The 144,179-nt window shown below is 39.3% G+C and overlaps 2 protein-coding genes across 5 annotated transcripts; both read left to right on the top strand.

Annotated features, from left to right (window-relative positions):
• The first annotated feature begins 44,182 nt into the window (after positions 1 to 44,182).
• Positions 44,183 to 100,264, top strand: GIIIspla2 (Phospholipase A2 group III). Of its 3 annotated transcripts, none has more exons than XM_071590069.1 (4): positions 44,183 to 44,784; positions 78,185 to 78,700; positions 84,298 to 84,555; positions 97,840 to 100,264. In XM_071590069.1, exons 1-4 carry the CDS (start codon positions 44,540 to 44,542, stop codon positions 98,030 to 98,032), a joined length of 1,212 nt encoding a protein of 403 aa, XP_071446170.1. In that variant the 5' UTR covers positions 44,183 to 44,539; the 3' UTR covers positions 98,033 to 100,264. The 3 variants fall into 3 exon arrangements, with proteins under 3 accessions (XP_071446170.1, XP_071446171.1, XP_071446172.1); XM_071590070.1 differs by lacking the exon at positions 84,298 to 84,555 and adding an exon at positions 85,288 to 85,509; XM_071590071.1 differs by lacking the exon at positions 84,298 to 84,555.
• Positions 100,265 to 113,162: 12,898 nt separating this feature from the next.
• Positions 113,163 to 121,900, top strand: LOC139692363 (sesquipedalian-1-like). Of its 2 annotated transcripts, XM_071590515.1 has the most exons (4): positions 113,163 to 113,355; positions 113,479 to 113,685; positions 114,071 to 114,259; positions 120,366 to 121,900. In XM_071590515.1, exons 2-4 carry the CDS (start codon positions 113,481 to 113,483, stop codon positions 120,740 to 120,742), a joined length of 771 nt encoding a protein of 256 aa, XP_071446616.1. In that variant the 5' UTR covers positions 113,163 to 113,355; positions 113,479 to 113,480; the 3' UTR covers positions 120,743 to 121,900. The 2 variants fall into 2 exon arrangements, with proteins under 2 accessions (XP_071446616.1, XP_071446615.1); XM_071590514.1 differs by having other exon boundaries at positions 113,163 to 113,685.
• Positions 121,901 to 144,179: the final 22,279 nt, after the last annotated feature.

The following is a 144,179-nucleotide window of genomic DNA, read 5'->3' on the forward strand; positions in this document are numbered from 1 at the left end:
TTCTAAATTGAGCTTGCCAACCTAGTAAAAGAACTATAGGCAAGAAGTCCAAAATACATTTATCCAACTGAAATTACCCACCCACATCAAATTTTTATATCTGGTGGCTGTTTTACATATCATTGATTGATTTTTTCTAAGGCAGATAGAGAAGCATTGGGACCATTTCTTATTGACAGCAGTAAAGCGCATTCCCCTGGAGATATTACTAACCTCCGGCTCCGTGGGTTCTGAAGAATTGACGAACCGAAGGTATCCAGGATTCAATTTACGTAAGCTTCGACGACGACTCGTCAACCTCAGCTTGGTCGGCTAACCTTTAGAGCATTTGTTCAATCGCCACTTGCGATTGGATTTTTAGATCCATAGACGAGTTCAGCAATATGAATCAGTAATTGTAAAGGTCATTTGCAACTTCTACGTCCTAATACACTCTTTTGGAATACCAAAATCTTAGTCTCAATATTTGACAATCTTTTATAGTCTTCTCAGCACCTTCCCTTCAGTCTGTGAATTCATACGTTCCGCAAATTCATTTTGGAGAAAGGCTCCACAAATATGTTTTATCTTAGTTAACGAAAAGAATGGTAAATTGGGCTTCGTGCTCACTAATGGGATATGAAAGAGACCCGCACGTCAGAGGATGAAGCCCGCATATATGGGCAGAGGGCATATGATATGATTTCACCAATTTTTATTTTTTTTCTTTATCTTAATGCATGTCATGCAAGAAGGAGAGCGATTTAAAACATTTTTAAAAATATACTCGACCAGTAGAACTAAGGACAGGCCGGAACCTTTTGTTTCAGCTTATGCTGGCAATGAATGCAAGGAAAGCATAACTCTACTTTTCGGAATGCACTACGTCCCATACAACACACAATTTTACATGTCCAATTAATGGAATCACTGGTCATAGTTACGTTATTATGGCATCGATTGTATTTACTGCGTCAAAGAATTAAAAACGGCAGGAATATGCGAAACGCTGCTCTAAGAGATTGAATACATTATCTTGTAAAGTTACACAATATGTGTGTTTTTCCATTAATATGATAACTAATTATACAAGAGTTTTACCATTTTTAAAAAATTCAAATTCTGACACTTGTTTCTTAGTTTGCAGGAGTATAATTCTCAACGGCAATATATTTTTTTATCCGACTGACATTTGAATCCTCATCATCTATTCGAGTCTGAATTAATTCACCATGTTATTGAATTTGAAAAGGTTCAAAGGCTTCTTCAATGGGAAAAGTTAATGATACATCCTAGGCATCACTTTGGATGAAAGTTTTCGAACGTATTTTTTCAAGTCCATTATATATTATTAAGTTACATACTTATTTTTGATCAAAAGGTAATTAAGAATAAGAAAACCTATAAAATTTCCACAGGCGTGTTTTTTTACGAAAAAAGTTATTTTTATTGACTCTGTTTAGGCTCGTCTATTTTATCTTTACAATTTGTAAGTCTAATAACAAGTGAGTATTATGAGAACAAAATATTTATCATCCACGTTACACTGTGCCTCTGTTCTCCCAATTAGGCCGACCCCTTCACGGGCAGGCTGCGAATTGCGAACTGGGATAATGGGTCTCGGATTGAAATTCTACTACGTACGTTTGCTTGATAGTAACCAGATGCCTAGCGGTTATGTTACATTCCAGCTGTTATCCGGCTATAATATAATTAATAATTATACCAATTATAGTTAATTATTGGCAGCATAAATAATGAAATTTACAAGCATAACTATTTCTCTTAGTGAAATTTATCGCAAAATGGGCTTCCAATTAGCACATCGAGGAGGAAGAGGATAATGTCTTTAAATGACCGTTATATGCTACCCTTAGTTTATTAACATTCACCCTGGTATTTAGATACGTATTTCACTTTTGAGCTTATGATGCATTTTAATAAATAAGTTATTTTTAAATGAATTAGAGGAGACACATTTTCGTTTTTAATTTCAATAAAGAGAGCAATTAGACCGTAGAACAGAAAACGTTCTCCCTACGCATATATACATTTTTGCGATTGGAAAATTGTCAGAAAAGAACCTTTGACCCAACTCTTAAGGAAGAATTCCCTCTTGGCTAACTGCAGATGATCATATCAGCATCAATCGTCATGATATTCATTCTAGGATTAGTTAGATGTGGTTATCGACTCGACTGCCCCATCAGATGGTCTCTGCAAGTGATTATATTTCTTTGCTGTCACGCCTTAAATCACCTTTGGCTTCTTCTCTACCATCTTTCCACACACATAGTCTAGAGTAAAACATCATACTACAAAATATGCTGGTGGGTTTATAACTTCGTCTTTTCAATGGTTTGCAGGTGACTCTTGCTTCGCTCACGCTCGTTTCAACTTGTTCCTTAGTCACTCGATCTATCCATTTGGTCTCATCTTTTTCCTTCAGCAGCTTATTTCCATGGCGCTAAATCTTCTCGTCGTTCTTTCTCGCGCCATCCATGTCTCGTGTGTGCATAGGGTACGTGCTCCATTTTTAGTAAGTGCTTTGCTACTTTTTATTTATATCGGAAAAGAAATACTTAGTTATTCCACATACATTCAATGTGGAATATATGTGGAAATACTAACTATTTCTTTTCCGATATGAATCGCTTCCACGAAGTAACGCCTTAAACCATTCTATTCTTATTTCTAGATTTCTCCTCGACAGGGCTGATAGCAGACATTTATGTTTGAGGAGACGTTCGTTAGGTATTCTTTGCTGTCCTTTTTTTGTCATTACTGGCAAACATTATTTCTAAATTTCAACACTCTGTACGCCTTTTACCATTCCTATACTTTTAAATGCATTGTCGACAACATTCCTTTCATTTAAAGAACAAGGATGACAACGTAGAAGTTACTAATATCACTGAAGACAAGTGTCTCCAGAATGCTTTTGATTTGTTACAGTTACCCAAGACCATTTTACTCACTCTCCCAACGGCTGCAAATCACGCCTATAATGAAATCATCAAGTAATATTGCGATAAGATATATTCATTTTTAATCACTGAAACGAAGCGTGTTGTTTCGTTGCTGCTGCATGGATTTCACATTTCTACCTTTGCATTTGCTTTATAGATCGGGAAGGTTTATGAACGTTTTTTCTTAGGCGTAAAATCTGGATTACAAGTATTCTGGCACATTATACAGCACTTGAAATACTTCTTAATTGGATATATCCATGATGCCACTCCATTCATTGTGGCGGGATCGGAACTCGTGAGGTTTGCTGGGCAAACATGATTTTAAAACTTTCATAAATCGATTCGCCAAGCCAATTTCATTTATTAAGACGAGTTCGCATAAATCTAGGGTGAAAATTTCAATAAATCTATGTTGGTTGTGGTAATAGATCCATTGCGAATCTCATTTACAAGTCTTTCCTTTCCATCTGACATTCGCAACAGAAAAGAGTATTTTATGGGAATTTCAAGGGTTTCTTCCCTTCTTCTTTGGGTCATCATCTCCTTTGGGTATTAACTCGACACGCAAATAAGTCTTATAATCTCTATGGGAAATAAAATGATCGAGGGGAACATATAACGAGGAGTCTATAAAAAGCATAAGTTGGAAACGGATTTTCCCAGGTTTATTGGTCCTCGCGAAAGCAGCCTGTTACTGAGAACCGTGTAAAAAACAAAAAAAATGAGGAGTTCCATCATTATGGAGACAGACTTAAAACAGTTAACAGAAACTCCGCATTCATGTCTGAAAAGGTGCAGCATTCCTTAAGCTTGAATAAGCGTAAAAATGTTTTCATCCTTCCACTATCATTATGTAGGAGTTTAAATTTAAGGCACAATTTTTTATACTAAAAATATGTACATTACTATATACAGCTCTTCACAAAGTTCGTACGAATCGAAATGAACAACAGATCAGCATTTACCCTAATATAGCTAGTGAATTGTCGAAAAAGGATATTTGTGGGCGCGAACTGATAAATTGCACACTTCATGCAGTGTACTGTAGCTACCTGTATGTCCAAAAAGACAACCTGGATCCCACACTACAATAATCTTTTCTAAATTCCGAATACAAACCTTTGTCATTCCGAATGACAAACCAACATTTTCATTGCTAGATGATATATTTTGATGACTTTTCAAGTTCCTTCGCAGTGATATACTTTATTTGTCATATAATACTGGGTCGCGGTAGTCCAGGGGGTAGAGCATTGGTCCCGGGCTTGATTCCCGGGCAAGGCACTCTGGGCACCTGCAGCTCCACCCAAGCTATGTGATTTTTCGGGTACCAGATCTTCCTGGGAAACCATAATCGGCACAGAGAAAGGAACTGGCCCCTCTACCCTAATGTGTGAATTTCACACGCCGTCGGGCTTAATACTGGGTGAACTCTAGTATCACCTACTAAACCGACCTTCGAGTTGATTACTGTGTTATAATATTGTATTATATTGTATTATATCATTACACATAATATTATATTAAAGATATATCATACCCTATTATATAATTTACATTGGAAATCAGTGTCTACGAACAAAATATAATCATAAGCTCCAAATCGGTCGTTCAATGCTGATATGTTAAAAGTTTTCTCCAAGCAAGAAAAAATTCATTGATACTTCGCTATGCACAATTAATTCGTAGGCCATGCAAGACTCGGGGCTGATTAACGAATAGAGATTCCCGGGAAAGAAGTGCTTTCATCCTATCAATTAGAATTATAGCTAGTGAATCGATTAACAAAAATGATTTCCTCAAAATCGGCCATAGATAAATTAATTCTTATATTATTGCAACCGCTGTAGGGACCCATTGTGGTTTCTCCGAGGGTAATAAGAAACTAAATGGAAAATATTGAGGGTCGGTAATTTCTTCGATGGCGATTTACTATGTTTTACTACTTTTATGGAATCCTACCTATTTCGATTTGAAAAGGACTCAATCAAGCAAATCAAATAAAAATCACATAAAACTTATTAAATTAATACTAAAATCGATATTAATTTTAAAATAATCGATTCCCAGTGAATCGCTCATATGTAATAGTCTGAGCCGCAAATCAACCAAATCTTTACGGAGCAGCTTATTGGAGTTAAGTTCGTCTTGCTCAAGTGGTGATTAGGCTTCAGAAAATATTTAAATCAGAGGTCCCTTTTGTGGTTGATAGGGACCCCCAGAGGGCCTAAGTAAAATATAACATCTAAAGGTGTCAATACGAGCTCGGAGACGGCGGAGAAAGTTAATTAAAAATCGCAATTATAATGAATAAATAATAATTATTGCATTATATCTTACATGTTGAGAAAAGAAGCTTTCACAAGGAGAATGGAATTCATGATAGGGACGTTTAACAATGATGTCAAGAAACGGATCGTCAATACTTTAATAGGGAGCGTAGTTTTGTACGGTGAAATCTGGTATGAGAATAGAGGTTTTTGAAATGTCGGTGTGGAGAAGGATGGAAAAGGTGAAGTAGATAGAAAGGAAAACCAACGAGGAAGTGCTAGGTATGGTGGGGAAGGAGAAAGGATTTTTGGGAGAAATCATGAGGAGGAAGGAAAGACGGATGCAGAGCATTTCAAATGGCGACGAGATGTTAAATACTGTGTATTCCGAATCCCCTAATGATTTTCCTGAGCCATTCAACGTGGTTGCCAATCTTGAATTTCAGACGCAGGAAGTAGATCTTTTCTCATGACCGCTGCCCTAATAAAACGATTTATATTTTAAATATTTTAATAAAATTTTATTTGAATTATTAAATAAAATAGTAAATCAATATCTCTCTCTCTCTCTCTCTCTCTATATATATATATATATATATATATATATATATATATATATATATATATATATATATATATATATAAACACGGATGTAGATTTGTAGAATATAGAGACATATAGAAAGGACACTCACAATATGTTATTTGACGTTTCGACAGCACGGCTGTCGTCTTCAGATTCAGATTCTGAAGACGACAGCCGTGCTGTCGAAACGTCAAATAACATATTGTGAGTGTCCTTTCTATGTGTCTCAATATTCTAAAAATCTACATCCGTGTTTTTATATATTTGTGCGTCGCCGAAGAGCTTTCCATTTCGAAGATATATAGATATATTTGTGTATATATATATATATATATATATATATATATATATATATATACTACCTTGATCAAAAATTTCCCGGAATTTATTCAGAAAATTAAAAATACAAGTTTATTCATCTAAATCTATATTGTCCCCTTCAAAGTAATCCCCATCGACTGCAACACACTTATGCCAGCGCTTGATCCAATCCTCGAAACATTTTTTATATTCGGTTTTCGGTATGTCCATCAGTGCTTCCTGCGATTTTTCCATTACTTCCTCTCGGCTGCTAAAACGCGTTCCCCGTAATGGTTTTTTAACTCGATTGAACAGAAAGAAGTCACAGGGAGCCAAATCAGGTGAATTCGGTGGCTGTTGGATGGTATTTGTTGCATTTTTCGTCAAAAAATTACGAATAATGATAGCACTGTGCGATGGTGCGGTATCATGGTGCAAAATCCACGAGTTTTCTGCCCACATTTCTGGTCTCTTTCGGCGAATTGCTTCATGCAAACGTCTCATAACGCCCAAATAATACTCTTTGTTTACTGTCTGGCCTTCTGGCAAAAGTTCATGATGCACTACACCGTTGTAATCCATGAAAACCGTCAGCATTGCCTTCTTTTTTGACTGAAAACGACGTGGTTTTTTTGGTCTCGGCTCATTTGGTGAACGCCATTCACTTGCCTGATGTCTGGATTGCGTGTCGTACTCATAAACCCACGTCTCGTCTCCAGTAATGATCCTTTTGATGAATGTGGGATCGGATTCAGCCTCGCAAATCATGTCTTTTGCGACGTCAACACGGTCTCTTTTTTGCATGAAATTGAGGTCTTTTGGCACCAACTTTGCTGCTACACGACGGAAACCCACAATGTCTTGGGCGGATCCATAGGCAATGTTCAAGTCCTCCGCTATTTCTCTGATGGTTAATTTTCGGTTATTGACCAACATTTCTTTTACTTTATCAATTTTTTCACCGACTTTCGATGTCGATGGTCTGCCACTGCGTTCATCATCTTCGATTGACTCACGACCACTTCTGAACCGCTCGTGCCACTGGTAAACGACCGTTTTTTTAGAGAATCGTTGCCGAAACACTTTTCCAACATTTCCAACGTCCGTGCGCCACTAAATCCGTTTTTTACGCAAAATTTAATACAAGTTCGTTGTTGCAAATTTAAATCCATTTCTGAAATTGTAAAAAATCGCCAACACACACAGAGATAGATGTACTCTTGGCTACGTAACTTTTGCAAATGTCAAGTTATGACACCAAGATTTAAAGGGAATATCAACAACAGATGTACCAATTTAACAAAAAAAACAGAACTCAAATCGGAACGATGGGAGCGCCACACGGTGGTTATTCCGGGAACTTTTTGATCAAGGTAGTATATATATATATACATATATATATATATATATATATATATATATATATATATATATATATATATATATTGTATATAACAATAGTAAATATGTTTTCAACAGTAAATTTATATCTTTACTTCAAATGCAATAAACCTTATAAAAGTAAGCACAAATGCTATCGTTTTAGTCACGTTTCCATGATTTGCCTAACTTTATTATACTTTCAAAGTCAGAAGTGCTTTGATAAGAGTCAGGGTCAAGGAAACGGTACTACTAACTCGTGCGGGTAAACAGTCTTCGCTCACTTTTAGATAACTCGTCGGGCTAATTCTGCAATAAGAGAATGTCGTCTATAGTCTGAGAATTTTATCACGTGTCAAACTCTAACTAAGGGAAAACATAAAAACGTTCCAATTAGTGCATTATTTATCTGAGTCTTCTTATTAGAGTTTATGAAGAAGAGACATAACACACTTTAAAAATTAAAAAAAACGAAAGCAGAAGTAATGACAGCAATATAACATTATAATGCTAAATACTTTGCTGTCGTGGCAGCGAAAGAAGGTAATCAGGAGAGGACACTCGTTATCTCAGATGGGATGATGAAAGAGGACATTGCGGTGATTTCGAAAACACTAAGATGATGCTATGTGACGAGGGAGTAAATAATGAGAATATTAAACTCGTCCAACAAAATATTTGAGTTACGGATATTTTGAGGAACAGGATCACCTTCTATGGGATACAACACGAAATATATGACCTTCCTTTACGACGATTCGTAAAGGAAGGTCATATAAGAAGTGCAAAAATCAAAGTTTTCGGCAAGAAGAAACATTTCCTCACAAGCCATGACAAACCACTAAATCGAAAAAAAAAATATTCAATAAGACATGGAATCTACTTTTCCTAAGAAGCGAGAAATGGACGCTAGCGTGGAAAAAGAGAATATTGAAAGAGATAGAAATGTGCAATAAGAAAACCATCTAATCGGGCAAATGCCGAAGAGTTTCTCGGAAGAATATAAGAAGTCGTTGGTAAAAAACTATACAATTCAGTAGAGCCGCTCATCGAACTCACTTTGAGGCATGATAGCCAGCTGAAAACATGAGCAGGAAGGACAGGGAAAGAATTACAGGGGAGAGTGCCGGCATACGCACATGGAAAAAACAATGCCAAACGTGAAAGTGAACAAACGAGAAGTTAATATATAAGATAGGAGTATATAGTGCAGTGGATTGAGTGGAAAGTTATTCAAACCAAGGCTAGGGTTTATGAGGGCGAAAGGAGATAATTTGTTTTAATTTCGAGTCTCATATATATTTGAATAAACTTCAAAACTCTATTTTCCATCAGTTATAGAAAGGCACAAATGTTGACGTGGTCGATTTCTTGAACCTTTGCTAATGTGTGCCTATAGTCAATTTTATTTATTAATGCAACTATACATCTAAGTTTAAGTAAATATAAGTATTATTAAAATTATACGTATTCTAACAAATAAGTCAGGCTTTGCAGGGACACTGACTATACAACGGTACAACGGCGCATTTCTTTGCTTTTCCTAACGAAACACAATCTGCCATTCGATACTAAAATAAACCCTTCTCAATGTCGCATACTTCCTTCCTCCCTTCATTCCGTACAAAATGTCTGTTCTATCCCCAACCCTTCCTGCTTGAAGAGCATTCTTCCTTGTATCACATTCTTCACCATTAAATCGCCACTCAAAACGCTTTGTATCCATATTCCCTGCCTCTTTTGAATTTTTCTTAGCCCTCAATACTCTCCCCCACCAATCCTAACACCTACTCTGTTGATTTCCTTTCTTTATATTTCACCTTTTTCATCCTTCTCCACATTCACATTTCAAAAGCCTCGAATCTACATCTGTCGTCTAACTTCAAAGACCATGTTTCCTAGTGGTAGAAAACCAAAGCTCCATATCCAAGTTTTAACGAACCTTTACTAAACATACTCATTCAAAGTCCCTGCCATCTACTCTCTCCTCATTTCGAAAACGTCTATGCCTAATGCAATTCTTCTCCATATGTTCCTACTACTTGGATCATCTTGGTCCAAAACACATCCGAGATAAGTGAAAAGTTCCAACTCTTTCAAATGTATGAACTCCGAAAAAGAATCGTTTTCCGTTTAGTTTTCCTCTTTAACTGAAACGCATAACCTTTTTTTGTTCACATTTATTCCCATCCCATACCTACCACACTGAGTTTCAAATGCACTCAGCCATGTTTCCAACCCCTTGGCTGCCTGGCAAAATAAAGCCTGATCATCAGCCTAACTAATTTTATGGAGTCCCTAACGACGTTCATCTCTATTTACAGTTTTTCCCATGCCAAATCAACCATTTCATCCACATATTGAAAATGTTGAAAATCACGGGTGATAATGGGCATCCCTATCTTACCCCTCTCCCTAACACTGCCCATACTGACTCTCCATCCGCCACTTACACCAGAGCAATCTGAGACATGCACGGATTGCGTTGGTCTTTTGCCTCCAATCTACTCCAATTCTCTGCAATATGTTCATTAATTTTACTCTATTCTGTCTAACGAACGCCTTTTTGAAATATGCGAAACAAACAAATACACCCTTCCACTTCTTCCTCCCTATGATTGCTTGTGTGCATGTAGACATGAACAATGTCCAAGTTTCTCCGTTCAATTTTTACACCTACAAATTATATTTTGTCATCCGCTTGCTCAATGTTTCCTAGGGTTCTTCCTACCTTTCTGTTCAATGCTATTGCCTACCCTCGCCTGCCCTGTACCCTCCCGCTGCATATTACTCTATATCTATCGCTCCAGTAATTCCCGCTATCCTTCCGCCTCCCTCACTTCATATTTTGCTTTATATTTTCTAAAGTCCCTGTCCTTCACATCGTTTTAACATTCCAAGTCTCTATTCTACCTATTGCGTCATCTTTTACGTATTCTATACTGCTGCTGTCATTGCTTTTGATTTGCAAGGGTTTCACGAGATGACGACCGCGGAAGACTTGCGTCTCCAGGTGCCAGGCACGGCACACGGCCGAATGGGTCGAGTTTTGTAGTTGCATCGACTTATTGTCTCCACATTGTACACCACGGCAATCTTGTGATAAATAATTGAGGTGGTTTCCCGTGGCCTTCCTCAATAGTGTTATTAATCTCATCACCATCATTCATATTGCCGCCCCCCTGGGGTCTATGCAGCCTCGCTGTGGAAAGGGGCTCACACACATGTATTATTTACATATACACACATATACATGTGTTTATATATATATTTTTTCTATATATGTATATAAAAAATACATACATGTGTATATATAAATATATATATATATAAACCATAAACACAGTAATCAATCCGAAGTTCGGTTTGGTAGGTGATTGTAGAGTTCAGCCAATACTAAGCCCGACGACGTGTGAAATTCACACATCAGGGTAGGGGGAGGGAAGTTCCTTTCCCTGTATATACACACATACGTAAAGTTATGAAGATAACGATTTAAAAACAAAGACACATAAAAAGAACCCACTGGTTTAAAATGTCCCCGCTCGGTAGGTAGGAGTAAAATAAATTGTGTGCTTGGGTGCGTATTCACACACTTTAAAAATAGTTGAAAAGACAGTAATGAAAAAATAATCGTGAAACTCACGAACGTTTTAGGGTTTTGCGCCGACCCCTTCGTCAGCAGAAAAACAGTGAAATAACTCACTCAAGATACTTATAAAGAATAACGAGGATGTTGATGGTATGTATAGGGTACAGACGATTACCATCAAAGGGTATTCACGAAGAAATTATAATAAATGAGCAAAGAGATAACCAACTGAAACGTTCAGGAATTGTACATGTTCACCTGTTCTGCCTACATTGGGCCGTCTACACAGGAGTCTTTTAAGTTCGACGAAACCGCTTTCAAATGTATTCCACTTACAACTAAAAATAGGTTTTTTCGTACTGAGTAGAACCATTTTCTTGTACTCATTCAAACAAGAAAAACGCTTAGAATAAAATTCCCCCTCATAATATTTCATAAACTTCGTTCAAATCCGAATGCTCAGAGGTTTTTTCGCTTTCAAATAGTAGATCGCCATGGAGATCTAGAATTTTCCCCGGTGTATTGTGCTGTATTGCAATGCATGTGCATGTTATTGGGTGTATGTTAAGCCCAAAATTAATTCATTCTTAGCATTTTCTATGACTATCGACCTTTTTGACAAAAAATAGCCACCTTACGGTTCATGCCGTGGCATGAAAGCACAATTTGGAGAGATTATGAGTGGGGAATGGTGAGTTGTACGATTGAAATTTAAAGCCAATTCCCCGATTGTTATGATGCAAATCTCTCCACTTTCTCTCAGATGTGTTAATCACCTACACAATATTGGACATTCCCCGTCTACAGGGAGCAATAGCCATTTACTCCTATTTAAAAATTTCCATGATAAATCCATTTAAGTAAGAAGGCTTCACTGTCCCCACCAACAGCAAGATTTATAGCAAGATTAGCGCCAAAATCCACTGAATTTTTCGGAATCTTTCTTCTGGTAACGGTTTCACTCTTCTTCTCACAGGTTAAACATAGCAACATTAAGCTTCCACGTCCTTTCGGTTGCTGAAACGACGGGAAAATAATTTATATGAGACTACAATGGACCCGCAACCTGTGTCCTTTTTTTCAGTGGTCGGAACGGCGAAGGTCCCTCACGCTAGCCTGAGCGCAGAGAGCACCCGTCACGGTTGGGGTTGTGGGAAACTCATTGTCAGTGCCACTGGAACTGGGACCGCAATTCATTCGATATCCTTCCTACGAATCGCCTGGAGCGCTTCCTTGAAACCATATATTTATATCTTTCCGCATAAGTCACCCATTCATAATTCTCCTTTTGGAGTGCCTACATGGTTACACGACATCCGAGGACTGGCTGCGACATGCCTAAGACCATGGGCGTAGATTCCAATGAAATAGAGAGGGGGGTAAATATGGTTCTCATATTACATACATTATTTAAATTTGCCGTCTCTCTTCTTCACCTTTTTTCACCTGCCGAAAACAGACTGCATATCAGCGGCTAAGTATAAAGAACGTACACTATTGAAAAGACATATGGACAAAAATATCAACAAAATAAAAATGTAAGCTTTATTATATTAAAGACGTTTTTGAAAGATGCGGAGACGTGGCATTTCAGTAGGGAAATGGGAGCCCGAGTTCGATTCTGGGAGACCCTTCTGGGCACCCTCAGCTCCATCCAAGCCGGGTGATTTTTCGGGTACTACTTTTAGATCTTACCGGAAGCCAAAGGCGGCACGGTGCAAGGGACTGACTAGCCACCCTACCCTGATGCGTGAATTTCGCACGCCGTTGGGGGTTAATACGAGGGGAGATTTACCATCGCCCATCAAACCAACCTTCGGGTTGATTACTACGGTTTGCTTTGAATGATGGAGGGGAGGACAATCCTTGGGACGCCCTATTTTGAGGCGGTCCCCCTCGAATTCTACGAGCATACCTAAGGAAGTCCAAATCCTTAAACTTCTTAATCATTTAAATTCGCTTTACGGCTAACTGCAACAAAATTGCACAAGTAACGGTCATTTTCATGTTTTCGTATTGTCAATCGCCTTCAAAACATTAACTAGCTCTGAACTCGACGAGAGAGACAGAAAAAGTGAATCAAAAATTTCACCTGGAGAATCGAAAAAGGGACTGTACACGTATGATGTTCCAGGTCAAAGTATGGACCGAGCCAGACTTACTAGAAGCCCGAGTATTCAATATATGAATAATCTTTTAATTTATTTACAACCAGAAATAAATTCAATTAATTGTATTTCTACATAGAAGTCCCGCTTTAACCATTTTTATATTTTTGTAGGATTAAAGAATTGCATGTACATAGTAAGCCTTCCGTCGAAATAAAACAAATGAAAAAGAAATCGTCAACGAAAATCAATCAAGGCATTCTCGCCGGAGTCATAAACCTTAAATAGTAGTTCAAATGCATTTCACACAGCATTTAGGATTTTTTGATCGAGAAAAAAAACTTCTTCGTGGCCTTCAGTTAAAATGTCTTGAAAGGCTGCAATTGATTATTATACACTTATTATTATCTTATTATACCTATTATTATACACTGCTTTTTTTCAACCACGACCCAGATTTCGACGCCCAAGCGTCATCATCATTAATAAAAATTATGCGTAATGGCCAAATGTTGTCTTTCAATTCACCACAAATCGAGTCCGTAATGTTACACTACCGAATTTATTTAATGTAGGGGTTTAAATAGGGATCATTTAAACTTCCTTTGGCGTTTTCTGGGGGATCAAATGATTATGCAAAATAAGTTTGAAAAAAACAATTTTGTTTTCCTACGAATGATGAATATCAAAGCAAGCACACAGGACATCTTATGGAATTAACATAGTCATCGATCGAATCAATAACGAAGAGAACATAATACCCTCCTTTCCTTTCCAGTCACAACAATCTGATATATGAGCCTAAATTTTCCTTCCTATGAGAACTAGGTTAAGGCTACCTCTAATCTTTATATGAAGCCTTGACGGTATGAACTAAGGCACTCATTTCCGGGTACAGGTCTTCCAGCATCATTAGACCTTATAACTATTGATGCAAAATTATGTGCTTCTTTGTGAGGGCCTACTGCCCATCGACGGAAACTTTTTAAGTATTGAGACTGGATCGACTCTGATACCAGTCCTCTGCCAAATATGGAGTAGAATACCAAGGCTAGGACGAGGACAGCAAGTAATACCTCATTGAAATTCAATGATTGAAAACTAAACTTCAGGCGACGTTCAAAACAAGGAATACCAAATAAGTTCGGAGGTTTCCCATGGTGTCCCTGCGAAAAATTAGACCAAACAATATTTCCAATTGACGCGATAACCTCATGATGTTTGCTCCTCATGGTTTTCATGATTCTTTCGCGGGCACTTCTGAACTTCGAGAGCGGACAACGCTTCCAACTTGGAACAAGTGTGAGCCTCGGTTTACTAAGCACAGTTGAAATCACAAGTATGCGTGGGCATTTAAATTTTCATGGAAGTGCACCGAAGTCAACTCCAATTCTTTTGGGTGAGCTTCTTTACACAGTGTCTTCACTTTCTCTTACGATTTTGGCATGGGAAAATTGTTTGCTTTTCTATGATTGAGTACATTCCAATTTTGTAAAAAGGCTTTTGTAGTGCCCATTTAGTGTTTATCCGTGAGCATAAATACACATTTTGGTTTATTCTAGGGTTTTTTGGGAGCGCAAAACTTAAAGTGAGAGAAAAACATCTTCCACGACTGAACACACCTTATTAGGATCTGGCTTCCGTTACTGCAAAAAATCTACTTTATCCACTGCCTTTATAAAAGGGAAAAATTTCGTAAAAACATGTCCACATTTTTCTAAGAACGTTAGGCGTGGACAGGGACAATGGCGGGGAGATCACAGGAGGTAATGGAAATGTGGCAATGTTTCAGATAAGCGATCAAATCGAGTAAATAATGAGGCACAACCACGAAACGTGTAATAAAAAGTGACCCAATGGAATCACTCTAGATAATGAGAGATACCTTGACTAACTATGAGACAAGATAGCTAACAGAACACAATTAAGGAAGATCAAGCGAATGAAAGAAACACAAAGAAATATGAAAGATAAAACACACTGAATGCATATTAGTAAGCGCGAAAGAGAATAAAAATGAAGTCATCAAGAGGTGGTAAGAAGGAGAATCGAGTGGAGAGCCACATAAAGCTCATTTTTGGCATAATGATTTATTACGATACACTAAATAGTCAATTGAGGACTGGTCTAAATTTTACTATCAGTTTTACTTTAATGAAGCATAATTTATTTGGCTAAAATACCCAAAAAGTGGCCAAAAACCCAAACAAATACCCTCCTGAAGTGTGATTTTTAATAAAAAATCGAAGAAACCCATGGTATACAAGTAGTATGTAATTCATCTGCATCATGCCTTTACCGCAAGAAAAATGAAGGAGGCAATAATGAGAAATTTAAGAAAGGGCAACGATCAAGGACACTGAATTCCTGTGTCCAATTAGCCATTATTATTATAGGTACCCTACTAGTTAAGATAGGCCATGAAGGACACTGCATAAACGTTTGTACAACAATACCTTTTTTCCTCTCGTAAACGAAAGCAAAAACTGAAATCGGACACTACAGTTAGTCCCTCTTCAATTCAGCATACTTCCTTCGCATCTCCATTCCGTTCCATCCTATTCTTTCCCCTTCCTCGCTTGCCCATCTTCCTCCCCTATGTCACAGTTTTAAACGTTTCATCGCCAATCAAAACAATCTGAATCCACTTTTCCTGCCTCCTTAGGATTTCTTCCAACAATCCTATTTCCTCCCCAATATGCCCTCTCCGTCCATTACACGTTTCTCAACCTTCTCCACACCCAATTTCAGAAGCCTCCGATCTACGCCTATTATCTTGCTTCATTGGCCATGTTTCAGCGTCACACAAAACCACGCTCCATATTAATTTATTGACGAGTCTTTTCTTAACCCTTACAGTTTTAATTATGTATGAATAATACGCAATAAAATACCACCTTTCAAGTAGAATGATGCTCAGTCTTCCCATTAATTTAACAGTACACACGTAACATCTCCATTGTTCTTATTAAAACGATTTAAATTTGGCGTTGGATTCAGATGCATGCTATTCATAAGAGCGCACGAATCTCCTCAGTCTAAGGGTATGTATTCCTATTGGCCTATAGACTGTATCATACAATCAGTACAGTTACTAAAATTATTCCTGGCAATCGAACTGTTCGTCTTCAGCGCGTTTAACATATTGCAAACGTGAGCGTCCCGCACAGCAGCCAGAAGGCATCGTGCGTCATCGTTGTTCACTCGAAGCACCTCATCAGCATCAATAATAGATGGATAACCTAATATAACCTAATAAAAGGCTAGTTTATGTCAGGAGACACGTCCCTGAGAAATATCGAGATGATTCCATCGATCAATTCATCAAATCACAGTTCACTCAGGCGTGTGAAGTCGTGAGATGTGATGGGCAGAGGATAACCAGAATGGCCCTTGTAAAGTTAACGTTTACGCACGATAGATTTATTTCTTCTCCAGCCGCATCACATCAGTTGCGGAAGACGCTTTGAGACAAGCGCACGGCTTTGACTGAAGTGGAGAATAGGATATCTCGCCATCAGCGGAAGATACCTTCACGACAAATCATTATGTTGCGGGAACAAATTCGTTTTCATAAACGAAATTGATAAGGAAAAAAAACCTTGATGGCTTTATAAATTGACAAACCTGGCTGAGTTAGTGGGCGAGAAATATCTTTTGTGGCAATGCTGAATACATTGGAAATCATTCCTCCATTCTCTGTTAGACAATCGTTACTATCTTTTTTCCGTTCTTAACACATCACTCCAAATAATTCTCACTTTGTCCCGGTTCGAATGATTGTGGATTCTACCATGCTCATGTACAAATACTACCTTGATCAAAAAGTTCCCGGAATAACCACCGTGTGGCGCTCCCATCGTTCCGATTTGAGTTCTGTTTTTTTTGTTAAATTGGTACATCTGTTGTTGATATTCGCTTTAAATCTTATTGTCATAACTTGACATTTGCAAAAGTTACGGTCGGTTTTCGGTATGTCCATCAGTGCTTCCTGCGATTTTTCCATTACTTCCTCTCGGCTGCTAAAACGCGTTCCCCGTAATGGTTTTTTAACTCGATTGAACAGAAAGAAGTCACAGGGAGCCAAATCAGGTGAATTCGGTGGCTGTTGGATGGTATTTGTTGCATTTTTCGTCAAAAAATTACGAATAATGATAGCACTGTGCGACGGTGCGTTATCATGGTGCAAAATCCACGAGTTTTCTGCCCACATTTCTGGTCTCTTTCGGCGAATTGCTTCACGCAAACGTCTCATAACGCCCAAATAATACTCTTTGTTTACTGTCTGGCCTTCTGGCAAAAATTCATGATGCACTACACCGTTGTAATCCATGAAAACCGTCAGCTTTGCCTTCTTTTTTGACTGAAAACGACGTGGTTTTTTTGGTCTCGGCTCATTTGGTGAACGCCATTCACTTGCCTGATGTCTGGATTGCGTGTCGTACTCATAAACCCACGTCTCGTCGCCAGTAATGATCCTTTTGATGAATGTGGGATCGGATTCAGCCTCGCAAATCATGTCTTTTGCGACGTCAACACGGTCTCTTTTTTGCATGAAATTGAGGTCTTTTGGCACCAACTTTGCTGCTACACGACGGAAACCCACAATGTCTTGGGCGGATCCATAGGCAATGTTCAAGTCCTCCGCTTTTTCTCTGATGGTTAATTTGCGGTTATTGACCAACATTTCTTTTACTTTATCAATTTTTTCACCGACTTTCGATGTCGATGGTCTGCCACTGCGTTCATCATCTTCGATTGACTCACGACCACTTCTGAACCGCTCGTGCCACTGGTAAACGACCGTTTTTTTTAGAGAATCGTTGCCGAAACACTTTTCCAACATTTCCAACGTCCGTGCGCCACTAAATCCGTTTTTTACGCAAAATTTAATACAAGTTCGTTGTTGCAAATTTAAATCCATTTCTGAAATTGTAAAAAATCGCCAACACACACAGAGATAGATGTACTCTTGGCTACGTAACTTTTGCAAATGTCAAGTTATGACACTAAGATTTAAAGGGAATATCAACAACAGATGTACCAATTTAACAAAAAAACAGAACTCAAATCGGAACGATGGGAGCGCCACACGGTGGTTATTCCGGGAACTTTTTGTTCAAGGTAGTATGTGCTCTTAAATAATAAAATTCAAATGAGAACTTGGAATTAATCTTTCGTCGTTATAGTTTAACAATTCTTCACCCAGTTTCATTAATTTCACTTCGTTGGTAAACTTTTTGATCCAAGGTTAATCATCAATGCCGTCCGTACTTCTCGATGCTGAAACGTAGCAGCGCAATAAAAACATTACTCCCAAGATGGGAGTAATTCCGCCCTTCGGCCAGCTGTGTGAAGTTAGTTTCACATAGCTTAGACTTGATGTCAATTACCGCTATATAGGAGCTCTCCATTTAAATCTTCTCATTTTCACGATATCATCAACGCATTCCTACTGGCCCAAGTGGTGCATCCGCTAGAGCACCGTTTCTCCACAACCTCCTTGAAGTCCGATCGCTTGATTGATACGCCATCATGCCTCTTCATCAACAATGTTATTCATTACCACTGAAAATAGTAATTTATTCTTGATTTGACTGAATAAACTTCGAACCAAAAACTTGACTTTTTTATAACGAATTGATTTTCTTTTCATACTTGTAAATTGCACTCAAAGCAGGAAATAATTGGACGCTTAAAAGTAATTGTTGTCGGTGAAACTGGACTTATGAGCTGATGGAGAATTCCACGAAGAACGATGGCCATCCAGCGATTTCAAACAACTTTTCTTCTTAAGTCTTTTCCGCAAGTGATCGGGAAGTAACTTTCTCTCAATCTTCATGTGAATTCACATATGCTAAGCTTCGTTCTGTTCCAGAACTTCTCCGCTTCCAAACAAACCACCGGTGCAATGGCGAGGACAGTGGGCACAGAGTAAAACGATTTGCCCACACTCTTACGCCGATCTGTGGCCGAGTCACTTGGCATGTGAGAACTGGATCCTGCGGTTAGATTAAGATCTGTGGCGAGATATTTTTATTTCGCCGAGATACATATAAACCAATGCCAAGATCGATGACTGCTTTTATTCTTTACTTTTAATATATCAAGAAATATTTTTGACGGTTTAAATGTTCTTAAACTCAAAATATTTAAAGAGTGTCTCTAAATCTTTCCGCAGGTTTAAACAGTACCGCATTCGATCCAACTTCCGTGAATTCCAAATTACCGCCTTGAGCGAATGAGCATAAAGACTAGGCATGATCATAGGCGTACCGTGTGAGTTGGTTCAATTCCATTTCAAAAATGGTTCAATTCCATTGATAAACACTTCAAGTAAAGAAAAGATCGGCATTTCACCACCAATGAAAAATATTTATAATCCCCTCGACTAACGGATTGAAGCACTTTTCCACTTAATAATTTTTTTTTATTTTACGACCGGGTTTCGATGTATTACATCATCATCAGGTAACCAATTGAAGTTATATTCGACTTCCACCACATCACGCCTGAAGCTACTCAATTTATCCCCTCGACTATTTAAATTAAGGGCATTAATAAATTGCAAATGATAAAAAAAATTAAGGTTGTCAAAATATAATGCAGTCACACTAAAAATGTCTTACACGGTAGCCACATGTGAAAATTTTCAATGAAAATCCAAATTGTAAATACCAAAAAATCTAAAAAGTCTCACTAAATAGAATAATTATGACACAAGAACTGTTGAACCTGAATGGCATTTAAAATAAAACTCACTAAAGGTGCTTATAATACATAGATAGGATTATGACAAGTAAAATGAGGATATGCAATAATTACTGAGTATATACTAAATTCAGCGATGTGAAACGTGGTGAACAAATGTTTTTTAAGATTGCGTGGCAACGTGTCGTCATTCAGTCTTGATTCCATCACAAAAATTTTCCAAAAGAATCGAAGGATGTATAACCGGTATAATAGTTCTGGGCGTTTAGCTCCATTTCCTGAAGCACAGAAACAAATTGGATCTTGGGGAAGAATAAGAGATTACAGAAACCAACTGTAAAACGTGGACCACCTAAGTCAAAGCGATAAATATCACAAAATCATCACAAACTTTTATTAGTTACCCGCAAAAATTGTTCTTTTTAACGGAATCATGCAATACGACAGCGGAAAATCGTGCGGAACTTGCAGTAGAACATTTTTGTGCCCACGCCGCCAATCAAAATTATTAGACCCTTAAATCTTATAATTCTCTTGACGCGAATTTACGCATGACCAAACCACGACTGCGACTGCTTGCAGCATAAACTGCGTCGCGTTCATTGTTATCTCAACAATGACAAACTCGTTTCCGCATGCGCACTTAATGTTCGTTGACCATATGCGACAGAGCACTGTTGCCGTTCATCGGTTAGGGGAATACAGAGCAATTTTTTCAAAGGCCACACTCTCTAACGAATGTCAATTGACCAGATCCAAGCGGACACGTGTATGACATCGCCAATGAGAGACGAGGAAGCAGAGGTGTGGGAAGGCATTTGATGCACACATTCATAACAGGCTGGAGCATTAAATGCAGCTTGCGGCGCAGTACCCTAGTCAAGTGCTCCTCGAAATTTTCCACAGGGTACTTGCTCTAGGAGAGATTGAGTAATATGAATCAGTCTCTGGAATTCAAATCGCCACGAAGATGTACGGGTAGGGACAGCGAGATGGACTGGATACTAACTAGTAATGCTTAGAGAAATGATGAACGTGAGTTGGCGTTTGATTCTAGAGGGTTGATAATGCTGTAATGAATTTTGTTTCCCTTGAGGAATTATCTTTTCGGGGTTTGAGTCAAAAACAAGCACTCGAGAGAAGAGTAAATGTTTCCAGAGGAATGGATGTACCGAGAAAGTCGTGGATGAATGTGGTCCAAGGTACTCTGGAGAAAACGAAGCTTGAGGATCTTGGGATCATAATGGGGATCAGGATGGCGCGGTGGCAAATATATTGACTTCCCAACGCGAGATACCAGGTTCAAATCCCGGAGATGGCAAAATTTCAGTTTTATCCCAATCCTTGATTTGAAGACAATGTGATGTTCACTTCATGTGTAACACGCCATACGTCAGATGGGACGTTAAATTGTGGACCTCTTATTAAATATGAGAATTACACCATTTAAGTGGCTATAGAGATTCATAACTATGAATTTTTACAAATGAAAAAAATTTTCGGTTGAAAAAATCTAACACGCATCACTAAAAAAATTGTTAACGCCGTTGGAGTTCGAATTCAGCATTTGAAGAACGAGAACGCCGTCCTTTTCGATTTAATTTCCTAATTTTTGAAACCTTTTCATGGCATCAAAAATTAAGAAAGTGCGACACATAGCATGGGATGCACTGCTCTCAAGCGCATTTTAATTTGTAATTTCATTGAAATAACGAGGGCCGTTGATGCAGTTGCTAAAATTTTGCACGTATATAAAATGTAAGTTCAAAGTGGAATTGCTCACGTTCGTTGCTATTTTAGTAAGACTATGGAGGTGAACAGTATACAGATTTTTGGACGAAATTGAGAGCATTACCTATATCTCCAATTCACATACGCCTCAAGAATTATCAAAATCATTAAAAATAGTTAAAATGCCAAACCTCCATGGTAATCAATCCCTGGGCTAGTTTAGCAGGTGGAGGAAAAAACAAATAAATATTTCCCTACAAAGTATACGTATTTAATGGGAAGGCCTTTGGGAATTTGAGATTTGACTTCAATTCCGAAGCAAACAGCAGAAGGAAAGAAATTATCATAACAAAGAAAGCTAAAAAATAAAAACGAGTTCAAAGAGGAATAAAAAATAATTTCCTTCACAGCTTCACTTTAATTTACCGAAACAACGTGATACGATGGGCCCAACAAATGCCTCTCACTCATTCAATTTTGGCTTGATAAAACTGTTTTTCTCTAATTGTATCAAGCATCTGCCCACATCTAGTATACCAAGGGCGTCATTTTTTTTCTAAAACATCAAACACAAGACGCCTAGGAATAATTCGATTCCGAAGATCATTCACCCCATAGTCGACAAGCACCAAGACACCACTTACGGCCTCTGCGCGCGGCGATTTAAATGGATAAATGTGCATTCATCATTTTTTTTCTACAGGAGGCCACTCCGAAACCTTCCGTGGGTGTGTCTCGGCTGCCCTTCGATTGAGAAGGGCAGCCCCGAATAGCGGCGGCAATGCCCTACTTTACGCAACGCGATCGGTGCATGAGAGACTCAAGGGAAAGGACTCGACTTGGCATCATCCGACGAACTTGAAGAACACCACGACGAAATTGAATGGCTGAGTAACCAACATCAACAAAGGAGAGTGATTTTTGTCCAGCTTAAGGAAGTCGTTCCATGTTTTGTACCCGACTCTGTTTTCCCTGTCGAATATGTCGTATACCCGACCCGTTTCTCTGTAGCTTTCACCCTGAAATCACCGAAGGCGAGACGCGACTGCTCCAGAGGGCACCTTGCGACGAAGTAGGGGAGTTTCCTTGCCGTGGTCTCACCTTTGAGTCCCGAATTATTCTCAAAACAACACTTCTGAGAATAACCCGGTATGTAAATGCGAACCAGCCATGCCGATGGCGACCACGTGCATTACTTCGATGCCAATGGTCAACGCGAACGTTCGGGTAGGTCAAGTTTTACTCTTTATATTAAGAATGTCCTTCATTTTTCTCAATGTAAATTTAATAAAAAGTAGCATAAAAGCAATTCGATATATTTCAGAAAAACGTTTCAGCACAGGCGTTTCCGGCCTCTTTACTTCAGATTATCAATCTCATTTAAAATAAGACTGTGCATACCATGATAAGTAGCACACACAAAGTGCTCTCAACTTTGAAGCAATATCTTTTGGGGTGAATTTATGTCATCGTCAGGGACTGAAAAAATGCAACCTAAGCCAACGTACGCTCTCACATTTTCCTCAAATTTATACTCTAATATTGTGAGCGCAATGAAAAATATATATAGTAGACGAGGGTAGTTTGAAAGGTTCTGGGAATCACCACCACACCACCGCGTAGTAATAGGTAATCAATCCTTTATGAGTGCACGCGTCAGTGCTCTGGGAAGAGATCTGTGGTGCGGCCGCATCTCGGTTGTTGTTCCCGTGTAGCCATTCGTGAAGATGGAAAAAATCGAGATTTGACCAGTAATTAAATACCTGTACTTCGTAATGAAAGGTATGAAAGCAAAGATAATTCATGCCGACTTTCAGAAAACCCTGGGGGGCTCTACCCGTTCATATTTAAGTGTTGCTAAGTGGAGAAACGAGTTTACCTTAAATCGGGACAGCTTAGATGATGATCCGCGTATCAGTAGGCCAAAATGTGCCACTACGCCATAAATCATTACAAAAGTGTATGTAAAATAGTCATGGAGGATCGCCGATTGAAGGTGTAAAAAATCGCTGAAGCTGTAAGAATGTCATCTGAATTGGTATATCACATTTTAACAGTGGAATTGGAGAAGAGAAAATTATCTGCTGGATGGAGACATCAAGTATCATGTCATCGAATGGACGAAGACAAAAGTTTCAGTAGTGAAAATTCGTGAGAAAAAGGTGACTAGGAAGCACTCGAGATGGTCAGTTGTATAACATATAATACGGGCAATAAAAATCAATTTAAGGTGAAAGATTTGCGAAAGACTTAATCAGGATAAGTATTTGAGAAAAGGAAAATTGCGAATGATATTTGTGCGCATAAAAACTTTAATTTGCATGTTTGTTCATCCTTCACGTTCCCAGGGATTTCCATTTCCATTCTCCCAGTCTACTTTCATCGAGCTTTTCTCCGTTCTTCTCTTTTGAGGGATATTTCTCATGTTGACTTCTCAACCCTACGCGTGCTCATCGTCTTTTATTCTTGTACCCTGACTCCTCTATGAGGTAGTCTACTGTTTTCTTGGTTTTTTAAGTTATTTCCGGCTTCATCGAGATGACTCCCGAATGTGTGACACGTCCGCTTACACTTTTAAACCTATGAGAAGGGCATCTTTTCCAATAGTCTATGCAACTTGTGCCAAAAACAGAAAAACGGTTCAGAAAAGTCCAACCAAGAAACTTTCAATTCTGTGTCGACATTAAAACAATATACTACCTTGATCAAAAAGTTCCCGGAATAACCACCGTGTGCCGCTCCCATCGTTCCGATTTGAGTTCTGTTTTTTTTGTTAAATTGGTACATCTGTTGTTGATATTCCCTTTAAATCTTAGTGTCATAACTTGACATTTGCAAAAGTTACGTAGCCAAGAGTACATCTATCTCTGTGTGTGTTGGCGATTTTTTACAATTTCAGAAATGGATTTAAATTTGCAACAACGAACTTGTATTAAATTTTGCGTAAAAAACGGATTTAGTGGCGCACGGACGTTGGAAATGTTGGAAAAGTGTTTCGGCAACGATTCTCTAAAAAAAAAACGGTCGTTTACCAGTGGCACGAGCGGTTCAGAAGTGGTCGTGAGTCAATCGAAGATGATGAACGCAGTGGCAGACCATCGACATCGAAAGTCGGTGAAAAAATTGATAAAGTAAAAGAAATGTTGGTCAATAACCGCAAATTAACCATCAGAGAAATAGCGGAGGACTTGAACATTGCCTATGGATCCGCCCAAGACATTGTGGGTTTCCGTCGTGTAGCAGCAAAGTTGGTGCCGAAAGACCTCAATTTCATGCAAAAAAGAGACCGTGTTGACGTCGCAAAAGACATGATTTGCGAGGCTGAATCCGATCCCACATTCATCAAAAGGATCATTACTGGAGACGAGACGTGGGTTTATGAGTACGACACGCAATCCAGACATCAGGCAAGTGAATGGCGTTCACCAAATGAGCCGAGACCAAAAAAACCACGTCGTTTTCAGTCAAAAAAGAAGGCAATGCTGACGGTTTTCATGGATTACAACGGTGTAGTGCATCATGAATTTTTGCCAGAAGGCCAGACAGTAAACAAAGAGTATTATTTGGGCGTTATGAGACGTTTGCGTGAAGCAATTCGCCGAAAGAGACCAGAAATGTGGGCAGAAAACTCGTGGATTTGCACCATGATAACGCACCGTCGCACAGTGCTATCATTATTCGTAATTTTTTGACGAAAAATGCAACAAATACCATCCAACAGCCACCGAATTCACCTGATTTGGCTCCCTGTGACTTCTTTCTGTTCAATCGAGTTAAAAAACCATTACGGGGAACGCGTTTTAGCAGCCGAGAGGAAGTAATGGAAAAATCGCACGAAGCACTGATGGACATACCGAAAACCGAATATAAAAAATGTTTCGAGGATTGGATCAAGCGCTGGCATAAGTGTGTTGCAGTCGATGGGGATTACTTTGAAGGGGACAATATAGATTTAGATGAATAAACTTGTATTTTTAATTTTCTGAATAAATTCCGGGAAATTTTTGATCAAGGTAGTATACTAGTATGCACACCTCAAATTGCTGATGGCGTTTCACTTTTCGAAAGTGTAGTTTACTACACTAAGTATCGAACAAAAATGGTACATCACCTCCCACTTCGTTACAAATGTATCTTTATTTAGTTGAATACGCGTCATCTTCCAAGCTTGCGACGTATTGCGCTAAATATGTCATCATTTTTTATGTTTTACAAAAAAATATTTTGGTATCCCAATATTGACTTCAATAAGGAATACACTCATTTGATTGAGTCAAAAAATGCGAGAACACTCACATTTTTTGAAAGCATTTATAATTAAGATGCCAACTTTTTCTTCGTCCGTACGCACCATACAAATTTACTAAAAACACCAATTACAGCGAGTAAATAATGTTAATCATTATTGTATCTCGGATGATTCTGTACTTTGCATTTTCATCTATCCTTTCAAACAACTTTCTCATTTTTCATGCTTCTTTCCTTTTGACTCGTTTATCAAAGTATTAGCACGCGAAAATCAAGAAGAATTAGAGGGCTCAAAGTTGCCTTCACAATACTCATTACAATTTTAGTTTTCCCCAGACACTTATACGATAAGGGGAAGAGTTGCTGACCTTTCAAATCTCTTTTACATGGAGTAACTCCACAGGCGTCTGCTTCGTTCTTGGCATTAAGGACGAAGGTCAGCCTTTTATGGTTCCAAATTTATTCCTCAGGTAGGTCCATCTCCCTTAAAGCTGTAGAAAAAAATTCACGGAAATGTTAGGTGCGTTCAAGTTCTATGGTCTCCTATTTGTTAAATGACAAATTATTTCGCCGGAAAGTTTAAACTTGTTACTTAACAAACTAATCTCCCTAGTGACGGGCACATTTCACGACGTCGACGCCATAACTCCATGGCCATCGAGATGGCTTCTCTGAAGGTCCCTTTTTTCCTAACTAGAAAATTGCTGATGATCCGTGGCCGAGGCTTCTTGGGCTCGTTGTCATACGACCTTCGGCCTTCTTAGAACTTTCGCACCCAACAACGCACATTTTTCACATCCGTAACATCTCTTGCCTCATTCGATTGACGATGAATTTCGAAGGGTGTTATACCATTCCAGTGGAGAAAACGCTGCTCCTGTACACTACACAACCCCAATTTAAGCATTCTAAGCACTAGTGGCAGCTACGAACCCTATTGTCTGCACGGTGCAGCCATCTATGTCCGGGGCTCATAAAGAGTGAATGTGTATTTGAAGCTCAAACACACCTTTACTTCTACCTACTGTCCTGGGAAAAAATTAGATGACTTGAGCGCATCTCGTACGTGCAGTCAATAACAAAATGCTCACAGAAATAATGTGTGCATTACTGAAAAAAGTTTACTGGCACCCACAATATTGAAAAGACATTGTAATTTTTTCATTATCCTTCATCAATTTTCTTGGCAATTAGGCATCACATACGGAAATATAATTAACATGAATAATATGTGAATAATTATTTCCATATCTCAATTCGTTGAGCAAATAATCTAGCCATAGTACTCGAGTATCACAGTAAACAATGATAAAAAACAATTGGTAGTCCATACGCTAAGGAATAAACTCACAGTAGTTAAGAGAATGAGAAAGAGAGGGAGAAAAATCAGCGGACCAGTTCACATCCTCAGGGCTACAGCAGAGTTTTAAGAACAAACTGAAAATGTCGGGGCTAATTTTTGAAATAGTGATTCAAAAACGCATGCATTGAGCTGTATACACCATATTGAGCTGTCACCATAAGTATAACTCGGCGATCGATATAGGGGGCCAATGAAGCGGAATCGAGGATGGGTAAGGTAAAAATAGAGACAAGACTGGGTTTGGAAACATACGATAGGGATTTAACTCATTATCAACACTGTTTACCCATGGAGGTCAGTTCTCCCTAGTGACTCATGTGCTTGCACTTTCAAATGCTGAGCAGTACACTCATAGTATAATGGAGGGGGAGGAAGAGAAATCAATGGAGAAAAGACTACAATATTATGGATAAGCGCTCTGTTGAGAAAGAGAGAGAGATCAACGGGGTTACCCTCGTATTCGAGAGCTAAAGCTCTTGAATTATTCAAATACTGAAAATTCGCCAATAGAATTACGCGAAGCCGTGCCCTAGTGGTAACAAGCTCAACTTAGAATATTATTATTATATAAACCTCGCTGCAATTAGGCAATTGTCCTGGTGGCAACAATCAAGTCTGGTCAACGGTCACTCTCACAATGCACATACATACATACAAAAGAAGAATAGATATGAGACAAAATGCTCTTATATACAATGACACTTAAAGATTTCCAACCGCATCTTTACCATCACACAAGGGCTGGGTTGACACCATACCTACAACGCTCCGTCCATTGCCACACTCCCCCCATAATCACGTACTCTTGAATTTCAAACACTTTTCAAATAGCAATATGAGAGTTGCTGATCGAGATCACTGCCTTCCGAATTTTTTGTCCAGTTTAAAAAAAAATAAATTTCCCTCTCGCTAACGCAGTTAATACGGTCGACTTCGTTCCTAAGGGACACTTGGTGTGTAATCACCCCCTACCATACACCCTAGCGGTCGGATTGCATCCATCGGGAACTTGAATTTCTCTAGCTTAGATGGCTGGTACTAAGGCGGTTGGGCTCAACATACGAGAATCTTACAACCCACCGTGGTGTGTGCAGCAAGGGTGATACAACTCTAGGCCTACAACATCAAAAACTCATTCCTTCATACTAATACTTCCCCATACCTTCGTTTCTTGCTAAACACTCACCCTAAAATAGGTCCGATATATGTGCCATGACTAGTATGCGGACTTTCTCGCCAAATGATAGGTCCCAATTTCCACGGGTTTTTGAATTTTCCTTAAGCGCCATGCAGGGAGTATTGAAAATACGATGCACATCCCTTGGAACGTGCTGCTCTTTAAGAGTGCTCCAATGGGTGCATTCTTAAAGAGAGTACTTGGATGCGTACGCTGGGATTCTTTCAACCCGTCTCCCTCATCCAGATTGCTTCTTTAGTCGATAATTCGTGAAAATTACCTCAATAGTTACTCCTCTCACAATGACCATTACTAAAACCACACAAGCGTGTGCCGCGTCACATCCCAATGAAGTCACTGATGAAATCTAAATGGCAAGGCTTCAAGTAGCTAGAACCCTTCACATGAAAGTCATGGCCTCGGCCTTCGGATCACCCGATGTCAACTCCAGGTTCCCTAGTGCAACCATGCATTAATGGTTGGGATGGATTCCAGTCTGCTCCCGAATCAATTCTGTGATAAAACTTTCTCGTACGCCATAAGATTGTTATCTCTCAAGCAGACAAATTAACAAAAGTTCTCCACCTGATTCCCGTTAATGATGCAATATTATTATGATATGTTAGAATGGATGAAAGTAGGGGAAAAGACCAATTATCAAGCTCTTGTCGTTTTGTCCCTACCTCTTCACATTGCTTGAAGGGCGTCACGATAGTAAGCCAAATTTTGATAGATTCTCCTGACTTAAAATTTGAAACAGGATTTTTCTACGCGTCAAGAGAGTTTAATTTTTTTTTCACTGTCACTCGTTTCGACGAAATGTCATGACGCGTTTGACAATCGCATTTCTTTTGTTTACAAGTGCTCGACGTCAATGTTCTCCTTACGTGGCGAGACAAGAACCAAGGCCAATTGTCTGTTCCCCTCCCACACGCATTTTTTACTCGAATATCCGAGCTGGGAGGCTTTAAAGAAAAGATGAGTCAATGGTTCCGATCTTCCGAGAGGAAACTCAATGACGTCTTGGCGGTGGCAAAGTGCCGATATCACGCGATATTTTTTGTTACGAAAGCGTCGAAAACTTGCAATCATCCGATCGCCTTAGCACGCTTATCCAAGAGCAAAGAATGAAAGTGCTAGGCAATTACTGATTGGTCGTCTCTTAAGGTGCGCCAGCGGTAAAAGAATTCTCGTACGCAATAATGCACGCAGCCTCAAAAGCGACATGAAACCATGTTAACCAGATGGGCATTCGTGTTCTGACATCAGGTTAGAATCCTGTAAAACCACTACCTACTTTCCATACGTATACAGTTGAATGTTGCATATCATGTAGGTTGATGATACATGTGTTTGCATGCGTGCAAGTTGGAAGGTCCTTCGCATAAATATATACACCTCTGTGGGTGTGGGTTTGGATGAATTTGTTGGCATTGCATGTTGCTTTATTCTCTTTTATGGGTGGTGACTTAGCACCCCTGCCACATGCCCCTGCGGCGGCTTGCGGAGCATTGTCTAGATGTAGATATATAGAGGTCGTGGTGTCTCCGCACCAGTTAATTTCAAAACAATTAAATGTTATAAAAAAACAAAGATTTAATGAACGACTGAAACGTAGATTAATATTGTTAAACATGCTTCATATCCAATAACGTACCCTTAATCCCATCGCTATATATAAAATACCCCACAAGCCGACGCAAGGGCGTGTGGCGGGAAGCGTTGTTCTTATATGTATGAATATTCACTTAATGAAAAATATATATTTAACTGAAACAAGCACATGTATACTTACACACGCATACATGCTTCTACATCATAGAAGAATGATTGTTTTCCAGTTAAGCTTTCAATTTCGAATTTTGAATTAAGAAAGTAGCAGTGCTTACGTTTGATTATAATATCGTATGATTTTTTATCGTGCTATAGGGAAGATCGAGTAACTGAACCTATCAGTGCTTGTGTCTATTTATCTAATTTAGCCTGTTAGTTCCATCTGCCAACGTAATGTGGGGCCATAATATTTCCCTCGGTGCAGCTAGTTTACTTGCTCTAAGCCTCTCTAACAGACTTAAACAGACTCAGCCTTATCCTAACTCTCTTCGTGGATCAAGGGTCTCCCGTCATAATTCTCTCAACATACCCGTCACGTTTACTCCCTTCTTGTACGACGCTCCCTCGTGGAAATGGTTAATAAACCAGGCGGGCTTTCTCTGAAGTATTGTCAATTCCTTAGTCATAATTTTCACCCATGTGTTCCAAATAATTACCTCATTAGGAATTATTATAAAACGTATTGCAGGCGAGCTGTAGGTAATGATTTTTATTCCATATGAGTTACAACATATGATTACGGTTATAAATCTGGTTACCCAGTCCAAAGAATTATCTACCGGATGACTTCGATGTAACCTATAATTGCAGGGGTGCAATGGTGAATCTTCATTACGCGCGCATGTTACGTTAGTCGCGCGTTGGCTAAACGATATTCTATGTAGTTATTCATATTTCAACACACGATTTAAGGCATTACGCGATTCCTGGACAAGAGTCAATGGGATTTATTGGTAAGATCCATGATAGCAAACTGCGCGACAGAAGAAAATTGCACTATGGATACCGCTAATTCTAAAAAAATTGCTCTTTCGAGAAATCGAGAAAATATTCACAACGCACAATCGTCGTATCTATAAATGAAATGGAAAACGAACTTCTTATTGTTACTCTTCATATTTCGCAACGAAATAACCTACGATATCCTTGTCCTAGCGCGTCTACATCTAACGTCACTAGCGTTAGGTCGCTATATAAATAGTCGCAAATATGCTAAAATGACAGCGTTTGGGTAACGATTGCAGTAACGCTCCAAAATAGTCATGATCGATGATGGATCGCTCTTGAAGTATGCGATATCGCTATTTTGTAATGAGTGACGGATATTCTTACGTTGTCCTCTGTCCTTTTCGCGGACTAAAACTCGAAATAATACAATTTCTAGCGCTACCTCGAAGCAAATGGAGTTGGGTCACAATATATCTACATTACAACAAACTGTGTCACCGAGGAAAATCACATTCTGAGAAGAAAAGATCTGTAATCCCACCACGGGTCCTTTATCGTCCGAGAGAATTATTGCACGATAAGGTTTTGAATGTGTCATTAACACCTTCCTAAAAGAGGCCTGCTTCAAATACGAATCAGGGGTCAGCCTACCTCTTAGCAATATGATGACGGCAGTTTTACGCTATTTTTTTTACGAAGAACGGCTCCTTGGACCATTTTTCTTACGGAATCCTGTGTGTGTTTCTGTGGGCAATTTAGCATGGAAATTTTTATGTTTTATTTACACCAATGCCACCTTACGCTGGTAGAAAACTTCAAGAGTTAATAATGCATTCTTACCAATCCTGTCAATTATAATTTGTCATTAAAGTTTGTACCTTGAGAGATTAAAAATTTTAGACACTGTAATCATGATATTGCAAACATTTTCATGACTAAATATCCTTTGCTTTAACACAGAAAGCTAATGAAATGCTTATATATAGATTGAAACTATGAAAAATTGAAAATGGAATAACTCTTTAGCACTTTGTTGACACTTGTGTACTTTTCCGAGCGCTTTCCGCAAAAATTGTTTGCGTTGAGAACATATTTGAAGATATAACATAACCATTTGGAGATAACTGACCAATTTTTCCCTTATGTGCTCTTATAAGGGGGAATATCATAGCTGATGTAGCTTTAATTGTTTACTTGAGTGGAGTACGAAGGTCTGAGACGCGTCACAAGTGAGACTTCGACAGAGGACTGGATAACCTTTTTCGTAATGTGTCGTTTCCTCGCAGAGCACCCAGCTATTCATAGATACCAGATTCAATGCACTGAAAAATAGAGGAACAAACCACCTCCTTGCGGCTGAATAGGTGGAGTATTTTCAGCACACGCTGCCCTTAGCATCTACCTTCACGTCCTCATTGTAAAATAAGATTGTCTCATTTTCATTTGTTAGTCTGGGAAATTACGAATTCTGGGTGTTCCATTGTACGACGTGGTGAAGGCACTCACTCACTCATTCGCATTCACTTTTGCGTGATAATTCGTGTTAATATTATAATAGGTGAGAGTTCTTATATTCTTTAGTAGAATATATTTCATTACTGTCACGGACAGAGTTATCGTTCGAAAATGAGAAATCTAATATTTTTTTGCCGTTTCCGGGAAAATAAATCTATCAAATTTAGCTGCTGTAAATTTCGTTTCTTCCTGATTTCTTGGAGGGCTTTTTCAATTACATCCTATTCACGCAATATTTGACTCAATGACCAATTTAAATCTTTCCCGCAGCAAGGAAATTCATTTAGATTTGACGTCATCCAAAAATTTCAAAACTGTTTAGTTGATTCGGCATACAATGCATAGCTGCACAACTACATACCAAAGGAAACGATTCCCATTGGCGTGTTTGATTCTTAAGTTTCTTTAAACTGAAACTGACAATAATAACAGTTTTTGCACGGCTAACTCTCGATTTCAGCTACATTTTGTTCATTTAAATTATCGCTTTTTGTATTTTGTTTCGCAAAGGCAGAGCGTTATAATAGATATCCGATGGGCAGCAGGCTAATGAAAAATCTGCATTTAGATCCATGCATAGCACACAACCATATAAAGAAAAATCAATACCAGTATAGGTTCTGTTTCACAAATATTACGATTGATAATAAAAGAAGTATGGCTAACAGTGAAGTAGGCAAGCATTCAAATGGAAGAAGGAATACACTTACTGGTAATAATCACTGCGACAAGAATCATCCTCAGATTCATTTTCGTAATCTTGGACGTCGGAACCGGAACCGTCAATCCCATCGCCCGTTGGAGCAGACGGGTGTTGTCCTTGGGCCACGATTACCAGATCACCTCTTCCACATTCTTCCAACTCCCGTAAAACATCAAGGACCTCCTCCGAGGTAAGGAATCAAATTTGGCCAGCGAATTGGTAACGTTTAGAGTTCTGTGCCTGGCTGACAACTAAAGTGGATTCACACCAGAGATCTAAAAACGAAAATAAAATCCCGTAGACACTTTCCCAACTACAGGCTAGGGACAGAAAGAAATAAGGCAGCCCAAATACATGTAAAAGGGTTGGAAAAATACTTCCGAAGTGACACTAATAGCAGTACGAGAGGAAATCCCCTGGCCACTCCCTACACAGGTAAGACAGGGACTCGGATACACCTCTTCAACCAACTTTTCCCCTCAAGCTTCTCTTTCTTCTTTTTCTAGAGGAGGGAATACTCATTTCCAAAGGGATGAGAGAGGAGATTAGGACTGAATTTGGAAACATTTTAACGGTTTGATTCGCTAAATTTGATCATATTCTCTTCTCTCTTTCCTTGGGAAATGGTTACGCCTATTCTACTTTCCGTTTCCAACAACACTGCAGGCGAACCTACACGTTCGTGTACCGATGTACAATACTGCCTCAGGTCACAATTTTTCGTAATCCGGGCAGAGGTTTGGTGCTCCAAAAATGTATTCCATAACTGAGAATGAGGTATTCGCGTACTAAGGGTTGACCGCAAAATCTGGGTACAAGATGCAAGTCGCATGGATGCATAAATATAAGCACATGCATTGCTGTGCGTGTTTATTTTGACTTGAGAAAAAATATACGATATAAAAATAGCATCCATTAAAAAATTAGGAGAATAAGGGAATTAAATTGATAACAGATACGGAGCGTGAACAAGGTTTATTGGTTAAATGACCCTATACCGTAATTCAAGGAACAATCTCTTGCAAAACAATAGCAGGCATATAAATATAAAAACGTAATATTTGTTTGATTTTGTTTAATTTCTAATGAAAATGAGCAAAATGTAAAAGTTTCAATAAATTCTAAATGTTGACGCCAAGGCCGTTGACAACATCTTGTCCGAAGATGCTGACAGTAAAGCAAGTGAAAACTTCGTCCAAACAAAAGATTTAATGTGGGAGCAACTCGGAAAATTTGGTGTCATCAATATGTTTCTAGGAAAGCTTCCATTAACAAGTCAAATTGATTTACATGAAGCAATTGTCAATTGAACTCAAATAATGATCAAATTAGACCAACCGACCTTCTAGTACTAAAATTTACGCATGTCAATGAATATGCACTATGCATTTCAAATTTATATTAAGCTCCCAGAAACTTTCAAATACTTTGATCTATGACAAATGTGACGGGAGTATCTGTCTCTCCATCATTTTTGAATCCGTTGGCGGTTCTAAATGTTCGTCCTGTGATTAATCCCCAACCTCAATCGGCTAACCATTTATATAAACCTCTAAGTTAATTGTAATATCTTTTTGCACATCTCATTTCAATATACATTCATCTCAATAATGTAGCGAGGAGCTCTTCTAGTCAGATTTATGGGTGAGAAATTGTTAGTTACCCAGTCAGTCAAACGGTTTCGATCATTACTTACATCGCATCACAGATTCGCATTGTAGAATTAGTGTGATAAGTAAAGGATGAAAATGACTCATAAAAAAGGGAACGCAATGAAATTCTTAAGAAATAGGAAGTTTGAGATAATCATCAAAGTCCAGGGACACAAACTATTACAGGAAAATTAGATCACGTATTTGGGAAGCGTTTTTTGGATGAGTGTGGGCAGATTTGGTGAGGGCATTAAAAGAAGAATTGCGTTAAGGAAACAAGAATTTACCAAGAGGCGGGAGTTGATGACAGGCACGTCAGGTGAAAATGTAAAGAAAATACCAGTGCAAACTTTAATATAAAGCGCAGTTTTGTAAGGCTCAGAAACTTGGCCGTAGAGGTAGGAGCGTGAGCGGAGATCGAAGGTCTTTGAGATGTGAATAAAGAGAATGGAAAAATAAAATTGACGGAGAGAAAAACTAAACGACGGAATTTTAGGCATGATAGGGGAAGAGAAACGGCTGCTGGGAGAAAATTCGAAGAAAACAATGTACGTGGACGCAAAAAATACCGGCATGAGAGGAAATGGGATGCTGAAGAACGGAACATTCGGGAGAAAGCTGGGAAAACGAGGTAGAAGGACGAAAAGAACAGGCTTTTCAGAAGAAATTAAGTTGGTAGAAAGTAATCAGAACTAAAGAATGAGTTACTTTACTGTGTACTATGGGGTTTAAAGATATTTTGTGTCGTGTTAGCTAGGGCTTTGCGCAACCTAAAAGTGCACTCGCAAGTATGTGCTCGAAAATGTTCGCCTAGAATGTTTTCCATATTCCTCTTCCCAACCACCAGACCTAAGATAAGAGTGTGAAGCTATTATGATTATTCTCCAGTCGAAGAAAACGGAAGAAATATGCCTAGCTGTTACTATCCTGACTCAACAAGTTTTCTATCGGTGACACATCGGCGCCTCCACGTCTTGAGATAAGGAGAACTTCCACACGTGCCAAGCGAAAGGGCTGTATGCTAAGCAACTGAAGAGCTAGGTTGTGTGCTGCATTGGTGATGGCACCTTCTAAGCGCTAAATATTATTCTAAGGGCGGTTTATAGACATAGAAAATAACTCGCTCCTTAAGGTTATCCTAGAAGATTGTCTATTTCCAAACTATGCGCATTTTTTTCCATTTCGATGGATTAAAGAAATAATATATTGTACTTCAGATAGCTATTAGATAAATATTTTCTAAGTATATGATTGGCGCGTGAATATGTTCGTAGCGGAGAATTATATGAAAATAATTTATTCCGCGGCTCTACGGTTCCAAATTACACGGCAAATAATAATTTCAACGTGAAAACAACTGCGAATGGAAAACTACCAATGGAGAAGGTTACATGGGTAAAATTAGGTCCATTGATAAAACGGATGGATTAAGAACGGCGGCAAAAGGATCGAAGGAAGTGAATTAGCCGACGAAACATGGCAAATTACTGCAGGTGAGATTTTTCCATTGCGAACGTCATGGCCATGAAAATAATCTCATGAAAGTTGAGTGGGCGTGCTTAAGGTCAAATTTTGACTCGAGAGAAACAGAGGAGTTACCTTGAATGCTTTCGCTTCTTGTGGGAGTGGGAAGTGCTTGGGAATTTGTAATACAATGTGTATTGAAAAATACAAGTAAAATATTGGTTTATATTCGAAAATACATACCTATCTTAATGAAGTCATCCCAGTATTCAATGAATTCTAGCTGAATGTACATGATACAATATAATCATATCATAAATATGTATTATTTGGCTTATCTTTTATCCTAAAACCCTAAATGGACATGTTATAATATGGGGTATAATATGGGGCATGGGGTACGAGTATAGACTTGTGATGGTTTTTCATTGGGCTTGAATGAAAGGGAAAAGATTTGAACCGGTACATTATTTCATGAGAAATTACTCTTAAATATACCAACTTAACAAATTTGATTGTTATTTCATTTTAAGAGGACTTGATATCTCTTTCGTCAATTTTAAAATAGATTCGAATGTGAGCATTTAGTGAGTGTTGACCAAAGCTTTTGGCTGGCCTTGAAAATATCTTACCGATTTACAATTGAAACGACAGCGGAAACATAGAAGATAAGAGTTATGCCCCCACTCTGAATACCTTATATATCACCATGAGTGTGAACTCATTAAATACCAAAAGCATTTAGCCGGATCTTAGTTATTTTGCAGAAAGGTGTTATCATCAACTAATCCCCGAGAGTTATGGAGAGGTATCACATTCAGGGTGGAGGATCGGAGGAATATGGCTTGTCTTGTCGATACCCTGGTTACCAACATGACATAGGAATTTCAAAAATTCTGGAAGCAAGTGGAAATAAAAGGTTTTTGAAGAAGACTAACGAACTCTCGCCAGGTCGAGTCTGAAACCTATGAGAGAAGTGCTCAATGTAGGATGCAGAAAAATGAAGACGCAAATTGATGATAAATGCAGTTATATGAAAAGTTAATCATGACAAATTTTCCCAGAGGCTATTATTGAAATTATTTTTCACGGGCATGGCGTTCGATTTCTCTTATAATTCTCAGTTTCACCTCACTTAATAGGAAACATTACCGAGCAATGGAAATTTTATAGCGCCATGAAGTCAATTTCATATTGAGGGCTTACGCAACAATCAGTGAATCCCATTTTTATCAGTTACTTTCATTTTCTCCGGTGGTAAACTTGCTCGTTCTTCTGCTTCGTATTACAGATGAAATCTCTTGCGAATTGGCAGGATGTCTCTGTAGCAGTGATGTTGAAAATGTATTATTACCCCCATCGTACTACGGTAGGAGAGATCATGTCAATAAAATTAGAAAGATTAGGTGTAGAACAGACAGATTTAAGATGACATTTTTTCCACGAACGATAACGGATCAGAATAACATTGTTCGACCGCGGTAGGCTCATATTCGGATTAAAATTAGGCTGGTATGTATTCATCCCCTGCCACACACCCTAGCGGTGGTTTGCAGGATACTAAAATATCTAAGTCATTTTTGTACTACTCCAAATTTGCTAGTCATTGTGTGATGATTTGTGTTCCATAATAGCAGCAATTCGCGCATATTTTCTATTTATTTTATTCAATTACGTAATCTATTTTCCAGTAATGAGATTGATGAATGACTTTCTGCAAACTACCGCTTGGTACATTGGTTTGGTTCTACTCCTCATGCCAGGGTATCCATATCTTAGGTGAGATTGAAACCACATATTTTTTTATTTTTATTACATAATAATCATGCACTGGATAAAGCTGAAGATCACACTTAAATAATTTATAACTATTGAGTTATTATTGTGGTTACGTTCCATCGGAATAGGAAATTACACAGTAAATCGACATCTTAACCTAAGATTGAACTTGGCTCTTTCATTATGTTACGAGTTGGACTATAACCATCCCCTATTAGACAACATAGCGATAGCATTTACGGTCCTTTGTTAATATAGAGGTATGATTTTCCGATTTCATATTAACACTGTACATTCTTATATATTTTTCTTACAAAATCATAAGTATTTCCTCCAAAAACAAATACCAGGTAAAGTTCCCCACATCAAGGAATACTAAGTTAGTAATGAAGTCTGTTAGAATGACTCTTGGCCTCAACATTTTCGATTTCGTAATCGTATGTATAAATCGGAGTAACTGCGATGGAATCTCATTCTACTTTGGTAAGATATCGGTTCCAGCAGAGAAAATTGAGCAACTGAGTTAACAGAAGGTCGATTGGATTCCAATTTTCGAAGATAAATCCCGATTCTAAAGCGAAAATGTTTGGAATCGATTATTCGCTGACCAACCAATAAAGGTGTTTTTAAATTATTCTATTCTCAACATCAGAATCAAATCACTATTCTATATCGATACCATCAATTCTAACACAAAAGTAGCATTTCGTTAGGAGAAAAGAAAGAATGATAGGTCAGTTTTAAACGGTGAAAGAGTTGAAAAAGTGGATGATTTTGTATTTTTTGATGTTTGCTAAAGGCAATAGGATGAAAAAGGAATAAAAAGGCGCGCGATATACTGCAGAGAGGTTATTGGGAGAAAGTGAATGTAAAAAATGTTATATGTAAAAAATTAATACGTTAATCAGTATAACTGACGGGGCATAAGAGAGTACTTCTCAATTTACTCTGTAGAAGTAAAAATTGGTATGCCTAGGATTAGGTATGTCTCTCGACTGAATGCGGTGGGTCGGGTATATGAAGAGAACTTGAGGTAGAAATAGATTTGGTGAAGAATTAGAGGATGACGAAAGAATGCTCATTGGATGCAACAGTGATAGAGACGTATGAAAGAAAGGTGCTGCTCTGATCAAGTAGACAGAATGGATGAGAGTGGAATTACTAAGCAGAAGTATGAGGGAACGGTGAATGGTTAGCAAGGAAAGGATATGTCCAAAAATCTCATTGTTGAATGTGGCGTAAGAGGGTCTGTAGATAAGGAATATTTACTCTCCGACAAAGACAAGCATAAATGAAGCAGTGTGATTGGGACATACGAAAGAAGCATGCAAAGAGAAGGCAGTTTGGAAGAAATTAGTAAATATTCAATAAATTTCCTGAAATAAGTTAAATTCAGATCTTTCGCGACTTTGCTCAATCCAAAAGGAAACGGAATCAAAGTTACACACACACACACACACACACACACACACACACACACACACACATATATATATATATATACGAGGGTCATCCGGAAAGTAGTACCCGTTCGTGCCGCATGAAGTGCTGACGACGCGAGTAGCCGCTGGACGAGGTCAGATGGCTTCAGTGGCTTGTCTGCCTTCTCTGAGCCAAGTTGCGTGACGCTAGCATTGTCTGTGTTGTTTCTGTGATTGTTTACAATGTTTAAAAAAATTGAGAACGCCGCCAGTTGTGAAGTGAGGGCAGTGATTAAATTCCTCAATGCAAGAAACGTTCGCCCATGTGATATTCATCGCCAATTAAAGGAGGTGTATGGAGACAATGTAATGGACGAGTCGTCTGTTCGGCGGTGGTGTCGCAACTTCAACATGGGGAGGGGGAACACACACGACGATGAGCGTTCGGGGAGACCGTCTGTCATTACAGACCAACTGGTGAGCTCAGTTGACGAATTCGTGAGGAACGATCGGCGCGTCACAATTGATGACATCTGTGAGCATTTTCCCAATGTTTCTCGAACAATTGTTCATGAAATTGTTAAACACCATCTGCATTATGCAAAAATTTGTGCAAGATGGGTCCCTCGCGTATCTCAATGAGCTGGCGGCGAAGGACTATGCAGCAGGAATACAGAAACTTGTCACACGTTATGACAAATGCCTTAATTTGCTTGGAGATTATGTTGAGAAGTAGTTTAAAGTATCCTCTTTCAAATAAAATTTTTTATGTTTGTTAATATTTACTTTTGTGTCTTTATTTCACGAACGGGTACTACTTTCCGGATGACCCTCGTATATATATATATATATATATATATATATATATATATATATATATATATATATATATATATATATATATATATGCATGATACGCTTAATCAAATGACCAATTTCGAGGCCAAATGGCCTACGTTTTGATCAGCCAGTCTTGAATAACCCATTGGTTTTGCTGTCTGCTGGATGGGAAATGTGAACAATGGGGACTAGCAAGTGCGATGCTACACGTGCTAACAGCGTGAACATCCCAAACCAATAAATAGTTAATAACTGCAGACTAAGAATCACGCTTTTATCGTGACTAATAGTGAGGAGGATAACATTTTCAGGGAACTGCACCTGTTCCACTGGGTCGGAATCAGGTTAAACGAACTTGAAAACCCAAGTCGAAAGTGGAAGATAGAATTTCTATTCTGCCAGTTATGTAACAAGAGCTGAAAAGAATATCTCATCCAGAATAGTCCCGAAAACCAAGTAACATCCGATCATTCCACTCAGCCAATTAGTGTCGAACAACTACACTCTTCCCTTATCTTCGTTTCCAAGAATATTACCCCACGAGAAGGCACTACTTGGTGGAATTGCTTCACATTAAATTGCTTCGTAATTCTAGATATACCATTTTTATTCTTCGACCAACGTTAGTATCGTCGCGGTGTGAAATCATCCGTCGCAGAATGAAAATTGTGTTGTGGAATTTCAAAGTGAATCTTAATGTTAAGAGGAGGAATTTTCCAACTATAATCCATTGTCATGTTCTCGTAAATGAATCTAAATAATCAAAATATCATGTCTTCTTAGATATCATTTTATATTATTAAGGTTGTTCTCGATCGTTCTGACTGATACAACAATTTTTTTCTGGAGGTTGCAAATATTGGCGAAGGCAGCGGTGCTCTATTGAGGACCCAATTCCTTTTGGATGTTTCTCTCTTCCGAACCAATGATGTCACAATCTTTTATCCTGCTGAAACACACAACAGATTAATATGTCGTACGATGAACAATATACAGGTATCCTCCATATGTGCTGAAAATCTATGTCGAACATATTGGAGTCTACCCGTACCTTACAAACCAACATCTGACTGATGGCTGTGGTCGGAGACCGATACGTGGCGCGAACATGACCAAACATTTCTCTCAGACTCGAAATGACCGAAAGGTTCTCGCATTTTACTTTTAGTAGATGCTCACTATTGAATAGCCATAGGACTTGAAGGATGCAGTGAAATCCTACACTTACATCTTAACTTTCCAATAGAAATGGAAGACCCCAAATCTACCAGAATATTTTCACCCATTAAATTCATAATTAGAAAGTGAATGCTAATTAACTAATACTTAGACGATGTGTTCTAGAATATACGAGAATGAGTTGATTTTTATTATTTCACAGACATAGGAACACTTGTGTCGACTTTTTTGATGGAGATCATAGTGCTTATTTGTTGAAAATCTCATGGTTGACTCTCACTACTTTAATTGAACAGATATTTTACTCAAATTCTACAAATAATATCAATGCACAGTATTGGTAGTTTACTCCAGTTAGAAGATAAACGGTCTTGCGATTGGCGACAGGTGATAAAACGGCTTTGAAAGATTGATAAATATTGACGTATCGAATACTGCTGAAGTTGCCCTGAGTTCCGGTGCGGGAAGAAATCCCGTTCGAGATGGAAATGTTTTATACTGCCTCTGATGCATGTTCATCTGACGCGGAACAGGAGACTTACGAGGAATATTAATACAATCACGATAATGGAGAAATTAATCGCAGGCACGCAAATTCAAAATTACTTCTAAAAATGATATCCATCATGTCAATCGACCGTGAACGTATCCCTTTATAGGGCATTATCCCGGAAGGCGTTCCAAAAATATTTTTATTATAATTAATCTTCAAGTGATAGTGCCCGTTAGTTGAGTCAACGAGGGAAAAAATCTGTCACTCGAAAACACAGCGATAAATAAGCTATGGAAAAATCTTTCCCTGAAGCAGCGATCGTAATTTAACTGTTAAAAGTTCATAATTGATATTTCTCGGAGATGGATCGTTAGAAGACTAAAATAATGGAAAACAAAACACTATGGTGACTAATCATGGAGTTCATACTTATTTCTTAAAATCTAAATTGCCTCGCAGGTTCGGCGGTTTATTAATCACGCTCATGGACAGAAAATTGGATTTCCCCGCCTCATAATTGTTGTACATACGTAAGATTTCAGATAAGTGCATTTGAATGATAATTAAAACTCTGGAATACCAAATGAGAAAGAGCTAAGAAGACAGTGACTAATGAGGCAATGTACTAGGTTTTCAGAGGCTTGTGTAAAATGCATGTGGGACGAGACTAATCTATGTTAACAAATAATTAAGGGTACTACGCAGAGATTCTTTTACTGGAGACAGAACATGAACATCTTGAACAAAGGACTGGGGAAATATAACAATGCGAATCCCGAATTTCCTCGTGCATCCTAGAATTTTTATTGTCATCATTTGACAAAAAATGAATTAAATAAACACTCAATCGTTTTATTGTTGTCGAGGGTATAAAGCTACTTTGAGTTAGGAAATATGTCATCGGATACTCTTTATGTGTACAAAAAGCCTTTACATTTACATAATTACGTTGGAGTAGTTTAAAAGATGGGTTGGAACATAACAAATTGTACAACGATATTTGGGATACGAGGTGCTGGGCTGTTAAAGGCTGGCGCGAGTATTTTGGTCCTAGGTGGCCGCGGTGCCAATGTGACGATAGCAAGATACGAGTACACATGATTCGTTGTGAGATCGCCAGATGAACAAGGCGGTGATTGTCCTTCGGCGCGAGCTCTTTCATTTTTTTCCGAAGGGCATTGAATGGACAGGGCAACCGCGCCCATTCCTAACCCCAACATATTCAATACCCCTTCGGAACCTTTGTGATGCGGATGGCTGAGGAGTCTCAAGTGAGCGTCGAAAAAAAACCGGTATATGGTGAACGCCATTATATTCTCACCCATATCTGTTTCTCCCAAGCACAAATAGAACCCCTCGCAGATACGGCCAAATACCATCTCGGACTAACCATCTTCTCACACTGCCAGTCCCTTCCGCTCTTGTTCAACCCCCATTCCTCCCCATTCTCAACCTACCCCACCTTTAAACCCTCGAGAATACCCTGTCCCTCCCCAATAAGAACCATCCCTTTCTTCCTCCGACTCCTTCCTTGGCCCTCCTCACTTCCATAGAATCCACTGGCCGACATTCCTTCAGCGGCCTCCATCCCCCACACCACACCTCACTATAACAAGTGTAAAATACCGCTCCGGGGGAGGTCGGAAGAAATACAATTCCTCAGGAGTCACCCCACTGAAAGCCAGCCAATGAGAGAGATCGAGTAGTACCCAAAGTGGAGGAAGAGGGGAGGAAATGAGGCGGGGAGGGGGAAGGATGTGTGGCGACGGATCTTGGGCTGGGGAAGGGGTGTCAAGCCTTTGCGAAGGGGGTTAAGGGGTGGGGGAGAACGTGCGCGCGTAGGACGGGGGAAGTAGGGGGTGAGTTTTTTTTTTGGATGGGGTAAGATGGGAGGTGAGCCGTTGGACGGCGAGGCGGTGGAACGGGTTCTCGGGAGGACGAAGTAGTGTGTGCGTGTGAGACGGAAGATGTGAGAAGTAGGAGTGAGCATTGGGAAGGGGGGGGGAATGGAGAGAGAGAGGGAGAGCGAAGAGGAGGAGGGAAAAGAGGGGATGGGGCGGGTTACGCTGCTGCGACCTACCATCCCCCACCCCCTCCTCCACCGCTTCCCTCCCTGGAGCGAGACTTGCCAGCACGACTCGCGCGCGCACACCAGTTCCTTTCATTCGCCTCCCGGCAGCCGTGGGAACGACACTAGACCGCCGCACATCTCCAGGGAGCGACCGAACCTCGTGGTCGCGAGGCGCGCGTTGAGTCGTGAAGAAAACAAGCCGGCGGGAAATAAAAAAGTGTAGACCCGGCAAGAGGGAGCGAAAATTCGACACTCATCTCCATTAGTGTCAATTATCCGCATTTACCACTTCTTCCGGAGGGTGTTGTTCCCACCCACAACATTTTCTTCCGGACTCGTGGAGCGCTTTTCCCCATCCGCTCTCGAAGCAAAGGGTAGAGTCCAGAGGAGGAGGCGAGGGAAGAGAGTACTGAGAAGTCGCCAAACAACAATATCCACCAAGTATGGTACTCGGTTCCTTAACGTTATCTGCCGTGGTGGTGCTTATTGCGAGCTGTTTGTGCTGCGTAACGGTGCGCAGTGCTAGGGTGCGCGCCGCCCTCGGCGAGGTAGGTGCCGGTACCCTGGGCAAGGGTGTGAGGGATTTCGTGGTGACGGACGTCCTTCCGGATGGCGAAGTGGAGAAGAGGGTCCACTACCGCGGGGTTGCTGCCAAGGAGACCTCCGCCAGGAGTCCATCGTCTGAGGGGTGAGCGCCTTTATCGCAATTTTTCTGTTGTTGATGCCCCATATTTTGTGCCGTGATTTTTGAAGTGCATCTACCCACACGCTCATCCAGGGTTACTGATGAAGGGACAGCCGTCTGCAATTCTCTCCGCGAAACTCAATTACAACTCCAAATTTATCTTTAACTGTCAGAAAATCCCATGATTAAGAGCTAATAGGGACGCAAATAAAAATCAATTGCGTATTACTACGTCGTTCCAGTTATGAATTAAATGATTTTTACCGCTATTCTAATTATCTTCGTGGTGCACTGTATGCATTCACTTGGTTGAGAATGTTGGTATCGGTAGGATTTTAATTAAAATTTTCCCTCAGGAGACTCGGATAAATCTAAAGGAACCGTTTTCAGCAACAATTTGAACATATTTCTCGTCCATTTACTTGGATAACTATTAATCTCAGCTGATTTTTATTTACAATCACCGTCCCCTATTCATCGTGCAAATGGGCGGTGCTCCCGTCCACGCTCCCCAAAACAAAGCAACGTGACCTCGATGGAAGGGCATGCTCCAAAGTTTGGAAAAATATTGACATTTGTTATCGAAGCGGCTTATCTCAGATCTATTCCAATTTTGAAAAGAAGGGTGCCAGACTTAATTTGTTGGCCAATAGCTACTTGGTAGGGACAAAGTTCTCCATAAACAATGAGCGATTTTACCGAATAAGACGAACGTTATTATAACACCTGAAGTGAATTTCTTAATTTCCACATATTTTTAAGAATGGAAAATTTGGGTTAGCAAAATATTTGTGGAAATATTTTTCGAAAGTCACAAACATTACAAACGCAAGAATTGACTGTCATTTAATTTTTATGGGAGTGAATCACGAAAAAAATATCACTTTGAGGGAAGTTCAATTTCTAATTAAGAATACTCCGTCAAAATCCTTTTCAATACATCTTCATTATGCTGCAAAACCAGCAATAATGTTTGGCATGGCATGCTCATTCTCCTGTTAATACACATATGGAGGAACATCACATATCGTCACTGAAGATATCAAATTCTGGCCACCCGTAGTTTGAATTTTCGAGCCGGTGAGGTATGCGATACGATCTTTAACTCAGGAGACATTTCACGAAGCCGAAAAGGGGGAGATTAACCCCGCCGGTAAAATAAATTCGTGTCTGTCAGCATGGTCACCGAAAAAAACGCGCCTACGCCGATCTAAATAAGCGTCGTTTTTCAAGATCTTCAAGCTTTCGATTCGATTGGCGATTAACGGGCGAAAAACTCTGGAAATAAATTTATTTTACCCGAGTATATTGGTTGTTTCACACGCTTTGGTCTTCCAGGCAAGGGGAGGAAAAATAGGGAGCGTGTGCTACGCAGGAAGCAAGAGTGTGATGTAAGGGGAAGAAGGATGAAGATATCATGAATGAACGGAGGGAGTGGGGGAGGGAGGGGTTCGGAGGGGAAGGCGTCTTGAGGTTTGTGCCATTCTCACGGTTGCTCAAAAGTAACTATTTTAGCACCTCGTGAAGTAAGCAAGGCCAAGAATTCATGAGTAACAGGCAGAACTTTCGCTTTCTTTTGGAATGCATTTCATTCCCCCGTATGGATGACGAACTCTCCGTTTCTCTCCGTCAATTTCCTCGACCCAAAGTAGGGATTCATATTATTTTCTCGTTTCAAGCGGTTACAGTGTGTTTTTTTTGAGGTTTAAGAAGGATTTGGGGTGGCCATTCTACTAAATGGTACATTTTTGGCAGCTTACAGTATTTAGTCAAACAGGTGGCTAAGTAGCGCAAATGAATATCAAATTATGGCTTCCTCTGATTAATTTATTGATTCCTTAGAATTGACGTCCACAAATTTCGTCAGAGGCATACAAGTTCGACAAAATGGAATGAAAAATGAAAAACATCTTGGAGACTGAGTTTTCAGCTAAAAAAAATGTTTCATCTTTTTAAGGGACCACGTCGAATCCATGGTGAAAAGCAAACTAGCCAATGAAAAAGTATAATTGGTCCAAATGCTGGGAACCATAGAACATTTCTCATGCCAGGAAAGTGGATATCCAAGATTTGCTATCATATTACCAATAAAAGAAAACACAAAAAAGACTCAGATAAATGTCTTGAAGTTGTATTCAGAAGATGATAAATGAAAACATCTTCTTTTTTATTTCTAAGAAATTAGCCCGACACTCCTTTACTGTCCGCACCATTAAATTATACTAGCTGGAGGAAATATTGTAGGTTAATTCATTAGAGTCAGAGAACCGTCTTCGACGATTTCAACGCAATACCATTTAGAAAATAAACTTTTACAATTGATACAGATGCAAATGATATTTTTACGGCTTTATGTATCTTTATTAGGATATATTAGTGATTCTTATATTATTTAAAAATTCACCGCATATTCATAGCTATAATCTATTCCATATCCTAATCGGTGAAAGAAAAGGAAAACTCGTTCATTCTCCGGAATTATAGTTTGATATCTGTTCCATCACTAGCAGTGGCGGAAGAGGAAATGGGCGAAACAAGGTCGAGGAAACTCTTCCTGACTAATATTAAATTGTCTCTGATGAAAATGGTGACCTTGGTACTGAGAGAGGTTTGGTTACATTCATACCTCAGAAGCCCCTCCTATACGGGGTGGAAACTCACCGTGCGTCCGCGACTGCTCCGCATAACTTATCTTGAGCCTCAGTTGTGCAATTGAATGTAATTTACACGAGTTCCATAATATCTCGGATATTTGATGATTGTTGTAACTACGAAATTACCTCTTAGTTTCCCTGAATGCGCAGTAGACGGGGTACCATGACTCACGCAATTCATCGGACAATTGGGGCTTCGAAATGATTTCAAACTATCATCGGTCTGGTCTGCAGTATCAAGCTCGCTGAAATTTCATTTTTCGTAGAATGAAACCTTTCAATTACCAACGTGATTAAATCAAATGATGATCGAAATGGCGAAAGACTTAACTAGGTGGAGGGAAATAAATGTTAAAAATGCCAATTATGTTTGTGTTTAATTCATCCAGTTCGTCATCACATATATGTGTATATATATATATATATATATATATATATATATATATATATATATATATATATATATATATATATATATATATATATATATATATATATATTTTAAGGTAATCTACCGGTTAAGGTAGGTTTTTGGATGGACACAACTACCAAACAAATATTTTATTACTCCTAACAAAACACAAAATCCATCATCCTACTCTATATCAGGTCCCTCTTCATCTCTGAGTACTTTCTTCCTCCCTTCATCCCGTCCAACATCCCTATCCTGTTCCTACCCTTTCCTCTTTTGCCCAACATTCTACCCTCTATCACAGTCTTCAACATCCCACTGCCGGTCAATACCCCCTTCATCCACTTTTCCTGCCTCCACATGATTTCTCCCAACAAACCCCTCTCTTCGCCCACCATACCAAGTACTTCCTCATTTGTTTTCTTCTCTGTCCATTTCACCTTCTCCATTCTTCTCCACACCCACATTTCAAAAGCCTCCAATCTACGTCTATCCTCCTGCTTCAATGACCACGTTTCCGCACCGTACATAGCTACGCTCCATATCAAAGTTTTTACGAGTCTTTTCTTAACATCCTTACTCAGAGTCCCCGTCATCAACTCCCTCCTGCTTGTGAAAGCCTCTTTGCCTAGCGCAATTCTTCTCCTTACGTCCCTACTACTTTGACCGTGTTGGTCCAAAACACTACCGAGATACGTAAACTGCTCTACCTGCTCTAGTTTTTGCCCTCCTATTTTAATGTTAAGCTTGGCCTTTTTCTTTCTAGAAAATCGCATAACCTTTGTTTTCTTAATATTGATTCTCATCCCATTGCTGTCGCACTGAATTTCCAATTCACTCAGCAATGCTTGCAGCCCCTTGGCTGACTGACAAACTAAAGCTTGGTCATCAGCAAACCTAACTGATTTTACGAATTCACCGCCCACTTTCATTCCTACCTCGAGTTCTTCCCATGCCTCTTTAATCATTTCCTCTGCATACAGGTTGAACAGCAACGGTGATAATGGGCAACCCTGCCTTACACCCCTTCCTAACACTGCCCATCCTGACTCCCCGTTTCCCACCCGCACCTGAGCAGTCTGAGACATGTACAGGTTGCGGATTAGCCTCCTTTCCCTCCAATCTATTCCTATTTTCTGCAATATACTCATTAGTTTTTCCCAATTCACCCTATCAAACGCTTTTTCGAAATCTACGAAACAGGCAAATACCTCCTGGTTGTGTTCTATATTCCTCTCGATTAATAATCTCATTACTGCAATGGCATCACGCGTACCTCTCCCCTTCCTAAACCCAAACTGATCATCCCCTAAGTAATCATTTGCCCTACTCTCTATCCGTTTGTTTATGATCCTGAGAACAACTTTAGCTGCGTGGGATATCAAACTAATTGTCCTATAGTCCTCACATGACGTGGCCTTTACCTTTTTCGGAATCGGAACTAAAACTGCTCTCACAAAGTCTTCCGGCCAGATTCCCTCCTCATAAATGCTACGGATCAGCCCATATAGCCTCTTCCTCCCACATTTTCCTAAGCATTTTAAAAGTTCCACGGGAATGTTATCTACCCCCACGGCCTTATTTAGTTTCATCTCCCTTAATGCCCTTTCTATCTCATGGTCTAGTATGCCTGGACCTAAGCTGTCCTCCTCTACGTCATTTTCTTTTTCAATGTCTAACTTTGTTGGTCTGAGTTCTTTACCATACAGTTCTTCTATATACTCCTTCCATCTCTCTTGGATCTTTCCTGCGTCAACTATTACCTTACCCGCCTTATCTCTAACTGTTAGCATAGCTCTTCCTTTCTTACTTCCCGATAACGATCTAATCTTTCCACCGAAGTTACGAGACGCAACTGGCAAACGCAGTTCCTCAGGGTAGAGGGAAAATATCGTCTCCCAGGGGCGAGAGGAACGCGGTACATTTTCACCTTCTTTCTCGCAAGTTTTTGATTTTTATTTAATGCATTTTTTTATTATTATCGTGATTGTCGACGCAACCTGTTGACGACGATTCCACCGGATGGCGTGATACGTCGGAATTGGGTTTTGTAGCAGCAGTGCCTTAACTTTATGGTTTCGAGTGTCCGGGCTGGGCAGGGAGCAGCGAGGGCAGGGGAAGCGGAGCGGTCAGAACGGAGCGGGAGCGAAGGGAGTGCGGGAATGTTTGGGGTGGAAAGATCTCGTAGAGGAAGCTGGGAATAGATCTGAGAGGCGAAAGGATGCAGAGCAGGAGGGAGAAGTTGTGGAGGAGAAGTTTTGAGGGATGCTTTACCATGGTTATCGGTGAAGACGTAGATCTGTGTGGCTAGTTGCGCTCGCAGGAAGTGGATAATGAGTCTGGTGATGTTTTAGGGCTTCTCGGGCACGAAACAGGGATTTATAAGAAATCAGCATTTTTTCTCTCCCGTTGACTGACGATAAAAATTGATATGAGGATGGAAGGAGGAAAACCATCGGCCAGAGCGTCTGGGAGCTGATATGATAGCACGATATAATGTACACTTAACTTACGGTCGTTTTTTTCAAGAGTACTCTCATTGGGTTTAATGTTACAAACTACTTAAACTTTATTATTTGTTGAATAAAACGCTTAAATATCTACAAATATACACGAGTATTCATTTACGAATGGATTTTTTTGCATTTCATTTTATTAAAACTCTTATAAATATATACATTTGGTGAAAATAAATTCTAGTTGACTATGGAGAACTTGAACTTGTAAAAACACTGTAATAATATTACGTTACATCAAAAATATGGGTGGGATGCTTTTTCAGGGGTGCGCTAACTGCTCTTTCCAGTGATTTATATTGTATACTAATGATAATATTCCGTCCAGAAGCAGTTTACGCAACAGCTAACAAAGTCTCACAATAGGTTTAGGAATGGCATAATAGCTTCTTTTTAATCTTTCCACTGCTAAAACCTCAGACTTTTGAAGACATGCTTTTAAAATCGGAATTATATTACGGCCTTTAGCTGATGTAATGGTGATGTTCCTGGTGATGTAAAGTCTCTTAGGAAAATGAAAAATTAAAAATTCATTCCGGATCTGTAATGGCAAAGAGTTCATAATGCAGCCTTTTTTTTTACTGTCCATTGAAAAGCGATCACTGAAAGAAAAAAAATAAAAGAGGAACTTGGCGTAATCGTAACGTAACCAGATGACCTGGATTAGCCTTGAACTGCCCGGTTCACTTATCTTTTAGCTTCATTTTCACTGTCAATACATACTCTTGTATTCGATTACACCGCCCATGTATTCGAAAATTTGAGCGAAAAGACATAGTTTTCCTATTCAGCCTGTCACGTAAAGTACGAGTATTTTGACAAATCTTTATAGAGCAAGAAATGGAATAGAAGTTAGGGTATTTAATATAAATAATAGTAACCCAGCGTTAGAGGAAGTTAAAAGCAGCATGATGTGCGGAAACTGTTTGAAATGAACTGAAATAAGTTTTTGAATAAAGGTCGGTATAGGTGCATTGGTGGGTGCATTCTTGCCAGGTAAAATGAAACCTGTGGATTTGTGTATGGCGAACTAAGTATAGTAGTGTGCCCCAAATAAGGATAAAAATTATAAGTTTTAACCATACGAATCAATATGGAATGTTATAGTTCCTAAAATGAAAATAGGGAATTACTACATAATCAGTAAGGTAATAAAGTCATTCATAGCATTCGAAAAATCTATCACGCATGATTTTCCAATTTTTCGGGAAGGTTAATGACTTGAGTAGCTTCAGGCGTGATGTGGTGGGAGTCGAACATAATGAATGACTGATCGAAGCACTTTTCCACTTGATAAAATAATATAAAAATATCAAGTGGAAAAGTGATTCCATCAGTTATTCGCCAATGACTTGATTAAGAATTTTATTTAGAAAGGAGTTATTGTGTGTTATTAATAAAATAGTTTAACACTCACTGAAAGAAAATACTATCCCTCAAAATTAATATATTGATAATTGTTATTTCCATTCCGGTCAGATAAATAAATGAATGAATATAGATATTATATATATATGTATATTTATATAAATTATAATATATAATATATACATATATATATATAGTATGTTTATATGGATATATATAAATATATATATATATTTTTTTATGTATATGTATACGAAAACACACACGCACAACTCTGAAACCACACCACTGGAATTTTTTACCCCCGGAAATCAGTCGTCTCTCAATAGAATAACATTAAATCAAGGAAGGAGTAAATTTCTAGTAGAGGAGCATGGCGTTCGCTTGCACTGAAATTTTGAACTTTCATTCAACATAGCTCACAAATGAATGTTCATAAAAATAACATTAATAAGTTCCCGACATGCTACACTGTTGTCGTACTTCTATTTGGAAGAAATATATTCATGGAACACATGCGGTTTCCGAAATACGAGCAGTAAGGTTAACGGCGTAAGGCCGATGCATTCGGGTATAATAGCCTTTTCATTTTCTTCAAATTCTGCCAACTTCTTTATCTGTAATCTTGAAAGATCCGGGAGGAGGAAATTGTGTATGAATCGGTCTACTCGATATTCAAATCGCAAAAAAATATACTGAAAGAGAATTCTGATAATGGAAATCCTTAATAGGCGACTCTGTTATGTTTATTTTGATCTCGGGTCGAGGTCATTCATTAAGTTGAAGTCATTAATTTCCTGCGTAGCAATAAATTGATGGAAGCGTTCTCGTAATCTGTACGGTCTGCGGAGGCGTGCTAACGAGACGAATTTCGTCTAAAGAGCGCATTCATTCACGGCGCGGGCATTTGCGGCGTGCAATAACAATACATTGATGGCCAATGTCCCATTAAAATGCTACTTCGGAGTTTTTCTTTCGTCCATTTCGCTCATTGTGCATTCAAGTGTCTTCTCCTTCAGTAGACACGGCCACTATGAGGACCTCGCTGATGTATCAGTGAAAGGACAGAGGTGTTTTTTTCTGCGTCATGACGGGAAGTCCCGTTGAGCATGACGTAAGTTAGCATTCGAGACAGCTGCGGAGTTAAGATTAACAGAGAGTTAATGGAAGACGGTTATCTGATAAATGAGCGCAACAATTGAATCGTTGCTCTATGCATCGTTATCAAGTTTCCTGCGAATCTTCGGCTTTATCGTTCTCGTGGAGCCGCGCCCGCAATACTGATACACACATTTACCCCGATAGAGCTGCCTTGGAAGTGGAAAACCTGAATGTACATATTTCTAGTTAAAAGTATTTCATCAGCGGTTATCCGAAATTTTAAAGCTCAAGGATTTCCATTGAAGAGGTATTTTGCTGTCCCATTCGCGCGGTTCATTAATGTGCGCGGTGAAGCCTTTTATGAATATTTTAACTGGTGTCCATTTCAGGGCGGTACATCACGCCCTCCCCCCTTTCTTTCGACTGCTAGGGTCACTAAGCAAAAAGGCTACCGTTACCAGGCAACTGGAAATGGCGCGGAGAGTTGTGAAGGGTTGAGTTTTGAAAGACAATACCGCCGTGAATACAAAATGAGTCACGAATTAAATGTTCAGCAAGCTTAGGCTTAATAGTAAGAGTCGTACCTGTAGCATAATCGAGTGTAATTCTTGGAATTTTAATGATTTGATGATGAAAAATATTAAAAGTAAATTATTTCAAACCAAACGCACTAACTGAAGTTTATGCTAACTCTTTAAAGTATAATATTCAGAGCTAGGATTCGAAGGAAATGTACTGTTTATCGGACAATTTTGCTGCACTCTTGCTCGCAGCCGTTTTTTCTCTTCCGTAAATTATTATTTAAACACATTTCCTCATATATATATATATATATATTTAATGGCCTTCTTTTTACCCAACAATTAAGACTTATCCTTGCATCGAGTTGTTTTCTATTGTAAATACCAATGACACTGAAATAAATGTGTCCTACATCGTATGTTATTAGTTACTGCCAATTCACGCACACGTATTTTTCATTAACTGTCACCCAATCAAATACACCGTTTTGTAGGAATTAAGAATGAAGGTAGCTCGGAACGCGTCGACCTATACGTCCACACTGTCATGAGCAACGGAAGCAACCGCCAAAGATACATGGCATTACGTATTTCAGTATCTCACCCTGCAAACCGCCACCAGGTGAATGGCATGGGTTGTTAGGTCGCCTGTAATAGGATACTTGGTAATAGAACTATATTATTAGTCCTAAGTATCGGGTGCCATTTCATTGTCATGAAGTGCTAATTAACGCGCGCGATGTTTTTTGTTGTCCCTAATGTTGTCATGAACCGTACGAGTGTAAGAGTATTCGTTATATCGACCCGTTTGGCGGTCCATCAACTTCTTGTTGTGGTTTCTCCCTCCAATGCAATGCGGAACTAAGAATACACCGTTTTTTCCTGTATATCAACCTAATAATATGTAATCTTCGTGCTTTCAATGGATCTCAGGCCGGGGAATAAAGCAAGAAAAAACATAATAATAATAATATAATCATGCAAAGTTTCCATTCGCTCATTACTATTTTTCACAAATTTTCTGTTTTGGTTGATTTCGAAATTAGGCAGTCCCAAATTCTAGGAATGCTATGAGTCTAGCAGTTGTAACTGTCGCGAAATAACGTATTTCTTCTACTGGCACCGAGGAGCGGGTTCATCCTCTCATTATTTTGAGAGCGGTGGTTAATGTGTGAGGAATGATGATTTAGTGGGGCAAAAGAAATACTCGAAGAAAGTTTACCGGTTTGCTGCGTACTTCTGCCGTCGCCGGGGGAGAGAGGAAGCGGGGCCAAGGACGGTTGACTTGAGCTTTCTCATCATCCATTTTCACCGCGAATTGGCAATTTTTGGTGCATCCCAATACACCGCGGGAGAAGTAGGTGGCGATGATGCAAGGTATGACTAGTGGTCGATGAGCCTTGAGGAAAAAAATGAACCAAATGACCTAAGAGGTTGTAGTTATTCACGAAGTCCCGCTAGCAATTCTGTCTCGCCACATGGCGTGATCCCCGTGATAGGTATTTGCAAATCATCGGAATGAGACTGCAAAAGGCTGTGAGGCGTGGAGGTAGAATAATTGTCCAGGGGAGTCGGGGAGAAGAGGGAATAATATCGTAGGAGAGGAATTGTTATGTGCGGTGGGATAGGGGCGGCAAAGGTGGGTGGATGGTGGGAGGTGGGGCTGGGAACTCAAGGACACGAGGGCATTCAGATTAGCGTCGAAGGTGGGGGAGGAGGGGCAGGATGTGGGCTGAGGGAATGCCCCGTGTCATGCCATCCACACCTACCTGAGGGCCAGGGTGCATTCGGTCATGTGGGCATATCTAGGAACTTCTCCGGGGAAAGAGTTTCCCATGTGGGTGAGAAATTTCTTGAGCCCGGATTTACAATCATGAGAAAACGATCATACATTCTCATATTTCTGAGCTATATTTAACCAGGTGGATTGGAATTTAAGCAATGCATTTTTCTGCCGACTCGACGAACATCCCACTGAGGTGGTCACCCCATCGTCGCAGGCCCTTGGACCCGCCACGTCCGTGGCGCATGACTAGTGGTGGTGGTTCGTGGGAGTAGGAAAAAAAGCGTGGAAAAATTGGCAAAGGAGGCTAAGGGGATGAGAGTGGCGTGAGTGGAGGGCACATAATCGGATGTTGTTGGAGTGGGGAGGACGCCGGACGGAAGAGAGGGAGGCAAGAGTGGAGGGAGAGGGCGCGAGGATATCGGGCCAGGAGGAAGGTTGGCGGAGGAGGCGGTACGCAATTTCCGACGAGTCGCGCGATCCGCGGCGTCACACACGACGTCATACATCAGGCCACGAGTTTCTCTCCACACCTCTCCTTCTCCCCTCTCTCACCCTTCCCTTTCCAAACGACCTCCCGCCTCCCTCCCCCAGTCCAGTCTGCCTCGCCTCCTGGGCTCGGCTTACCTGCAGACCAATCACCGCTGCGGCTGGCCCACTCGTGGAGAGTGACGGAACAGGTGGGGGCGGTGCCGGGAGGCTGTGGGAAAGAGTACGCAAGCCTCCCTCGTTTCGCCGCCGTTACCTCCCCACCTCATGCCCGTCGCATGCCCCTTCGCCGCCGCCGCCGGCCCCTCCCTGGCTTCGAGGCGTATCCCACCACCGCCTCCGGAATGCCGAGTCTGGATAAAAATAGAAACGCTGAGAGGGCTGAGCAATGGTGGTAGAAGTAGGGAAAGGGATTTGGGTTGGGAGGGGTGGGGTCAGGGATATGTGTGTGTTTGTGAGTGCTCTGTAAGGAGAGGGGGAAGGATGCATTGGCTAAAAGAGGGTTTATCCACGTTGGGTGCATTGGGCGGCCGGAACGGACGGGGAAGATAATATTTTGCTCCGTCTATATTTTTCAGTGCGCGTGTGCCCGGTAGTATTTGCAGCCAAAACACTTTTGCCTCGCATTCTATGAATTCATCGCAATGGCATTCAACGCACCATTTGTCACTTAAAATTGCTTCTCGCCAACATTGGAAAATATTGCAAAAGAAGATCAGTTATGAAATTCATTTAATTCTTTGAAAACCCCATAAGCATTTAAAAATAATTTTCTGCGGGCATTTCCGTTAAACATTACTTAAGGCAGAATTTAGACATTACAAATTATAAACGGGCCGTTACGAAGAAATTACGTAGGAAGTCTTACATTTGATATAATTCAAGGCTATTGAGGCTAAGATAATTCAATAATATTAATTGCAATGCACACAACATTCATGCTATTTGTAATCTGAACCCACATTTGGAGCGCGATCTTGGCAAGTCGCACTCTCGACTCATGATATGTGCAAATCCAATCGATTCTCTGATTTCATTTCCAATGACGATAAGACGCATTGCAGCGGCATGTATGTTAACAAATATCTTTCGTGTTTGTACATTGAATTTGATTTGATATCAAGGCTAAGTTGTGCTACTTGTAATTGGATATTATCGCAATAAAAAACGATTGTTATCATTTCCTTTGTCCAGGATCCTTAATCTGAGCTCTTTTTCAAATAATCTATTTATCTTCCGCGATACCATTAAACGACTTCCATTGCTATTTTGGAATGTGTACCTCAAATGTTGATATGTATATATATATATATATATATATATATATATATATATATATATATATATATATATATATATATATATATATATAAGCGGGCTGAGGGAAGAATCTAATTCTTTCTCCCAATGAGCGTTGATTTGAATCCGATAAAGATATCACACATGGTATGCATACAATTTCAATTAATATGAAACATTGGTATATGGCTACTTGTGTTCAAATAAGTGGACCACATAATACCTTGAAATATTAAGATATATCTTATATCTGGAATGTATCGCTAGAGCGCGGACAATGGAGGCTAAATGATTCATTTTTTACGTCCACGACAAAGTTTATCTCTAAAGGTATGCAGGAAGCCATGGTCCGTGACAATGAAACTTTAAGCAAAACACTATTCCTTCTGGCTAATCGCTCAGGCTTGAGACATGCTTATGAAATAAAACCGCACCATTGCATTTGACTTTGGTTGAGAATATTGCTATCATGTCGAAAACCTTCAGAAGTTTCACGTGCTTCCCAATTATGTACTGTGGAAGATCTTTCATGCACGAAAAGCGTGATTATTACATTGACTTTAAACAATGTCAAGACATTATTGAGCTCTTTTTTTAAAACAACATGACTTTCGTTCACCCGGCATAAAATAATTATTTCAATTTCGTTGAGACCCAAAATCAGGAAATAAAAATTAGCCAGTTAAGTAAATTTTTTTCACAATTACAGCCATCGTTCAATAGGCTACACTACTGTTGTTTTTTCAAAGAATTGGAAAGCAACTATTACCTGATATCGGACAATTTATATTTAAAAAACGGCACGCCACTTTTATGACCATCGACTGTCGGTGAAACTCGGGGCTTAATTGGTATCCGATGGTGACTTCAACGGCCGAGACTTGAGCTTTGGCCTTCGAGAATGAGACGAATATAATCGGTTAGCTGAGTAATTACGACCAAAAAAAAACGCCTCATTACCTTTCCGGCAGATAATAACAGGCATATCAAAATTCCAGTAACCTTAATATGAATTTTCTTGGTCAATTCGCGGAAGCATTTGTAATAAGCAATCATGAAGAAGTACAGGTACAGACCTGAGTACTTGTTGAAATGAAAGTAGTTTTAGCTTGTTGCATTCGCGACCTGAAGTAAGTCGATTAAAGCCGCTTGTTGAGTTCTTGTTATGCTGGGGTTATTTCTTTGTCTTCCAGGCATGTAATGAATAAATCTAAGTATTCATTATGACTAACGACAAGAAAATTATCGTGCATAGCCATTTGGGAACAGCAGCGTTAGTCTTATGAAGAACGAAAAGTTTATATTACTTCTACTTCCATTCATTCCACGATATAATTCAAATAGATCAGTCACAAATACATTAGTCACAGAAGAATAAAATTCACACTAGCCAATGAAATATGTTTTGTGCAGTGTTTGAAAAGCTTGAAATCCCCAGCTACCTAAAATTTGAAAGACGAGAATTCATTCTTTGGTATTGACGTCATTAAAACGCTCATGGTCAACATGTCTTGTACTTTTCACGTATGCTTTTTGGAATGACCAAGACGGGCGTGGCCGTTCTTAACCCGTTCCGATTTTGTTTCCTACCGGTACATGGGCCTTAAATTTATATAACACATTCCTCTAACATAAAAGTATTTTAAAAAACGAAGGATAAAACATTCAAATCCTTAAACTTTATCACACATTCTCTGATCAGAATTATTTCAAATGTCTATATAGGTATGAGAATGGAATGAATTGAGACGATGTGAGACGTAAATAAGACAACAGCTAAATATTCGGGGCGGTTTGCAGAGTAAGCAATTTGATTCAGTTTCAGTGTAACCTTCCCCTCCTTAAATGCTTATTTTGTGGAACTCCCGCCGTTTAATCGAGTTCACTGTGCCCCATTCTTGTTCCTCATGTGCAAGGAAAATCCTACTCCACGTTTTATCTCTGAGTGAGCAAGCAACTGCAGGCTCGAATGCCATTTTTAAAATTTATTTATGCACCCTGCAAGGCACTGCCAGGGTGCGTGCCATTGCCATGGGTAAGCCCATGGCAATGCAGTTTTTCTCCGAGAAGCAGTTCTCGGGTGCCTCTGATCCAAACGAAAAATGTAAGTCAATCATGAAAAATTGCAAAATTTATTATTCCCAATTGAAGTGATTAAAGCCTTGATAGCTCCAGGTAATCAAAACGATACTTTATTATGTGCCATTTTGCTTGGAAATAGTGGTTTTCGAGATAAAAATTTCAAATTAAAGGAAGTAACCGAAAGTTAATGGACCAATGCAAAATGAATTTTGCACCCTCGGATGTATTAACAGATGATGGATACTTGTGGGAACACGCACTTCACATGCATTAATCTTTGCAATGGCCGATAATCAATTTCCCTAGCCCAAACGTGGTTTGTATAAATTGAAATCATCCCTAAGTGTTATAAATTAAGGATATTGAAGTACATAGTAAAGACTTTAAGCCAAATAACATCTATTTACAATTCTATGTAAATTCGTTCGCAGAACAGACTGAAAGCAGGTGATGACAATCAGTTGAAATCTCAATTAGATTTCTACAGGGAATGCCGTAGTAAATAGTACTGTATTTTTTATTTCCACGAATATTTCTCAATCTTCCTCAATCATTTCATGATGGTCAATTGTATGATAGGACGTTCTCGTACAATCGGACTCGATGAAAAGTACGCTGATATTTATTAATGTCTATTTCTGTTAGCTGAATTAGTTCCGAAGATGTAACCATGATATAAGAAACCTTATGGCCTCAGGCTTCGCTTTGTGGAAGATGTACATTTTTTGTTCCCCATGATTCCGTATCACGGTGAAGCTCGTCATGCGGATAAACATTCTGTGAAGCAGTACTTTCTTCTCGGATTAAGGATAGCTACGAGAAAGTAACAAGCTAACACTTTTTCTGATAAACACTCTCTAATCACATTTCGCCTTGAGTATTTTAAAAATTAGAATGCATGATAGTCAAAGTCAATCAAATACATGTCATGCCATAATTTACGCCTGATCGTGACCACTGCTTAAGTATCCAAACATAGCAACGCAGTTTGTTATCGCCTAAGGAAAAGTGGGCGGAGAGGGGAGAAAAAAACGTGGCTAATGGAGACGTCTTCAGCCTTGGATGGCCATTTAAACGTAAACAAAGAGTAGGGTAGGAAGGGAGGCAAGGCAGCCTTGGCCATTGATTAAAGGCAATTATAGCGCTCATTTTGATTTCAAGGGTCGGGAAAAAAGAGACGGCAAGAGAGAAAAAGAGGTGGAAATTTAGAGGCACCCATTTCCAGGGCAAGGAACTCGTTTTAATTTTTATTTTATCCTGAGGCTATCAGTATATCGAGCGATTTTATTTAAATAACTCATTTAATGGAAATAGCTTCTCGGGCAAAGACCCTGACAAATGCAGTCGAATTTGAGACATCTTACTCTTCTAGTCTTGCATATAAAATGACACTTGCAAACAAGTGAATGAACGAGGGTATGATCGAATTCATTCAAAGAATTTTTCTTTACGATTAATGATGCAGTTACGCGCCAAGTCCTACAAGTATCGAAGTATGCGTCCATGGATGTCCTGCAAGATGAATGAGTTCCCGACTTATAAATTGGGCAAGAACACACTATTAAATAAGATTTCCTTCATTCACTGCCAACCACTTAGGCATGCTTGGGGGGGGGTCATGATTCAGTTTTGTTTGAACTTTTAAATCAAGATTCAATACTTGACTGATCCAAATGAACTTATTCCTTTGAGCTCTCGCTTTAGCTATTTAAAAAAATATATGATATTTCGGAACTACAACACTCGAAACGGAGTTTCTTCTGATTACTATTATAGGCATCACGAACCAAATGCAAGGTTAATCCCCCGAGCATGACAAGACTGTGCCAATATAGCGTTGACCTAAATATCGAGCACATCTACGAATGTACGAACACAATCTACAGCTATCAAAGGACGATGCTCTCCCCGTCGTGCCGACTCAGGCAACTACCCTTGGCGAAATTCCAATGGCACCATAATTAATTGGGATAGGATAATCGGGCAGGATTAAAAGTTAAACAAAAAAAACAAACCCTAAAACGGGGATCTCTTCCGACTCGAATAATCGCCTCGCTATGTTGCATTCCTCAGGATTCGTCAACCAGTCTCGAACCTTTAGGTGTAAGTAAGCACGGTCCCCTGGGCTGTAAGAATAAGATGTGTGCAAGGTGTAAAGTAATCGACACGCGATATTTAGGGGGGATCATAATCGCTTAAAGACTGCTGAAAGAGCTCGGGGAAACAAGAATAGGTGAAAGTCATTCAAAACGTGAGAAAAAGGGGTAGGCTTACACATATTCCTCGGTCTTGAACATGCAAACCAAACTCTTTTATGGTGTTATTTAATCACACGAAGATAAACCTCAGGATTGTGGGAAAGAAAATACTTCCGAAATTAGGGATTCTCCGGAAGATTGACCAGATTAACTAATGGAAAGTTTTATACATACTGGAATCCTGAGGCGGCGGCCATTAACAATGGAAGCCATTTCACGTTCAAATTTTGTTTCACCAAATGCAAAAGAACGAAAATAATTATCCGTAGCATGATTCGACCGGTTTTTTTCGATTAGCTCTCCAGCAGGATTCTGGTTTACTAAATTTACATGCTATCAAATTTCTATAATTATAGTGCTATGAGGGTCGCGGTAGTCCAGTGTGTAGAATGTTGGACTGCTGACCGGAGGGTCCCGGGTTCGATTCCCGGGCAAGGCACTCTGGGCACCTGCAGCTGCACCCAAGCTGAAGTGATTCTTCGGGTACCAGGTCTTCCTGGGAAACCGTAACCGGCACAGGGAAAGGAACTGGCCCCCCTACCCTGATGTGTGAATTTTCACAGGCCGTGTATAGGGCTTAGTACTGGGTGATCTCTACCATCACCTACTAAACCGACCTTCGGGTTGATTACTGTGTTTATAGTGCTATGCTAAGCGTGTTACATAGAAAAAATTAACATGAAAAAAATTTAGTCACACTATACTAGAGACGCCCAACAAAAGAAACATGTGACTGGATTATCTGAAAACAAGTCCCCAACTAGCTTCCTCGAAAAGATTCGCTATTTGGTTAGGAAATTGCAGGTCCAAACGGAGAATTTGAATGTGAATTGTTACACCCCTCATGTTCTTCTGTTTATTTTTAAATGGAACACTTAACAAGGGGAATTTTACTTTTTCAATGCTTGCTGCCATATGTAAAATCCGCGAAGGTGAAGTGCTTGGAGGGAGAAATAAAGGGATGAGAGAACGGATAAAGGTGAAAAAAAGCGAAGACCGAGGGAGGTAGGATGAAGGTGTAAAGTTTAAAAGCATGGAAGAAAGAAAAAAGGGAAAAATCTACCTCGTACTGATTTATATTCAAAGGCTGTGAAACTCAATGAAACATTAATGGAAACCAGGTGGTAGACATAAAAGAAATTGATCAGGCAAAGATGAATCAATCAGATGATTTAAATCGGGTTGCAACTGGAAGGAATGCGTCGCTAAATTGGAGCTTCCAGAAAGTATATACTCAGAAGATCTTTTATGGGTGCCTCCCAGCGTAAGAGAGCTTAACTAAATACTATTAAACTCGAGAGGAACTACTACCAGTTACGAATAACGGTATATTTTCATAATGATGTGAGAAACTGGGACAATAAATGAATGCATATTCTATAAACTTATGTGCTATCTAAATGCTATGTAGTACATGTGTGTTGGCGTTATTACATTTGCTGCCAATTCCTGTTTTGTACTTCGTTGCTTGAGCGTCTCCATTCCATTTAGGACACAGAATAGCAATTCTAAAAAAATATATTTTAGAAATCTTCGGCTTTTCTACCGTCGAACAGCTTTATTTTTGGCTATTTTGAGGTAGTTCATTCTGCGGGAAAAATAGTATGCACTGCAACCGTCCCTGTACCTTATGAATTTAGTTAAACTGGGAAACTCTGATGCATTATCGCAATGATGGTTAAGCATGTGATGCAGCTGTAATAATAGCGAGCAAATATAAAATACGATGAATCGAACGAAATTTTTGAAGGCATAATTTATCTGCTGTGTAAGGCTGGCTCCCAGAAATTACTTCCCATACTTATTATTTTACACTCAAGAGTTTAGGAGGGAAATGATGGGTGAGTTAACGATATTCAAAGTAAAATATTAACGTTACATCGACGTGACTTAAAAACATCTCACGTATCGTTGAAACATCGGAGTTGTATTGGAATCATTATATTAAAATTTGGTTTCTTGTAATTCTATGGGAGACACCGTGGAGGACGTGAGAAACGGGGAAGGATAGTAAAGAGATGAAAGAAAGATGACGGAGAAACGCGACGCGCACCGTGTCACTACCCGGACGGAGAAATGGGGGGGAGTGCGAGCACAGAAGAGTAGGGGAAAGAGGGGTGGGGAGGGTTGTGGTGGGAAAATCAAGGACCTGTTTATCAATTCATTCGGAAAGGCGTGTTGCGAGGAGCGAGCCGAGAGGAGGAGGAAGGAGAGCGGGTTAAGACTATGGGAAGCTCGTGTGTGCGGGATGGCGGAGGGAGGGAAAAAGGGGTGTCTGGGTGGGTTCGGGTGAGGATGGGGAGGGGTGTGAGTAGAGGGTTGTCTTTTGCACGTGTGTGCATGCGATGGTGCGACTCTTCCATCTCAAACCCTCCTCCCCCTCAAATTCCCCCCATGCCCGCCTGCTCTCCGGTGGGCGCTGGAGCATTAGTGGTGTACGTTGGGAGCCGATGCCGAGAGGGAGGGAGGCGAGGGTGCTTTTTGGCGGGAAGAGTAGAAGGGAGGCGGGGTGCAGAAGACGGCGCAGAGGAAGGGGTGGGTCGGGCGCAGCGGGCGCGACGCATCGGGGCGACCAAGGAAGGAAGCCCACAGGGGCAGGGGGAGAGGACTCGAGGGACCGGCTCCCTGGCATGTTTAGGGACGGCGGGGGTGGAGTGGATGGATATATGCTTTGGGGAGGGGGGACTGATTCGAGGAAGAGGGGAGGCGAATGGAGAGAGAGGACGCCACGAAAAGAGAGAGAATATTGCCCGTGAAGTTTTGTCACCACACCTCCCTCCTACCATGCAGCAATGAGTGACGTCGCGATGCTTAGGCCCTTTCAGGACATCTTTGCTAAATAGAAAAAATGGTCCCAAACGGACCTTCAGCCATCTCCAATCGCCATTTAAAAGGCTGAGTTCTCGGCATTACAAATTTGAAAACTGGGACGCTGACCTATTTGGTATTGACGGAGCGAGGGCGATAGTGCACTCTTCCTTCAGACTTATCAATGATGGCAAGAGATTGGGTGAATGCCTTCGGAACGAACGTGCTTTGCGTTCATGCAGTTACGTGCGAATTAGTTCCACTGCTCCAATGGCCGGGTGGACATTCTTGAGACATTTTTAGCGTCGGACAATGCCAGGATCCCAGGTCGCAGTCATAAAACAAGGACGATCCTAAAGCAGCGAGGGTGGTTTTCAGATTTAAGCTATACTGAAATAGGGAAAACCACTCGGCACGGTGTTTAATGAATTGAACGGCATTACTTATTGCACAGTATTCCGAAACTATAGATAACACCGCACAGACATTTGTTTCAAGTCAAAATAAATTAAAGTAAATTATTATAATTGGTATTCTACCGTTTGAGGTAGGTTTTGGATGAACACATACTATAAAACAGTACAAAAAGGTATTTCTTTGCCTCTCCTACAAAATACAACCGGACATTCGACACTAAAATAACTCTTCTTCGGTTCCGCAATCTTTTTAAACAAACGAGACAAAATAAATCTGATAAAATATTGTATAGAATGAGTAATTAAATATTAATGACTAGAGAAATAATTATCGACGAGCGATTTGCAGATTTCTTGATCAGCGACGTGATTGCACCACGGAACGGCATTCGATCAAACGTGAAAATACGAGGGAATTGTAAAAATCCCTCGTACGTAATTATTGCAGAGGTTACCAAGCCCCTAATTTCAATCCAAAACAAATGGTTACTTGCGTGCAGGAAGCGCTTGACACCTATTTGGTATACTACCTTGATCAAAAAGTTCCCGGAATAACCACCGTGTGGCGCTCCCATCGTTCCGATTTGAGTTCTGTTTTTTTTTGTTAAATTGGTACATCTGTTGTTGATATTCCCTTTAAATCTTAGTGTCATAACTTGACATTTGCAAAAGTTACGTAGCCAAGAGTACATCTATCTTTGTGTGTGTTGGCGATTTTTTACAATTTCAGAAATGGATTTAAATTTGCAACAACGAACTTGTATTAAATTTTGCGTAAAAAACGGATTTAGTGGCGCATGGACGTTGGAAATGTTGGAAAAGTGTTTCGGCAACGATTCTCTAAAAAAAACGGTCGTTTACCAGTGGCACGAGCGGTTCAGAAGTGGTCGTGAGTCAATCGAAGATGATGAACGCAGTGGCAGACCATCGACATCGAAAGTCGGTGAAAAAATTGATAAAGTAAAAGAAATGTTGGTCAATAACCGCAAATTAACCATCAGAGAAATAGCGGAGGACTTGAACATTGCCTATGGATCCGCCCAAGACATTGTGGTTAATGATTTGATTAGCAGCAAAGTTGGTGCCAAAAGACCTCAATTTCATGCAAAAAAGAGACCGTGTTGACGTCGCAAAAGACATGATTTGCGAGGCTGAATCCGATCCCACATTCATCAAAAGGATCATTACTGGAGACGAGACGTGGGTTTATGAGTACGACACGCAATCCAGACATCAGGCAAGTGAATGGCGTTCACCAAATGAGCCGAGACCAAAAAAACCACGTCGTTTTCAGTCAAAAAAGAAGGCAATGCTGACGGTTTTCATGGATTACAACGGTGTAGTGCATCATGAATTTTTGCCAGAAGGCCAGACAGTAAACAAAGAGTATTATTTGGGCGTTATGAGACGTTTGCGTGAAGCAATTCGCCGAAAGAGACCAGAAATGTGGGCAGAAAACTCGTGGATTTTGCACCATGATAACGCACCGTCGCACAGTGCTATCATTATTCGTAATTTTTTGACGAAAAATGCAACAAATACCATCCAACAGCCACCGAATTCACCTGATTTGGCTCCCTGTGACTTCTTTCTGTTCAATCGAGTTAAAAAACCATTACGGGGAACGCGTTTTAGCAGCCGAGAGGAAGTAATGGAAAAATCGCACGAAGCACTGATGGACATACCGAAAACCGAATATAAAAAATGTTTCGAGGATTGGATCAAGCGCTGGCATAAGTGTGTTGCAGTCGATGGGGATTACTTTGAAGGGGACAATATAGATTTAGATGAATAAACTTGTATTTTTAATTTTCTGAATAAATTCCGGGAAATTTTTGATCAAGGTAGTATGAGAAAACATCTGAATCTTCGCAAGAGTGGAGCTACCTTTTCTCTCCCAATCTTCGCGATTTTTGTATTACGTAACCCAAAATTAGTATTTTCTCGTTTAATAGTTCTGTATATGGCTGAACTTTTACCAATATACTGATGCTGATCTGTGGCATTATTTCACCGGATAATTTCGTGCTTACAGCAAGAAGCTTAAGCTTCGATAACTTTCCTCTGAAAACAATTAAAACACATCTACATCCCAGACAAAGGTTTTATTTATGAACTCATGAATATTAAGGTCAATCCCACTAAAAATGCGAACAATATTCCAGAGGTAACAATTAGAAATGGACATTTTTAAGCAAAGGTAATAAAAAATATTAATTAACTGGAATGCGGTTGAGTTTTAGGTCTCAATGAGGTTTCAAGGTATTGGAGACGTAAATCATTCATTTCTCATTTGCATATAACTTTACCAGCTTTGTTTACATTTCATTCCATAGCGATAATTATGGGCCAGTTTTTAACTTTCACTATTTTTTCTTCGCGATCGAGATCAAGGACGTATTTGAACTAACGTAGGCAAAATTTGAGGGCGTTTTTATTCCGCCAATATATCGATTAAGTAGGAAAATCAGTCGAATCGGGTCGCCCCCAAAATAACTATTTCATGGTTGGTTTTAGCGACCTGCTTACATATTTTCACTTATTGGGAATGTAACTGAATGAATGAGATCAGTACTCATCAGTCAGATCACCCCGCGAAGTCCTCTCTCCGATTGACGGAATAGGTGAAACCGCCGAACGATAAAAGCATTTCTCTTTGAGGACTTTCCAAAGGTACTGGTTTGCTCAATCCCAGTTTTTCGTACACATCTATATATACGTGTATATGTACGCATCGAATATGCCATTAGCATAATGAAACAAAGAATGTGCTCGAGAATACCCCGAAAATTTGTAAATAATATTATTTAGAAATGCACTTTTAAATTAAGCAATCCTCGGACGCATCAAGTAAGAGTTGGAGCCATTACTACCAAAAATGTTAAAAAGAAGTTATATACACTCGCCCAGGGCTCTGGTTCTTGTTTGAAAAACATGTTAACGGGCGACACAAAGCTAAAAGATAGGTCCTTGAGTCTTTTAATACGATTCTAAGCTTGCGCCAGAGTTGAGGGGAAGTCTATTAATACAATAGGGTCGAAAAGAAGAATCGTGCTAAAAAAAACTTCAAGGTGGTTCCAGCCCTTGAAAATACATGCCAGCATTTCATTTTTTCGCCAATTATGTGGCACCTCTCGATAAGCTCTCGGAAAAACCTCCTTTTTCACCCTTGGAGGCAGTGGTATAATTCTGTAGTATAGTAATTCAGAATTCTTGGGAAATATTTCCCGCAGTAATGCACTCCAGTACCTCACGTAATCTCGGGCTGTGGTTTTACATTGTACTTGTTAGTTCAAACGTTGTTCAATATCCAATTAAAAGGCTAAATTGCCTGTATTTAGATTAGTTGTTTAACAAATAAGCAAAACCTACGGTTTTAGATTGTTGGTGATTTTACCTCGCTCTGTTAACTCCATTGTTGATTCAATCATTGACGGTCCTGGAGGCGTATTGCTAGATCTATTTCAGAACAAACATTACAAGAAAGGACACTCGACGCATTAATTAAGTAGCTCGAGGTTTGGGTTGGGGCCCTTGGGGAGTAAATAGGTTGCAAATTGAAGCACTCTAAAACTCGAGACGTAAACCTAGCCACCGTTTCGAACCCGTGGTTTTCTGTTAGGAACGACTTTTTGTCAATGAATTAAATCTAAACGACCAAATGCTATATTAGGCATTGATTTATCATGTATTTTATGTTTCAATAAATAACGAAATTTGCGCTGGATATATGGATGGACTTTGTATTTGACGATCAGACACGACCAACATAGCTTATAACTATTAGCCTATATGCAGTGGCTAATTTAAGTCGCGATACGATTCGGATAACGTCGATATTCATTGAAAAGGGGAGCGGCGCGATAGGCATCTGCGGGAAGGAGAACGCTTAGATAGGACGTATCCGAGGCGAGTGTAGTATCAAGAGAAGGCCTATTATACAGCCGTGAGGATAAGAGAGGAGGAGGAGGAAAGTGGTGCGTGCTGCAAGGGTTCGGAATGGGTTCTTTGTTTATTTTTTCCCTCCTACGTTACGATACAGCAAGCCGGTGGGGGAGAAGGATTTAAGGGATCGGCGCGTGTGCGGATAAGCGCTATGCCCTCCTTGTTTCCTGGCGGGGTGTGAGGGTCACGTGTCTCCCACCCTCCGCGACTTCATCAAAAGAACACTTTCCCACTCTCTCTCTCACTCCTTCAACTAAGCCGATTCTGAACGAACACCATGACCCTCCCTCCATCCCGAGCGCGACAAATGCCCCACTCCATAAAAAAGGATAAACCCCACCTTTCTGCCCTTTCCCTCTTCTGTAAAAAAGACCAAAAGGCAGCCACTTGCGAGACGGGCCTGATCTCGATGTCTTACCTCTCTGTTCGTGTAAGCATCACCAATATTTCTCCTGGCGGTATTTCCTTTCGTGAAATCTAATAGAATAGCGCTAGGTTCGTCGTTTTGTGCATTCGGACTTCGGGTAAATGGACTAGAATTTGTGTAGCCAAAGTTAATATTTCAAGTTTTCGCCATGATTTCGTCGTAGAACACCAATTTTATTTGAATTGTAGCCAGCGAAAAACAAGCAACAGCGCTTAATAAGACAGGTAAAGAAGGAATTCATACTCGCTAGGTAGGAACTTGAGAGATACGAGAAGAAAAAAGGTGGCCGCGTTGGAAACAAGTTCAATCGTGAAGTTACAAATGATTAAGTTATCGGAAAATACACTATGTTCTGAAACGCCTAGATTTGTTGAGTATTTCACCATCAGTTAAATCACTTTAATATGAAACCATATATACCATGCCTGTACCATTTATATCACCTAGTGTCTAAAAATATTACTGCAAAATGTTTGAAAACCAGCTCACACGCATAAATAGTACATTCTTTAATTCCGCAAATCAATGTACGGAACAACGGAAGATTTTATCGGTGTAGTTTTTAACTGTAAATGCAGAGAGAGAATTCTAATTTAAAATGCCTCCATTGCTGGAAACTTAAAAAATAGTTATTAAACATATTGTTTCTCGAATATATATTATTAAGATCCCAAGATTCTAGTATTTAAACCATTTGCTGTTAAGTCAAAATGATAAAAGGTGACAGGGTATTACTTCCAATTGCATGTTTCAACATAAGTTTTTAGCTAAAAAAGTAAGATAGAATGATTGTGGAAGTGCCAATTGATTCATGTTTTCATATAAAATATACTGCTGATAAACTAGTGCATTTTATGACGGTGAAATCCCCTCCGATCAACTTGCTCGTTATATATCGCAGAGCGGAACAATTCCTGGCAATGATTCCTTTCTTTATAACTTGTGTGAAGCATTAAAGTGGGCCATTCTTTTATAGTCCATAAAATCACATCGTCGCATACGCCGGTGTTACTCTATCATTAATTAACGTGCTGGGGTACTTAGGAAAGTTTCGAGGTGTAAGATCTTGGAAGTGAAAACCTCACCGCTCATTAAGATTCCTTGCATCTCCCCCTGCGATCTAAAGCGTCCCCTTCGACAGATGTTTGCGGGAGCGAGGGAGTAGTGAGCAGATAATGGATTTCGGAAGATGAGGCCGAAAAAGAGGGAAGGCTTCGGTTAGAGCTTAGCAGAGGAAATGAAGGAATACTCAGTGCTCTCGAGAGGGAAGAGACGATGCAGTACCAACTGTGAGAAATAGGAAGGAACCAGGCAGGAAAGAGGTAAAAGGAAGGGTGTAAACCGTTGCGCGTTGGCTCAATGCATCGGTGCGCGCGGGAGCAAATACTTTTATTAGCTTCGTATAAAGTGAATGGAAGAAATACACATGGCTGAAATGGCTTTCGAACGATGTCGGAGAAATAGTTCTGGTATTTCAGCCAGAAGAATTTTTATGATCTGTTGCGCTGCTACCCCTATGTCACTGCTGCTCCTATGTCACTGCTGGAAAGACCAGACTGGATGTACTTGGAATGAGGCATTTCAACAAAAGTTGGCATTTGCCTTCGGACGTCATCGTGAAAATATTATGACGAACGAAAGTCACATTATTAATGGTATTACGTTACGCACATTTAAAAGCATTGATACTTCACACGTAGTATTGCAATACGTTACGTGTAAGGTGGAGAAATATATGCTAAATAAAAAATAAACCATTCCTCGAGTCTTGAATAAATGGAGTCCAGTGTAAACGTGACTGGTGAATATTTTAAAGGATCGCTGGCAGTCTCATTACATAGGCAAGTGCTACAACGAACTAATTCACGTGTTTGGCACTGGCAGAAGTTTCATTTGTGTCCTGTATGTCCCAACGTTCAGTATCTCAAGGCGTGTGGACTGATTTTTACTCGCACGTCAATGGCTAGGTAGAAGCCTAGGGTCGGTATGAAATATTGATAAAAATGTACTAAGAGTGAATGTAATATAGACGAACATAAAATGTGAATTCGAGTGAAAAGATGGAGACTGCTTGAAGGAAAGAAACAGGAAGTGTGAGTAAAATAATTGAGAAGAAAACTGGCGGGGATAAGAGAGAAAGGGAGGAGGGCGGAGTGGTGGGCGTGGGGAGGATAGGATGAAACAATTGATTGACTTGAGCGTGAATGAAACTTGGGATGAACGAAGAGAGGGCTGAGAAGAGAATGGAGGGAGGAGGGGGCAAGTATGGTGTGCGTATCGGAAAGGAATTGCTACCGCCAGAGCAAATAAAGAGGCACGTACTAAGGCAATATTTATTGTACTCTTCTATTTTATATTTTTGTCTCAAGTGTGCATTGGCACGTCATACTCATAAATGAATCTAGCCAGTAAAAGTAGATAAAGAATATGGAGAGTCTTTTGCGAATAATACCTTCCAAGAAAGTCATTTTAGCATGAATTTCCGTACTTAAGCCATGATTAAACATCTTCCACTTCTAACGGAGGGAGAAGAAGGAACAAGTATGGCTTTTGCTGGGACTTGAGGAAATGTTAACGGCAGTCATGGCTCATAACTTCGTGAAAACCAACTGTTGCTAGGGACAGGAAATTAATCCTGCAGGATGGTAGTCAATATTTGTGTTTCAAAAACTAGGTGGTAAATTCTTCGAATCTATTTATCTTCTTTGAGACACTTTTCTCGCCTGCCCGCACTTGTAAAATTAAATATGCAGTTTAACACAGCACTTGTTATATTATGTTTTATCGGAAATACGGTTTGCGGAAACGTCATGACTATTAGTCCTATCGCAATTACAGTACGATAACAAACTTACGACTTCCTCCACTCTTGATGGAGGGCAGGCCGCAATACAAAGTCAAGTAGGGAGACATTATTTTCCAAAAGAGCCTAAAGATGCAAAATAATTCATTCAATAGGGAGGGCATCACAATTTTAGGCTCAAGAGTGATGAAATTATGAACTTGACCGCCGGGTAGTAAGGAATAAACTCTCCGATCCCCAACTTTTCCCTTCCATCACATCACTACAGTGACGACCGCGGAGTCTCCGCAATTTCCGAATCCTTCGCTCCCTCCATTCTTTCTTGGTAGCCCTCAACCAACCCCTTCCCTCCCCCACTTTCACCACCCTTGCCCCCGGACAGGACATCTTCCCTTCGTACTCTACTCAGTATCCTTCGGAGAACACTCGGGTGTCGCGTGGCACAAAGCCACTTAAACTCACTCTCTTTCAAGTCCCCTCTCCACCCTTTTGACCCCCCCCTCCTACTCCAAACTGGTCCCCCTTACTCCCATATTCCTCACACCCGCTGCTCTTCCCTCAGATGCTTCTCCACGACGTCTCCCTCCAGAGATACATCTCTCTCTCTCCCCCCCCCCTCAACCTTCCATACACCTCTCATCCCGTTTCATTCGTAACCAGCTCTGCTAACCCCCCACCCGCAGAGGACCCTCCTCTCAGGCCTTCCCTCATTCTTCGGGACTCCTATTGAGGCAGTCCGCCTCCATTATCGCGGCCTCCTCGAGGTCGCTCTCAATTTGAATTGACTTGGCTAGTGTGCGCGCGCTCTCGGCGGCGAGTCGCAAGGAACCCTTTTAAATGCCGCAGTCGACACGGACAACACAGTGCACCCTCCCCTGCCCGCAGCACGCGGACACATGAGTGCGACGTTGGTGGGGATGGAAGAGCTTTGGGTCAAGGGGGATGATGCGGCCGCGTGCATCAAGGCGGCGGACGGAGCAGTTGGTCGGGTCCTCGTTATTGATTATTCACATATTTTCGAACGATGGAAGGAAAACGTCTTCAGTGCGACCTTCCCTTTCGCACCACCGCTCATTGCCGTCGTGTTGTACTTGGCGGTTTTCTTTCCGCTCCATCCTCCCCTTGGAAGGGGCTTAAAGGGTGGAGAGAGCCATCCTAATCCGCAGTGAAGGAGATGCGGGAGGGAAAGAGTAAATTCCTAAGTAGGTGTAGGATTCCCTCATGGAATTAGTTCATTCCACGAAACCATATCATCCCAGTACGCAAACAAAACGAATGGGTGACTATCCACCATCTGAAGACGGTTTCTGTTTGGCCTTCCCGTGTTGAAAATATTTTTGGTCGAGTTGAAAGAATACCGAGTTTACACATGAAAAGTGTTTATCTTTAGTTCATATCCGGAATCATCTCTCTTGAGGAAAAATGTAACGTATGTTCAGCCGCCACCAGCAGGGAACACCTTCCTCTGAATAAAAAACACCAAAAAGAGGAATAATTCATGCAATTTACCCCTACTGCATAATGTAAGAAGTGTCTGTAATGTTATAACAGCCTGAATTTTTTTATTCATGTGTCTCCATTCACAAACTACGTTTACCAAGCAGGCTAAATAACAAAATATCCCCCCTTCAAGGCTCAAGGACCGTTAGAGCCAGGTTGCATTCTGGAAAACATTTGACTACAGCCCACTCGCATTCAACACGGATGAACTCCATAACGAAAATGGTCCCGTACTTGCATTTGCATTCTAGAAAGGCAAGGGAAAGTGCACCAGGGTGATAGGGAAAGGTTTAAGGAGACGCAAAACCCTTATCCCAACCCCACAACCCGCCCTGCTCGTTTCCTCCAGCCGGTTTAGGGAGCGGATGAAAGGAGGGATTGGAGGGTGGCCAGGACGGGGAGCGGAAAGGGAAAACATACCCCCGACCCCCACTCTACTCCCCCACCTTCAGTTGTCCGTAGCAGTGCATACGGGAGTAGTTTCGAATTAGGAATATTATGAAGAGCTTTAAAGGGAGTAAGAGGAGGGAAGTGTTCTGGGGGTGGGGATGAAAGATGGATGCGGTGGGTTGGCCGGGAGTGCATGTGGAGTAGGGGATGGGGGAGAGTAGGTAGGCGGAAGGGGGAGAGTGTGTACGGTGGGGGTGGGCGGGGTGATGTCTCACTTTGGCCGTAACCCGGCCCCCGATTCTCCTAGCCCCCATCGCTACATCCCTTGCCCCCGCCTCCCCAAAACCTTCAACTTGCCGCATCGCAACTTCCCTCCCCCTTCAATCCCACCCCACACACCTCCACCGAACAACCCCACCCTCGCACTGCATGCATATCTCACCAAATATTCATTCCCACTTTAGGAACCCTCGGGACCGTTCTTAACGGATTGATGTCTCGCACTCAAAAGGACTCGTCTTATTCTTTATGTATTACTTAACAGGCAAAGAACCGGATTCGACTTTGGGGAAAAGAATTCAATCGCGACGAAAAGTGGTGGATTCCTCTGCCGGATCGTCTACGGCGGGACGTATCCTTGCGGCGACGTTTTGTCGCGTGGGAGAATGGAATGTGTGCACTTCCCTGAGCGGAATGGCATTCGTCACGACGATAAAATTTCGTACGGAATCGAACCTCCTCAGTTGCTCCCTATTAACCATTTAATTTTTTTCGATGCCTCCGCTATGCCAAGTGTTAGTGTTTTATGAACTCAAAATATATGAGCGTATGATTTAGTGGATTCGATGATTCAACTTGACGAATGGACGAGTCATCCCTATCATCCAAAATAAAATCATCCTGCCGTGCAGTGCCATGACTTCATGTTTTAATAGGCTTAGCGACACAATCTTCTTCGTTGAACCAATTCTTGTTTCCGTCATCATCTGATGACAAGATTTATTTTGTGCGTCTTTCTTTCTTCCTCCTAAGTCATAAAACTAAACATCTCGGTATTAAAACTAACTTTTCTTGTTTTGGAAGGAGCAGGAAACTCGCTCGAGGATGACCACTTGAAAGGGAAGTTGAACGGGAGGAGCAATAAGGAAATATTGGGGCGTCAACACATGACTTCACGTGCTCCCCTTTGCCTTCAGTTCATTCCCAAGCGTCACTCAGCAAAATCCGCACGACTCGCTGAATAGGAGGAAGCAAAACACGCCCATTAGAATTTTTCTCCGGGGAGGGTTTAGGAGGATACGATTGAGGTAGGGGACACTCTGGGATTCCCCCTCAGTATGTACACTTGCTCGATTGGAAAGTTTATTTCCCCTCTGATTTTTGACACCACTCTTCGCCGACCACTTGATTTGGAAAAAATCTTTTTCTCTCCTCTGACGCAATCGAAAACACTCTGAAAGTGGCGCCTGGAAGACGATGATCCGGCTTTCGAGTGGAAGGCGAACGTTTATTTTTTTCTTTTTCCATGCACGAAAATACGAAAAAGACAAGAACGTTTCTGCAAACGATTCTGGAGGAAAATGGATAGTTCTGAAACAATGCTTGGCATTTGTTAGACATTCGCAGTTTGTCTTACGTCGAGGTGAACTCTGTCCACAGGTAGTCTAGTGAACTCTGAATTCTGTCTCATTATTGTACATAACAACGGACGATAAAACTGCCTACTTATGCTTCTATTATCTGATTTTCATAACTGCAATACGCGGATTTTAAGAATTGAAGGCCTTAAAATAATAATCAAGGCAAAAAGAACATGCAAAACACACCTTGTTAAACGAAATGTTGAATTTAATGATAATTGAAATAGGGGTCATTGCTTTCATTTACCCGAAGGACGCATAGTGGTTGGGCGAGGGTCGCCGTGCTAAGGCGGGCCACGGAACGAACGAAAAGAGCACTCCCCTCCAAATAACGACGCAGGTCAATGGCTGTTTGGGTCTGCCACCTAATGGCAACACAATACGCCTCACAATAAGTGCCCCTTTGCTAGCGGACGAATTTTGATGATAGCTGAGCCCCCGCGCGACTTTTAATGACTAACGTCAGCATTAACTTCAATAACCCTTGACGTTTAGTAGTGTGCTACATTCGGAAAAATTGTTTCATTGACCCCGAGTCGCAATTTGTAAACTCGGCTAGAAGCGCTTGGGCAGTGGCGTTTACCCATGATGGCTGTTAGATGATAATGAATTATTGAATCATGGTATGGAAAATAAGGGACGTGATAGTCATTGGGTAGAATGCTGGGCTTCTATCCGTAGGGACCGGGTTCGAATCCGGGTGACACCTCTGGGCACCCTTAGCTTCACCCAAGCTGGGTGATTTCTCAGGTATAAGGTCTTCATGGGAAACTATCTTTGGCATAGGGAAAGGAAATGCCCCCCCCCCTACTCTGATGCGTGAATTTCACACGCCGTTGGGCCTGGTACTAGGTGAGCTGTATCCTCTAATATCAAACCGACCTTCGGATTTGATTAAGTAGATTGGTACGAAAAATACTCTCAATAGATTTGTATTTCAAGATTTGATCATTTTACATCGGCTAAGGTGTCTGAACAGGATCAATAAGAGGAACAAATGCTGGATATTTGCCGTTAAACTGCCATGTTTAATATCGTCCATTAGCGTGCACACAAGTGCATTGTATTAATGTTGCGTTTTCCTCACAGTTCAATTGAATGGGCAGCATTTTTTACGGAAATAGGTTACAACATGACTGCTAACGAGTTGAGGGCTCTAAAATAAGAACGTAAAAATCCAAGTAATTTCATGAGAGTAAACATTCTCTCCATAACTGTCACGGATATTTTTGATGATGCATTCGAGGAAATAGAAGATAAACCTTGAGAGTTGCTCTCGAACGCCACTTCTTCTTTCAAACCCGTCAAAAAAGACGACAACCAAGGAAAAATTCAAAAGTTGAAGGACGAGTGCTGATTAATCCTACCGAACTCGATTAAAATAACATGGGTAAGTTTGTTTTTCGTCGCTGAATTTTCCCGGTCACTGGGGTCGACTGGGATACTCTTGAGGCGTCACTCCTTTTGCCTCATTGACCTACGCCAGAGAATACCTACATCCTCTCATACACCCCGTTGAGTGAGCACCCCTTCATAATTCTTCTTCGGCGACTGATATTTTGGGGCCAAGGGAGGGTGGGAAGAAGGTTAAAAGCCAAAAGAGAACTACGGGAGGGGAGGGCGAGGAGGATGACTTGGAGGTCTTGCCTTGGGACGAGCGTGGCTGTGTGCGGGATGGGGGCGGCAGGCGATGGGTGAAGAGGCCTTGGAAGTGAGCTGAGACCACATTTGAAGAGGTCGCTGCAGGGGTGCAGAGACAAAGGAAGGGCTTTGAATTCTCAAGTGGGTGCATGAGGAGTGGGGACGAGGAAAGGATTGGTGAGGGGCGGAGAGGGTTCGATTCTTCGGAGGAGGAAAAAGACGGCAGTGTCCGAGTGTGACCCCGTAAATACCCGTGCGTGAGCGGGTGTCGGCGCTTCCCGCCACTCCAACGCGACGGTTCGGAAGAGGAAGTGATGGTCCAGGGCGAGAAAACCAATGAGATTGCTCTTGCTCACAGACCCTGCCTGCGACCTATCTATTGAATTGCGACCTTGGGCGGAGACCATTAATTCAATGACGAGATAACCGACTTTAATTGATAACTCGTCATTCTCCTAATTCAATAATCTTTTTGAAATACATGCTCCCACTCACATTCATCGCATTAACAGATGAAGGAAATTTACTCACGCGATGAATGAAAATTGGAAGTCCAGTGGAATGATGATACTCGCACTAAAAGTGAGATTAAATATATCCAATTTTGGACTAAATAATAAGGATTTTTTAGTTGCCAGTTCCTATGGCCGAAACAGTTTATATGGTACGGGATGCAAGCACATTAAAGAAAATAAAAACAAATTAAATGTATGACTTCATTTTATAAAATTAATAAATGGACCGGCGAACTCTAGTCAACTGGATTACTCCGATGGGTAATACGTGTAGCGATATTTCGGAATAATGAAATTCCGTGAACGGAAGGTAGTGGTTCCGAATTCCGTCCATACACGCCTTGTGATGCGGTGAAATATCCCGTATCAGGTTTACAGTGTAATAAGCCGCCAGACTATTAAAAAAACACAATTCATGAAGGTTTGACACCTAAATGATAACTATCTCAGAAAAATAATAACCATTGAAGCGTTGATATGGAGTTGCACGATAAAACTGAACTATCTTCGTTGAAATTCCGGATTGGAATCAACAGAGATTTAAATTCTATATCCGGCTATGTTTCACCAAAATCCATTTTTTGCATGAAATTGTTGTGGTAATTTGTAAGTTTTTTTTTCAACTCGCAAAACCAGATGATTTCTTGGATGTTTCTTTTAACATTTGGCCGAAGCATTCACTGCTTTCACATGACTCAAGAAACAGGCGCAGCTGTCTATTTTAAGACTCTCGCTCTAAGACAGGTGTTTTTATCGATGGATTCCATGCTTAGCTCGCTAAGGCATTTTAAGAATTCAGCCTTCATTTATACTTCTCTTTTTCATCACCTTGAAGGGGTAAGCGCACTGGACCAGTCTTCCGACAAGTGACGGACGGAGCCCACTTCATCCAATTGATCTACGCCGGCGACGGCAAAACGCTCGCGGACTGCGAATACGTGAGGAAGCGTAACATGGCCAACAAGTTCCTCGACACATTCCGTCGGGAAGTGGAAGAGGCGATAGCGGCGTCCGTCCACGAGTCCACATGGCATTCGTCCACGACGACTACGGAGGTGCCCTTCGAGGGGTTCGACGCCTTCGACGACGGCGCACTCCTCCCGGGGGAGCGGGAGAAGACCTATTACAACGTCACCGTCGTCGATCTGAGCGGGGGTCGGGCGCGCGAAGACAAAGCTGATAACCACGTGAAGCGTGACCCGAGGCTCCCGCACGACCTCGCCTGGCTCGACTTCCCCGCCTTAAGGAGACAGTGCCGAAACAGCCACCGGAAGATGAAAGCTGCCCTGCACAAGAAGAGGTCCGTCATGAGCGATTTGGAGAGGGAGAGGGTCGAGAGGGAGCTCTTCAGGTAAGGGAGATGGGATTAATGAACCCTTGTCTTCTTACTCTTATGGTGAATTTGTGCTGATAAACATTTTGCATGTACCAACATTTAGCACGGGTTGATAGTATGTGTGGACTACATATATGTATGTAATTTGATTGCTGAAAGATGACAGTGATGTATTGGTGAGACATTATATTCCGGATGGTGGATTTCATGATATGCTATGCTTTGTTCAACCGATTGATTCGGCCTCGGAGCTATCAGAGTCACCTAAATTTCTATTCTTAATCGGAACAGCTTTGAAATCGAAAAACAAACTTGAATGACAATTATTTAAAAATCAAGAAAAACAATTAACGTAAACTTCTATGCTTGTTCTCAGTGAAGGACGCAAAAATTCCTGGAACAATAGTTACTGCGTCAATATCCAACACGTCACTGTTTCTGTTCACTAACAAGGAATAAAGTTGCGAACGAATATTTTTGTCAGAGGTAAATAAATTGCTTATGTTTGTAAATAACTGCAATGACTGTGGTGGAGGGTATCTTTCTGATCACTGGTACTCTTCTTCTTCTGTTTCTACACTGAACTTATTTCTGGTCTTACATTTTATTTAAATGTTACGGATCCTTGGGCTTACTGCTCCTCTGTTCGTCTGACTAATCAAACTCTTATCTATTTCATACTGATGTCCCCACATATCATTGTCCATATTATCCCCTCGCCAGAAACCAATTTGGAAACTCCCCTTTCCTTAGGGTTCATGAACTTTCAATAGTCTACCCCTCCCCGGCCTCTGTGCTAGATTCTCTGGTGTGCTAACTAACTAACACATACCAATTATTGGTAATTTGCATATATGTGTATATATATATATATATATATATATATATATATATATATATATATATATATATATATATATCTGTGTGTGTGTATGTGTATATATATATATATATATATATATATATATATATATATATATATATATATCTGTGTGTGTGTATGTGTATATATATATATATATATATATATATATATATATATATATATATATATATATATATGTGTGTGTGTGTGTGTGTGTGTGTGTGTATATTTGCTCCATAAGACATTGCCATTTATGTTGATGGGAAGCAACGCCTACTCCTCTTTAATGAAATTTCTCATTTGCCCTTTTCATCTTTCCATGGAAAATGGATAAAATGTTAGGGGATTCTTCTTTTGTCGTCATCGCAGCTCTGCCTCGATGAGCCGCGGCTGGCATATTTATTAGCAGGGGCTAAAAATTTGATGGACTGTATTTCTTCATAAATACATATGATGACTTAATCTCAAATGAATTTGATTAATTTTCACTAAATAGTGGTCTCGAATTTAGTCTCGATTCCCATTTACGCCTCCTTTCGACTAATTTATTCGCAATTAGGAAGTCCTTTCTTCCTAATTGCCAGTTCGATCAAAGAAACATGGACATAATTACTTGAAAGGGTATCCTTTTTCTCCAATGCAAATTCCATCAAAGGAATATGGATATAATTATCTGCTTCTGCGAAATGCTCTATTGAGATATTGCTGCAACTTTTCCGCACCTATCCATGGTCAAAGATTGTTATTTTGCAAGGGTGCTGGAAAATTAGAATATAAAAGGCAATAAGTGTGCAAACTCATTACGATGCACGTGCTACGTGCAAACATTTAGTTGTTCGAAACATTTGGTCCAAAATTCAGTTTCACATGTACCCATGTTCCACAAATATCCATTCGCATAAGATTCATCACTAAGACTAACTTCATGAAACGTTCCATTAGAAATCGGCTCGTCAGTCTCGTAGACTTATTTTAGAAGTCAAATTCAATCAGTCAATCAGTTTCAAATATTCCAAATTGTTTTGCCAAATTTCAAGAATAGCCATTTCCCAATCTTATCACTGGACCCCGCTCCTCTAAGCAAAATATTTTTGCCCTCTTCTTTGTCCGCGCTATTAACACCGATGCCTATTATTTCCCTTTTCATAGCTCGGAAACTTCTGACGAAAGGAATGCCGGACAGGCTTCACTAACATTAGAATGGGACAAAAAGGGGCCAGAAGGATGATAATGGGGAAGAATACTTTTTTCGTCAAGCATTTAGTGGAGAGGAGCCAAAAATCTTGGATCTTGGATCATACTCACGGGAGTTCGCGGTGGCCCTCTGTTTTCCCTGAACCTCTTCCCATTTACCCCGCCTTCCCTCCCGGCGCCGAGGGGCGAGATCTCCTTCTTCCCGTCTTCAGATCCACGCCTCTTCACCGCTCGACGCGATAAATTAAAAGGGCGATGTCTGTCCTCGCGCCTGCTTGCGACGTTTCCATAGGGCTGTCGTCGTCTCGGAGGGAGGCGAAGAAATCCGAGAAGATGCAAGGGGATCCCGTGGGGGATGTTGGAGGAATGAATAAAAAGGGGACGGTCACCCTATCTTTTCGCCTTGTTCTGAACTCTCTGCCTTAGTCTAAGTCTCAGTGATGCTGAGATTGCGTAATGGCTTCATTCAATATCGAAATTTTTCAGAAAACTCTCCTGGAACTTCGCGGCATGATGAGCAAACATACGAATATGGTAATGTGATAGATGCGCTGCCTACTGCTCTATACCCACATCGAAATCGATCACGTACAATTTCGTCCCCTTTCTACCCTTATCTAGCGTAGAACACTTGATTTGTTTGAAATATATTCAACGAGTCAAGCCCTTACGAATTGCCCAAAAGTATTTGTACTTCAACTTTCTTTTCGAGTTTCGACGTATTTTTCTTTATTTTCGGTACCACACGTAGCGGAACGCCTTATCCTTGTCGAGAGATCCGGGAGGAAAATATGCAGCCTAAGAGAAAGCTTTTACTACTTCCTATCAAACTCAGTGGCTCTGGCTAGGAGTGTGTGTTTATATCACTATTTTCATATACATGGAAAGAATATACGAGAATCTAAGGTTTTGTTATTTTTTAACATTAAAAAAAAATGTCACATTGTGCAAGGTAATCGTCGTTCATTGGTTGGGTCTGTTGATGTTCATTTTATTTGGAGCTAATCTTTTTCGTTTCGTCCATTTATTGTCATATTTACTCAGAATGCACAACAAAAATTCATTCTAAATGATCATCTATTAATAGAAAACTAAGTAACGTATTAACTCTGGTAATGGTTGGCTTTATCAAACATATTTACTACCTAAAGAAGCGATGCGTAAGATGAAAATGATCAGTAAATTAATTTTTATTAGCGTTAAGATATGGTATCATGTTTGTTATATCTTGTTGCTGTACGAAACATGGGTCTTGACTGTGCCTGCTCTGGAAGTGGTTTTATCATTATTCATCGCTGGTGTTCGTTGTGCGACCGGATTTTAAGGTTATTCCCACCTGTCTTAAGCATAAATGGAATATGAGAGCGAAAAGAGCAAAATCGGATGAAAGAAATCGAACGCTACGTACGACTCGACCGATTGCTGGACGAGTGACAACGGAGCAAAAACGCCACGCCGATGTTCCTGCTCTCTTTACTGTTCAAAGAGAATTTTTTTTCGCAACTACACCGAACAAACATGAAGACATGGAGCCAAACCCCAGGATTCTTCCTTGCTAGTACCAATGGAATATTCTACTGGAAATAACTCAACGGAATTAGTGGAAGAAAAAAGAATTCGACTCAAGGCAAATGACAGGGATTAGGCAAATTAGGGAGTATAACACTTCAACTTATACATATTATAATATAATTAAAATTCTATTTTAGATAGAAATTCTTCGAAAAAGAGAAGTAAATCAAATTGAACATTTGACGAAGTTGAGAAATTAAAATCATGAGCATGAAATGACACAGGCATAACGTGAAACGCCAATTTACGGGTCAACTTATATTTTAAATTAAAATCACCCAATGCATGCTATTTGTCTAAAATAAAATCGATATTATAACTATCGCTTGCGTTATAAAGGAGAAGTGTCAAAGAATTCAATACAAATCGACTATTGACAGGTCGTGAAATTTTGAATCCCTGTTAAGAATTTCACGTTGTTTAACTGTTAAATCATTAGCAGTAACCAGTTATGTAAACCTGAATAACTTAAACATAAACGAAAAACATTTCCAAGAATAATTTTTCGCTTTTTTTCTCCATTGGAAATATCTTCTGTTGATGAAATTATCATTCCTGAGGATTGGAGGGTTTTTGATTAACTCACAAAAGTTTTGACCTCACTTTGTAAAGCGACAATTAAAATAAATGTTTGCGCAAAACAGTGAATTCAAAAACTTATCTACTTAATTTTAACTAACCCCCTTCGCCAATGAACAATTTAGCTTGAGGAATTATTCTTGGCAATAAGGAATCGCTTAATATATGCTGATAAATACTGGACAGCATTTCCATAGGTAGCTATCGCTTGTAGAGTAAGTAGTGCTTAGTGATGAGTTCGTATCACCGGTTAAACTTTTAAAAAAATATGCATAAAGGCTTTTATTTATTGTAATAAGCCTGCGCTATAGGATTGACAAATTCAAGCCAACTGTTGTGTCGTTTTTTGCTTTACTTTTTATTTTATAGCTATTCATGAATGTTGTCGCCCATAGTTATTTGTCCTGTCCAAGTCTTCTCCGAACACCTTTCTAGCACTTATAGTAATGTCTTTCGCTTTAGTAATAATTGAATCCAATGCTTCTGGCCTAGTACTCTGTAAATGGAAGAGAGTAGCGGCCTTGTGTGTATGGATGTCCGCACACGCGTCTATTCATCGTGATTTCTAATTTTATATCCGAAACAAACAATTCTTTCCCCAAATGCATGTCATGTTATGTTTGTCTGCGTGATATAAAATAACGATTGCACTTATGTCAAATGGCAGTAGCACGATAGTTTTTACGTGTGAAAAGAGCCAATATTGCATTCATTCTTTTAAGTTCTTCGCATGTCTGTATTGTTTGCATGAAAAAATTATTCAATTGCAAATGCATAATGAATTGAGTATTTATTTTTGCTTCATTTTTTTCATTGATTGCATTTACTTAGTTTAGTCTGCACGGTTTTGCGTTACTTATTATGCTTAATATCAATTGATTTATATAATTCAATTTATAGTCAATTAATGCCATACCTAAAACAACAATAATTCTAATAGTAACGAAAGTAATAATGATTCGAGTAAATATAAATAAATATTGAAAATAAATTAATCGTTCATTAGTAAAGTTTGATTTAAATATCTCGTGTAAAGATATTCCTCTTGCAAAAGGCAATGGTAAATTTTTACCAGTCTTAAATTTAACAGCTATGTGACATTTAGATTGGTGAAATTACTTCCCATCACGCCTTAATTAATGTGCTCTGAAAAATGTAAGCAGAAAATTAGATCAACATTATCCATTTCAATTACAAGTTTCGGTTTTCAAAAATGTTACGCAGTTTAAGTGACTACGTTTCGGAGAGGGGTAAAATAAATCCTCCGGCATTTTTTATAAAAAGAATGTGTCCACTTGCTAATTAATGCGGTGTTAATTCAAGACATCGACTCAAAGAAGCTAAGTGGGTCGTTTTTTAGTTAATATGGTAGTGAACATTGGATGGGATACGCGATTTGCAGGTCTAAGAGAGGATTCAGCGTCCAGAAGTTAGAGAAGACCTCGTATCCAAAGCAGAAGATGTTCATCGCACCGGGGACATACTGGTGCGGCAATGGACATACCGCTCCCACCTACAACCATCTCGGAGGCCACGGATGGGCTGACAGGTGCTGCAGGGCCCACGACCATTGTCCAGCTTTAATCCCAGGATTCGAGATGCGAAACGGACTGCTGAATACCAGACCATACACCATTAGCCACTGCGGTTGCGACGAGAGGTGTGTGTGTGTGTTTATCCGTTGGTGTTTGTCTCTGTCCTTTTCATTACAGGTATCGGAAATTGGGAAAGAAAATTCTGTGTATACGTAATTTCTCGTTGGAATCACGTATACATGCGAGTAAAATATATTCTGGATATCTGGAAAGAAATTCTGGATGTTAATAGAAAAGGCAGTTCGCCTCAGTAAAATAGAACATTCAGCACAAAATGCTTCAGATAGTGTTGAGACGTCCATTAAATGTGAGCAGGAGTAGGTAGACCTAACAGACTTGAGCGAATTTTAGGATACATTCAAGAAACTAAGACGAAGAGATAATTCAGTTTTGATTAATTTTAGGCCATTAGGACCCAATAAAATATATATAGCGAGAGACAAAGGCGTATTATCCTCAGCGTACATTGGACTCAAAGTCGATTGTAAAAGTTATAGGAAAATATATCATCACACTACGTACTTGCAGAGTTCTCCATTGCGGAGCATTTTTCCGGCGTCAAAAAACACCAGCGTTTCAAATTACTATGCGTGTTTAAAATGCGAGTTGCATATTGCTACAAGCTCTTCGACCACTTCCACTGAAGCAACAAGTGAGACCCGTGTTCCTCAGCAACACTTTTTTTCACTTTCCAAATCAACTAAGAGCACTCATTGTTTTCCTTCCATCAAACCCGCACTTTTGAACCACACTACATTTGACACACGACTGGACCATGCCACTTCCCTCTGCCTCAGGAAAAGGAGAGAGGTGTTGGACGTGGTGAGGGTGCCGGGCACCAAATGGTGCGGGAAGGGCGGCACGGCCGAGAAGTACGCCCAGTTGGGGGGCTTCGGCTCGGCTGACCGCTGCTGCAGGCATCACGACGCCTGCCCCTTCTTTATCCCTACCCTGGAGAGCAAGTACGGATTATTCAACTGGCGGGCCTCGACCGTCATGCATTGCGCATGCGACGAAAGGTAAGTGAGATCTTACACCGCTTGGGACAGGGTAGGATGATGGCCATGGCTGGGGGGACCCAGTTGGCTGGATGACTGCGTCCCCGAGCACGAGATATTAATGGAGCGATGCTATGTTTTTTCATTAGATGTAGCGGAATTTTAAGAAATTATTCGTCCATCGAACGACTCCGAAGACTTAATTTCTACAGTGGACGCTGAAAATGGTATCCGTTGAAGGGTGTTTGGAACTATAAATTTTGCTCACTTGAATGAAATAGAACGGAGGAGTTCACAAGCTGTCTTTATGGGTATATTAGTTGCATTTATATGTAAGTCCGTTAATGAGGAGTTAACAGTAATATCGGTGTAGAGTGCGTATGGATATTTGTCCACCAACTGCAGAAATACCATGAAAAGGAGGAATATAATTTTTTCTGAGAGTCATAATTTCATAAAAACTAGCTTTTTATTTCGATCGCAGCGTGGTAAACTAATTTGCATAGTACTTATGTTTCCCCTGGATTACTGAACCATTTAGTTTTCACAGAGTAAATAATTACATCGGAAAAAGTGGTCAGATAACGTTAATGCATCATTAATAGTTTCAAAAAGGTTCTAACGACCGCTTACCCTTCCATGTCTCCCCTTCATAGCGTACAAATGTATCCAACTCGCCCTCCTTTGCTCCCCCACCCCACGAACTCGATTCCCCACACCTCGACTGTCTCTCGCCCAAAACCTTTACTGCCGCTTCTACACCCCTCTCCACATGCTCCTATCCTTACCCCACCCCTCCTTATCCCCCGCTTCATGAACCGGAAGGAAAATTGATAAGGTTAAAGGGAGTAGCTATCCCTCCGAGGAGGAAGACAACTGGGTTGATGCCATTGTCGCTCCCCACCTTCTTCCACACATCCCCCACCCCCGGTAACACCTCCACTCCATGCTCTGCCATCTTCTTCCGCGCTGGTCTCCTTGCCTCTTCACTTTTCCCTCATTTCTCCTTATCCTTTCTGCTCGGCTCCGTCCTTTCCACCTCCTCAATCCCCTCTCTCTCTCCTCGCCCATTTGTTTCACAGCCTACTCCTTCCACTCTTCTCCCCACCCTCCGGCTAGCCTCCCCCTCTCCGTGCCTCCTCTCCCAGTTCCGCGTCCGCCTCTTACTTCCGGCACCTCTCCTCCTGTTCCACGCCTCCGCAGGAGTGGAGTGGGAGGAGAGGTCCTGGCGTCGTTTTGTTTTTGATTGAGGTCCGTATGGTTTCAGCGCAACGGAGGGAGTTGGATGTTACCAAATAATTTCCAAACATTTAAAAAGATTAGTTATTTTACATAGAGGAATTATTTTTTGTACTAATGCTACCATGCGCGAAATAATTTCTGTAATTCCCATGGTAATTTTTTCCGTTCCTCTTGTCCAATTTACCAGAGCTATCTTCAAAAGGCCCACTCTTTACCAGTACCTCAAGCATAAAATTCAGTGAAGGAGCATACAATTATTTCAATTTTCGCAGCGAAACACAAATAAACATGTTAGCCAACGTACCTAGTTTTAAAAGAAAAAATAATTGTTCTTCGAAGAAGATCTTTTGGCCATTTGCCACAGAAATACAGAGTTAACGGTTTCGAGGGGATTAACAGACAGCACTTATAAAGCATATTCATTTGTCAATTCTTCATAATGCGTATATCCTACAGACCTAAGAAAAACGAGAAAATGTAGAGTTCCTCTGAGAGTTCACCCAGTGTCGAACTTATCTTTATTTGCATATAATATTGGCAAATCGATTTGAGAAGGCGTACAAGTTCTTGTAAAACTACTTGTAGTTCTGGAGAGAAAGGCAGCTAATGTCACCTCGATCTTGGAAATATACTGGAACCTTGCGATTACCCGTCGTCCTTGCCAGCATTCCTGACCCGTTAAATCCCAGAGCAAATCATTGTTCGCAACTTCATGATATTTCTCGACGATATATCTTTATATACTTTGGCCAACACGACTTTAAAAAACCGTTCACAACATAGTTGGGTCTTTTTATGAATTATATATTGTCAGGAGAACTAGAAATTAATTAATAAACAATGACAACATAATTAAGTGAATAACTTTTAAGACGTCTTTTCAATGGAGTCCCGCTCACTAAAATATTACGCAATTTAGTTGGTTTATTGTGGACTGAACGATAAGATTATAAACTGGATTTACGATCATTTTTTCAACCGGAAACAAAGAAAAATAGTTGGCGAAAACTTCATGAAATCGGAATAAAGATTCACTGATCCCAATATAATAAACGATAAACCCATTAAAAAGCGGGGAAATCGACCACAGATGGGAACGTTTTTTTACCGATAGAAAAAGGCATTACAGTTCCCGAAACATTTCATGAGACTAAAACAGCATTCAGGCATTCACTGAAGGAGATATGCATGGGGTCTAAAATTAAATACAGGAAAATAGGATAGTACGCCAAAAAGAAGAAGAACAGATGGATACAAAAAGCGTACACAAACCGAATGTTCGAATGCCCACCGTCTAAATTATCAGACATCACTATTGAAGTTGTTATGAGGAAAACCAATATGTAATCTATATTTGATAAAGCTCGCAATTGTCAAACGCACAGTAGGAGATTAAAACCAAGAAAATGAAAAAGGTTTTCTCAACGGTCATACACAGTGATGCGGATGGAGTGCTAAAAAATCATTGATGCATTTAAAACACAAATATTACTTGTCTAGCGAAATACAGAGAAAGCCAAGAAGATCGTAAAAAGTTCTCGTTTAAGAACACAAACTTAAGGCCAAGAGTTTATCTTGTGGTCGACACAAGCTCCTTGCTGCCAGCGAAGTTTGGATTCTAATTGACCAGTCTACGCGATGGACATTGCACCGCATCTAATGCACATATGTGCAAGTATGTAATTCAATAGAGAACGGGTTTCCGCCGAGGTAAATTATCCATTTAGAACTCGAATGTTTGACGAGTGAAAGCAGTAGATACGCTAACGACTGCATTTGTCCGACTCACGAAGAGTGCAGACTTGGAACAAGGGAGAGAGGAACCAGGCAGGAGGATCTTCGAATTGAATTCCAGCGAGAGCGAACACTTTTTTCCGGAGCCTCTGGCGATAGCAGAGTCGCCGCATTTCCCTATCCGAGTTTTCTCCCGAACAGATTCCTTTTCCTCCTCTTCCTTCCCACTCTCCCGATCCCAGGTGGCCGAGTCCGGAAGATTCCACCTCCCGAATTCCAGCTCTCCTCCCCGGGCTTGTTTGATATGTTCGACCAATTTTTATAGACTTTTCGGAGTATAGGGCATCACGGGGGAAAGCATTGGCACTCCTACATCCCGGGATATCACGCGCAGTTGATCTCGCTGTACGGTGAGGTCAAGCACCCAAATATTTTGCTTCGATATTGGATTAAGGAAAACCCCCGTATTTTTTAAAGGCTTGAGGATATTCTGCACTCTCTTGGTGGATTGCTTGTCACTTTGGGTGAATTTCGCAGCTGCAAAAATTTCATTTTTTTGTAAAACCCCACAACACGCTGTCACGGTCGGCGCTCTTCCGGTACTTGATTGCGTTATTCTGAATTGCAAATGGAATTAACGTTTTGAAGGATTTATTTCAGTTTGCCATTGAATCATTTTTGGTAAGATTTAACAACACGTGAGTCATCTCATTCGGCTAAAGTTTGCATTGACGAATATTAGAAGAAGGTTAATCGTTATAAAATAGTTTTACACTCATGCTTCATAAAAAATAAACGCTTGCCTCAGTGTAGTGGTGCGCTAAAAATACGGCGATTGTGGTATGTGTGGCAAATAGCACACCAATGAGAAAAAGCATCCATCGTTTACTTACATTTATCGCATATCATCTAGGGAGACCCTTAACGTGAAAATTATAATCAGATATTTGACGATGGAATTCAAAATTGCACCACCGTGAGCAAATATAGTATTCTTGAAGGAGGGATGATAATTTTTAAACATTTTAACTCGTGGACAACGTTTTATATCCATAGTGACAAGCAAGATAAAAAACAGTCGCCATCATTGCCACGGGTATGGGTATAGATACTGCTACCTGGGTATGGCCATCGAAGCATACTTATATTATTTCGACACGGGTGACAACATAGGAGTGAAAGGAGCGATATGTTTTCAGTCTCTGCCTTTCTTCTTCCAAATGCTTTCCTTTCTCCCTTGCCTCCCGTAATACCTCTTCAGTTCTCTCCATCCTATCCACGTCCCCTTCTCAGCTTCCGTGCCGGCCTTACCCTATCCTATTCCACGAGTCCTCTTGCCTTCCTCTCGAATATCTATCAACACTCCTCTCTCCTTCTCCACCCGCCCCTCCCAACCGCTCGGACCCACCGAGGGAGTTCCGGCGAGACACACCAAATCCGCTTCCCTCACCAGCGGCATCTGCTCCCCCCCTCCCCCCCCAACTCTTCTGGCTCACTCTGCGAATCTCGTCCCCGCCGGTTTCCTCGCAACATCTATTTCGTCCACGGACCCCTCATCTCTCTCACTCTCCGCGCTGCAAATCCCGAGGACCATTCCCCCATCGCCCCAACAGCTCACCCCTTCCCACCACCGACCCATCCTCCTTCGTCGCCTTCCGCCCCTGGAGTGGCGGGGGTGTGGTGGGGGGAGAGAGGGAAGGGTAGGAGGCTGCAAATATCTACCGATGCTCGATCAAGCGTGGCTAACCGCTGTGTTGCCCATCATCGACCGATCCTTCTCCATTTTTTTTTCGTTTTTTCCCACCCTCTCCTCTTTCCTCGAGGGTGGAAGAGGGGTGTTTCTCGCCGGAATCACACCGGCGTACAATTTGATGCCAAGGAGCTGACTGGCTAAGGGGAATAAAAGTTTCCAGTAACTGTTTTATCCCCTCACACTAACCCCTGTTTTTCTATATATATGTATCCTCTTTCGGTTTCACTTCTTGATAGGAACTCGGCCTTTTCCTGGGCCATCACCTCGTCTGCAACGTCTCATTTCCATGGAACAGCGGTATCCAAAAATATGTTCTGGCTTGGGAACTCGGTGAATACGACCATACATAACAACACTGCCTGATATATTCCGGAGTTCAACTCCATTCAAGTGTCCTGGTAGTGCCCATAAGGTTCTGAGGAAACATTGTAAATTAATTGAAACGAAAAAGTTTGATACTGTAATAATACAGCATCCGGTCCGGGACAGGGCTCAATGGGGCTACATTAAAGCGATTTCGGATGGCCTGTTGGGTTGAAATCACAGAACATCCGCTCGAAAAGTAGGCCTCGACGGCAAACGCACGCTCCTCACTGTTCCAACGCATGATGGCAACTGACCGAAGTGGGGGAACAACAAAATTTTAGAACCCCGGCTGTCGAGTGAGATCGTTCTTACCTACGTAGCTACGACCTCTACAGCCTGATTGGCGCGCATTTCAAAAAAGGAAGTCATGCTGCCGCTTGTAACTAAGGGAACAAATTCATAATTAGTCTTATAAAAAAACATTAGTATTGCGAGCGTTTCACCTCTAAAAATGATACATTTAAATATTGCATTTACTATTATGCATCTCAGATTTCAGAAAAATGTCCATATATTTCTTTAATCGACCATTTTCTTAAACGCGTATTTATTTTTAAACTCCTCGTAAAAAACTTAAATGTCTTCAAAACCGAAATATTTTCGATAGTGTGTGGTCGTAACCTAAATTTTTATAGCATAATAACCTAATTTTAAAGTATATTGAAGGGCTCAAAGGAGCCATCAATCTGTCCAAAAATTATCTTCACAAAAAATCCTTAACTCAAGATTTGAACCTCCTGTGGTGCAGCTTTTTCTGAGCAATCGTAAAGAATTTCTTTGTTTTCATAGCTTCCTGAAGAAAAAAGGGGAAATGAGAGATTTAATATTTGTAGAAGATGACACATGGGGATGCGAAAGAAATATCTCGACAAAGATAAGATTGTTTCTTTTATAATATCACCTATTGTTGGAAGTAATTGTCTGGAAAATCCCACCAAACTATATTGATAAATGAGATCTAGTGTCATGCTTAAAATCAAGTTTTAAAGTTCGTAACAGCTTGCTGTGAAAAGATTAGTGACAGAATTCTGCGTGCTTCGACAGCAGCGTCAGCTTAGACACTGTAACCATCCTCATTTCTTAGGAATGGAATTAGAGCGAAGAGTTCGGAGGTACCGACTCGACGAACCTTAACTCTCGTCACTATTCGGGATGAGACACTCGGAAATAAATGATCATCCACAGGGAAATGATTGGCATAACTGGGACGCGTTCGCGATATAGATACGCAAGAGTTGTGAAATTATACGGGGGGATCAACAACTCTAAGCTGAAAACTGGTATTAAATTCTTAGTGACTTATCCTATAACGATTACACTTTTGAGTGATGGAAAATAAGTATTTTGGTGGAAATTTTAAGGGTAGATTTCTCCTTTGCGCTGAGATGCAATGAGAGTTCCTTGGTTGTCAGTCACTTCAATCATTATTTTTTGGTGAACCCCGGCACTGGCCCCGTGGTCAAGATAAAACAGAGGCAATTGCTTCCCCCAGGCTCCGTCTCTCTGGTACTTACCTCAACAGACAGAGCTGATGAGGGGCGGTCGACTAGCCAATAGAATAGGGGAGCTGGGGAGCCAAGGGAAGGTCGGGGGGATTATATAATATATGATGCCCCGCTGGTGCGTTAGCCAGGTTTGGGTGAAATCTTAGTTCTGGTGGAAGGGGGGAGCGAGCGGAGGGATGGGGAAAAAGATAAAGATAAGGATTTGAGGGATGGGGCGCACTTGCAAGACAAAACGCTGAGCGCACACTTCCGCCTCTTGTCCCCTGGCCCACCCGACTGCCCACACCTCCCTTTCCCTTCCGGGCTCCTCGCGCCACCCTCGTCCTTCCGTCTTCCTCGACTTCCTCGGGGGAGAGAGGAAGGGGAGTGGGTGGCCGGTCTTAAATCTCCGGCAATGCTTTCCACCCCAGCGCCTTAAACACAGATGACCGAAACACAGACGACGAGGTGATTCCCCCAAAAAATCCCCCTACCGCTTCATTTATTTCATTACGCTCCATTGAAGGGTGCGGTGTGGGGTGGGTGAGAGGTTGGGAGGGGTTGTGGGCCGCCCGAATGAGACGCGATTTTTTACGACTGCGGTCGCTCATGGATGGGATATGCATTTCCCTCCGTAGACGCCCACGCTCCCGACCATCTCCCCTCACTCCCTCCCTCCTTCGCGTGATTATGGCCGGACATTTCGGGGAGGGAATGGAAAAAAAATAGGTTCGAAATGTGAAGGAATCGCCTTCTTGGGTGATTGGTTTTATTGAGAGAAATGAGTGGGGACGGGAGTTGGGGAAAGGGCTGAGGACATGAAGAATACGAGAGAGATTAGAATTGGCGAATTAAGTGGAACTGATAAAGGAGGTCGAAGAAAGGAGGCAGGCGGGTTCCCTAAGGAAGAAAATGATGGGGAGGGAGGGCAAAATCTTGGCGAGAGAATGAAAAGGTTGGAAAATTTATTTCATGCTTTAAAGGTGGTGTGCTTGAGATGCGATAATTCTCGTAAAATAGAATTGAACCTTTTTTTTCCTTACTTTTATTTCAATCCTACCATTTACTTCACATTACGATGGCGCCCATGGCCAACGTGCGCACATGTTTGAGCGTAGAACTTCACGCTGACAAAATTAAAAATTTGATGAGAACAAGACTTGGAAGGAGAAAGCAAAAAAAAGCTGAAACGCGTTAATTTGGAATTCTCGGAGAAAAGAACTCATTCTTTTCATCTCATACAACGGGAAAACGAATGCTAGGTAACAAATCTTAGGTGACTAACCGATCTCTATTCCATTTGAGCAAAGCTTTCACAAATTAGAGTCCCAACAAGTTGACAAACGTCTCGCGAAATGAATTTGGAGTGCTTGGGCGCATTACGCCATCGAGAAGGAAAACAATTAGCGGATGTAAAAATGAACGCCTGGATGCCGTAGGTAGCGGGGGAAGAGGGAATGGGGGAGGGTATCTAGCTTGGGTGTCACGCGGAGAAGCGTTTGGGGAAGAGTCGAGGGCACGGAGTCATTTGATAGGCCCGTATAAAGGTTGAATTTCGAATAGAAAAGGCAGAGCTGAGCTGACACACGTCCGTTTATGGGCTTAGTTCCAGCGCGAGTTAGCGTCACTCCCAGATGCCATTACCGACCTCATACTCAATCCATCGGAGTGGCAATAAACCCTTTTCTCCTCCCCCGGAACCCCTAACCGAAACCCTGCCCCTTTCTCGTTCCCTTCCCTTTCCACCGTCTCCGAACCATCCCCCCTCCTCCTTATCGCACCCTTTTACTGTTCTGCATCTTTTTCATTTCCTCCGCCTCTCCTCCGTTCGGCGGAAGATCCCGCTCGCATCACTCTCCCGACCTCCCTTCTCTTGCTGCCCTTATCCCCAAGAGTTTAAACCGCGTAGTAAGTGCTCTTTTCTGAGGGGAACCGACGAGACCAGATATTTTATGATTTTTCCCAACCTTACGGAAATGCATTTCGTATCCTACTCCCCCTCTTTCATTTTACTTCCATCTTGTTACGGTCGGTTTCCGATACCATTTCCTGTTTCTTACCAGTTTTATCATCAGTCCATTTGAAACGACGCCTCCTTGATTTCATGCCTTTCGCTTACGCCGTGGTGTTTCAATTTACTCATCTCTCTCACAACTTATTCGACTAAATTCAGCGAATCATTTTAGTCCACCAGGTTTACACAGCGGGTAACGCTCTACCGAGGCTAATCCTGCTGGGGAGTGATCGTAATGCTTCCGTAGGTTGCGGCGCTATAAGATCACGGACGAAAAATGAATTCTTTTACAAACATCGAAAATATTGAGCATTCTATCAGCTCCATGGGCACATTAAAATAGTCTAGAGGGGACACATGAACCAATACAATTAGTTAAGGAATGAGTAGTGAAGTAACGGTTCGTGATTACGTTCGCTGAATGGAATCGGAAAATGATAACACAACAGGAACAATCCGGCTACGAAAGTCAAAATCGTTATCTAAATTGTTGGATGGGGGCAATTACTGAAAATGCATTTCCTCGCTGATGCGGCTTTTTTGTCTTTAGCCGCCTACGCTTGAGTCCACCCGCACTGTGTCTATTTATTTTCTGCTCCTTTGCATTTCAATATTTATCTTCCTTCCTCTTTATTCTCTCCTCCCTCAAGTAGATTCTTCTCGCTAAAAGTCGTCCGCGCGACAGATTTTTACTCCATTTCGCGCCTTTTATTCCCAATCCATCCCACCCTCCTGGGTTTCCAAATTGCCCTCCCTCCACTCATCATTTCTCACACTCCCTCTCCTCCAATAACCCCAGCCGCTACATCCCCTCCCCCTCCTATTCTCCCTTCCTGTCCATCCCAGGGCCAGCCCACTCTCCCTTCCTCCCCTTGAATGTCGCTGCACGTGGCACCTTTCAATCTTAATTTTCCTATTATTCTATTAGCAAAGGGTCCAGAGCAAGAGAGAGACCTGGAGAAATCGATTTCCGAAAGTAAAGCAAACGGCCAACTTTTTTAAAATCCCGCGGTGATCCCTGCAAATTATTCGCGTTTTCATCTTTTTCCGCTGTACTCTTTTGAAGAAGTTTTTTTGGATATTAAAAACTTCGGCGAGTGAATTTCTATGCAAACCCTTACGGTAAAGATTACAATGCAATACGGATAAATAATTAACATAATGTTAAGATACTTAAGTACTGCAACTAAAATTGTGATAATAACAATTTTGGCTTTTATTGTTAAAATTATTAATAAAAAAGCTTAAATTATCTTCCAATTAATGACGATGAAAGTATAAATACCGTATTTGAAAGGGTGATGTAAAGTTGACTCTGAATGATTTCACGAATCTTTTGTTTTAGCAGATATGTTATATGAATAAATCCAATGTCTGTTGTGTATTTCGTGTCGTATGTTATTACTAAGTAATATCTAACGTATCTGTAAAGAGGTAGGCTAACGGGTTTGTCCGGGCTTCTCTCGATTCAATTTACCTCAAGCCCCTTTCAGGAGATATTTCTAGAGGACAAGAATAACTGCTGCTTCCTCCCCGTGAAACATATGCGCCAGCCAAGACGGGACCTTTGCACTGACAAACAACCCGCATCGTTGATAGGAACGCGATGGTAGCTAGAGTTAATAGAACGGTATCAAACTTAAACGAATGAACTTACTTAACAGAAATATTAAAACTGTATTTACGTAAATTCACATACATATTAAAGTTATATCAAAATATATACTAATTTATAGTAATTTCATTTTGTTATTCAATGATACTGCTATTAGCTATCATCGTCCTATCAACGATGCGGGTTGTTTGTCAGTCCCGTCTTGGCTGACGGGTGTGTTTCACGGGAAGATGCAGCAGCTACTCTTGTCCTCTACCTACACGTACATAAATGAATACATGTGATATATTATTTTTCTAGGGATAGGTACAGAGAAAATGTCCCCGAACAGGAAGAAATGAAATACAAACATAAGTGAAATAATGTGATGTGATCTCGGTCTTCGAAGTATCTTTTAAACTTATTATTACACCATTGCTGACCGCATGAGCGGGTATACAAAAGAGCAGATGTTCTTAAAACATCGATGGTTGGTCTGCCTCCGACTACGAGTCTTTACCACCCTAAAACGAACTTTCAGGACTTCTTTCTAAATTCTCGTCCAAATAGAAGCTTTCTCATCTTCATCTAATATTTCCTATTCCCAACCGTCGTCACCTTTCGCCTTTTTATCCCAAACGTCTTCCCATTGCTCCTCCGCGATACCGCACCGAAACAAAAAAAGTGCTCGCCTCTTCGGTCACCCTGCCCCAAAATCCTCTCCCGCAAGACATAAATCCCGAGTCTCCCTCTTTTCCCTCTCGAGCGCACAGCACTGTTTTTTCCCCCACTTTCTCCACTTGCTACCAAGCTCAATTCTTGCCCCCTCCATTCTTCCCTTTCATCCCCCCCTTTTCTCGCCCTTGTGCGAAATCCCTCCCTCTCTTGCCCACCAGATTCTCAACCCCTCCCCCGGATTCCCCTCCAATCGCTACCGTTCTTCCTTTTTTTCTATTCTGCCTCTCGCGGATCCCACCGGCTGCATTAAAACACGCCGACGCAAAGAGTTCGCTTGTTCGGCTAAGAATTCCGTCGCCTCAAAGCCACGCCCACGCTCGCTGCCAATCTTCCGCCGCACCCTCTCACCTTCCCCCGCACCCTCGCACCTTCTCCCTCCCGTCACGTCTCCCACAACTCCCCCTCTCCGGTTGCCGCCCTTTTCGGTCGCCACGGTAACAACAAACCACAAACACCTCACATCCCAGGACATCCCATGGACGACCGATGTTTACATACGAGACGGGCGCATTGCTAAAATTAATATCTATGGTCTGATCCCTAGAAATCCACTCGATGAGTGAATTAGAAGAAAGAGAGGGGAGAAGAGATTTTCATGAGGGGAGAAGAGATTTTCATGAGCAGGTCAGGGTTTCCCCAAACCAAGTGCTGTCTACCAAATTTCAGATACTACCAGATAATGGTAGTATCATATTGTTCCTTTTCAAATTTTATATTTTTTCCATTATTTTATTAAATTTTCGTTATTTTCTAGGAAATCAAGATCGAGAAATATCAAAATTATTTATGGGGTTGAGGACACTTAATCATAGTGGGATACAGAATAATGGTTTCATTTAAACTTTAGAATTGAAAAATAAATTCCAGGCGCATCGTAATTGAAGATGCTCCTGGGTAGTTGCTGAATGCTACACCCAACGTATTTCATTCCAAATTCCAAGATTTACCCGTTTTGCAGACACGTATCTCAGTTGTGCTTGGCTGAATTTTAGCTATCACAGGAAAAAATTCAGTCTGAATATTTTGGGAAAAACAACCTTGCAATTTAATCACTGCGATTTTTACTCTGCAGTTAATTTTTGCCACATCTGTTACTTTAAGGTTTGCTAAGATGCCATGTATTTTCAAATTTTCAATTAAAAACTCAGCATGCAATAATTAAACATTTATAATACATGCAGATTAAGTATTATGATAAAAAATGTAATTTACCATACACCACATGGTTATCGAATTTCCAACTGTGGAAACCAGTGTAATTTTCTCCATTCAAATGAAAAGTAATCATGAAAATATCAACCTGTTATCATGGAGTTTAAAGTTGATTTCTTTGTAGTGACATGATTGTAAGTTGAGTCTTAAATTTAGGTTTAATCAATAAGACCCGAAGCAAAAATCTCATGATTTTATTTTTGTATTTCCGCAGGTTCCGGACGTGTCTGAAGATGGCTGGAACGGGTACCGCCAACCTTGTGGGACGCTTGTTCTTCAACGTGGTGCAGACCAAGTGTTTCGTCCTAAAACCGGAGAAGACGTGCGTGAGGCGATCTTGGTGGGGCAAGTGCACCAAGAAGGTCATCCGCAAACAAGCTCACCTGAGGGACAACCTTCCGTACTGAGCCATGTGTCCAAGAAGCATCTCCACATGCTTAACCACCGCCGCAGACCATTTACTCCCTCGGCCGCTCCTCATAACTAGCGGAGGGTGTGGGGAGCGCGAAGAAGTCGTCCTTAGGTTGGCGGAGTTTGAGAGAGCTATTGGATTGCATAAGGAACGCATTTCATTGCATTTCTACGTTCGCAAACTTAAGCTATCCAACAACACTGCAATTTGTTAGGCGGACGCAACCGCTTAGTAGGCCAACTAGTGTGAATCTCGCGAACTCCTTATCTCTTAGACCATTTTGTATGAACAACTAAACTATATGTGGTCGTCCATTCCCTAGTCAACCCTTTAAAGACAAAAAAAAGTACAGCAAAAAACGATGCTAAGTCCACTCGATGTGTAGTAATGTTGCTTCGGTGATGACCATGGACACACTCACTGGGAGGGGATCATCGCCCTCTACTTACCAATGATTATGTAGGGCGTTGGAAACAGAGGCGTGGAGATTCCCTCGTGGTGAAAGGTTGAGTAAATTATATGATCTCTTCAACGTTCGCACACTACTCTTAATACACTCGGATTCTTTCTGACGGTGCTGAGGGATTTGAAAAAAAATGCATCCTTGCCGTTTCTGCAGTGAGTCGATTCCGATGTCCTGCGACGTAGGCACGGCCTGTTCAGCTAATGAACGAACTGTGTAGTTCCCGAAAATGATAAGATCCTTCCACGAATAATTACTAGTGGCTTTCGTCGAGAAGTCTCGACACCCAACCTCGGGTTTAATGTTCCTCGAGAAATGACTATTACTTTTTGTTTAGATGACTTTTATTATGTCCGGGGGAGAGGGGGGAGAGTCTCTTTTATAGCCGCGCTTCAGTTCTAATATTTTGATGAACGGTTTTTTAGAGGCCTATTTTGCTCCGGTTTAACTCTTGTGGTCCATACATAACAAGAGAATGAACTCGCCTAAGAATGAGTTACCAAAGAATTTTAAAAAATATTTTAAAGCTATACGCATGTTAGCAAGTTTTTTTGGAGAGAGATGAACTGCAAGTACAACATTCCAGATCATTGTATCTGAGGGCAAACTAATCAGTGATAGGGAATGCAGAAAAGGTTATGGTATTTTTATTTCCGGACAGTAGCACTAATTTGGAATTATGTGTAAGCTTGGAAAAAAAAACAAGATTTGAAATATTTAATTAATGTTCACCATTTGGGTGCTACGATTTATCTACAGCTCTCAGTACAACATGTGAAGTGGAAAATTATTGAAGTTTTCTGTTCTTTTCATTTAAGGTCGAATTCACCAAGAAGAAACCTTAAATGACTATCAAGTAACATCAAAATTGTATTATTTTTATATAAAATGTTTGCGTAATATGAGGTTAAATTTAATCTATTCATTGTATTGCATGGAATAATGAAGTAGCTACATTTTATTAGAGTAAAAACCTCTCGGTTGAGCGGAAAAAAATAATATATTTTGGAATCAATAATGTATTTTTATTGGTGTCATTACTTTTGTTTAAGATTCAGAAGAAGACTCCTTCGTCTAGACGTTTATATGGAGAATTAAGTAGTTTTCGTGTGGGGGTTTAAAATATTTATAATTTTTCTCTTTGTATCAGAGTGGAAGGTTTTGTGCTTAGCTCTCTGTTGCCCTCTCTTGACATTCCTTTGAATCGATGTGTACCTCCGTTGAAATTACATTTTTTTCATCGAGGTATGCAGTAAAGTTTGAAAATGTACTTGGTTGTGATTCTACGATGATCGTCTTCCAGGAAAACTGAAATGACGTTTATTTCGTAGATTAAGTTCTCTAAGTTCCTTTACAGTATCAAAAAAATAGCCGCAATTCTTGCGTAAGAAATATCACACCATGGTCATTTTTTTCACTGTATATTTATCCATATGAATCACGACATTTAATCTAATTTTGTCAATGTACTTAATGGTCATTGTAATTGTTTTATCATCACCCACAAGACTGTTTTACCATTTAATGAGAGAATGAACTATGTCATTGTATTCGCTTGAATCCTCGCATTTCCAATTTCGTAAATTCATGTTTGTACATATATATAAATGAATGGATGTCCGTTGTTTTTTGTTGGGTTTATTGTTTTACGTGAATGACACTCTTTGAGCTTGAAGAATGGATGGACGAAATGCGTGCTTGTTAATTTTATTTAGAAGAATATGAATTCATGTTTTGAGATGTATACATGGAAAAGCAATAAACTCCATTAAATAAATTAATGTATTAAATTATGGTGTTTTGTTTCCTTTGCTCCAAAACAGTTTACGTACTTCATTATTTTTTTATAATAAATTTAAGTGTGCTATTGTATAAGATTGCGTGAAATGACTACATACTACTTTTAATGGGACCTGTAGCACATTTACACATAATATACGAACGTGAGCACATAGGGACAATAATTTATTGGAATAATTATAAAACTGTTTCAAGAAAAAGAACTTTAAGCGATATACGCGAGTAAATGGAGTAAGTGCCTCGCGCGGTATCGGTAAGCATGAATTTTTAACTGAAATTTATAAAAAAATTTAATATCAGGGTCTATGAAATATTTTACTTTCAGGGTATTGTAGAATGAAAATAGCACACGCTTTCGAAAGCAAACGCTCATTTTTACCAAATATATGATAATATTCACACCCTGAATGCGGCTAACCACTAAGGTACTATTTTTTTCGGTTCATCGCTCTATCAATAAAATATTTTCTGCTGAGTCTAGTGAAAGAACATTCTACTCGTAAAATGGGCCATGCAGTTCAGGATATGACAAACAAAAAAATGGTCACTCGAGCATCGATAAAATGTGAAAACAAAATTTGTCTACTTCGTCAACATTAAAAACAATTTTCCTTTTTACCACAAAAATGCAATTCATCATTATGTGTCTTTATTATCATTGTAAATTCACTGCGTTGTGAAGAAAGTGACAAACTCGGAAGTCCAATGTAAGCGATGATTTGACAGTCACACCTCACGAATCCCCTGGCAAAAGCGTTTCATGTTCGAAACGAAAGTGAACAGTCTTTCTTACTTTGAAAAATGGCAGAAAATATCTGAAGGAAGAGACGGATTTCGAAGAGTGTCTCGGAATTAAAACTGTAAAAAAGATCAGGTTGACCCGTGCCCTCCTCTGCAGCTCAGGCCACGAGTCTTGAACTCGGTTGTGCCTTGATAACAACCTTGCTTTCGGCAGAAAGCACCTTGTTTCGGTTTCCGCGTATATTTCCTTATTTTCTGCAGAGTTCTCTCGCCTACGGTGTGGTCATGAAGAAAGTGACACCTTGAGCTGTTGGAAACTTATGCAGAGAGCGTAAGATGGAGGGGGGAATTAGATTTCTCCTCCTTCGGCCTTTGATCGCTGAATGCATAAGCCGCCAAGATCAAGAAAATAGACCCGAAATTTTCAGTGTTGTATTATCATATGTATTTTACCTACACGCAAATTTATTATCGTACTGTACTACATGCGAGTATTTGTGTGTGCGATCTCAAAAGAGTAAGACTGGATATTTTCAATGATTATACATCGAGTAAATAACATACTTAAATACACATACTTAAAAATATTTAATGTGGGTCATCCTCTAAATTCAAATCGAATGTATCAACTAAGCGCCATCCAAGCGCGAGTATCGAATAAAAAAAACTAAAACTATATGATTGTGAAGGAAAATTGAGTCATTAAAAGGTTCATCAAAATTACCGAAGAAATAAATGAGAGAGAATAAGTATAATATTGACGCCGAAGAAAGATGCAGCAATCTGATGGCAACAGGAGCATCATAAGAGCAACTTGAGACGACAAGAGCTGACACCATGCGACCATTGGTAATGATGCACAAACGGAAGCTGACAGAAGTACGGAAACTCAAGAATCCGAGAAACGAAGCTTAAGAAGCACATTTTGGCAGGCAACGAGTAATAGGAAGCAAATAAGGCTAAGGTCATTTGGATTGAAAACCGCTGTGAAGGCATAAACAACAACATATACCACGCACACGCCAAAAGAGGAAAACGGCCGGAACGAAATACAGGGTAAAATACAAATGCGAATATTCTAATAGAAGATAAGGGCATGAAAGGGATGGAATGACAACGAAGAACTAGAAAAGGGGCCATAATCTCTACTCTGCAAAAGCCGGTTTCGTGGGAGAAGAAAGCGAGTTGAAGGAAGTCGATCGGAACTCACGTATGACTCCAGAAAATGAATTCGTCAGGTGGACGAGCTTGAAAAAGATTAACTCAGAAATTATAAAGGCGTTCGTAGATAAGGCTTAGACGTGCTGCATTGAATAATCAAAGATAGATATGAAAGCTGAAGACACCCAAAGGACTTCGAGATTGGTTAATTGATTGCAGTACTGAAGAATACGAGGCTTGAGGAACATACGAGGCATGTTCATAAAGTAAAATCCGTTTGGTCACAGGAAAAATATACTCATATGAAACACATTTTATTGGCACTTTAAGTTAGCTACAAACCTACTTCACTTCTCTACATAATCGCTGTGCACTTCTAAGCATTTTTCGTACCGCTGCAGCAGCTTCTTTAACCCCTCTGCATAGAAGCTCGCCGCCTGAGAGTTGAACCAATTGACAACGCCGTTCTTGAGTTCCTCTTCAGTTTCGATACGTTGTCCACCGAGCCACTGTTTCAAGTGCAAGAAGAGGAAGTAGTCGCAAGGTGCAAGGTTAGGACTGTATGGTGGGTGGTCAAAGAGTTCCCAACGAAAATCTTGAATTTTCTTATTGGTTTTGGCAGCAGTGTTTCGGTAGCCACCTTGCGCACAATTTGTGGTATCCGAGGTTTTACGTGACAATAGTATAGACAGTAATGCGTCCAAGTTGAGGAAATCGTTCAGCCAGGCCATTAATTGTCAATCGACGATCACATCGCAGTTTTTGTTCCACTTGTGAAACAAATTCATCGGTCAGAATACTGGGCCTGCCACTTCGCTCTTCGTCATGGACATTTATTCGTACATTTTTAAAATCACGGCACCATTGTCTCCTCTTTCCTTCACTCATAACTGTAGGCCCATATATTAGGCATAACTCCCGATGAATTTCAGCAGCCGACAATCCTTTTCCATTCAAGAATCGTATGACAGAACGCACTTCATAGCTGGCGGGATGAACGATTGTCACGGAAATTGTTGTTTGCAATCAACGATCAAGCGAACGACTTCTGAAACAAAACAATGCTGCTATAGCTTTTCAATGAATCAGTAGATGGCGCTGCAGGAGTAAAACTGTGTTCAGAAGCGCCAATATTTAAATATAAGCAAACGGCCCTTGCTTTATGAATATGCCTCATAGTACTACAAGTATAGTCGAGCATTAAGTTTCCTATCGCGTGTACCCAGAAGACTAAGACTAATATTCAACCAAAGAGTGGAATAAAAATTGATTAGACCAGCTGGACATCCAATTAATATTCAGGAGGAAGAGAGGAACGAGGGAGCCATAATTGTCTAGGGATACTGATAGAAAAACATGGCATACACCAGTAAGCTATGACTTTTGCGAAAGTATTTGATAACGTTCAGTGGAGTAATGTGTACATTACTGGAAAAACGGACAGGAGTTCAACGACAAACGAATAGTCTATCGACTGGGAAAGTATGAAGTCCCTAAAAAGGGTAGAAAAATTGATCCGAAAATGAACGGAGTAAGACCACAAATGTAATCCTTCACCAACACTAATGTACTGTTGCAAGTATTATTATATTGTGAAAAGTGATAAAAGAAGCGATAGGGAGTGAAATCAAAGATATCAACATGAATGGGGAGTGAATTGACATGCTCCGTTCCACAGGTGACTGCCGTTATAGCTAAGAGTCAGAATGTCCTTCGGGTATCCTTTCCCTCAACCGATCAAGTACTCCGAGGATAAATCACGAAACTCAACAGGAAGTAAAATATATAATTCCAATATGCGGAAGAGATCAAATAAAAGACAATGTTGCGGCATGGGGAAAGATATTAGAACAATTCAAATATTCACTTATCTGGGAACCAGCTATTTGGGGCGGAATAAGCTCCACGAGATCACGTAGAGAAAAAATAAAAGTTAGGAGGGCGTTTGGAATAAGGGGGCAACTACTATGCTCATATACCGAGGGAATACCAACAAGGTTGTAGAAAGTAAGAGATAGGAGCTGTAAAAGCCGTCTGAAAACTGAAGATCAATTAGAAAGATTAAGTGAGAGGAAATGAAGAGAAAACCTAAGCTGCACGAGTCAGAAAAGAACAACCAGTTTGATTGGGTAAACCTTGAAACCGTGCATGTTGTTGCGCGTTTGTTTACCTTTGGAGATTTGAAGGTGTACATAAAACGAATTTTTTAAGAAACGACGTTCTAACACTTGTTTAAAGCGTTTTGATGAGATGTTTCCCTCTTTCATTGTTTCCTGGAAATTTAGTAAATATATCTTTTAGTTCGAAATTTACTGCCAAGAGTGAAAACGGGCCATGGCCACGATTCATTTTTGTCTCTTTTTTCCCAAGGCTCAAATTCTATTCACTCAGAGGTGGATGAAAGAGCACCTATAAATAAACATTATAACGAAGATAATGTTTTTTCAAGGAGCCAAGGTAGTTTTCAAATAAAACTAAGGAATGACATGCTGGAACAAAGGAAATCTATTTTTTCTACTAAGGCATCGGGATCACTAGCGATGGAAGAAACAAGAGGGAAATAGGAGTTAGAAAATTGAATATGTCAATGAAAGAAGACGTTCGATAAAAAGAAGTTACGACTCGCCATAAATAGCGTTAGTATGGGTATGAAGAAACGGTTCATAAATCATACATAGGATTCCTCCAAGGTTGCGAGGCGTGGAAAATAGCAGAAGCAGAGAAAAGAAAAATTTTGGCAGTGGAAATGTGTGTCCTATCGTAAAATAATAAAAATAAAACCTACCTACAGATGATGAACAGGAGTATTAAGTAGGGTTTCCTTCAAAAAGTGGTTGAAATAAAATGACAAAGAGATTAAAAAAACTAGTTGGACACATTAGAAGATATAGTTTACGATCGACCATAATGAAAGGATTCATGGAAGGGAAGAACTACGGACGAGTCGCAAGGAAGAATTGATAGGGTAAAGTGATATACAGGGTTCGTCCGGAAAATAAGTGTACTGAGCTCAGGAAAAAAAATGTATTACACTTTTACATATCTTAAGCTAATATTCCTCAAAATAGGACCCTTGTGAGTCGATACACTTGTTCCAGCGGCGTTCCCATTCCTGGAACGCTCCCACGAAGGCATCATCGGGAACCTCTCGAAGACACGTCGTCACGGCCTCTTTGACGACGTCCAAAGTCCCGTATCGCGTTCCTTTCAAACTCCTCTTTATCTTCGGGAACAGAAAGAAGTCCGGTGGTGCCAAGTCCGGGCTGTAGGGCGGGTGCGGCAGCGTTGCCACGCCGTGCTTGGCCAAGAAGTCCGACACGACAAGCGCGGTGTGAGACGGCGCATTGTCGTGATGCAGCCGCCAGATGTTTTTGATCGCTGGCCGGACGCGGGCGACTCGTGCACTATTGTTTTTGGCACATTACACTGCTCTGCTATCATCCCAACACTAAGACGACGATCAGAGTTCAGTACATCGCGAACTTTTCGTACATTTTCGTCGGTGAGTGTCGTTGATGGGCGTCCAGGCCGTGGTTCGTCGTCGACCTCTTCTCTGCCCTCCACGAACATCTTGTGCCACCGAAAGATCATGTTTCTGGACATGGCTGACTCCCCGTAAGCCTGGTTAATCATACCGACAGTTTCGGTAGACGATTTCCCAAGCTTTACCGCAAATTTGATGGAATAACGCTGCTCCAAAAACTTCGGCATCGCGTTCCGTGACGTGGGTCGGGCGTGGAGGTTCGCGTTAACAGAGCTCCTCACTACACCGCAGCTCAGAGCCGACTGCCTTTTTCAGCGTCGCTTGCCAACATACCCCCCTCCAATCGCAGCCCGTCAGAGCGGTGCTGGGCGCGCCTGGAGCGGCGGGAAAAAATCAGTACACTTATATTCCGGACGAACCCTGTAAGACTTAAGCGCAAAGAAATATTAAGGAATTAAAGAGGTTGGTAGATTAAGAGATTGGAGATCTGCTACAAAATCACCCTATGATTTTATGACTATTGCTGGCCATTGAAATCCCTCCAATAAACAACAATAACCCTATGAGAGATAAAATGTTATGACAAGGAGCGGAAAATGCGACACAATACTAGAGTTATTAGTAAATGTAGTCTACAAGTTCGCGGTACGATTTTAATGATCCCAATCTGCCAACTACCAACACACTACTGCACTCCCAAGCCCTGATTAAAACGACACAAAATATCCTTAAATACAATGCTGCATTTCACAATAGCTTATTCTTTAGCCGTGCATAATTTCTACCTCACTCTATTTCATCCAAAATATCTGTTATTTTCCTCCCCCTTCCGCGCTTTAGTTATTTTTTATTTTAATACCCTGCGAGCCACCGCTAGGGCGTGTGGCAGGGGTTGAATACCCACCAGACTAATTTTTACCCGAACATGACCCTACCGTGGTAGGACAATGTTATTCTAATCCCTTAACGTTCGTGGAAAAAATGGCATCTTTAATATATATGTTCTCAACTTAATCTCTTTAATTTTATTGGCATGGTCTCTCCTACCGTAGTACGATGGGGGTATGATACATTTCCAACATCATTGGTATAGAGACGTCCTTCCAATTATGCGAGAGATGTAATCTGTACTTTAACCTTCGCTCCATGAGTAATTTCCAGCCCAGCTGCTCTAATATTTTGGATACGCTAATAAGTTTACCATAACAACGTTTTACCTCCTCTACGATGCATGCGATCCAATTCGGCAATTAATCCAACTTCGTGAGGATCCCATATATTTGCAGAATATTCTAAATGAGGCCTAACCAGCGACATATAGTATTTCTCTCTGACCTTTTCATCACATTTACCAAGTACTCTTCTAATAAAACCTAATTTTTTGTTAGCTTGTCCACATATTCCCCGTCGTCAGCAAATAAACGTATCTTACTTGTGACTACGGAGTCAATGTCGTCAACGTGAAATAGGAATAATAGAGATCCAATGACACTTCCCTGGGGAACACCTGAAGTAACTTCTGCTGCATTTGAGCTAACTCCACCTATCACAACTCTTTGTACCCAACCATTCAAAAAGTCTTAAATCCAACCCGGGATATTTTTATCTATGCCATATGCTTCTATCTTTGCGAGTAGTTTCCTATGAGGTATTTTGTCAAAGGCTTTCATGAAATCTAGAAAAATAGCGTCCACTGGAACATCGCTCTCTCTCAAAATAATAATATCATGAACAAAAAGCGCAAGCTGTCTCTCGCAGGATCCACCTTTTCGGACGCCGTGCTGATTTTTCATTAATAACTCCTGATTATCGAGGTATCTCACGATCGAACTAGCAACTATACGTTCCATAACCTTGCACGAAATGGATGTGAGGGAAATAGGTCTGCAATTACTCGGTTCCTCCTTATCTCCCTTTTTAAATATTGGTATTACGTTAGCCGTTTTCCAATCTCTGGGAACCTTGTGATCTACCAGCGGCTTCTTAAATATTATTTCTGGATACGGCGCAATATCCGAAGTTAGATCCTTAAATATGCGAGCGGGTATTTCATCGGGCCCGGAGGATTTATTAGGCTTAATATTTTTCAGCAAACGTTCTATTCCATTATATGATATTTCAATTTCGAGAATTGGTTGATCGGCACGATTTCGTAAGCTATCAGGGGTATTCTACGAGATATTAATTAAGACGCTTTGAAAGAAGGAATTGAATAAGTTAGCCATTTCCAAATTGCTAGTTACTCTTTTGCCTTCATCATTTTTGAGTGACTGAACAGTTGACTTATTTCCCTGAACTTTTCCGACGCATGACCAAAATGCTTTTTGATCCTCACTTTTGATTCAAATTTTCCGCTAACCTTTTCCTTTTGAATTCCCTTACCGCTTTCCGAAATTCATGCATGGCATTCTCTCAAGATATCTTATAATCATTAGTGATCTCATTCTTTTTGTCGCTAGAGGTATCATCCCTATTATTTTTCATCTTGGCCTGACATAGCCTTTGTCGTCGTAATGCCCCTCTAATATCCGCGTTGTATCATCTAGGTTCTGTGTTATCCCTTTTATATTTATTGGGAATGAACTTGTTGATTACTGAGCGCGTGATCTCAAGGAACTGATCCCACGTATCCTCAGTATTTCGGTGATTGCTATCTTTATTAAAACTAGCAAATTGATTCTGTAGCACGCACTTTACGCCATTGTAGTCCACTTCTTCAAAAAAGTAAATTTGCCTTCTAGGCTTCTTATTTCGGTCCTCATGAAGCGAAAACTTAGCATTTACTGCCCTGTGATCACTAATTCCTATTTAGTTAAGACTTTTTCGAGAACATTCGTTGCTAACAAATCTAGAATACTATCGCCCCAAGTTGATAAGTGACTAGTTGATTCAATGAGTTCAACGCAAAAGAATTCAATAGCGATTCGCTTATATCTTTGTCTTTACCGCCCGTGTTAAAATTTTATTTGCTCCAGTCAGTAGATGGGACATTGGAATCTCCACCGATTATAACGTCGCGGTCATTGTGTTGAGATAAAAAAAACCTTATATTTCAATTGTCTCTGTCGACTGGTGGTCTGAAAAAGGCGCATACACAAATTCTTTTCGATTGAGGACTTTTATTTGAGCACCAAACGCTTTCCAAACCATTACCCGGAGTCACCTCAGCCCTGCTGACGCAAGAATTTTTAACTGCAATAAAGACACCACTCACGATTCTATTTGTTCAGCCGTTTCCGTAAATGGAAAAGGATTTTGGGAAAAGTTCACCGTCAACAATATCAGTGGTTAACCAATAATTACAGGTATATCTGCGCCTGTGCTTTGAATAAGGTGATGATATTCTGCGACTATGATTTTTAAACTTCGGCAATTTACTTACAATACCCACTGTTGGCATGAGAAACCTTTGATTTTCCCATCTAAATCTAGTATTGAATTGTCTCTGTCAACTGGCGGCCTGTAAAATGCGAATAAATAAATTCTTTTGGACTGCAGACTTTTAACTAAGCACCAAACGCTTTCCAAACCATTAGCTGGAATTACTAATCCCTACCAGGGAGGCCTCGTGTCGTGGAAAAGCCGCTGGTACAAGCGAGTCGAAGCTCAACGAATGTACTTGATAACGATAATGAGGCATAGTAACAATATCTGAAATAAATCTATTTTTCCGAAACTTTTATCGATACTTTTTATACAAACCATGTATCCATTACAACTTGCGAGAACTGATCATTCATTTTCATGGCGATATATAAAGAAAGAGAGGTTCTGGAACCTCTGGTTAATGATTAATTCGTTCGAAAATACTTTTGAAAATAAGCGGTAAATCCATGAGACTCCAGTATCTTTTACAATACCGTCCAGTTACACGGCTAATCAAGAGAAGCACGTACATGACGTACTGAGATTAACTAATTTGTCGGGTGAACTTACACGGGAGTTATGAAGTGAAATTTTCTGCACTTACCAGGTAGAAGATTCAACCGCTATTGTAAACCAACACGAAGCACAGTAAGCTGGCTATTCCTTCCTTGCTAAGGTCTTCCGTAGAGGGGAACCATAAATCCTGTAGGACATTCGAAGTCTCCAGAGTAATAGAAGTGGTGGTATACTTCCATTTTACCGGTTGAGGATGGCAGAAAGGAAAACATTTTTTAGGATTTACATTCCATCGTCACTCAGTTAAAACATGCAGTTTAAGTGTATACATACATTTGGTAATATTGTAATAATAGCAGTCATTAGGTATGAACGTCATAGCCTAGCGGGTACAGCAACTGGCTACTATCCTGGGTCCGATTTGGGTGGATTTGGATACTTTCAGCTATACTTAATGCGTGATTTTAGGTGTATTAGAATATCCTTGGAAACCGCAGGCGGTCCAGGGAAAGGAACTCACTCCCTTTCCTTGAGTGTGTGAATTTCACATGCTGTAGCGCTAAATTAGAAACCGACTTTCGGGTCATTTACCTTGGTTGACCGATATGTAACAAAAACCTGTTGATAATTTCTGCCATTATATATATATGCAACTTTCAAGATAAAATGGATGATTTGTTATGGAGAAATAACGCAGTAATTATCGATCAAAATTACTTTTTCCCAAAAGATATAGTGTTCTTAAAGAAACCGTACAAGGTGTGAAAATTACTTATAAGTTGGGGGGGGGGGATTCTCTTGATGTGTTCAGATTTCCAGAAAATAATGGAACCCAAAAAATAAAAGTCTAGACTGAGCTGAGGTATCCATCCAAATGAAACACCAAGAATTGAAACTATTACCCTTCGGTTAAATGGCAAATTCCCCACCTACCGAACTACAATACCGCCATAATTTGCTTACAAGTCATTAATTCAAAGTGAGACAATGTTAACAGATATATTATATTGCCTCAACTTGATTGGTGATTTTTATATTTTCCAGCTAAGGTTAATGAAAAAATCGTCATTAAAAAAATTAAATTCAACAAATACCTCAATGGACTCAAATATTATCCTTTGAAAACAATAGCATACATATAATTTGAAAGTGGTGCGCTAAGCAAAAAGGATCAGAAATAGAACTGTTTTAGTCGAACTACGAGGGTCATCCGGAAAGTAGTACCCGTTCGTGAAATAAAAAGACAACAGTAAATATTAACAAACATAAAAAATTTTATTTGAAAGAGGATACTTTAAACTACTTCTCAACATAATCTCCAAGCAAATTAAGGCATTTGTCATAACGTGTGACAAGTTTCTGTATTCCTGCTGCATAGTCCTTCGCCGCCAGCTCATTGAGATACGCGAGGGACCCATCTTGCACAAATTTTTGCATAATGCAGATGGTGTTTAACAATTTCATGAACAATTGTTCGAGAAACATTGGGAAAATGCTCACAGATGTCATCAATTGTGACGCGCCGATCGTTCCTCACGAATTCGTCAACTGAGCTCACCAGTTGGTCTGTAATGACAGACGGTCTCTCCGAACGCTCATCGTCGTGTGTGTTCCCCCTCCCCATGTTGAAGTTGCGACACCACCGCCGAACAGACGACTCGTCCATTACATTGTCTCCATACACCTCCTTTAATTGGCGATGAATATCACATGGGCGAACGTTTCTTGCATTGAGGAATTTAATCACTGCCCTCACTTCACAACTGGCGGCGTTCTCAATTTTTTTAAACATTGTAAACAATCACAGAAACAACACAGGCAATGCTAGCGTCACGCAACTTCGCTCAGAGAAGGCAGACAAGCCACTGAAGCTATCTGACCTCGTCCAGCGGCTACTCGCGTCGTCAGCACTTCATGCGGCACGAACGGGTACTACTTTCCGGATGACCCTCGTACGTAATTCATGTACAAACTGTACTTGAGTCTCTCTTGCGAGATATGGAATATCCTTGCTGAATTGTCAGCATTTATTATACTCAGTCAATTAAATTAAGTAAGGCATGCAAAATAATGAACTATGCTTTTTCATAGTATGGTTTACACAAACTTCGCTAAAAAGTCCTTTAAATACTCTAGTTCTAATTGCAAGAGATTCTACATCAAAATATGCTAGTTAGTCTGTGCCTATTATATTCGAAAGATAAAATAAAAAATTACTGAAGTTACCGATTAATCAGTAATTTTTATTGACTTCATTCGTTTTGAAACTTAAGTAGCCCATCTTATTTTTCTTTACATTCATAAGGGATGATAGAGATTTATTTATTTTGGAGTCGACCGAAAACATCACTTCGACCTTAACAGCAAACTTTGAACATTGATATAACAATTTGATAATTACAAAGAAACTTCAATTAATTCGAACCACAGTAGTATTGCAAATTTAGATTTTTAGAACATTAGTGTCCATTTATACCTAAATTAAACTTATTCCAGTTAACATCCACGTAATAATGAAATAGACCTCATGATTATAAAAAATGCAGATTTTCTCATTTAAATTCCCTCCATTTTGTTTCAAACGTTTCTTCTTGTCCATCTACCGGGCGTGAGGGGAACCATTCTAACAGTCTAACTGAAGTTTATGACCGCCAACCTTATTGTCATCGTAAATGTAATTTACAATGCGTAATGTGATGTAGCATTCAATGCCATGATAACAGCTATCAAGGAGGTTAACGGACGGAATTATTAAGTTGGCTTTGAGATGGAGAAAATGGGATTATTATGTTAAGAAATATTCACGGCCGGCACACTCCGAAGGCGAAAGATTGAGATGGTACAGGAAAAGCGAAAACACTCGGTTTTTCATGATGATCGGAGATAAATATTAAGCATCAAGTCCGCCAAATTCTCCAATGTACTGTTTTTACCACATAAATTATAGGGAGGAAAGAGTTTTTCAACCTATTCGTGGGGTCCTACATTGTGTTTCGATTAGAACAAAATGTAACACCTAACTAACATAGTTTACATAATGATCTGATGGGTATAAATATTACTAGTTTATACTTATTAGCAATTTAATAATTAAAGTTTACATTCAACCCAGAAAAGTTGCACTCGCCCGAGAAAATAACATTTGGGTGCCAGCAAAACAGTATATTAAATAATAATAAATTGGGCTATACGTATGTTCACACCATTCACACTGAAAATCATAGAAAGCCAATTGATGAAAGTTTTTTAATGTTTGAGTGAAGTTTACTAAAGAAATTGATCTTTCTTTTCACACAATGTTATGTTAAATGAGAGGTTTTGTTTCAATGAAGTAAGTAATTTTGGATAAAAGATTCCCTGGAAGTTGACACGCACACCACAGTCAAGTAACTACAATAGAAACGAAATAACACATACCATTTTTTCTTCCAAAATCTGCAACTTGAAACAGATAGAGAAATTATCTTTGTCTTGTTAAAGTTACACAGATAACATTCAAAATCATTACGTTCAAGTCGATTCTCAGAGCGGGAAGAATAGCCCTTTAGAAAATTAAATTTTGGCCACGAGATGGCATGTTATCGTTGTCGAACAAACGAAATTTTCGTGAGAGTTTTGTTATGGTTAACTAGAGCAAATATAGATACGTAAAGTGGAATCGACGCAAAAATGATTAATTATTTATCGCTATACTGGCGTCATCATTAGTGATTCCTTCTATCACTAGGCACACAAAATGCTCTGCAAGAAGTAGTTCGTTATTGCTTCGCTAACTAAGGTACTAATTGTAAGTAAACTTTCGTTCACCGAGGAATCACCTTAATTTAGCCGATCACATTCGTTTTGGCCGTGGCTATTGTGGAAATTAACTGCCAGTGAAATGTCGGACTATTTCGATTTGTAAATCCAGCCATGAAGATAAACGAAAAGAACCTAGCCGCTTTCGCGACTTCAGCCACTCCTGTGGATCGTGAGGGTTGGCTGGTCAAACGCGGGGAAGTAAACAAGTATTACCAAAGAAGATGGTTCGTACTCAAAGGAAATTTACTTTTCTACTTTGAGAAGAGGGGGGATAAAGAGCCGGTCGGTGTCATCATATTAGAGGGCTGCACAATCGGTACGACTTTTCAAATATTTGATATTCAATAATTATCTAATATTTGTTTTGAAAAAATTTGGAGTCAAGTATAATAATTAAGTCACCGTATCATAAGAGGACATTTTTTCATTATTTTCCTAATTTTGAAAGGGGAGGAAGTTGATGATATGAAATCTGCTTAGCGTTGATAAGCTAATCATTAGTACAGTTAATCAATTAAACCCAATTATCCTGTGGCCAAAAATGTGTTTTTAATTCAAACATAGATATTTCCGGCAAGAAATTGACCTTCCTTGAATTTTGAGGTTACCACTTTTATTATATCTAAATGGATTGATTTTCAGTGGTGTATACCCTGTGGCATATGTAAAACGATATATTTAAACTTTGATATTTTTTACAGAACTAGCTGAAAATGAGGAGCAGTACGGTTTCAAGATTGTATTCCATGGATCTGGTAATAGGAGTTATCTCTTGGGTGCTGAATCCCAGGAGAGTATGGAAGCCTGGATGAAAGCATTGGCATGTGCTTCATATGACTATCTTAAGGTTTTGGTGGCAGACCTACAACGCCAGCTTGAGGAAGCAGAAGGTGCATCTCAGACAACACACTCCAGTGTTCAAGCAAAAGAGCCAGAAAAATAGATTATTTCATGCTAAAATATTGATAGTACCCTCCACTGAAAGTTAGACACTTTTTCTATTTTTATGTTTAAATGGTGAGAAAGAGTCTTAATTCATTAGCTTGCTTTGAAAGAAATCAACAGGCTTAGGAATGAAGGCTTTGTAGATCATGAATGTTTCCATGGCGTTATACTTCGTTTACATTTACAGATCGTAGTTTAACTATTGGATATGATATATACTCAGGGGAATGAGGAGAATTTATTTATCTAATGAAAGTTCTGGAGCTAATTAGATGTATTGCCTTAATTAGATGTATTGATGAAGGACTAACCCATTTGTATCTATCAAAGCTTTTTATGATAGTTAATTTTCATCTATTAAAATTGATTCCATGGATTCAGTTTTTAATTCAAATACAAGGGATGAAAGTGTTTCATGAGCTAGGGATGGTTACCAGACCTTTAATGGTAGGCATGAGCTTTGTGTCATTCATGCGAAAAAGCTTTTGAAAGAAAAACATCTAATTATTCTGAATCTAACAGTTTCAGGCTTAACTTGGTGGAATTCTTTCATGGTGAGGTGAAAGAAAGAGAAAAAACAACTTTGCACTTCCACACACTTTTTTAATATAACACGACCATGGTTTCGATGCTGCGCATCATCTTCAGGTACAACATAACAAAATTATTCAACTTATATAGCCAGGAGCCAGGTAGGGGAAGTCTGTGACAGACTGCAACGCCATCTACATTGGACAGACTGGGAGGACTTTCGACATTAGGATTAAGGAACACCGTTCATGCTTCAGGAAGAAAGACAACAGATCACAATTCGCCAAACACCTCTTAGACTACAATCATTCCAGCAATTTCACAGCAGACATTTTACACACAGAAACGAAAGGTCGGCGGCTGAACGCTCTGGAGGAGTTGGAAATTTGGGAATCCCTTCAGTCCGGTAATCTTGAGGTGGTCAACGATATCCTTTACCTCTCGCGTTCCCCTCTCCTTAATTTCTTGAATACCACCCCACACCATCCCCTCCCCCACCAAGGCAGTGACAGTCACCGACCCTCCGTTAATGAGGGTCAACCGTTGCAAACAACCACCCCCCTTTGTACCGTCTGCATCCATTAGTTCCCCCTCACTTTCCCTTTCCCTTCACCCACCAATGATTGCTACCACCCCTCTCCCTGACTTCCCCTACCTGGCTCCTGGCTATATAAGTTGAATAATTTTGTTATGTTGTACCTGAAGATGATGCGCAGCATCGAAACCATGGTCGTGTTATATTAAAAAAGTGTGTGGAAGTGCAAAGTTGTTTTTTCTCTTTCTTTCACCTCATCTAATTATTCTAATCATTGCATTTAACAGTTCTAGTAATTGAGTTTGTATAATGAATATTGAAATCTAGACATGAGTTTTCCTTATTTTAGTTAACAAGTTATTTAAAATTATTACATTTTAACAGTCCAAAAAAGTATTGAACAGTTACTATGCATAAAATACAGAAAAACAATGTTTACATTATAATTTTTTATTCTTCCATTTGTTTGAAAATTGATGCATTATTAACTGGTTTACCTACATAAGTTAAGTTGTTAGAATAACTATTCTGTTTTGATGTGTTTTTTCTTTGTGCTGAGGGCATGTAGATACCAAACCACTAAATGATCATTATAATATCTGGAATGAAGTATTTGCCAGGACGGATTTTCCCATCCATATTGGCTCTTTTGTAGTCAGGTTCAAGTGTAGAAGGGACACATACAGGTTATAGTTACGCTCATATTAATTGTGATGCCTCATGCAAATTTATCATTCAGAGTTGTTGGCATATCCTTGATCTTCCATGTGGAGGATTTCCTCTTCTAATTCATTTGGACGAAGCGTAATTTTGTTGCAATATACTGTACTAATTTTATTATGGTAAACCTGTAGGAAAATATCATTCAAAACATGATTAAGAATATTTTAATAGTGTTCACCTCCTCTCAGCAGTGCGCGAAAACTAAAAAAAATATGATTTTGAGTGCTTGTTTGGAAGGCATTAATCAAAATGCGGAATCACAAGGGTGTAAGTAATTTTGGTGGTGCGGGAAGTGTTCTGTTCAATTTATTTATCCATCATTCTGGTGCTATTGTTGGCATCTTTTATTTTTAAACTCACTAATTCAACTACTCATTAGTGTGAAGACTTCTTTGCCATGTTTAAACCCCATTATTTACTTGAAAGTTTTTGTCAAATACCTGATTCTGTTTTAAAGGCATATTTTTGAAAGGGACACTTTATCAAGAAATCTAAGGCTGGGAAGGCTTGTTAAAACTTTAAATATGGATTGTGGTTTCATTACTGCACAGAAATTTAGTTGTTGAAGCAGACAATAGGTGAAGGTTAGTGGCTTTTGAAATGTAGGTGTGGAGCAGGATAGGCAAGGGAAATTGTCAGAAAGGAAAACAAATGAGTAAGTGCTAATCAACTTGGGGGAAGATAGGGGATTACAGAGTTGGCAGGAAAGATAGATGCAGAGATGCTTCGATTGGCAAAGGTATGTTACAAATGGATGAAAGGGAGAAGAAGAGGCAAGTGTGGAAGAGGTAGGCAAAGGATAGGCATGTCGGATGTTATTGAGGGAGGAAGGAAGTATGTAGAGTTGAAGAAGATAAAACTAAAAAAAATTTCTTTTTTGTTAATGTTGGAACGGTAAATTTTGGAAGTGTTATAAAAAACAACTGCAATTTCTATCATAAAGTTTACAATTACAAAGGTGTGTGAATTATGAAGTATTGCCCACAGCCAAATTTATGCTTAGCTTTTGATGGTCTAGTGAGCAACTCCATACGTTATGCAATTGGAGCTATAAATTTATGCAAATAATTTTTTGACCATATAAGGTTTTTTGTTTCACCTGTTTGAATACACCTATTTCCATTTTACCAGGATCTATTAAAGTAAATTTACTTTGAATAAGAATTTAATTAAGAAAAAGAAAGTGCTACATTGGCTGTGGAAGAGGAAAGAGGAAATATTATTTGACTGTCTCAAAGAATATGTGGCTACAATTCTAGGTGGCCACGTAATATATGGAGTGAGGTATTAGCTTTACTTGGATTTGTCAGCTTCTCAATGATGGTCAGTGCTGAATGCATGGGCATGGCTGTTATAAAAAATGTTGGAAGTGCTCCGAGACGATAGAGATGCTAATTATATCTATGAACTTGAAATTAATGTTTAAGATAGACTTCATGAAGCAGCATACTAAGATGGCCTGCTACTGTGTTGCTCATGGATTTAGTTTTTTGAATGCTTTCTTTGCCTGTGTTTTAAAATCAACATAAAATAGGGAAAATTTAAGATAGCCATGTAAAGACTGAATTCCATTGATTGAAGCTCAAGGAAGATTCAGATGGGTACTCCAAATTAGTGCACCCAGCAATATCAATGGTGATTGGATGATCTTATCGTGGAAAGTACTCACAATTCTTCCTTAAGTCTTTTTATCAACTTCGATCACCATTTTGGAAGAGATAATCATTAATTTTTTCAGAGTTATCATAAAAACAATGTCAAGCACTCATGGAAGCCTTTGACAAGGACTGGACTACCGCGACCCACTTTTAGCATGTAAAACCCATAATTTAAACCTAACATTAATGGTGGAGATGTAATCTTAAGTTTCAATGAAAAGATAAGGTGCAAACTAAATAACCATTGTGCTGGAGTGGAATGTTTTCTCAAGCAGAGGTGACCATTACTATTTTAGAAATATTTAGTAGCAAACATTTGTAGGTATGGATAGGAAGATAAAGCAAAAGTGCACTAGGAAATAAAATAAGTGAGGCTAAGAATGGTGGGTTATCCAACTGGAGAGGGTGGTACTGACTGCACCTCCATTAAACCTTGTAATTCCCAGCATGAGTGCTTATGATACTACCTTTGTGCATTCCTTAAAGAACTTTACCTTAAAAACAATACAAAATCATTTATTTTCTATATATCATCTTATTCACCAGGGGAAAAGATCATTAGATATTTGCAAATTAAAGAAGATACCCCAGAGTTTCATGGTAGTTCTGACTCTATGAGTTGTTTGGGTGTCTATCTATCTTATCTTTGGGTTTTTATTATAATCTTTATGTAAACAATCCAATGAAATATTGTAAGGTAAATTTAATAACTTACCTCATATTCTATGGGGTTTTATTCTAATGGGTCGTGGTAGTTTAGGGGTAGAGAGTTGGACTACTGGCCAAAGGGCTTTGGTTCGATTCCCAGGCAAGCCTCTCTGAGCACCCTCAGCTCCACCCAAGCTGTATGATTTTTTGGGTATCAGATCTTTCCGGGAAACCTTAACTGGCACAGGGAAAGGCAGTGGCCCGCTACCCTGACGTATGAAATTCACACACCGTTGGGCTTAGTAGCGGGTGAACTCTACCATCACCTACCAAACTGACCTTCGGGTCAATTACTGTGTTTATGGTTTTAACTGAAATTATTATTCGCATTAATGATTTATACTGACCAAAATTTGTTGTTGCTTAAAATCTGTTATCAAAGTTTTGCATGATTATAGCCAGGATATTTTTTTGCTTCAAGTATGCTATTATTATAATAAATATAAGACATTATGATCTAGTAACCTAAATGTAATATTGCTGTTTACAATCAACAATGGTTGAAACGATTGTGATACTATCAGCATATACTCAGATAATGCAATAAATTATGCTAACTATATGATAAGTATTGTTCTGGAATTATGTAGTGATATATGTGTGGCCATAGCTGTTGGGTTTAGGAAAATGACACCATTTCTCCACGAATATTACAATAATTGAGGTTAGAATGTAAGAGTGGAGTGAGAGATAAAGTTTTTTGATTTACTGGAATTAACTTGCAGCAATGATTGACACAACATTTGTTGTGGGGACTAAATTTGCCTAACATGAATCTTTTTTTAAATCTGAATATTGTTCAGGGTTCATTGGAATTTTGTTAATACATATCCCGGTCAAGGCGAATGATTTTTTACACCATGAAATTGCTGCATTGTGATACAGTTTTCCAAGTTTTAATACCATGAATTTTGGTGTAGTAAATTAAGTCATCTCTCTAGGTTATCCATACTGTACTGGAATTTTTCAATAACTTATGTCCTCAATACTTTCTGTTGAAATTACCTATGTGGATTGCATTGAAAATTTTCAACTGCTCAACATAAGAAGTTGACAAAATTATGAGGTGAAAGATTGGGAAATATTTCAATGCAATATGTAAATACCGGTGATGGTATGTTGAAGAATGTGATAAGAGGGGAGAGCATTTGGCAAATAAGGAAGGGGTAGGATAGGCATAGAAGGGACGAAGGAAGTAAAGGAAGTATGCTGAATTGAGAAGGGTCTTAATATATTCTTGGAGGCCAGGTTTTGTTGTCAGGGCAAGGGAATCATCTCTATAGTGTTGGGTAGCCTGTATCCATCCAAAACCTAACTTAACCAGTGGATTACCTATAATAATATTAATACACAAAATGCAAATTTGTTCTTTAATTCTAGTTCTGCGATCAATATAAAACCAATATCTATTATGTCTTTCCACCTATCTTCTTAATAGAATAAAATGTTTAAACTTGAAGTGCAAGTCAGTTGACTTAACACAATTTCTGAAGAACTAACTATCTGATTGATCTGCATCAGTGTTTTTTCCTCTTGTACAGCCAGCTTTTTAAACAAGTAAATAGGGGCAGTTATAATATACTGTGGTTTTAATGCTTTTGTGCATTGTCATGTGTTAAATAATAGTATGTACGTGATAAATAGAAAAACCTTGCAGGCAGAAGGTACAGTGTGAAGGTTGTTCAACCAATAAGAGAACAATTTCATTGCATGTACTATCGTACAAATCACTACCCTTGATAGAGCACATGACCTTTGTCCAGCATCATGTGCAAAAATGAAAACATAAGTCTTGCCTCCAGCTGTTGCTAGTGGCTGTACTATAAAGTGGTAATATGAAAAATTGACCAGTATCTTTGTGTATTGCTAATACCAGTTTCATTTTTCTTTTTTCAGAGCAATATGCTTTGGGTGTACCAAGTATAAGTGATATGAATTCAGCCTGTGGCCCTCAAGCCCCACCACGACATAGACATAATCCTTTCAACAAACCAGTTGATCCGGTCGAGGCTGGAAACTATGGAGATGGGACAGCAGCAATCATGGGTAGAAGCCAAGTTCACAGAATGGGAAATTCACATGAGGTCAATGGAATGATGGCTCATATGAGACCCAGAAATTTTCTATCACTACACAGAGAGTATGGACAATCTATATTAAAGGATCAGTTGTCTTGGAAGGTCATGGAAGGATCTACAAGTGGCAGTGAGCCAAGCAAAACGGAACCAAAAGAGCCACCACCCAAAAATGAAAATTTACTCATTTCCCTTTAGCTGCAAGGGTATAAACTTCCACTTGTAATGATTAAGTGAACTTGATAACAGTATGTGATGGTCTCCTCTGGGCCACTTGAAAGCCAAGATTGAGATCCAAGCAATGTATTGCACGTGGTCATCTTTTTTACATTGCACTGACTGATTTTTTTGAAAGGATTGATTTGTAGGCCAGAAAAAGATTCCTGAAAACTGTCTAACAGACTTATAGTGCCAAAGGTAGATTGAAATCTCTTCTAACTTGTACCCGACTCATTTGAGAAACTGGGTTTTGTCTGTGTTTTAAAAATATCCCTCTTGATGGGCAATTGACTTGTAGTATTGCATCACTCCATAATCTCAAGTGCAATTGTAAATGCTTGTCATGGACTACATCTAAATGCCTTAGTTGCAATGAATAGAGGGTTACTAAAACTGCAAAATTAAATCTCTTTAGGACCACTTTGGTGGTAAATCTGCAGTGCCTAACACAAGTGATATGTATTCTGTAGAGCACCGTGGCAATACATTTTAACAATGTAGCCTTAGATCGGTGAATATGATCTTTTGAATGATCTTATCATGCTGAGGATGATGTTGGAATTAGAAAGTAGGGTATCTACAATGAATTCCAAGTTCCTGGCTCAAAGTTTGAGCCATAATCTGTCACAGGGTTTATCCTTCAATTTTACTATGGTTAAAATTTTTGTTGCAAGTATCTATTTGCTGCTTGCAAAGTGAAGCTCTTGTTGCTGGAGATTAGATCAATTTTGGTGTCTGTACCTCATTATGTTAGGATTCTTCCAATTAATTAAGATAAATGTGGGTTTTTCTATGTTCAAATATTTATTTCCTTTCATTAGCATGTTTTTTAATTAACTTTTCCTGAATTGGAAGCTGTAGAGGTGAAAGAGCTAGAGCATTTTAAGTGCGAAAGAGCACGCAACAGTGAAGAACTGATCAATTTATCACATTCCATAAGTGTTCAAAATCACAAGTGTTTTGAATAAAATTTTCATACGTAATTTATTCATCTTATCATGTGCTTCATTAGCTTAGGCATAATTTTGAAATATTTAAATGTTGGTTGCTTCAAAAACTCTAGAAAATATAATATAGCAATTTGCTGCTTTGTATTGTTATTAACTAATGGATAAATAAAAAAGATTTGATTGATAATGAGTTTTATGTCATTCTGATGATAATGCAACAATATAATACCCTAATTTTATTGAAATACAGTAATTTAGTAATTTTTCACATCCTTCTACTTACTGACAATTAAGTCAACATTTATATATTTTAGTGTCAGCTTCTTTTCCTTGGTATACTACCTTGATCAAAAATTTCCCGGAATTTATTCAGAAAATTAAAAATACAAGTTTATTCATCTAAATCTATATTGTCCCCTTCAAAGTAATCCCCATCGACTGCAACACACTTATGCCAGCGCTTGATCCAATCCTCGAAACATTTTTTATATTCGGTTTTCGGTATGTCCATCAGTGCTTCCTGCGATTTTTCCATTACTTCCTCTTGGCTGCTAAAACGCGTTCCCCGTAATGGTTTTTTAACTCGATTGAACAGAAAGAAGTCACAGGGAGCCAAATCAGGTGAATTCGGTGGCTGTTGGATGGTATTTGTTGCATTTTTCGTCAAAAAATTACGAATAATGATAGCACTGTGCGATGGTGCGGTATCATGGTGCAAAATCCACGAGTTTTCTGCCCACATTTCTGGTCTCTTTCGGCGAATTGCTTCATGCAAACGTCTCATAACGCCCAAATAATACTCTTTGTTTACTGTCTGGCCTTCTGGCAAAAGTTCATGATGCACTACACCGTTGTAATCCATGAAAACCGTCAGCATTGCCTTCTTTTTTGACTGAAAACGACGTGGTTTTTTTGGTCTCGGCTCATTTGGTGAACGCCATTCACTTGCCTGATGTCTGGATTGCGTGTCGTACTCATAAACCCACGTCTCGTCTCCAGTAATGATCCTTTTGATGAATGTGGGATCGGATTCAGCCTCGCAAATCATGTCTTTTGCGACGTCAACACGGTCTCTTTTTTGCATGAAATTGAGGTCTTTTGGCACCAACTTTGCTGCTACACGACAGAAACCCAAATCATTAACCACAATGTCTTGGGCGGATCCATAGGCAATGTTCAAGTCCTCCACTATTTCTCTGATGGTTAATTTGCGGTTATTGACCAACATTTCTTTTACTTTATCAATTTTTTCACCGACTTTCGATGTCGATGGTCTGCCACTGCGTTCATCATCTTCGATTGACTCACGACCACTTCTGAACCGCTCGTGCCACTGGTAAACGACCGTTTTTTTTAGAGAATCGTTGCCGAAACACTTTTCCAACATTTCCAACGTCCGTGCGCCACTAAATCCGTTTTTTACGCAAAATTTAATACAAGTTCGTTGTTGCAAATTTAAATCCATTTCTGAAAGTTTAAAAAATCGCCAACACACACAGAGATAGATGTACTCTTGGCTACGTAACTTTTGCAAATGTCAAGTTATGACACTAAGATTTAAAGGGAATATCAACAACAGATGTACCAATTTAACAAAAAAAACAGAACTCAAATCGGAACGATGGGAGCGCCACACGGTGGTTATTCCGGGAACTTTTTGATCAAGGTAGTATGTGAAACATGCCAGGGCTGTTTTGATGAATTTTTAGGTTTAAACTTAGAAATTTAAATAACGTGTAATATGAATGTTTTTGCTGGTATTTTGTGTATACTTTAAATAGTTGCAGGTATGATGAAAAAATCCAGTGCTGTTATCTCATCTACACATTAGGGAAAAAACATAATTTTAAAATGTATTTAAAAAAAATGTAAAATTTTGCTTTCAGATTAGAAAATTTTGTCATTAATAATTTTTTTAAATTAATAACTTTGTCATAATTAGTTTCTACTACTATTGCTTAGTTCACACAGGCAGTGTAATGCTTTTGACATTTTTTTAAATGGAAACATTCCGCCTTCAGGAATATCCCCCCCAAACATCTTCCCAGTAATTAGCTAGTACTTCTCTATTCAAATCTTCAAACAGGGAACTTTCAGAAGATATTTTTGTTTTTTACCTAGCTAAGTCCAACAGAATGAATAATTGAGTAATCATCGTCACTGCTAGTTTTTCCTAAGCAACATCGAAAGGGCTACAGAGAAACCAATACCAGAGCGAAGGTAAAGTTTTTCATTTCAATTGAAATGAATTATCATTTATCATCAGGAAAGTATTTTGGATAAGAGGGCCAAGGTAAAAGGTGCTTGCTACAAAGACAACCTTATTGTAACACAAAAGATGAGCTTTGAAGGAATACAGAGAGACATGATAAAATGGAAGCTTATATATAAGCGTACATTGATTAGGTATCTGTTGCTCAGGAAAAGAGGAAACACTGCAGTGCAGAAAACTCCTGTTCAAATAACCAAAATGTGAACATTTACTTGTATTTCATTTTCATCATGAAAATTTGTCAGCAATTATAAGAAAGCATAAAAGATACTCTAACATTGTTTACAAAAGCTTTGCGATGCACAGAAAAGTAAAGCTGTGAGCGAAAAAAAAACACCTGGTCTGTGCCATTCTTCGCACGCACCCCACCGGCTGATACATAGGCCCGCTGGCACTAAAAGGGTTAAATGGCAATCAGTATATCACTGTATGTGCTATAATGAGGAAAGTAATGGATTTCAAAGAAATGTTGAGACATTAAAATCAGGGAATTTCACCATAGGGTATTCACTCAATTATTTTAGTTTTTTATTTGCAAAAATTAAAAAATTATAATTGTGTATTTAGATGTTTATATAAGTAACTTAGTCATTCATGTAAATATTAATGAGAACATAAATAAAAAAATATGATGCCATGTATACTGCTATCAAACTTTATGAAACAAAGAAAATATCCTCTGGAAATCTCACAGAATCATATTTTCCAGTTTTTGTATTAAAAATAATTTTATATGTACTTATAGCTCTTTATGCATTGTGTTTCTCCTACTTACTGGCTTGTAAATTGAGGATTGCTTATTGAAAAAATTTTTAGGCTAATAATGAGGGCACATATTTCAAGTACATATGATTCATACTTAAATTGTAAAATCTCTGCAGGGAAGTGTCATGTTAGCACCAGAACTTTTCAAATATTTTCCCTGGTAAGGTGATCAAGGAAAATCAGTGACAGAAAAATTTGCTCATTGCAATAATGGCATTGATGTTATTGCCCAAATTTAAATATCCGAAGTCTCTAAAAAATTAAAGAACAGGAAAATGAATTGGCTCAAACACAACTAACAAATAAAAAATTGAACACGAATATTTTTCATCACTATGATGTCTTTGTTTCAATTTAGATGAAAACAAATGGAAAAATTGGTTCAAAGTCCACTCTTGAAAAATGAAGTTAATATGATCAAAATATGCATTCAAAGTGAATGTTTAAAGAAATGTTGTGAATAATGGTAGAGCCTTAACATTGGCCAAGTCAATGAAAGATAACCTACTCTGAAAAGAGGTGAATGCCACTATGATAAGGCTGTGCTTCCCTACAATAAAAAACCACCAGAATCTAACAAGATCATGACATAAAATGCTGCCAACTCCAGCTAAGATCTTATTATATCTTGGTTTAGTACTTTCTCAAGTCTTGGATACATATTGGCCAATTAGGATAAAATCTCTGAGATACCAGATAGTTAACTCAATAATGAGGAAGAATGTACGTGTGTGTCAAAATTATATTTTTTCAAATATTTTATTGATGTTGCATCCATTTAGCTAAAGTCTTAATTGAATGTTCAAAGCTGGCATAGCCTCCATGATAATTATTCCAGCATGTAATTTCTGTGCTCTGACAAGATAACCAATGCTAATAACTATTCAATAGTAAATTCCATTAATGCCACTGTATCAAGTAGGTATCACTATATATGTGCACGTATGTACATATTTGCGTGATAGACTGTAAGGGCAAAATTATCGCTAGGCTATTAAAATTTAAATAGAAGCGATTATATAAGCTGTTTCAGGATTTATTTGTGGAAATTATCCATCATGGAGGTAGTGAAAAAACTCACAAGTTTAATACACTTAGTGATTTATTACTATGGCCTAGGTTTCACCATGTTGTTATATATTCTAGTACAGCATCTTAAATGGCATAGCATATACAGAATAGGGAAAATTGCTCCCTCCTTCAACCGCCCTTCCCTCCAGTTCCTGTTGCAGAATGATTCTGTGCGTGAAGATTTCACAATGTGGTGAAACACAGGCCATAGTAATAAATCATTAGGTGGATATTGATAATTGTTTTCATCATCTCCATTAGCACTTCAAAATGTGCTTGAAGTCTACTTTTAAGCAATCGGATCATAATTCATTGCAGCTTGCCTAGAGGCTTCATCATGAGTACATATCATTCATATTTTATAAATGATGCTTTATGCTCTTTTGGCATATTCTTTTATAATGAATTCTATTGGTAAAATTAAAAAAATGGGAATTTTATATTAAATTGTTATGGATAACTAAGAAAAACCGTACATATTTGCCCATTGGTAAAAGTGCCTTAAATAAACCCAAAATGCATGTGGCTATCCACTTCAACGTCCTATTTGTTCAGCAGTTGATATTTACAAATTTTAGTGGCTTCATTGAATTTGGCTAGACAAATAATTTGGAAGAATTAACTACAATGAGTTGAATAATAAACTGAGGTATGAAACTAATAGGGCGAAAAAGGCAAAGTGGGGGGTGCAGTGAGGATTCATATTTGACAGACGATGAGTTAGATGGATGCACTGTTCAGGAAGGTGAAAGTGATATGAAGGGGTAAGAAGTAAAACTGTGCACACTATCAAAGTTAAGGCAGGAGTATTATTAATTGACCCAAGGATTCCAAAGAAACTGTGAGAGATGCCGCAATAGTAACTTTTAATGTAGTCATCTGCTAATATGCATTTCAGTGCAAGAATTCCAGAGTGTAAAAATCATTTGCCTTGAAAGATAGAAAGAATACATTAAGTATCTATATTGTAAGGATATTAGGCGAACTGGTATCGAATAGAAAGAGAATATGAATTAGGAGAGGATGGCTTAGATACAGGCATTCTTGATTGTGAGAAAGAGGGCATTAAGAGAATCGGAATTATATAGCAGCAAAGTGAGAGATAAAATCCCTCAAGAACTACCTTAATGTTTAAGAAAATGTACTAGGAAGAGTTTTTATGGGTTAATTCATTGCATTTATGAAGGAGGAATCTGGCTGGAAGATTTGTTAGTTCCCATACTAAGAGACAGGATATACAGCCATTGTGAGGACAATAGTGCAATAAGTTTGGTGTGCTCACAGCTAAGGTGGTATGTACTTAAGATCATCAATGAAAGGATGGAGAGGCTGGCACACAATTGCTTTGGGAATAATATTGTTTGGGTTCAGGAAGGAGAGAGGTAAACAGGATGTACATGTTTATCTTGTGGATTTCAAGGTGTTTGATGGAGTAAATAGGTAGAATTAATGAATTCATTATAAAAATTGGAGGAATATGCAACTTATCTTCAGATTGCTCAGGTGTCTGTGGCAAATGGAGAGTCTGGATGAGTAGTATTAGGCAGGGGGGTAAGGGGAGGTCTGTTATCACCTGTTCTTAAAAATATACAGAGTGCGGCAACATAACTTCCTTTTTTGAAAGCGTTTTGTATTTGGAAAATGAAGTTATATTGCCGCGCCCATATGTAGAGTTATGGTAAGGGAGCTATGGGAAGGGCTGGCTAGAGGAGAGAAATTAGGCGGGCGATTCTTGATATCAGATTTGTGGATGACTAAGCTTCAGTTATTCAAAAACGGGTTACAATCTTCGCTAAGAGCTTTAAAAACTAGTGTTTTAGGAATCGGATAATAATCAATGTGAAAAAAACAAAGTTGAAAAGGCAATTTAGAACAAAGAAGGCTAAGTTAAAGGTTAAAATAGGAGGGCTAAAACTAGGGCAAGAAAAATAGTTTACCTATATTAGTAGTACCATCTTGGTCATGGACCAAAATGGTATAGTATTTGGGACATCAGAAGAAGAATTGCATTAGACAGAGCAACTTTAACACTAGGAGGAGGGAGTTGATGACAGCAACATTAAGTAAGGATTTTAAGAAAAGTTTCGTGAAAACTACTATATGGAATGAGGTTCTGTACTGCATGGAAACTTAGTCACTGAAGCAATATGACAGACATAGTCTTGAGGCCTTTGAGATGTGGGTTCGGAGAAGGATGGAAAAGATGAAATTCATGAAAAGGAAAACAAAGAAAGAAGGTCTAGACATGGTGGAAGAGAATAGATAATTATTGGAAGAAATTCAAAGAAGGCAGAAAAGGTGGATACGTGTAGTTTTAAGTAGCAATGAGATGTTAAGACTGTGATAAAGGTGAAAACGTCAGGTAAGTAAGGTAGGGAGAGGAAAATGATATGTAAGTTGGATGAAATAAGGGGAGGTAAATGAAGGGTTAATTCTATTGTGGGATGTCAGGTTGTTTATTGCTATTCAAGGCTAATAAATGCATGATAGTTACATTTGTGTCTTTCCAAAACCTAATTCAAATGGTATGGTCCCAAATTGATTTCAAGTTAATGGTTACTCCTTGGATTCATCTATACAGCCTCTTGGTAGGCTGTTTGATCTACGCATGTTATATTTCACCAAAAGGGCTAATAAATACCCTACATCACCTTGTTTATCCCTTTGCTTAGGCACATCTGATATCTTCCTTGATGAGCGGACTTTCATCTGCTGTTAATCATCCTTTTGAAGAAGTCCATATTAGCAAAGTGGTACAGTGATAAACTTTCTGGCCTTTGGTCATTTTTCTAATGGATGGCTGCTATTACTTGTCGAAGTTTTTAATGAGGAGAAAACTCATAAAGATAATAGCTCAAATGATTTATACTTTTTTAATAATATTAAAAAAATACAATAAAATGAAATCCATGCATGTATGCTTGTCCAAGAGTTGCAGTATAATTACTTGTTATAGACGTACTTGGGTATTACAAAGAATACGTAATGGAGAAATCCATGTATGTTGAAATTAGTAATTATTTAGCATGCCATATACTTTTGTAGAAATTAATATGCATATTGAATTGAAAAATGGAAGAACTAGTCACCTAAATAATGTGATGCACTAATTATAAGTTTATTGCACTCTATGAGGTTGGCTCATTCTTTAGAAAACAAATTTGATACTGTTTGTGTTTTGCCCTACATAATCTAAACTAATAATCGGTTTATATATTGTATCATTACTGCAAAAATTTTTGCAGTAGAAATTTATATATCAGGGGTTTTAATGTTATTTCGCTTCATAATTATATTTAAATATAATTTTGTTGTTTTCAAAATCTACTCTTCTTTACCCAAAATTTCAGATTATAGTTGCTTGGAAAATTTATTCCAGGTAATCATTGGCTTCCAGCAGTATTTATCTTTTAAGATTTTTAAAGTTTTCTTAAGAATGAGTTATAATAATTATCCATTTCTGAGAAATGGCCCTCTCTAAATGTGAGTTACTCTACTTTTTGTTATTCCTGAAGCTTTGGAACTATAATTTCTGTTGCAGGACTGGTCAAATCTACCCTGTACAAATAGGAAAACTTCATTAACAGATTTACCATATTCACAGCTAAATTTTTGACAGTTTTTTATGCAGGGAATTTTCTGGTAATGATCAAGAATTCAGCCCATAAAAATTTGGCTGCACTGGATCTCAGCTTGCCAATATTTACAGTGAAAATTTCATATCTATAATTTGTAATAAGTGAAAAAGGTTTCACAAGGAGGAGGTAATAGATAACAGGGACATTGAGTGAGGATGTTAAGAAAAGATGATTGAAAACTGTGATATGGAGCATAGTTATGTACGGTGCCGAAACAAGGTTTTATATAATGTGGAAAATTGGTCTCTGAAACTAGATGGTAGGTGTAAATTTGAGGCCCTTGAAATGTGGTTTGAAGGATAGAAAAGATAATATTGATGGGAAGGAAAACAAAAATGAGGAAGTACTATGCATAATATGGCAAATTTCAAAGGCCTCCCACAATAAAAATTAATGATGAGGAGAATCTGATATGGGAAATTAATAGTGAAGGAAATTTGTTGAAAATTGCGCAACATTCACACAGAAATTATTTTGATGGGCTATATAGGAATGCGAAAGATTTTTTAAATGGAAAAACAGTAAATCACAATTGAAAAAGATACAAATTCCTTGGCTCTTAAACTTTGGTATGCTAAAAGAATTTTTTTCCATTCCGCAATATCTATTTTGTAACTCGAAAAATGTTATAACTATTTCAGATTGCCTGCCTTGAATATATGAAAAACGTAACCATGAAACTCTGCTGCCCAGTTACCTGGAAGACATGTAGCTCCTTCATCATTATTGTTTGTTTTCCAATCAAACGTATGTTTTGGATGGACCCAGCAAATATTATGAATAATTCTAAATTTCTCAACTCTTCCTCATAAACGAAACACTCTGTAATATATTATATTGTTCCTCAAGTCTTCTTCATGCTTTCCAAAAATGTTCCCAATCTATCCCACATTCTCCTCTTAATTCAAAACTTCCACAACACTCAGTATCCTCCATCTTTCTATCTTCTTCAAATTATTTCTCTTCTCGGAGTGTTCTTGACGAAATATGCCCATGGATATGATCCTTCAAAAGCAAAAGTATCAAATTATCGGATAGGTAGGTAGTTTTACTTCGCTCGGAAGACCTCAAAAGGAGACCAGATGTATGACTTGTTAACTAGATATGGTTCCAATAAAATGACACTTTTAAAGCCATGGAAAAAATTATTCCTGGTATGACATGTCAAGGCGATGGTGTAAAACTTTACGTCGATTTTTAACTAGAGCATTCCTTAGGCAACCAAAACCCCGATGACCGCAGCCGTCCGGGGTTATTTGAAGTACCCCAAGTTTCTACCGCTAGTAAAATTCGTGTTTTCGGAGATTGAAATATATTATCATTTTCGATTTATTCTTCAAAGAAAACTCATCGAAGAATACACGCATATATCCATCTTAGAATTATTTCAATTTTTACATCCGGATTTTTTCTATCAGTTCTATTTACATTATTATTGACAATTGCTGATGAATACATAAACTCGTTTTTTAGTCTTGGATTGAAAATGACATCGCAGAATCATTAGGCCACTCTGAAATTGTAGGATAGTAGCTACCGCGAGAGAAGAAGAAAGAGTCAAATAAAAAATATTTTGACGTGAGCGATAAAAAAATCAACAAACAAAAATTGCAGGTAAAATCACGTAGTAAGCTTTCAGATTTTCTTCCTTTATCTGTGAAGTTAAAATTTAATTAGCTTACTGTTTATGTGGTCAATAGGGAAATAATTTTCCTCGTGCCGTTCCTCTCAAGTTCCTCTCCTCTATGTCACCTCGCCCAGTGGCCTGCGAAACGTTGCGCCGTTCGTAATAGAACGCTATCAGAATTTAGTTCTAATTATTTCTCATGGATCATTTTCACCGCTAAAAATCATGAAATTTCATTCTATAAGTGCCTACCTAGTGTATCTGGTCAATTATAAATGTTTAACGAAGCCTTGTGCATAACTTATCAATTTTTTCTTTTGAAGCATACCGTTATCCTTTGATAATCATGCCACAAATTTTTTATTAAACCATTTTTAATTTTGACCTTTCTGACGATTTGTCACAGTATTTTTTAAGCGCCTCATGCCAGAGTTAAACTTGACTAATTGTCACGAGACACTTTCTATTCATCATAGCAACCGCGCAGTGTTTTACTTAGTTAAGACTGTGGCAAATGTCTTTGGATAGGTTCCTCTGTATTCCTGAATGGAACGTTGAAATGGATTTCTTTTAACAACACATGAAAAAACTGGATATGGCGATATTAATTCAATACGATATGACTGGTTTCACTGGCGTCGGTTGTTTCATAAGCGACATCTTGAGATACTAGTTTTTTTATGCAACCTCTCTCCTATTCTTTCTTCTGAATGCTTGCAGTTATTTTAACTCACCTGAGTTTCTCCAAAAACGACTATATACGTATTATCTCTCTATTAGATGAACAGATCTAAGAAAAATATGCATAGAGAGTATATTATCCACTATAAATGTCTCTCAGGGGAATCCTAAATTTGATTTAAGCATGGCTTATTGTCAAAGACTAGAATGTTAATTTGATGGTATGTTCTTGTTAAAAATGAACCTTCAACGGACGCAGTTTTAATTTGAAGCTATGAGCCCCCTTAGAATAAGAGTCCAAGTGAATACGGAGTGACAGCGCAGCCGTAGGTGACAATAATATTGGTCCGAAGTGCATAGAATTTTTAATGGTGACATTGGCTCACTATTTTCATTATTTATAGGCCCAATATCCTCAACTAATATTGGTCTAATATTTCCGTTATCTATGTAATACTGTTTAAATACATGTATCAGTACTGCGCATTTTTCTCAAGAAAATTACATAAATGGGTTATGCATAGTACGTTTCCATAAGATTCAATTTCAGCGTTAAACTTTTATTTTTCAACAGATTAAAATAATATAATAAGTAATTAACTTATATGTTAATGAAGTAAAATATTCAAGATAATATTCAAACTCTTGTTTGAATGTTATGCATTCTCATTGTCTCAGCCCTTTGTTCGGGGGATGTGTCAAATCATTGAATCTCTAGAATTATATTTACTTCTAATAGGGTTTTATATGGCAGATGTGGTGAAAATAGGATCATAGTGTGCGCATTTATTCAATATTCATGAGTAGCATCCACAGCAGCGGCATAGTCAGACGGAAAGGACAGGGGACTGAATATAATTCCCATCCCTCTACAAACTTTGAACTTATTAATTGTCATTTTATTTCTTAATACAAAATCATTTAAATATTCTTACCTTTCATCCACATAAAGGAAAGTTTTATGGATACATAACGCATTATTACATTCGAGTAAAATTAAGAAAGCAACTTTCACGGGAACTATTAATAGGCATTAACGAATGCTATTTTCTGTGTTTCATCGTTAAAATATCCTAAGGATTAGCACCTATTGAAATAGGTCTCAACAACAAATATGCCAAATGTTAATTTTTGTTGAGTGTGCACTGGTCTACATTTGCCAAACACTGGGTGAAAGTTGGCTGAAGTCGGCCAATTCTAGTTAAATGCTAGGCTACAATGGAAAAAGTAGTGAACAGTGGCAGATTATTGGTCAATGGTGGCGGTGTGCCGGGATGTACATGCAAAATACTGGGTGAATATTGAAAAAATATCTAACCGATAATGAAAGTCAATATTAGCTGAATGACGTACGATATTATCAATCTGACATAGAGCCAATATTGGCTGAAGGCATGTGCCAATATTGAACCAACAAAGATATCATGGCAGCCAATATTAGCCTGATGCTTTATGATGCTTTACCCTGATGCTTGGGACATTTCATCAACTATTGGTTTCGAGCAAAAAGCCAAAAATGTAATCGAAAATTTTATTTGAAAACAGACAATGATTTCAAATACACATTCCGTAATATCATTTCGAAGTAAGCTCTTTTAAGAGAATGAAAGTGCTATTAAAAATATTTAATCGGGTAAAGTTGTTATAACCATCAATTTTTATCAGAAAATTACACTAGTACAACACCATTCAGAGATTAAATGTAATTTCTGTCGGAACTCTACTTTTTCACCTACAGTGATGAAGTTCTATAAATAACTGTGTGTGCGTCTGCTTTGTTTCGCATGGCTCATTGTTAAATACTAGAATGCGAATTTTTATTTTATGGTAATAGACCGGCTATCCACATATTCATTTTTCACTTATCGAATTTCGTGGCGGACTATTCATTTTCCGAGGATTCCGTGCATTTTTTTTCGGTTCAATAAATCCCGGCGCTCCATTGGGGGCGCTAGAACAATGCCACTGAGAAAGGGAGACGCAGCTGCTCTTTTCGTTTTCCTTGGAGGTCAGACAAATGGATGGATTCTGGCCTACTTATCACAGAATAGTTGCTCTCTCTCCCGAAGACGCTCGCGCGTGAGAGAAATCTGCGGGATGTAGACGAGCTGCTGGGAATTACTCGAAGTAAGCGAAGGCTTACGAGCACACTTCCGCTACCTCAATGATGGACGCAATTCAAAAAAGTATCGAAGCTGGAAATAAGATAGTTCAAGAAGGAAAAAACGATTGGAAACGTTTTTAATCTGGTAGAATAACTACTCATAATTAGACCTTATAAACTACATCATAATATCAATATTTAATACATAAATCAACGTATAATGTTTCATATATATAGTACGCTGTTACTGATAAAAGAGTGAAGTGAGTTACATTTACGGAGGAGACAACATTTTAAGGCACCTTGAGATTTAGGAACTTGGATTAGACCAAAGCATTTTACCTAAAAGGCCTCGTCGAGAACAATATCATCTACCCAATTTTCCCTTCGGGAACTCAACGCATGGCTAACTCACTCAACTGCCGTCCCCGTGAGAGCAATCTGCTGACCGTATTCTATAGTAGATAAATTAGATAAATACATCTACGTATTTAGTGCGAGAAATACTTAACGGTTACGCGCAAGACATTAATGGTAACCCCATCATCATGCAAAGGTGGAATTTTTAGGGTCGATCCTAAGGCCCGTTAGAAGATTCCATTCCTACCCTCGCGTAATTTGAAGAGCAATACCAGTGCGGGGCTTTCATCGGATAGGAGATTAAAAATTAAACCCTGAATCTCAACGGGTTCCTTTTGTTAGGAGAAGGTCGATGCTGTCAACAGGGTCCTATCCGCCGTACCTTCTTTCCCTGAAAACATTACCTATATCAAATACCCGAGCAGGTTATTCCTATCTGTGCAGATGACCTTGGATGTAGATCGCCTCCACTAATAACTGCTAAATACTAATTTTTAATAAGAGAACTTTCGAGTTGAAAAGCAATGAAATAAATAACTTCATTAAAATATAGGAAAATAAATCTGATGGGAAATTGAAAACTCTCTCCTCTACCGCTTGCGGCGCGCTTAAAAATGATGTAAAATGGCTGAGAACATATGTATGTCATTCATAAATTATAAATAGGCAACACGTACCGCAACATGACAGTAGACGGTGGAAAATGGTGTAAAATGGTAATCGAGAATATCATTTTTTAATTACAAACAGGTGAGATATCCACATGAAAAAGGAGAGACGTTTTGAAACTTGAAAATTTGTTATGCCGAGTACAATAAACTCAATAACCGCAAAAGATTATGTAAGAAAAGGGGCGCCTCTTTATTTATCTTAATATTTTCGCAAATACAATCTAATTGGTCGGATTAGGTGTTGTACATATAAAAATAGGGAGAAATGTATTGAAGCCTCACAATAATTTAGAAATCTTAGCACTTTCGTTTTGAACTTCTGTTCATCTAAGGTGCGTCGATACTTGTGGCCAAGAGTTGTATTGCTCTTAACCATAGTAATCAACCCAAATGTTGGTGTGTATTGAAGGACATAGCTCACCTCATACTAAACCCATGTGTGGGTAGGAGGCGAGTTTATTTTTCTATGCCACCGCAGTTTTCCAAAACACCCTACCCTCTACACTTAAAAAAAAAACACGGATGAATTGTCCAATCACCAAGAATCGAACCAATGCCTTCTGGCCAACAAACGAACGTTCAATCCACTAGGGAAGCCCGTCCTTATATCATGCTGTGCTGTATCGCTATTATTATTACTATCCATTAGCAATGATTACCGGGTATTGGCAGACAACGCTGAAGGGTATGCATGAACTTCGCCACCCCATGTTTATTTATTTTCCTGAATTCCAGCCTTTGGTCTTTCTGTAAATATTTCCAGATTTTCTGTAAATATTGATATCCGACTCACGTCGGCGTGAACTTGAAAAGATTGTGCATGATTTTCTGGAGAGCGGGTTACTGTCTTCGCTTCACATGAAGTAACCGCTCATGCATTCTTTCTGCTCTCACTGTTCCCATATTTCCCTCCAGTCCCACGAAATAATATCCTCCTGCTTCTCAAACACCTGCAGAAATATTTACCAATTGTGCCCTAATTCTTGAATTCTAAATTTACCCCCGGTTTTCATTTCTGCCCACAGCGACCTTTTGGGGTTATATTTGGATAGCTTATTTTGAGTTACCGGCTGAACAGTGGAAGAGAAAATTGCTTACACTTGAGAATTTAACTCTCCTCCGACTGGTATACGATAATTCGACTCGAATATCGTTTGACATGCTGAATCCGAATACAGGCACGACCTCGACCACAACGATAGCTCGATGCAACTGGCAGACAGTATGTCAGACTCAGTGTGATGAGGAAAAGCTAGCAAAACTATTAAAAGAACTATAGAAATAGATATGTTAGTGGACAGGTAACGAGAAACTAGAGATAGACAGCTGATTTTCATTGAATTTGAGGGTATGACAATCAGGAAATATAAATATTCCTTTTTGTAATTAACAGCTAGGTTAAATGAACCGTTGACGTCAAATTTTAATTTTGATTAATCTATTGAATAAAAACAGCGGAATAAAATCTCTGGTCTTTGAGTGACCTTAACTTAAAAAAAAAATTCCCAAAACTTTCGAATTGGAAAGTAATCTTTTGAAAAATGTCATAACTCGAGGATCGCATGCAGCATAATAATTACCGCCTTGCGTGAGTGATGAAACGACCGTCAGATATTGCAAAGTGATGGCACCAAGACCTTAATGTGTCGCAAATGCGGTTTAAGCACCACAAATGGAGAAGGTGGTTAAAAAAAATGAAAATTTCACGAGTTTATGGTGTCATAAAAATGAAGTTATAAAAAAGTATTCGCAGGAATAGTCGAAGGATGGTATCAATAACCAATGTTTTAACTACCTTGAAATCATTGCTATCATAAAACTGATTGAATTTTCAACTCCTCATTGTAAATGTGGACAAAGAAATTAGTGATGTAAGGTGATAATGACATAAAAAACACGATATACATAAAATGTAATGATAACGATGGAAGGAAAGAGGCGTTGCACACAGAATTTGGCAAAAAATTCATCCCATTTTCATACCAATTGATATATAAATGAAGAATTTCGTTTTTAATTTTGATATGATTACAAATTCAGGATTATATGCCTTAGGTTTTAGTTGAAAAAACCAAAAAAGTGGAGTCTATACTAGTGCCATACTTTATGCATGCTTGCAAATCATCCGCACCGCTCGATTTTGGGGCGAGCAAAATCAAAAAGCCGTTTCATTCAAGTCCTTTCAATATTTTCTTCCCCTATCTTCGCATATTTTTCACCTCCGTCGCATTCATACTTCGTACCACACATCTACATCTACATAATACCCCGCAAGCCGTCGCAAGGGCGTGTGGCGGGGGGTGTTAGGTCACCAACCGTAAAAAGGAACAATACCACATGCAAAACAAAAACGTGGAAAATTACACCCACAGCAGCGCACACACTCATGCGAAAATCCCTAAACCATACCATAGGCGCAATCCTATTCCTGAAGCTTATAATTTTCATCGAGAATAACGATCGCCGTGTGAGCATCTTCGGCCTTTCTTGGTCTATCCTTTCCTTCCAAACCATTTTCTCCTCTCTCATATATTTTTTGGCGATTCCACCCAATCACTATTCATTCAATCTCTCCTATTTTGTTCACAAACGATTTTCTAGTGAGGCAATTAATAGCTGGGCATGGTTTTCTAAAGTCAAATAAATTAAAAATGAAAAATTAAATGGCGTAATGCAGCTGTGTCTATGAACCATATTAATTATTTATCAATAGTCTACCGCGTTAGATTATGCTTTAGATAGATCTTGGCATTACGCATTAATGTACTTCAAAACCCCGACTTATATGTACGCCACAAAATATCCTTTAACTTCATACTAAATGTTCTATGTTTAGAGTAATTCATAGCGTGAAACAGGACGAAGGTGAGACTCTATGGAAGATACATGACCGTTATAGGTGATACAAATAACTAATAGAAATACTAATTGTGTTAGTCAACTTTTCAAATTACAATCAGGATTTAAATTGCAAGGGACTGATTCTGATTACTGTTGCCTTCGTCCTAGCTTTGCAGAGGAAGCCATCACATAAATTAACTTTTCATAATACGCTTGATTTCTGGTATCGTTTATCGGGTTTATCGGGTTTCACAAGTGGGTAATGAAATGGGCAACATAAGGAAGTTGGCCTCATTGGCATTTCACAATGACGATGGTATTTCGGCACTTGTTCAGTGAGTTTTTGTCACCCTGCTTAAATGGTTCAGGCAATGGAAAATGCAATGCATAAAATATGGGCACCCAAAATTACATTTAATTCTTTTTGGGGTGAAATTCAGTCCTGTTTAGCGAGCGAGATAATATTTTAAATTCTGAGGAATCGTCATGTGAATTTATCGACCACAGTAAAATTTGTTACACAGTAATTAGTTACGTGTGTATCTGTCTAAAATTAATGTTTGAGTCATTTAATTAATAGGCTGTAAGTTAATGCCTGTTGAACTTGTAAAACATTTTGCCACACTCGCCAAGTATTGAGCAGATTATAACGTCTGTGTGACCAGAGCGGTCGTTTAAAAAAAATAAATTTGTGAAACTTATGAAAGGATTAATCAACAAAATAAAAACTTTTTACGCAGTATTGCCCAAAAAATGTCTTGATTCAAGGAATTACATGAAGCATACTTGACACGATAAATACTACGGGACTTAATATTATTGAAAATAACTAACTGAAAATGCCTTAAAATATAACACCAAATCCATACGCATATTTTCCATTTGACAGTGCCCGAGTAAATTTTCTTATAAATATAATGTACAGTTGAAGACTCGCTTGGAATCACGAAGTTTTTTTCTGGACCAGAGAATGCGTTCAACCAGAAAATCAAGTTTAATTTAAATACCACTTCCTTGTAATGGAGGAACGTATTCATCTCGGAGTTCATCAATATAGGGGGAAATTTTTCAACTCTAGACTGGAGCTGACTCAAGGACTATAATAGCATCATTATTGAAATAAGAACTTAAAAATTGGCAGTATTTACCAACAATTAACTCATTTAACTTCGCAAATTATCCCCAACCGCCAGCAACCGAATTGCGGTGACCGCTTAACGCCTGTTTGCCCGCAGACTCGATTTCACGATATTCGTTTCAGATGTCGACTTGACTACCCACCTCGATGGGATGAGATTATGAAGACAATTTCTACCAAGGGAAAAGTGATAAACAACATTATTTACAGCTCAATGCAAAAAATTCTTGACAATTTTCAATAATTTGTTATGAGACCCGAGGCGGAATAAATTTAAGTTCAATTTGACCCTATATGTGGTTTTAGTATCATTATATGAGATTCAGTGAGTATTTCTTTAGAAATACTCGCTGAATAGCTCGTAGTAAAACTTTTCAGCAAGCATTTCGGGGAGTAGTAAATATTGAATAACATTAAGGTTTAGTTTTGAGGTCATGTGGAGGACCTGAATTTAATGCAGCATTTTTCATCCTCCAGTTTTGAATGACGCGGTAATAGTACCACCAAGAAGTAGAATTGCTATTCCCAAATCGAGTTGATAGCAGGCTTGAATTTCATAAATTACACATTATGTGCTCCAAAACTGCTGAGCACTGAAAGTCATTTTTTAGAAAAATAACGTTTTTATTAATATGAGACATTTCATGCAGAGTATTATTCAGGGGATAATTACGTTAAAAATTACCCAAGAAATTTAGGAATGTTGAAGTGTGAGATGAGAGAAGGCCAAAAAGATAAGACAATAGGAAGGCATGGACTAGGTAAGGAAATTAACGATGAAAAAGGTAAAATTAAGAGAATTAGAAGACCTGGACTAGGTAACGAAACGGAAGAGGAAATAGATTTTGGATTCCAGTGAACTGTACGAGTTACTGGCTAAAAACACACTACTTATGGTATTTCAAAACCACATACGAAATAAATATACCTAGAATAAGACCAAAGATGTTATTAATGACCATATTGACTACATTCTGGTATAGCCGAGATTTATAAATAAAATAAAGAACTGCAATGGATATCCGGGAATGAAAATTGACAATAACATTCTTGAGTATGATTATTGTCAATAGTTTTCAATTTTATATCAAGTGCCATCTTATATTCAAGAAGCGAAAGAAAACAATGAAGAACCTGAGGTAACTGGAAATGTCGAAAGAAATTGAACCAAGGATGGCTTTTCAACGGAAAGTAGATAAATAAATGACAAATCGTAGCAGTACTAGAGTAATCTAAGGAAGATAATAATGAATGATGAATTATTGAAGCCCCGTAATAGGCTGAACGCCAAAGATATTACTCGAAAATTAAACCAAAGATCGCAGAAAAAAATAACTCTCCCAATGAAAGAGAGAAGACAGTGCAAAGATTCAAGAACTCCAGAAGGGCAAACAATGTAATGACGTAAACAAATGAAATCAGCCGAAAGGCGGCATAAGTTAGAGAAGAATGGATTAATAACCTGCACACAGAAGTACAACATAACCTTGTCCTGGGAAATTTTGAAGCAGTTAAAGAACCCTGAGACATCGCTTCAGTGAACGTAGAGATATGGTGAATACAACTCAGGAGAGCCACTTAGGAAGACAACGATAACAGCGAGGAGACGGAGAAATTATTCGAGGAATCCTTATGACAGAAAATAAATTCAACCCAGAGTACTGGAAGAGGAGAGTACTCTTGTGTGATGATACTGGGGAGAGACAATTGAATTACATGAAAAATCTACCCAAGAATAAAAAGGAAAGCGCACAAGTAATTCAGTGAGAGCCATATTGAAGGAAACTGGGGAGCAAGAATAAGCCATTCTTTCTCTCAGACTCAGAGTGCAGGACAGGGCACAGGAAGGCCAATCGACGTTTATAGCATTGCATTCGTGAATCTGGAGAAACGATTTGGGGTGGGATATAACGCGATGTAGTCTTAAAGAAATAGGAATGAACTACAACGACCGGAGATTACTGCCCGCTCTATTATATACTCGTAGGGAGTAGGCGGAAGTGATTAGATGTGGTGAAGGTAGAGAAGCGTTGCCTTTGCGTTTAATGTCTACATTGAGAAGGCAATCAGTGAAATTATTAGGTGGCGTGTGTATACACGGAGAAAGGATTTACGAAGGCTGTTCAAAAGTAGAAAGTGGCATTCAATATTTTATCCGCATAACTCATTGTACACAAATTTAATTTATTTTATATTTTTAGGTTGATGTGCTACGTATATGTGGTACAATTTTTATTGATATGACTCCAGTGTTGTCAGCGGCAGCTGTTGCAACTTGAAATATGTTCAATTGGCATACGCCTACTTCTTATGTTGAAACCTCTTCCAACGTGGTTGTTTCTTTCAAATCGGGGAGCAGGAAAAATACGCGTGGGACTTAGTCTAAACTCTAAGGAGTAAGAGGATGACACTCCACATTGAATTTCGGAGATATTCAGCAACAGCATTTGCGATGTGTGCTGATGGGGCAGCATATAGACTGTTTTTCTTTGAGACGTGGTATTTTATGATTGATATGGCCATGGAGAACCATGGAGTACACACATTTACAGTTGTCTGTGTCGGTGTAACATTCTGATGCACAATTCCTTTGGGTCTTGAAAAATGATATCACCCAAATTCCAACATCGCTGAGATTGAAGAGAAAAAATTATTTCATTGTTTGAACATACCAGTACTGCCCTCTATTATTGTCATTAATCAGTTTTGCATTATCATGGAGAGAGCACATGAAAATCCTTGTATGATTTCTCCCATACGAAATAAGGTAAACTAACTTAGAAATTCAAAAGCAACTGTAAGATGAAAGGTTATGAGGACCGGTGTGCAACTCAATGAGGTATCTCTCTCTCTCTCCCATGAACCGTATTCTGCCCCCGGGGAAAACAAGCAAGTATACCGCTTAGCCTCACTTTGCCCCACCCATTCCCATGCCAGACTCCCGTTTGCTACTCTTATCTCATAACTGACGTTTGCTGGTTTTCCTTATCCTTCCGCAGCGCTTCTTTGTAGAGAATGCTCATGCTTCATGTTCCGCTTGCGTACGCACACAAACGCACTCACATTTCAGTTTGAAATCATTACTTGAGATACCTAGGTTCAAGAAAAGTGAACAGTTTTCGTGACTATCCTTTCACTGAAAACATAATGTGACGATTACTGTATACGAACATCGGTTTTCAATTACTATTCGATTATTTTACATTTTTATATCAATACTAGGAAAGAAAGTAAATAAGTTCAGTTCACTCAAACTTGGATTGTTTCAAGCAGGAATGAAAACGAACCGGTAATTATCAATTCAAATTGATACCTAACATTTTTACCACGTGTAGACTAATACGTTTAAATGAAAATTATGCAGATCTTTAAATTGTGTATTAGATGAGTGATTTTCTAATGACATCAATTTCTAAGTGAGGAGGTACAGTATTACAAAAAGAAGTACAGATATTTGCGTATATGTGCGATGCATTCATAAAATCTATAGAAATATGCTATGTTAATTCCTGAAAGTTTTCCTTGTATCCTCATTCATACTAAAACCATACCATCGATCCTTGCTCATGGCATTTATCTGACCAAGTTTCGTCATCACTTCCCCCTTTCACTACCGTCCATCGCTCCCGCCTCTCATAACTTCAGCCACTTCCCGCCCGGACTGGCCTCACCCCGCGACCATAACCTACGTCGTTGAAACAGGTATCGAGTCCCACCGAAAGATTATCTAACCAGTTTCTGAGTCTCCCCGACCTTACCAAATTTCCAACCGTCCGTCTTAAGCTAGTGAGACCATTTCAACGGCGACGCAAGGAAAATGGAGCGTCGCTTGGTAACATAAATCACGAAAAAGATAAAAAGAGACGTTTCAGGCGTGATATGGTGGAATATCATTCGTATTAAACTTTATTTTTGTGGAAAATTGCTATTTTTAATTAATCACGAAAAAGATGTTTTTTTACTTTTGGGTTAATATCAACTACCTGAGAAATAAAGCGCTCGCTGTGGAATTACAAATGAATTGTTATTACTGATTACCTTCACGGTATTTGAGCTATTTGGTAATTAAACGAAATATGGATGACAGCACATTCACAAAATTCACTTACACATATTTACCTTGCTTGAAATAGGAAATTGTCGAAGTAAAGTCACGTAAGTTAAATAGTTTATAAGTCCTCTAAAAAAATAGGTTTTAAGGATATTCGTAGAAAACTGAAAATAATTTCAAACTATCTACAAATTTTATTTTTTAAAGAAAAACGGATGCGAAAATTAAAGTAAAAGAGGAGAATCTTCCAAATCACTTGAAATTCGTTACATGGTGATCTATTAACATACACTTGGTCAAACGAACTGTGAATCTTAACGCCGCCATGGACGCCCAAATCAGCTCATTGCTAAAGAAATTACTGACAATATTTGATGCATTGTTCAGACCATCCCACTATTGAAAAAAAGAGACAGCAGATTCTTTGGAAGTAGACTTCTCAACTGAAGATGTGCGTGGAATCTTAAAATGTATTTGATTACGTGAATGAAGAAGTTATGCTCGCCGTGATTTCCGTGTTTGCTCATGATGGGCGGGAAACAACATCGAACGAAATCCTCTCGGATGTTTCAACCGAGTGCTTCAAGAGCTTATAGAGTAGGAGGGACGAATTTTTTCCTCGGGTTATAACTGTTGAGGAGACTTGACTCCCCCACTACGGACTTGTGGTGAAGGAACAGGCAAAATGTTAGGTCCGGCGACTACCTGGCTCTTAACAAGCCTAATCCGTTGCCATCTGCTGTCTACTCTTTTTTGAAATGAATAAGAGATAATTTTCCTCAACATTATGAGAGTTAAGATATTTAATTAGTTAACTATGGAAAGAGTTAAGCGTCGGTCCAAATTGGTAAGGCATTTAGGTGTCCAACCGGTGAGTTCCGCCGCCGCTTTTAACTCCCGAATGCTCGCAATCTATTCTCCGAACATACACCAAATTTTCGCTGTGACCTTGAATAATGTTCCTTGGGCCTCGAATAATTTATCTCACATGTACGTCACATGATTTATTTTAAATTTAAATAAATTTAAATTTGACATTAAAATCATAAATGTAGATCGATATTTAATACTTATCGAGGTTTCTCAATACTGTTTGATCTGTTATTTGCATTTGGAAAAGCGTGATTATTTATTCTAAAATTCCTACATAGCAATAGTGTGTATAAACAAGTACTCGGGCATCTATTAATTCAAAATTTGGTTACCAGGCTGATCTAGTAACGCGCTAAACGTTGATACGTCAAGTA

Source organism: Hetaerina americana, unplaced genomic scaffold (assembly GCF_022747635.1).
Source record: "Hetaerina americana unplaced genomic scaffold, ioHetAmer1.1.p SCAF_4, whole genome shotgun sequence".
NCBI lineage: Eukaryota > Metazoa > Arthropoda > Insecta > Odonata > Calopterygidae > Hetaerina > Hetaerina americana.

Coding starts and splice junctions, on each gene's coding strand:
- GIIIspla2 (XM_071590069.1), top strand. CDS start 44,540: ATGGTACTCGGTTCCTTAACGTTATCTGCCGTGGTGGTGCTTATTGCG. Junction 78,701..84,297: donor GTCGAGAGGGAGCTCTTCAG/GTAAGGGAGATG, acceptor CGCGATTTGCAG/GTCTAAGAGAGGATTCAGCG. Junction 84,556..97,839: donor CACTGCGGTTGCGACGAGAG/GTGTGTGTGTGT, acceptor GTATTTCCGCAG/GTTCCGGACGTGTCTGAAGA.
- LOC139692363 (XM_071590514.1), top strand. CDS start 113,481: ATGAAGATAAACGAAAAGAACCTAGCCGCTTTCGCGACTTCAGCCACT. Junction 113,686..114,070: donor ATTAGAGGGCTGCACAATCG/GTACGACTTTTC, acceptor TATTTTTTACAG/AACTAGCTGAAAATGAGGAG. Junction 114,260..120,365: donor CCAGCTTGAGGAAGCAGAAG/GTGCATCTCAGA, acceptor TTCTTTTTTCAG/AGCAATATGCTTTGGGTGTA.